This window comes from Anas platyrhynchos, chromosome 5 (genome assembly GCF_047663525.1).
Source record: "Anas platyrhynchos isolate ZD024472 breed Pekin duck chromosome 5, IASCAAS_PekinDuck_T2T, whole genome shotgun sequence".
NCBI classification, from domain to species: Eukaryota; Metazoa; Chordata; class Aves; order Anseriformes; family Anatidae; genus Anas; species Anas platyrhynchos.
In genome coordinates this window covers 10120221-10238526 of record NC_092591.1, presented here as the reverse complement: position 1 = coordinate 10238526, position 118306 = coordinate 10120221, and the positions used below count along the sequence as shown (strand labels likewise).

General features: G+C 42.9%; 1 protein-coding gene across 3 annotated transcripts; it reads left to right on the top strand.

Moving 5' to 3' along the window:
* The first annotated feature begins 3438 nt into the window (after positions 1-3438).
* KIF26A (kinesin family member 26A) lies at positions 3439-104699 on the top strand. 3 transcript variants are annotated; one of them, XM_072038239.1, is made up of 15 exons: positions 3439-3588; positions 5660-5905; positions 38760-39260; positions 56223-56389; positions 74563-74746; positions 88645-88854; positions 90546-90639; positions 91119-91381; positions 91672-91855; positions 92149-92308; positions 93920-94082; positions 94635-98013; positions 101494-101684; positions 102549-102699; positions 103217-104699. In XM_072038239.1, the coding sequence occupies exons 1-15, from the start codon at positions 3454-3456 to the stop codon at positions 103390-103392; spliced, it is 6204 nt and encodes a 2067-aa protein (XP_071894340.1). In that variant the 5' UTR covers positions 3439-3453; the 3' UTR covers positions 103393-104699. The 3 variants fall into 3 exon arrangements, with proteins under 3 accessions (XP_071894340.1, XP_038035801.2, XP_038035803.2); XM_038179873.2 differs by lacking the exon at positions 3439-3588 and adding an exon at positions 5097-5478; XM_038179875.2 differs by lacking the exons at positions 3439-3588; positions 5660-5905; positions 38760-39260; positions 56223-56389 and adding an exon at positions 63780-64081.
* Positions 104700-118306: the final 13607 nt, after the last annotated feature.

Sequence of the window (118306 nt, the reverse complement as noted above, 5' to 3'; positions counted from 1 at the left end):
GCATTCATGGGTGACCTAGCCTTTTCAAGCACAATGATAGACATGATAAATCATCTTTACAACGAATTCTAATTATCCTCTATATGGCCTCTTGAAAAGCAGAAATCCCACACTTTTCCTTATCGCTTCCAGCTTTTGGGGAGGGAGGCAAAAGTCTCGTGCCGTCCCTCCCCGCTGTGGCCCGCGTTGCGTGGCGTTAGCCCTAAACCCATGAGTGCTCTGGAGTCAAACTCCTCTATTAAGTTACACGCCTGCCTGTATTGAACTAAATTTAATTCCTTTCCTCTCTTACCCAATGAAATTATGTGGCGCGGTGTAAGATAGGATTAGAAGTATATCATTATAGCAATTAATACTATAATGCCTCCATGATTAGTGTGCTACATTGAATTTCATGGATTTTTGCTCACTGTTGCCTAGATTTCCCTTGGGTCCTCTAGCCCAAACCATTGTATTCTTAGTAAATTAAATGTGAAATCGCAGCAATATACTTAATAAACCTGCTATCACCTGTGTGGCGTATTAATAAATGAGTCCCGTGCAACCGGTGCGGCATCACCTTGCGACCTGGGCCGTTTGCACCGGGCTGCAGAGGATTTTTCTGCTGTGGAGCTGTCAGCTGCCCGCTGTGGCCCTGCCTGGGCCATCCCCTGTGGGAGCCCATCACTGCCCACCCCACACAGGCAATGGGGCTGGCAGCTCGTGGAGCCTTGTCCCATCAGAAGGGGAAGGGGATGCACTGCAGCACAGCCTCCCCATCCTACCTGGGGATGAGGATGGGCTCCCCCAGCCCAGGGGGCTTTGAGCCTTCCTCCCAGGGGGGCTTTAAAAGGAGCCTGTTTGAAGTGGCCCTGATGGAAATGGGGCTGGGTGAGAGGTAATGGCGGCCCCGTTATCTGCGGCAGGGCTCTGTGGCAGGGAGATAAGGTATTTATTAAGAGACCCGTTTTAATGCTTGGGGATCGCTTTCAGAGGGCCCAGGAAAAATGGACTTTATCTACTCTATTATTATGTACAGTCGGCACGTTGATGTTTTACTTTAGTCTAGGCAGCATGAATAAAAGCTCAAAGCTTTCCCTTCAGCTGCTTTATCGGCAAAGCAGCCGAGGGCAGTGGGCTGGGGCAGGTTTTGTGTTGTGAGGGGTGATGGAAGAGAGACCTCCCTGGGCCAGGGTTGAGGCTACGCTGCATGGGGCCTGCTGTGCCTGATGTGTGGGGCAAGGCTATAGGGCCAGGTCTTTGTGAGGAGTCCGGGTTAAAGATGCAGGACACGGGGGCAGACGCCTCAGGGCTTCCCCAACGTGGGCTTGGCCATGCTCATCACTGCCCTCAGAAGTTTCCAAGCTGTCCTTCCCCAGTGCATGCAAAATGTCACATGTTGCTCTGGGTTCTGCTGATGAGCACCTTCCCACCTGCTGCTGAGCACCTGTATGGGACACCCAACCTGGACACCACCACTGTGCTTGAGTTGTCTTTCCTTCTGCCCTCCCCTTCCCGTCCCTTTGGTAATGGGGCACTTTCCAAGCATGGGGATCTGCCAGGGGCTGGAGTGTGCCTCTGCTGTGCAGGGGAGGATGGTGGAGCACCACGTGTGATGGGTGGTGGGGGGCTTTGCACAGAGAGGCAGAAGGCAGGGATGGGGTTGGTGGGGAGTGAGGGGATGAGTCTGTGCTGGGTGGGACAGGGGCTGGGTCTCCCTCAGACTCCTTTCCTGATGGGTTCAGGCACTTCTCCAACACATGGGCTTCCCATCAGGTGGAAACCCAGAACAGACGGCACATTAAATTCATAGAATTATAGAATCATTAGGGTTGGAAAAGATCTCCAAGATCATTTGGTCCAACCATGACCCTACTACCACTGTCACTCGCTAACCCATGTCCCTAAGCACCACGTCCAACCTCTCCTTGAACACCCCCAGGGACAGTGACTCCACCACCTCCCTGGGCAACCCATCCCAGTGCCTGACTGCTCTTTCTGAGCAGAAATGTCTCCTCATTGCCAACCTGAACCTCCCCTGGCACCACTTGAGGCCATTCCCTCTAGTCCTATCACTAGTTACCTGTGAGAAGAGGCCGACCCCCAGCTCCCCACACCTTCCTTTCAGGCAGCTGTAGAGAGCAATGAGCTCTCCCCTGAGCCTCTCCCTCCTTCTCCCTTCCTTCCTACCTTACTTCCCTTTTCCCATCCCTTTTCCCTTCCCTTTTCCCATCCCCGCAGCTCCCCGGCCCTCTCACACCCCGGGGTGGCGACATCGAGGAGGGGGGCACCGGCCGGGCCCCCCCAGCAGCTCCGGGAGCGGAGCCGCGCTCGTCTGCAGCCCTGAGCCCTCCGCGGTGCCTTCCTGAGATCTGAAATCGCTCCCCTGCCTCTGCCGGGAGCGGGGCGATGCTTTTGTCCGGCTGCGGGGTAGTTGCTTAGGGGAAAAGCGCACGGAAAGGGGATTAACGCCCCCACCCCGCTGCCGCCCGCCCCGACGGCACCCCCAGGAGCAAGAAGCAGCCCCAGGGGGGGCCACGCGTGGGGTCAGGGGGCGTGGGGGCGGCCGGGGTGGGAGCCCCCCAGGGAGCGCTGCCCAATTCCCCCCTGCCCGTCGCAGCCGTTGGGGGGCTGCCGCTCGCTTCCCTCGCCCGTGGCGAATAAAATTAACCAGGGGGGTGTGAAAAGCCAGGCCCCCTCCAAAATGTGCTGCACTCCTGCTCCCTCAGCCTTTATTTATTTATCCTCCCTCCCCACCCTTTCTTTATTTTATTTTGTTGCGCTTTCCCCCCCCTCTCCTAAACAGACTCCACTACCAGCGCTTCCCTCCTCGCTCTCACCCCGGAGTAGGAAAAAGGAGGAGGGAAAGAAGAAAAAAAAAAAAAAGAAAAGAAAAGAAAAAAAAAAAAAACACACCCTAAACCCACCCAGCAGCCGATGGGGGCAGGCGGGAGGCTCGCAGTGCGGGCTCCTGGCCAGCGGGCGGTGGGAGCCCCCTCGATGGCCGGCGGCGGGGCAGCAGGGCGCTGCCGGCCCGGCGCACCCGGGGGGCCGGGGGGGCGCTGAGCGGGGCTCGCACCGCGCTCGCTCGGTGCCGCCGGAGGAGGGTTGGGGGGTGGGGGGGTGGGGGTTTGGAGAAATTGGGGAGGGGGGAGAGCGGCACGGAGAGCGGCACGGAGAGGCGGGGAGGCTGGCGGAGCTGCCCGGCTGCTGGCCGCCTCGCCCCGGCTGCGCGCATCCTGGTAGATGAAGGAGTAACTCGCCCGCGTCTGGCTTTTTTTTTTCTTTTTTTTTTTTTAGGGGGTAACAAGGGGTGTTGGCTATTTTATACTGCCCCCCCCCCCCTCCTCTCCTTCTTTTTTTTTTTTTTTTTTTTTTTTTTCTTTTTCCCCCGCTGCGTGCATCCAAACACATCGCCTCCGCTCAGGGAGCCGGATATCTCCAACCCCTCCCCTCAAAAAAACCCACAAAACTATGGCTTTTCCAAAACCTCCCGATGCCTCCAACGCCCCGAGGAAAAACCCCAGCCTGCTGGAGATAGGAGCCCTCTGCTTGGACTCGGAGATCATCTTCGGCTTCACCAGCCACCTCCTGCGGAGGAAAGCCAAGGTAGGGGGGCCTCGCCCCGGCTGGAGACCAGGCAGGGGAGGGGGGGGAGGCGCTGCTTGCCTTGCCCCCGGCCGGCTCTCGGGGAAGACGAGCGCAAAGTTGGCGACGCGAAGTTGTCGGCTGCCGCTCCGGGGCGGCTTTCAGCACCACGAACAGTCCTGGAAGCTCCGCGGAGGGGCGCGGGGGCTCCGCGCTCCCCGCCCGCTCCCGGGGGCTGCTCCCCCCGGGCACCGCGGCGGCTTCGGAGCGGGCGCGGGGCGCACGGCGGCTCGGCGCTCCCGGCAGGGTTTTGGGTTTTTTTAATAGGGAAAGGAGTGGCTCAGCCCGGCAGCACGGCTCAGCCCCAGCTGCGGTGGGGAGCACATGCCTTTAGCCCCCCCCGCCGCTCCGTCCGACCTGCGGGGCGCGGGGTTTGGGGGGGGTCTTCCCCGGGCACACGAAGTGTCGGAGCCCCGCAGAGCCACACCTGTGACCGTGCTGCCCCCCCCCCCCGCTGTCCCCATTTGCCCCCCTGGGGTTGAGCAGCGGGGACCGTGCAGCCCCCGGGGGCGGCTGCCACCTCCCGCTCCCTGCTCTCCGCCTCCTCTCCCAAACTTTACCGGGGCTCCGAGGGGCGCTGCGGGGGCGTCCCGGGGCGCACACGGCCACAGCCCCCCCGGGGACGCGCACCCATTTAGCTGGGGAGGAGGGGAAGGGCACCATTCAAACACCTGCTGGGCAGCGCCAGGAAAGTTTAAACAGCCGAAGAAGGTGTCCCTAGGCGCGGGGGGTGCATTGATTTTCAGACAAATTCCTGCCCCCACTTCGTGCTCAGATCACCGCGGCACCGACCCCTCGGTGAGGGGCAGAAAGCTGGGAGCTGCCCCCGGTGTCCCCCCCGCTTCGACCCGCACCGGGGCCGTGCCGGTGGCGCTGCGGGGCCGGCAGGTGGCGCCCTGGTCACGGCGACGGTGGCGGCGGCGACAGGAGCGGGGCTGAGCCCCGCGGAGCTCGGGCACGTCCCGGCCCTGCCCCGCCTGCGCTCCCCGGGGGGCGGCGGGCACCGCGCCGGCACCGGCACCGGGCAGCCTTGGGGAGGGGGGTGGGTGATGGAAAGCGGCGCCTGGTGCCCTCTCTGGGGAGAAAAACTTAAAAAAATGAGATAAAATAAAAATAAAAAGTGCCAGCTACACGAGCCGGGGAGGCAGCCAAGCAGACAATTAGCTGCTAACGTTAATTTCTCCATCTGGCGGGGGCATCCCGAGGAGGGGCTGTGGAGCCGGCACCGGGGGGTCCCGGGTGGCTGCCCGCCTGTGGGGGGGGGTCCGGGCCCCGCTGCGCCCCCCAGCTCCTGAGGAACCCGAGGTTTGGGTGTGCAACTTGGGTCGAGCCGCTTTGGGTTTCATAGGGTCACTGCGAAAAGACATCCCCCCCCCCCCCCCTCCCAAAAAAAAAATCAAACCCAAATCCCAGCCCGCCCCGTGCCGGCCCCGCTCACCCCACCCCACCCACCGCGCCCAGCCCCTCCTCCCCTGCCGGGCGAGCACTTTTGCAGCTTTTTTTCCGACGTGCTCCCGTGCTCCGCGTCCTTCCCCGGGCCGCCGTGGGGAGCTCGCTGCGCCTCCCTCTCCCTCCCCAAAGCCGGCTCCTTGGGCAGCATGGCAGGCAGCATCACCTAGCGCCCTGCGCGGCGGCCCGGACGGAGGGGGGCAGCGACGAGATCACCCCCGAGACCCCCCAAAAGTCTCCTTTCCCCCCACCTGCCCGCGGCCCCCGAGCCCCACCATGGGCCGGCCGCGCCGCCGGGCTCCGCAGCGCCCGCAGTAGCGGAGCGGGGGCTGCCCCCCAAAGCCCACCATGAGCACGGCCACCGGCAGGAAGGGGCCGGCAGCCGAGAGCCGCGCACCGGGGGTGAGTTGTAGCAGCGCTCCTCCTCTCCTTTCCTTTCCCTTAATTTAACTTTAGGGTGAGTTTTCATCCTTTTTAATATATATATATTTTCTTACTTTCCCCGGAGGGAGGGTGGGAATGGGGTTCCCCCCCACCCCGCCCCATGCGATGCGGGGCTCTCAGCTCTCTCCTCTCTCCGCAGGTGGCGGAGGGGAGCGCGGTGCGGGAGCTCTCCCCGAGGAAGAGGCCGGCGGCCGCCGCCGAGGAGCGCTGCGCCAGCCGCCCGCCGCCCGAGGGCGCGGGGGCCGCCGCCGGCACCGAGCCGCGGCCGCTGGAGCGGGCGGCGGCGGCCGGGGGCTGGTGCCGGAGCTGCCAGGCTCAGCTGGCCGAGCTGCAGAGGCAGGCGGCGAGGCTGGCGGCCGGAGGCTGCCCTCCCAACGCCCCGCCGGTAAGTGAGTGCAGCCCGGGTAAGGGGAGGGAGGTCGGGACTCCCCTTCTCCGGTCTCTTTAGGGGGAGCGGAAAGTTGGAGGGGGCGCGGGTTGAGCGGGGATGGAGGGGCTGCCGCAAGCTCAGCACGGGTTTGTGGGCACCGGCTGCAGGCAAATAGCCCGGGTTTGGGACCCTGAGCTGATGGGTTTGGGGTGGGCTCGGCAGCGCGGGGCCGTCGGGTTTGCGGGATCCCCGCTGCTCTGTCCCGGTGTCACCCCGGGGAGCCGGCGCTGGGGCTTTCCCGTGCCCCGGGGGGGCTCTGGAAGCCCCTGGGGGGGAGGTTTGGCAGAGCGGAGCTCCGACACGCAGAGCTGCACGTGTGTGCGCTCGGCCGCGCAGTTCTTTCTTTATCGGAGCTCTTCAGTATCGCTGCTCCTCTCCCTTCAGTAAGCACGTGAAAAGCTCTTAAAAGGAGAGGCAGGTGGAAAAAAACACAGAGCCTTGACACCTGGGGAGATCCTCAGGGTTAGCTGGCGGGGCAGAGAGCAGCAGAAGACGCTGTGGTTCTGGTTCAGGGCACAGAAAGTGTGTGCTGGGTTTTTGATAACATTTGGAAGTAACGCATTGTTTTCCAAACAATGCTTATCGGGATGTTTGCAAGAACGGGGGGGGGGAGGGTCTGAAGAGGAAGCCAAACCCTATTGACCTTCATTTTCATTCAAAGAGTTCCTGTATGATCTACAGAATTCCCATTGAATCTAAATATAGGTTTGTTTGGGAGTGCATTGTAGAGCAGTGTCCAAACGCGCCACCAGGTTCATATTCTCAGGCCTGATCCAGAGCCCTTTGAAATCAACAGGAGCCTCCTTAGTGACTCGCAGGGTTGGGAGGGAGCACTCTTTGCCACGGTGTGAAAGGTCCCACATCTCACCTCACTGAAGTCAGGACCCCTGGACCTGTTGGTTTCTGGATTGCCAGTGGAAATAAGTTTTGTTTTGTGTTGTACAGTGCCTGCTGCAAGGGGGTGCACACAAAAAGCCCCCTTCCCATCGCTGCAGCGGGCTCTTTGCAGTGATGGGAGCGAGCAGCATCCTGCCCTGAGTGGGTCCCACAGGTGTTAGGGTGAGGAGGGTGGCGAGCAGGGGGCTGATTGTGTGGTCTCCTCCCTGCCAGTCCCAGGGGGCTTCCTCCATAAGCCCTCGATGATGGGTAAATTAATCCCCCTCTTCTGCAGGGTTTTGAGGCACGCTAAGGAAAGTAATGAAATTGTCATCATCGTGGTGGCACAGCCTTGACAGACTTAGTCACGGAGTAACAGATACCTGCAGGTTACTTAGTGAGTAGCACACAGACACTCAAATTTCTTCAAAAATCCATCTTCTGACAAGTGTGAGACCTCTAGCCTTAATTGCAAGCTCGGAAACCCGCTAATCCAGGCCGGCGAGCGGCTCCTCAGGAAGGAAGAGGCAGTGACCAGCCCCACTTACTGCCTTCTGAGTGTGAAGTAGGTTAGCAGGAGATAACAGTCAGTGGTTCGGATACTCAGCTGCTGCGAATTGGCCTTGCAGTGGGAATCTGATGCAATAAGCTGGCAGTTTGAGCACTCTGTAATGTCTGAGCCAGAAAGGCAGCTTGTGTTGTTTTTTTTTTTTTTTTTCCTTTCTTGTTTAATTATATAACAAGACGCCTGAAACAGCAGCTCCGCTCTGTAACAGCTTCGTGCCCATACAATAAAAGTCCAGAGTTTCTCATAAGCTCTTCTAAAGTACAGTCGAAGGGAGCAGCTCCTGGCTGAGCAAACACCAGAAGGCTGCTGCTTGGAGCACGCTGCTCTCTCAAAGGAGCTGTGTCCTTTGCCATAATAGCGGCGGGGATCTTTCAGCAGAGATTCAGCAAGGTTTCCACACCTGGTTCAAAACCCTTTGGAAAGGTGGGTGGGTGCCTCGGAGATGAAAGAAGGGCTAGTTTCCTGCTGTTGATATCTGTACTGATGAAAGAGAGAAGTTGTATTCTTATGCGTGGGGCAGCTGACAAGGGATTGAATTCACATTAGAATAAAAAGCCAAGATGCTGTTTGCAGTCTGCAGGGATAACAAATCTAATTGCTCGAGAGGGCTATGATTCATCCAGTTTATATGTTGCTGTCCTTTCAATTAGACATATTTAAAATATATAAATAATTTAAAGTTTCGGTGCTCAGATGTTGTGCATTGATTACAGAATACTGTTAGTTGTTTGGGTCTTTTTAAAGTCCTCCAAATCTCTGTTGACAGATGGTATAAAGATATACCTCTTTGCTTATGCTAAAACTCCTCAGCGATTCTCTTAAATGCAAGATTTACTGCACCCTCCACCGTCGATTCCCTTCTTCTCACTGCTGCTGTCTTTACAGTTTGCTGCCACAGTGAGGCCTATGAGCGAATGAAAATGTGATTTTTCACCGAGCAAGGATGAGGAAAAAAAAAAAAGGAAAAAAACAAAAACTACAAAATAAACAACAAGGTTTAATCTTAAATTACTCCGGATTAGCATTGTGGTGCTGCAGTATCAGCATCTGTTGCTGGGTCATATACTGAAATAGTGGAGGAGAAAAAAGAAAAAAAGAAAAAAAGCTGCTTTGGTTTATCCCTAATTAAAAGTTTGGTGTGTGCCTTGCAGGCTGTGTCCCTGGGGAGCTGGTAATGGATCCCCAAGCTCTTCCTCCCAGGGCTCTGGCTGGAGGCGAGGCCAGGTCGATGTGCCTGGGCGTTGCTGCTGTTGGCAGCTGTGGGGCCGTGGCTGGGAAATGAGTTGGTGGTCTCTGCCTGGCTCCCAGTTGGCAAGGAGCCTTGTCGCAAAACCACCACAACAATTACCGCTAATTGGCATCATTGTTGGCAGTTTCACAAGAGAGGCTGAGTGACTGAATGAGGATGTAGATTAAATTAGTAATAATAATACTTAGCACCTAAAATCTTCGCAGTACTTCACAAATGCTAATTAATTAATTTGCGCGGTGCCCCTGCTCAGTAAACCCAAACGTGCTGCTGTTTCTGAAGAGGTGTGCACTGGTACGAGGCATCTGTCTCCCCGGGGAAGGGGACAGGCAGGGACTGTCCGACGTGGGAGATGTGCTGCTGCATCGCTGGAGCTAAACTCCGTGCTCCCTCCTGTGCTGGCGTGGCCTTAGGGAGGTGCAGCACCCCAGAAATAGCAGGTCCCTTGTGGGTAGGGGACAAAAATCTCTTGATATGAGAAATGTGCGTGCTAATGCAGCTAAGTCCACAGAGGGCTTTTCTTCTGGTGGTAGTATTTTGGTTGTAAAAAAGGGGAACAGTTACACCTACTTAAACTGGAATAAGAGCTTAGTAATGATTTAAAAAACAAAACAAAAACAACAGAGGAGGCCAAGATCAGAGGAAGTTTTCTTTGGAGGCGATCAGCAAGGAGTTCACTGTTCCTCCCTGCCTGGGGGTTCAGGCACCTCATTTTGGCTGTCCCCAGCCTGAGCAGCACGTGCTGTACCTGCTGCCAGGGCAGGTGGTGCCAGTGGCAGCAGCAGGGAATGGGGAGTCACATCTATTGCACTGTGACTCCAGTTCGGCCAAGTTGTTCCTGTCTCAGTTTTTGAGAGCTTCTTTTCTTGCCTGTTGCACAGTGTGCAACACTGAAAGGCACTCCGAGACAAAGGAGTGAGCGCATGCAGTTTACTGCTGGTGGGATGGAGAACATCCTCTGATAACTTAAAAACCCCAAATCCTGTGTTCTTTGCATTCCTAGTTGACCCGGTAAGCCATGGTTGGGTACAAAGACGCATCTTGCAAATCCTGGTTTTGAGAGAGTGTTGGTGACCAGGACAGGCCGTGCCTTTGGCTGCTAATGAGCTGTGAATCATCTGAGGGAGCTAAGCAAGTCCTAGCCCGCCGTGTCCTTGGCAGGGCTCTGTGTTACACCAGCTCGAGATGGAGGAAGCCCTGGCTTTCCTGGAAGAAGAGGAGGAGGGCAGAGGCTTTAGGTGCGCTGTTTGCACTGGCGTGTCTCAGCTGTACTCCCACACCTGCTTCTTACCAAAGCAATGGTCTCTTGGTACACCTGTGTGCTGCAGATTGCATCGTCTGAATGGGAAATGAGGAGCAAAGTTTTGGGAACAGCATACGCTTTCCTGTGGGTTTCTCACCTGTGCTAGTGGATGCTTTGCTCAGCTCCTTGGCCCTCCCTGTGCCTCTGCACTGATCCCAGGTGTTCCTCTCTGTTGCTTGATGGTAAGAGGCAGCAGGTTCCCCGTCCCTGGGGGATGCACACCCCGTTTGACTGGGCGTGAGCTAATATTCTCTGGCCACCTGGCTTCTGCTGAACAATTAGTAGCTGGTTGGTCCTGCACAGCTTCTCTCAGACCAGTTTGTGGCAGTTGTTGGCCCCTACTCTGAGTCTCCCACCTCAAATTCAGATCTTTTGACTGGTTCAGAAGCTGTTGAGGAGGGCTGGCAGTGATGAGGATGGGGGGAAGGACAATGTTGCTGCTCTTACTGCTTTGGAAAAGGAGGCTGAAAGGACAAAGCACAGGACTGTGGTCCTGATGTGCAGGGGCCAGGTGTGCTTTGTTACTCCTGCCTTGGCTGCTCTGACAGCAGGGTGTCAGCAGGAATGGGAGTAAGGAGAGCTCCCTGACCTCTGATCCCTGACCTCTGGTGCCCATCTCCTTGCTGTTGTGTGGACTTCTGTGTGCTTCAGAAGCCAGGAGCCTGTGCTGCTCACAGAGGAGCATGGCAGTGAGTGTTGTGTCTGTGTAAGGACACTGCGAGCTCATGGCTCCCTGAAATAGCAAGGTTTTCAGAGTACCTGGACATTTCTCTCAATGTCTGAGGTGTATATGGAAGATGCCTAAACTTTGAGAAGCAAGCCCTGACTTTTTGTGGAGTTTTTCTTCCTGTGTCCACTACTTTCTATTGATGTGTCAACCCTGTCTGTGGAGTGGCAGGATCACCTGGAATCTGAGAACCCTCTATTACATAAGGGCTGTTTTTCTTTCCATGGGAGGCCTTTCTCTTACTGGTTTGCCATGGATAAGGGATGCTGAGTGGGAGAATCATGCCTTTTACAGATTCCTCTGCAGAGGAATTGAGTTTTCTTTACAAGCACTAAGTGCACCTTAAACTGTTCTATATTTAACACTTCAAAAATGCGTAAGTGGAAAAGTAAGGTCTCAGTTAATAAATATGAAACTACAGGGCATTTTTTTGAGATGCACTTTTAATATTTAATTCTGTGAGAGAGACTCTTGCAGAGACTTGGCTAGTGGAGTGCTTGAGGCTATGAGCTCAGATGTGGATTGCAGGTATGTTTTGCAGCCTAATAAAGGGGTTAGTGACAACACCACGTCAGATGTGTTGACATGAGCCCTTTGCTTCCTTCAGCCAGTGCAGCAGTCCCCGTGCTACATGCTAGGCTGTGGAAACTAATCGTAATGAGTTTATTTTAGACATTTAGGATTTTCAAGCATGCCCTTTTAAAATACAGGTGAGCAGGATTACCTTGCTGTACAGGTGCTGGAGGCGATAGACCTCCTCACTGGGGGATCTGAAGTGGGGGAGCGGGGATTGCGCAATTAGCTCGAGGTACTGCGGTCTCCCGGCTAGCTGGGGGTAATTAGTACTGCTGCGGTCTCTGCAGCTAATGCCTTCAGCACCCTGCCCTATTAGGGGAAAGGGAGGAAACGCTTAAACCATTTCAAAATCCCAGGGGGTGGAAAAGAGCATCTGCTGCTAACATCTGAGGTTACTTTGAACCTGTTGAAATATGTAGTCGCTGCTTTATTGTTTTTGCCAAGAGTTTCCACCTACAGTGATCCCAGCCTCTGACTTTCACGGGGAGGTTGTAGGAGGCAGTAGTCATCTGCCTCCCCCGTGGCCCGCAGCAGCTGATAGTGGCTGCTCCTCCGAGCCTGACAGTGCAGGGTGTTGGAGTGGGACAGCTGAAACCACCAAGAGATTTGTCTTTTGCAAGTCTAGGATCACCCACCACGTATGTGGTTGCTGTTTGGGAATTCTACCATTGATTCTTCCTCCTTGGAGATCCTCAAAAGCCCTCTGGATGTGGTCCTGTGCAGCCTGCTCTGGGTGCTCTGCTTGAGCAGAGTTTGGACCAGGTGGCCTCCAGAGGTCCCTGCCAACCTTAACCATTCTGTCAGCCTGCAGTAACTGCCCTCTGTGGGTCTGAATCCTTTCTCCCCATTGTGAGGATGCTGATGTGAAGAAGAGCCAGCTAGTCCCTGGGTTTTCAGCTAGCTGATGAGCAAGTTGTGAAAAGTGAGTGGAGATTTTGTTCCACCTGGTGCGGAGGAGGAAAATCTATTTGGAACTGCATGTGTGTCCCGTGGAAGACTTTTCTATGATGATGGTGTTGTCTTTCTCAAAATTGTATTGCCTTCATGAACTGTGTCTGTTTGGGTATTATTTGCATTGAGTGTGTCATTTGGAAGTATCGTATCCTGATTTTAAAAAATATATTTATCATAAATTTATGGAATTTGATTAGTCTGAATTTGTCTCCCTGTCTTCTGACTTCATACTCGCAACATTGGAATAACTCTTTTGTACTTAAATTTCCAGTATATCCCTGAATGGAAAGCATCTTCAGGATCATAGGAGTGTTGTCTCTGTTAACTGGCTATGCACGTAATCAGGAACAGGCTGATTTCTTTTATGAGTGCTTACTAATTGTGTATAATATTTCAGATGAGTGCCTAATAGGAGAAAAACTTGGGCCTTAACTTTCATGAGAATCGGGTCTCCCACTGCCTTTGCCATCAGGAGCAATTGTTCAGACGCCAGATAGGGATGTAAGTCCTGAATGTAATTCCTAGGTCTGTCATTGCCTTTGTGTATAAATCTGGACAAGGTGGCTTATATACATGAGCTTAACTTTCCCTTTGTCCAGCAGAGAGAATTTTTATATCTTTTGTCTGTTTCTCATAAAAACTTTTTTTCGATGTGGACTCTCTTGCTGTTTGCTGGTACAACATTGAGCATCATCATCTATTGTTCTTAGGGGGGCTGACTGCTCTTGTAATACACATAACAAGGAGGAATAATAATAAATAATAATACAGAGAAACACAGCAAACAGTGGACTTGCAACTGAACTTTCAGGTTGTGTCTAACCAGGGGCAGGGGATTTGAGGTGGGGATCTCTGCAGCAGCAGAAAGAGCAAAGAAAGCCAGGGGCTTCAGATAATCCATGAAGATAGTAACAGGGACTCCTGAAAATTGCCAGTTCTCCAGGGGGGAGCATTGAGGCTGTGGAAGGTGCTGCAGAGGATATCCAGGCAAAGTGGAGCCTGCTTAAGTAGCAGGTATCAGATCAGCTCAGGGAGCGTGGATTAGAGAGCTATCGATGGTATCTAAAAGGGGCTTATCTGCATACTGCGCTGTGCGTCCCCATGATGAAACTAGAAAGCTGCCTTGGGGAAATGTGGTGTGTCCTTGCAGGAAATCGGGGAACTCTTCAGAGGCTTCAGCACGCCCTGCTGCTGTTTAAGTTTATGCCAAAGTGTGTTACTTATTAATTTTTTGTTAAAAATGTTTTATTTTTAAATGGGGGTGGGGTGGGGTGGGGTGGGGAAAGAAGGGAAAGCTTTGTAGAGAAACCCAAAAGAAAAGCTTCAAATGATTGTTCCAGGTGAAGGGGTGGGGGCAATGTCACTTTGCAGAAGCAATATATTCCTTAGGATAAATTTAAGTAAAAGCAAACTTTTGGTGCATAGTTCTTTGGACCAACTTGTTTGCTTTGAAGCTGAATGAAGGTGTAGTTGGCAGATCTTCATTTTCATCTTGGAAAAAAAGTTTAGCTGGTATAAATAAGCCTACCTATTTTAGGCAACATTGTTGTATGTTCTTCTTGTCACTAAGAGTCTGACTGTTGGGTTCATTACCCTAATATAGAGTGAATCAGCGAAATCTCAGCACTTGCTCAGAAAGGAAAAAAAAAAAAAAAAAAAGGCTTAGGTGCACCCAATTATCCTTCTTTCTGAGTCAGGCCTTAAAATCAGTCTTTGATCAGCATTCCTGGAATTTGGCAGGCTGCTCTGAGCTTCTGCTGGGGCTGGGCCAGCATTACCATATGTCAATACCTGTGCAGCATTGATTGAAATGCTGGGCAGCTGTGGGAAAATGATCAATTTTCATTTAGCTCTTAGCAAATCTTCCCCTGCTATTGCTGAGGGATTTTATGCTGCTGGGTGAATAGGGTGGGAAGTGTTCTGTACAAAGCTGAAATGTGATACTTCTGGCTAGGCTGGGCATTGACTGGCTTTCAGCATTAACTGCAAAAGTGAAGTATTAGTCCTAGTTCTCTCAGCCTTCAAAAGATTATGTTTAAATGTGTTTCCTGTTTTACCACAACACACAACTTGTTACAGCATAGTTTGTGTTGCTGTCAGTGTGTGTAGATTGATCAGTGCTGGTTATTCTGTAAATGGGCAGCATTTGGCTTTGTGCTTGGAGTTATTTGGGAAGTTAGGTGTAGTCAGTTTGCATTGTACGCTTTACTGCCTTACGCTGTTCCTATTTCATTGTGTGTAGTAGTGTGTATTTACTCCTTTTGGCATTGTTGCTACCCTCCTGGATCTCAGAGTACAGCAGTTTCCTAGTGTTTCATAACAGTTCCAAAAAGCTTCTGTGTAACTTCATGAAATGAAGGTGTGTTTTTTTTTCAGGGTTTGCCTGCTGCTTTTGCATCTTACTTGGCTCCTGAGCAGGTCAGAGGTGGTGGCTGTGCCCATGGTTCATTACGCAGCCCTCGGCAGAGCGGTGCTGCTCTGTGTTCAGAGATCAGCCTGCTGGGGTGCCTGAGGTCAGTGGCACCATGGTGGACCTGTGGTATGTGTCCAGTTCCCATGCCAAAAAAGGGCTGTGGGGAGCTCTTGTCACCCCCAGACTGTACTCTGGCTCCTGGGACTCTTTGGGATGTGGCAGTCCTAACAGCTGCCTGGAATATGAAGTAAGTAGCTCATATGATCAGGAAATCTGTCCATCCTTTTTTCAATTCCTTTAGTGTTTTTGGGTCATCTGTAGAGGAACTGGTCTCTCTCTCCCGCTCAGTGTGCTGAAAGCATTCAGCTCTTCCCTTGGTAGCACTTGGGTCCTCATTGAGTGCTGCTGGATGAAACATGCTGGTGTTGTGACAGACCCCCCTCTTTAACACCAAACTGTCTGGAGTGCGTCGTGTAAAAGCAACTGCTTGTATCTACTGCCCAGCTGCAGCCAGGCTATAGCAAACAATGGCACAGTTCCCAGGAGGAAAAATGGCTGGGAGCCAAACCTTATAAATGTACTTTGTCTGTGGAGTCCTTAGTTGATGCTGGTGTGGAAGTGGCTCCAGAAGCCAAGACCGCTGAGAGGCCTGGGCAACCAGTCACCAGCCCAGACTGGGAGCATCCCACATGGCCTGTTTCAGAAAAGTAAATGATTTTCATCTGCAATAAATAGTCAGCAGAAGTTGGATGGATCTGGCCTGTGTTCAGCAGATAAAGCTTGGCTGATGATGCCAGAGCTCTTGACATCTAAATGACTGAAGAAAGTGTAGGGAAATAGTCGAGTGTGTTAATCCATGGCATCCAGAGCAAGGGAGCAAGGGGGATTTCGCTTTCCATGTGGAGAGTCTGCTTAGGATGAGTGTGAAGAGCACGTGTATTGGGTTTATGTGGCAAGGTTTTGGTAGTGGGGGGCTGCAGGGGTGGCCTCTGTGAGCAGAGCCCAGCAGCTGCCCCGTGTCAGATCAGAGCCAGCTCCAAAAGGGACCTGCTGCTGGCCAGAGCTGAGCCAGTGAGCGATGCTGGTTGGGTCTCTGGGAGAGGAGATTGAAGAAAAAAAAATAAAAAAAAATGCTGTGCAACTGCAGCTAGGAGAGAGGATTGAGAACCAGCCCTGCAGATCAGTGAAGCAGGAGGGCTAGAGGTGCTCCAGGCATGCAGCAGCAGTTCCCCTGCGGGCTGTGGAGAGGCCCTTGGTTGAGCAGGCTGTCCCCCTGCAGCCCATGGGTCCCACACGGAGCAGATCTCCACACTGCAGCCCCCCCATGGGTGGAGGAGCCCCCGGTGGAGCAGGTGGATGTGGCCTGGAGGAGGCTGCGGCCCATGGAGAACCCCTGCAGGAGCAGGCCCTGGGCTGGAGCTGCAGCCCGTGGAGAGGAGCCCATGCAGGGGCAGGGGGTCTGGGGGGAGCTGCTGCCCACTCGTGGGGGACCCGTGCTGGAGCAGTTTGCTCCTGGGGCATGGACCCCGTGGTACGGAGCCGTGTGGGAAGAGCTGCTGCCTGTGGGCAGCCCCCGCAGGCTCAGTTCGGGAAGGACGGCATCCCGTGGGAAGGACCCCACGTGGAGCAGGGGCAGGGGACTACGAAGGAGCTGTGGAGACAAAGCATCAGGGGCTGACCTCAGCCCACATGCTCTGTTCCCTTGTGCTGCCTGGGGGAAGGATGTAGAAAAGGGTGGATGGGGGGAAGGTGTTTGTAGGTTGCTTTTATTTTCTCACTGCTCTAGCCTGCTAGTGATAGGCAACAAATTACATTAATCTATGCTAAGTCAGTTTTGCATGTGATGATAACTGGTAGGTGAGCTCCCTGCTCTTATCTCCATCCCTGAGGCTTTTCCATCATATTGCCTCCCCTTTCCATTTGAGGAGTGGGTGTGAGAGCAGTTGTAGTCAACTTCAGCTGCCCAGCAGGGTAAAACCACTGCAGCATGCCGACCACTTCCAATGTTGGGCTCTGTGTTAAAGCATCAGAGTTGTCTTGGTGCTTTGGCCTGGATTTAGTAAAAGTGAGTGCTGAGTGTTAGGAAAAGGAAGTTTGGCTGACCTGGGTATTATTTAAGAAGTGTTAGCCACGCTGTGATAATGCATCGCTTTTGTGCTGAACACGTGTTGTGTAGGGACCTATTTTTTTCCATTGCGAGAACTGATGCTCCAGTAACAGAGAGGAAACCAGGCTGGATCTCTGATATAGTCACCACATAATCCCCAGGTGTATGCCCTAATGCTGGGTGTGTTGTGAGGAAGAGAGGTGTTCCTATACTTGTCTGGCCCAGGCCACCTGGTCCCATGGAAGCAGTCATTAGTGATGAGAAATCAAGCCCTACAATTTGCCCTACAAGATGTGTAAGAACCCTAGTAGGGATCCAAAGAGGCATTTGAAGGATGAGGCAAGGCACAAGGGTGTTTGCCACTGTCACTTCAGGGCAATGCCAGTGCTCCTTTACTGGTAGGCGGGTGGATGGGAGGGCTGGTTTGTCCCAAATAGCACTTTGAGAAATGTCTTAGCCTTAATAAGAACTATGGGTGTTGGCAGAGCTTTTGTAAGCTATCTTGAAACCTATTCTGTGAGTGAAACACAGGCCAGGGTTTGGCCTGTAACTGTTTTGCCTGTAGCTTGTAATTAAATATAAAGCTAAACGCAGACTCTCCAGTTAACATATTAATATCTTGGTGTAGCTTGTGTAACTGTGAACGCAGAAGTGAGCTGTTCTGCTGTCTTTGGAAGATTTTGATGCAAAGAAAGGGTACATTTGACATCCCTCCAACAAGCTCCACGAGGGTGATTTTGTGTGAATGATTGAGTGGCGTGGAAGCTGTGTAAGATATTGCCCATTTGTGGGTTTTGTAAAGAGGAGATGCAGTTGAAGTAATTTATAATATGCAGAGTCTCAGTGGTCTGCTGAGAGTGCTTCCTTAAGCAATTACCTGTAAGAATAAAATAAAAAGCATTTATTATTGATACTCACATTCCACATATTAAGAAATATTTCTTCTGATATTGTTAATTTTTTATTTGTAGGCTCCAAAGGAGCGTAGAGTAAGACAAATGTGATCGGGGAAGAAAAATATATGAGTTAATGTATTAAGTTTACATATTTTTCATTTGATGGATTTATGGTTTTTAATTACACCTTCATGTCTTGCATTGGGATCCCTGGGGGCCCTTTCTGAATTTCATGCTTATACTCTTATAAATATGAGATGCTTTAACCTGCCACCTTCTGCATTCTTACTGCTGCTTGACTGACCTCTGGTGAAGTTTTTTTATTCCAGTTTAAAATTCGAGACATCAGCAAACAGCTAAACAATTAGAAAATATTTATATGATTTAGGATATCGCAGCCTGATATGTTGTACCTGTGAATCCCAGGCTATGAATGGGTTTCTCTGCTCCTTTTTTGCACAGCAGGGTGGACTTCGTGCTCTGCATTTGCAAGTCTGTTCAGCAGTAGCAGCACCCTGGCCTCAGCTTATGCATGTACTGGCTCCCTCAGGACTGTTTGGCAGTGGGAAGTCATGTCTTTGCTAACAACCCTTTGTGAAGCCATGGCTAGATCTAGGGAAGAGTGTCTTCAGAAATACGTAGTCCTGACTCAGGCTGTACGTCTCTTTACTTCTGTCTTCAGTTACTTACAGCAGTGGATTCTCATTCAACAACAGTTTGCCTTCTGGTTTGTTTCTTGGAAGTGGAATTGGAAACCTGTGTAAACAGGTGGAAAATGAAGCCTGTTGGCGCTGTGTGGTTTCAGTTGATTGACACCAGTGAAACAGGATTGGATCAATGTGTTTATTTCAAATTAGTTTCTCTACATCCTCTTTAGCAGCACATCCTCTTCATTTTTCTGTTCAGGGGGAATATGATTACCTGTGCTGGGGACAGACAGTAATAGTTTATCCACATCTAATGGCAGTTCATCTAAGAGGCAAACAACTCAGACTGATAATACACAAACTTTCTAAAAGATGTTTGCCTTTGGACTGATGCTGAGCGTGAATGTTCAGCCCAACTGGTGGCATTTGAAAGCAGTTGAAGTAAGAGGGGGTATCTAGAGGTGTTGCTTTTAGGAAGGCAGTGAAAGGACACCTGAAGAACAGAGTTGATGCTGCACCAGCGTTGTAGTATCTGAGCCCCTTTTCTCAGATTCGTGTTCTATATGCTTTTTGTTATTCTGGTCGTGACTGCTCCTAAAGAGCAAAACAGCTCTGATTTCTGCTCAAAAGAATTTAGTTGGGTTGTGGCATCCTATTGCCAAGTCTTTTGATGACATGAAAGATGTGTTATGTGCAGGGCTGGCTTTTCAGACCCACCTCAAGTTCTTCACTGGGCTTTTTATTACTGTAGGAGGGCTTGATGCTTGTAGGATTGGGTGCAATGGAAAGTAGACAGGTAAAGAACTGCAATGCAGAATAGAGGTAAACGCTTGACCCTGGGAAATGAACACAAGTGAGAATACAAAAGCATTATTCTGATGATGCTTTGGAAAATCTTTTACTCTTCTGTATTTTCTTCTTGTAGTTTTTATTCCAGTTCTTCTCGCTAGCCCTGATTTTCTTTCCTTTTGTCACTGGAACAGCAGCCTTGTTTGCTGGTGTTGGGAAGTAGTCCAGGGCATTTCCTCTGCTTTCTGAAGGCTGTAGTCCAGTTTCCTATGGAAGCAGTGAAAGGTCTGGTACAGAAGCTCACCTCATTTAAGCATAAGGCTACAGAAGCAGCTTATCCACATCTTAAAGGAGTGAGCTGAAAAACGTCTGATTGTTCAACAAGAAAAAAATGTAGATCTACTGAGTGAAAAATCTGCTTCTTTCTATGCCTTGACAAGATCCTTTAAGTCTGTGGAAGAGCAAAGAGTTAAGATAATCCTGATCTTACAGAGGAGTTAACCCAGAGTCTTGTATCTCAGCTGAGTACAATGCAGGAGCATCATCACTGTGAGATTAGAATAAGCTTCATTATCTTCAAAGACTGTTTACTTAATGGTTTGGAAGCTCTGTTTGTAGGTAGAGGTAGGAAATGTCCTCAGGCACGCAGGAGCTGATAGCGTTAAATAGAGCAGCAATGTTTCTCCTTGCATCTTTACATCACGTGTGCTTCTCCCAGCCTGCTGGCTGCCCCTGCTCTTGTGTACACCATCAGTGCGGAGGTCTTTAAGAGACTGCCAAGGTAATTTTGGATGCTCAGCACTGAGCCCAAGCTGTCTCTTTGTAGCTTTTGGATTATTTCTTCTGTGTCCTAGCACCTGAGGCCTTTATTGGTTAATTATGTGGTCAGTCTTTAGCCTCAGTTTTTTTTTTTCCCCTGTCATCTGCCTGTTATTTTCTTCCAAATTTCTGTGAATCTTCAGGGGAGATGTGCTTGCAGGGCACCTTCTGAAAGCGTACACCTGAGTGCCCATTGCATGTTTATCTGGGGTTCAACAGGGTAATAAAGGAGAAGGGAGCTGGGTATGCTGCTTTTTGGTGTTGGGCTACCAGTGGTGCGTCCTGTGGTGTGATGGATGTGGGACATGTGTCACAGTGTGTCACTGGCTCTGCTGGGAGTCCCATTCTGTCACGGGAAGGAGTTGTGGAGATAAAAATCCCTTCCGAAACCCTAATGTGGTAACCACCTGAGGAATCAACTTATGCAAATCCTGGGACAATACCACTTGTATTTTTCTTACAAATATACATCAATACCTTTTCCTTAAAATGTTGGTTAGAGATCTTTTAAAATCTCTGAGTAGAGCAGTGCTACCTAGCTTTGGATATTCCAGCTATCGCTTGTAGTCACGTAGAAGAAGATATGAAGTTGTTTTGGGCCTTTGGAGGCTCCTTGTGCAGGACTTGGATCTTTTCTGCTGTCCCATCCGCAGAGTGCCTTTTGATGGCAGTGAAGTCACTTCTAATCTCTAGTACAATTTGTGCAGCCTGCTTTGTAAAAGCTGCAATAAATTTAATTTGGAATCTATTGGGATATGTAAACGTGTCCCACATGCAAGTGTTTAGCTCTTCCATTTTTCTCATGAGAACATTCCTGTAAAAGTGGTTTTAAAAGCAAATTTGTGCCTCCTTGGCACTTTTTAAAAAAAAAAAAAAAAAAAAAGACAAAGCAGAGATGCAGTGTTTTAGGCAGATATATTTTTGTTCCCAGCTGTTTTGAATGCTCATTTGATGTTAAGCCTTTGTTCAATCCAGTCCTATGTCATTAATGACTCTGGAGTAAGTAGGTATGCAGAGCCGGAGGAAATCCTGTTTTATATGTTCCTATTCTAGGAGAGCCTCAGAAAGACTAACAATAATGCTGCTTGGTGAGGTAATGGGTAAACATAGTAAGAAATAAAAACGTGCTTACTCCTTACTGAAGCAGAAAAATAGCTTATAAAGCATAATGTTGACTTTGATATGTGTAGATAATCTGACCTGCTTTAGTCTGTGGATTGAGACATGAGCTACAGCCGTCAAAACAGGAGAACCTGTCCCTCTGGTTGTAAAGGAGTTGTCAGCAAATGAGAATTAAAAAGAGGTGGGAGCCCAGTCATAACCCAGTGAAGTTATTTTAAAGGCTCGTTTTGACTTCAGCGGTCAGTTAATTCCTGTCTGAGGTGGAGGGGCATGTTGCGCAGCTCAGCACTGCGTGTTATCACGAGTCCAATTTTGGTTGCAGTGATGGGGTGAGTGGTGCACAAAGAAGCTCTGGTGAAACATCGAGTTTTTACCTCTTCATGTACCTTTTTGAGACACTGGGGGAAACAGAAAATGTGGACTTCTCCTTCCCTTTGCTGAGAGAAGTTTAGTAGGAGAGAAGTGTTTGTTTTCAAGAAGTGTTTTCACAGGAGGGCAAATTTCTTCATCAGGTTCTTCAGGAAGTCAAAGCTGGATTTAGAGCTTTTGATCTTGGTCAGTATGTAGAAAAACAGGATGAGATTTTGGTAGAAGTTTTGGGAAACTGACTTTTATTTTTTTTATTTTTAGAAGAAAACATAAAACTGTGCATGATTTTTCTTGAGCCAGATTCTGTAGCAGCTTGTGTGAGCACAGTGGAACATCCTAACTCCAGCCTACTGTCACTGTCTGTGCTATGGACTTCCCTAGGGGCTAGGGCAAGTCAACTAGCAGTACAGATTTAGATGTATTTACCTATTTCACATATGCATCACTTACATTTAGGCAACGCACTAATATGCATACCAGACCTGTGTAGTTGGTGTTCCTTATATTGCATCATTTTTTTATGCGCACTACTGTGGTGCATACACTCAACTGTAGTGCCAAGCTCACTGTACCTTCATATTTTTGACTGTGAAACAACAGTGTTGCCTTTACTTTGAGGAAGTAGGCAAAGTTGTACTTGTGGCACACCTTAAGATCGCTTAGAGGTTATTAGCTTATTTAAATATTGGAGATTTATCTTGTTTTGCTTTATTTGATTTCTTAAATGTCAGCTGCTATGAACAGTTCTTAGGATTTGCCTCTCTTACTTGAGGAACAAAAGCTGAAGAGAAGGCAGTGGATGTGCTAAAAGCCTTGCTCCCCGAAGAATTTGGTTTGCAGTGTGTTTAGCTGGGGAGAAAGCTCAGTGACAGCTGCCCTTGGCTTTTCCTTTTCTTTTTCCCCTAAAAGTTGCCATCTTGCGCTGTTTAATGTTGTAAACACTGCAACACGTTTACCTGTGCAATGCCTTCCAGGCGGTGAGAGAGAACTGAGGAATGAGAGCAAGCCTGAGTGTGCAGTTGGCTGGCTCTTGGCTGACCTAAGCTGATGGCTCTGTGTGCAATCCTGATCTCTGCCTGCTTGAAAGAGCTCCTGATGCAACTGCCTGTGTGATCCCTTTTGACTCATGGGCATGTGCCTTCCCACCTTGTTGGTGGGTGCAGCTACTTTCAGTGCTTTTTGCTCTCCTGCTGTGCTTCTGGAAAGGATGATCCCACCAGGAAACCTTTTCCTGGGCACAGAGAACTCCTCCCTGATGCTGGGAGGGAGCTGGGCTGCCTGCTTACATCGTCAGTAGAGAAGCAGGCAGTCATGACTCCCTGATGTGAACGGTGGTTCTCGGTGAAGTATTTAGGCTACGGGAGTGAAGGAATGAATATGCATTGGGTGCCACAAGCCTGCAACTAACTGGTGGAAAGTGCATAGGAAAAGCTGCTTTGTAATTCATACTTGCAGCCTCTCCCTCCCCTGGGAGCCCGATAACTGCATTACTGGCTCCAAGATGCAGAAGGGAGGGAAACTGTCCATGAACAGCTGCTTTCCAGAAACGCTTGAGATCAGAGTCTAATGAGTGTGTATCACCTCTAGTGTATCTTGCTTGTTTCAGGTTATGTTGTGATGGCAGTCCTGATCATTATCTCATATTAATTTTCTAGAGCATGATGTATGTGGATACACCTACTGCACTCAGATTTCACTGTGAGATTAGGGACATGTTTAGGAAATTAGTAATGAGAGAAAAACGCGTAATTAAAAATGGTATCAGTTTGGAAGCTCATCCATCTTCAGCTAGCTTTCTGGAAGAGAAAGGAGTCTTACACAATGCTTAGTGGTGGGAAAACGCATTTGGCTCTCTACATTTTAAACAGGAAGGAACTATTTAAATGACAGACTTACAATAGTAATCAGGGCATTTACTTGGGAACATTGGGTTGCGTATTGTAGCTGCATGATGCTGAGGTAACTCAAAACTGTATAAAGTTTAGAAGGATCTCATTATATTTGTTTTAATGATGCCTTCAGACCATTATTTTGATTTATTTGGGCCCTTTATAAAGTAATTGGGTCCTTGGACTGAAAACAACTTTTGTATTTTGAGATAGCCACTATTTAACATATGTAAATCTGACTATAATGTTATGAGGTTGCACAGTTAACAATTTATTTGTTTCCTGAGATGTGCAATTTTATATGAAATGTCTTAAATTCAGTATGCAACAGAATTTTAGCACTTCATCCCCAATGACCATTATAAAATTGCCATATGCCTAAAAATGTGCTCAGCACAACTGTGATTCTTCTGACTCTGAATTTTCTCTCGTTTTATAAAGGGATCTTTAGATCAGAATAAAATTACTCTTTTTCAGCAGTAGGATAAACACCATTTGGTTATATATAGTTCATTATAAAATACCACTTATACACATTTCAAACAGTACACATGGTTTGTTTGCGTTCTTTATGCCATTTTCATGAGCAGTTAACAGTAATGTTGTCTTTTTTTGTCATGATATGTTCATAAACTTTGTTATCTTTCTCTTTGGTCCAACTTAGAAACACCCAAAAAAATGAAGCAGATGTCAGAGCAATAACCAGGTGTACATTGTAGTACTTAGCAAAGTTTTAATTGCTGCAGGGATGTTTCCTAGTTAATGGATCTGTTTATTAAGCGGTTCTATCTGTTGTGTCTTGCTCAGGAACTTACCTTACATATGGTATTTTGGGGCTGAATCTGGGTATGTTATCTAGCAACAACCTCAGAATAACCTTGCCGAGGGATGTGCTTCTTCAGTTGCATTGTATGAAGTACATGTATAGTCTGCAAAACTGCTGAATGGCTTGGCGTGCAGAGCTCTGTGTAACTTCTGAGTTTTGGTAAACTCGTTAAATTTTTTAGAGTTGCGAGTTTGACACAAGGGGGTCTAGACACAGCTGGGCCTCTGAATGTGACCAATATGTAAATATTTATCCTTGTTGACTCTGTAAGCACTCTGTTGTAACGCCAGGCAAGGAGGGGGGGTAGTTGGTGACAGGCAGGAGGGCTCTGTCTTCAGCTCCAGAGCAAGAGTATTTTGGGGTGGCTCTTGGGTGGCTGACTGTTAGAGACAATGGCTGCTGTTAGCTGGGAGCATAGTGGGCAAGAAAGGTGTGGCCAAATCAGCTTGCAGAAGACAAGCAGTTCTCAATGGTGCTTGGAGTGGGAAGCTGTTAAGTTGGTGGCCAAGGGACCTCGTGTCTGGGAGCTGGAGGTCAGCAGCAGTGATGGAGTGTGGTGGCAGCTCCCCAGTGTTCCCTGTAACATTCACCCATGGAGGACTGGCCTTCCTGGAGGGGTGTGAGAGGCAGCGTGGTCTTTTGGATACTCCTGTGGAGACTGTGCTGTTGTGGATGGAATGGGGAAATGTGGATGTAGTCCAAGGTTGTTCACAGCTGCCCTATGCTTTAAGCCCAGAAGCAACTACATGGTATGAAGAGGAGACCCTTGGTCATGTTCTTATGCAGTACTGCAGGTTTGGACCCAGGCCAGGCCCTGGAGCCAGGACTGGGTCTTTTATGAGCAATATTAGGTATTGATGGAATAAAGAGAGAAAATCTTTTCCTAGGAATTAAATAATTGCTTCCCTGATGAAAGGACCCAACATCTGGCTCTTGTGCTCCATGTACTTTGTCATGTAGATGTAACTGTTTGCTTTGTTCCTGGCAGTAACGTTAGGTTATTAATGTATGAAGCTGTTTCCAGGTCAGTGGAAAACTGCATATAAATCCTGATTACATGTAGTTGATTGTCTTTAACTCTTTATAAGATATAATTAGTGTCCAGTAATCATATTGTGGTGCTGTTGCTGTGATTACACTGGTAGTTAGTGTGCAGCACAATTCTGGTTTTATAGAGTGGAGCTAATGTTAGCTTGATTAAAATAAAGGATAAATATCAGCCTGTGGTGTTGGCCAGTTCATTTTCTCACCTTTCTGCAGGCCAGTTTCATTGACTCCTGCAGTTCTGAGATGTGACTGCCTGCTGCCGAGTGGATTCAGATTAAAAAGCTGTGATTTTTTTTAATATGTGGAGCCACTTTCAGTAACGGTGTCTATGATGGGAGGGAAGCAGTGGATTGCAGCAGGGTCTTCAAGGACAGTGACTTGGTACAGTGCTAGTGCCTAGAAATGTTTTGATCCTATTGTAATGAATAGCTGCTAGTTCCTGTTGTTGTTTCTGTTTTGATTGAGTGCCCAGCCGGTGTATGGTGGAGATAGGATGTTAGGGCAGGGAAGGGAAGTAACTGTCAAAAGTGCATCTCCCTTAGGAAAACAAGAATGTGGAGGCACAGTAGAGTTGGGGCTTAAATAGCACTTATTTTTCCTTGGTTTTCGTAGTGCACTGATTGTACGCAGTTTTCCACGTGTTGGGTAATGGAAAGTTGGCCCTAGAGGAAGTTACTTTGTAATTCAAGTTTGGGATTATAAAATCAATCACTGTTGGGTCACTAATTGGTGTGGAAGATAGGAATTTCCTATACAGTATGCTAACTTCATTGTTTTTTTGGCAGTGTGTGCACAGTGGGCTGTTCAGCGATATTCTTTCCTGGTTCTGTTGTTAACTCAGGAAAAGCATCAGGTCATTTATAGCTACACCCAGATTGCCTTTTTTTTTTGTTTCAGAAGAGTTAGGAGGAGGGGGAAGTTTGATGTCATGTAGAAATCTGCATGTGTTGTACGAAGTTTGTTTTCATCTGTCTGTGGCATAATAGCAAAGCTTGGCAGCCATATAGTAATCGTGAAGATTGATTGCTCTTGGTGTTAAGCATCTCGCATCTCTGAGTTTATGTCAACACAAGCCTTCTTCCAGCAGCAGCATCTGGCTCATTGGCAAGAGCTGCGGGCAGTTGTTCTGATTGCTCTGGAGATGCCTCTGGCTGTCATGTGGCTGCTGCCTTGGCCGTGCTGCTTTGTTATTCTAGCTGGTCCCATTTTCATTTATTTATTTTTTTGGCTTACCTTTGATTCTGATGAATTGCTCTTGAGACTGTGGTCTTGAATAAATCTTGCCTAAGTTCCTTGTGCAGGGACTTCCATGATATGATGATGTTAATTTATTTCATTGAGTGCTGATTGAAGCTGGAGCAGTAACATCCCAGTCTGTGCCTTCTGTGCAGGTTTTTCCTGTGAATCACAGCATCAGTCTTGTGAAGTCAAACACATTTTTGAGCATATCCTGCATGATAGATTTCTCTGAGACTAGAGTTGCAGGGGTAAATCAAATATTACCAGTACACAGCTGGTGTTCGGGATGGTGCTCTCTCCTAATCTTGGAGTCCTACAGTCAACCACTTGGATTTCTCAACTTGATTATATGGAGCAAAGTTTCTGGCCTCGCTGATATAAACTATCTCGGGAGCAAAGAACAGCATGTGTCAGCTCAGGATTTACATCACCTCAAGTGCTGTTGCTGCCTGTTTGATGGTATGTTTTTATTCATAGTACTTTAAAAACATGATTCTTTCAGAAGTACCGTGGCTTTGAAAAACGTGTAGGCTCAAGTAAAAGTGAATGTTTCTTAAAACACTGAAGTTCCTATTTACATTAAATAGGCCTATCAGGGTCATTGCCTCTTCTGGTTAAAATTATCAGGGCTGTGATGTGCAGGAGGCCAGACAAGATGGTTATCTTCACCAGCCTTAAGCTCTAATGATCTGTAGAACTGCTTCAGCACTGTCCACAGTTGGAGCTGTTTGACTAGCTGTCAAATTTTATAAGGATGTTAGCAAGGGATGATTACACACAATTTTCTGGTTTTAAATGTGTATTTACATCTGTAATCATAATAATAAGGCACCCTGGGTGGCATGTGTGGTGACTTACTGCAAATTTGATATAACGTTATCTATTGCCACAAAACTTGATTTTAAAACAAAGGGGAAATTTGCACATAAATCTGACTCATCACCCAGCAACTGCAAACATGCACTTCAGGTTCACTTTATAGAGTCACAGAATATCCTGAATTGGAATGGACCCACAAGGATCATCGAGTGCAACTCTTGGCTCTGCACAGGACCACCCAAAAATCAGCCCACGTGTCTGAGAGCGGTGTTCAAATGCTGCTTGAGCTCTGACAGGCTTCCTGCTGTGACCACTGCCCTGGGGAGCTGGTCCCTGTGCCCAGCCACCCTCTGGGTACAGAACCTGTCCCTAACCCCCAGCCTGACCCTCCCCTGTCCCAGCTCCATGCCGTCCCCTCGGGTCCTGTCGCTGTCCCCAGAGAGCAGAGCTCAGCGCCTGCCCCTCCGCTCCCCTCGTGAGGGAGCTGCAGGCCGCCATGAGGCCTCCCCTCAGCCTGCTCTGCTCGGGGCTGAACAACCAAGGGGCCTCAGCTGCTCCTTGTACATCTTCCCCTCCAGGCCCTTCACCACCTCTGTAGCCCCCCTCTGGGCACTCTCTAACAGTTTTGTGTCTTATTTTATGTTTTGTGGTGCCCCAGACTGCCCGCAGTGCTGGAGGTGAGGCCGCAGGGGCTCAGAGCAGGCCATTCCCTCCCCTCCCTGGCCAGCAGCGCCGTGCCTGATGCACCCCAGGGTGCAGTTGTGCCCTTTTGGCTGCCAGGGCACGCTGCTGGCTCATGTTCAATGCGCTGTCAACCAGAACCCCCAGATATCTTTTCATGGGGCTGCTCTCCAGCCTCTGGTGCCCCAGTCTGTAAAGGTATTCAGGATTGAAGGTGCAGAATCCAGCACTTCGTACGTTTGACTGGCCAGCCTTCTAATTTGTCAAGATTTCTCTGCAAGACCTTTCTACCCTAGAAGGAGTCAACAGCTCCTCCTAATTTAGTGTCATCTGCAAATTTATCTTGGTGTACTTTTCTCTTGCACTCAAGTCATTGAAGAGAACTGTCCCTAAAATGGAGCCCCGTGGAACTCCACTAGTGACTGGCTGCCAGCGTGATGTAACCTCGTTTAACTATAACCATTTGAGGCGAACCTGTTCACCCATAATAATTCATATTTTTCTGTATGCTGGATATTTTGTCCAGGATACTGCAAGAAATAGTATCGAAAGCTTTTCTGAAATTCAAAAAGATTACGTCAGCTAGTTTTCCTTGGCCAACTAGGTGGGTGATCTTATCATAAAAGGAAATTAAGTTTGTTAAACAGAACTTTCCCCTTGTGAACCCATGTTGGCTGTTACCAACGGCTGTGTTGACTTTCAGGTGGTTTTTGGTAACTGTCAGAATAATCTCCATAATTTTACCAGGCACTGAAGTGTGACTGATAGGCCTGTAATTACCAGGGTCTTTTTTCTTGCTCTTCTTGAAAATTGGAACATTTATCAGCTTCCAGTTGATTGGGATCTTTCCAGATTCCCAAGACTGTTTAAAAATAAAATAATTGAGGGAGGTCTTGTGATGACATCAGCCAGCTCTTTGAGTACCTTGGGATGAATCCCATCAGTCCCCATAGACTTATATGTATCCAGCTGGAGCAGCAAATCCCACACAAGTTCAGGGTTGACTGGGAGTTAGTTGTTATCACAGTCATGGTCCTCCATCTCGGGGCTCATCAGTGTTGAAGATGGGTGAAGAAGGCATTAAATGTTCTACTTTATCTACCTCCCTGTTTGTGAGGTGACCATCCTCGTCAAGTAATGAACCAATAGTATCTGTGGTTCTCCTTTTGCTGTTAACATATTAAAAAAAAAAAGCCAGCTGCCATTATGAAATGGAAAAACATGTTGGTGAAGGAGTGTTTGTTGTTGATTTGAAATTAGGAATGGGGATATGTGAATTTAGGAGGGAAATGCTGACTTGGTATTCGGTATGAATGTTGTCATCGCTTTCCTTAGGGCCCAAGTCTCACTGGGGCTGTAATTTCTCTTCTTAAAAGAAACCTTTCCTCCTCTGTACTTGGCCTTTTCCTGCAGGGGATGAGGAAGCTTCTCTTGCAAATGTTTCAGAACACAAAATAACCACATGTATTATGTAGTACCTTCAATTGAATGAAAGTATAAATGTATCCTGTGATGTTAAGCATTGTCTGTATTTGTGGAATTTCTATGGATGTGACATTAGATACCATAAATGTTTAAGAGCCCTGTAAGCATGACTGGTAGGGTGAGCTAGAGTCTTTCATCTCTTAGCTGCTGGTTTTAATAGGATCTGGCTTGAAGAGTGCTGAAAGTTGTTGCCAGGTGTCTGATTGCTTCTATGTCTCAGGAGATAAAACTTTTTTTGTGAGGAGCCTGAAATAGTTTACAGAGGTATTTTAGCCAGACACCTATGGGCACATCTACATGTATGTGTATTTTAATGTGTTCATATCTCATGTTGTAACAGAGCTTATTAACTTTTCTTTCAAGATGCCCTGAGTATGGGTAGAGTGGCTTTTTGTCTGCTTGTGGGTATAACTGTGTTGATTTATGTTTGTAGAAGAGACACCTTAGGCAGAGGGAGTTGCTTTTCTTTGATTATACCAACCCTCTGTGTGGGGAGGGGTTGCACAACCATCCTGCAGGTTTTGGAGGATGTCACTGGGGCTTCTCACCCTTGCTGCCGTAAGGATTACAGGATCACAATATTGTTGCCCTGCTGGGCTGAGGGGAGAGTGAAATAAAAAAGGCAATTTCTGGCTTGTTATTTAGGTTGCACAAAGAATTTACAGTGCCTTTCAGTGATCCTGTTAGGTGTTTTAAAGGTACAAGGCTGGATACATGCTTTGTTTACAATACAGTATAGCCACTGTAAGGCTTGTGTTAGAAGTGAGTTGTGCATAAGCATTATCTAACAGCGTTCTGGTAAGAGCTGTTGGAGAACAGTAAGATCAACAAAAGCAGCAACAACAGTACCTTACTCTTAATAACCTTACTACTAATTCTGTTCTTACTGTTTTTTACACAGTGTCTTACTGTGATGCTGCTACTGTCTCATGGTCCACAATGTAGTAGGTGCTGAACTTTTTGTCTAAAGAAACTGTTGATATAGGAGAAGCATGCAAGTAAACTACAGTCACAGAACACATGGGTATTTAAAGTTTTCAAGAGCTCTTTAAAAAACTGTATCTTATCATTCTTATCATTCTTTGTTCAGTGTATACATTTGAGTTTTTGATATCTCCACCCCTATGTCTTTTTTTTTTTTTTGGGGGGGGGGGGTATTCAGAAAAAGCCATACTTTTCTTCTTGTGTGTATGTGGTTATTTGCTGTTCCTGAAAACCTGGTAGAAATATCTCAGGGCTAGAGGAATAATGGGTATACTGAGTGCATCTTTTGAAGGTGTTGTGAAGTGTGCTTGTGATAGAGTCTCTAGAAGCATTTGGACAGATAAGCCTGAAGATGCCTATGGATTCATCTTTCTCATGCCATCCTGTTGTCAATGTTTCTACTTTCTAATGCAAGATCTTAGCATCTTAGTTGAAACCAATTGAGAACCATGGACCTTGTTTCCATCCAAATATAGAGATATGGAAAGCACCTGGACTCTGCTTTCCAACAGATAGCTGATGGCAAGTTTTTGAGTTTACTCACTGAAATCCCTCTCCTGAGAAGTAATAAAAATGTGGAATCCATCTTAAAAAGTTGCTGTATGGTGAATAGACTGGGGAGAGATGTGATGTCTTGCTAATGTGCCACCAAATAAGCAAAGGCTCTAGAGCAGACTCTTCAAGGCAGCATGTAGCCTGCTTGTGGCTGAGGAGTGGAAGTATACTTCGTCCTTTCTTTTCAGTTAATCCTGTTCATCCCTGCTCAGCAGTTTCTTTGCTTTTGTTTTCTTGATTAAGTCAAAGCAAGGAGAAAAAGGGAAAACTCTAAACCACTGCAGTACTGCTTAAATTCAGATGTAAACCCAATTATTTTCAGCCAACAAGTCAGTTTTTGGTGAAACAGTTAAACTGAAGCAGTGGCATTTTAATTAAGATGAAGAATAAGTGTAATGCACTTTGTTTCTGAAGACAGACTGCCTGGTGTGCTAACTACGCGCTATATGCAGCAATTTGTAGCTTGCAGGAGGAATACACAATGGGCAGCCCTTCCATTCTGAAAGCTAAATCGTTTCTGTATGGTCCTCAAGTATTCATTTACCCAACGAATAATTGATAAAATGAGCAAGTGAAAGAGACACTAAGAGGGTGTGATCCAATGCCAAGCACTGGTTTTCATAGTTGATTTTAAATCAGCATTATGCTAATGATGTTCATTTGGAAGATGTGTCCACTCCCTAACTTCTGCTGCTGAGCGTTCTTTTAATTGGATTCAGATGGTTGGACTGAAACAGTTTTAGGGTTAGTATACAGATGTCCTGAGTGCTCCAAGCATTTTTTCCTCTATCCAGTGTTTCAAAGCCAATATTGCTTTCACGGAGGCTGGAGTCCAGACGTTCCTGAAATCCCACATTAAAGGTCTGTCTGATACAAATGGGCACGCTTCTCCTGAGACAAATGCGGTTACAATCACTTAAATGTGCTGAAGATCTCATCTGGAGCGTTAACTCCTCTCCTGGTCCACTGGGCTGTCTGGACTGGGATGCTGGTCTCTGGCCAGTTCATCAGGGAAGGAGTGTGTCTCACAAGAATTGCCATTGCGGTCTGGTTCTGAAAACACAGGCTGATGTCTGAATAGATGTAATAGTGGAAACAGCCTTTTGTTTTGAGTAAAATGATATCAATAGATAATGTTTCTGAGGCGGTTTGACAAGGCAGTGTGTTCTCTGTGTGGTAGATGCTGCTCAGATTTTCATTCCTTTGCTGGAATTCAGCGTATTACTGGAAAAGGTTGACTGAACTCAGACTGTACGTGGAGTAGGTATCATTCAATGTGGTGAAGGCATCAGAGAGCATCAGTCTCCAGAACAGTCATTCTAACACTTTTCGTGAGCTCATAGTTCATCTTTTTTTAAAGGCAAAAGAGGAAAGAAGTGACTTTTTATAGAGTCTAAGCAGAGTTTCTGTGGTCTGAGTTGCCATGCTTGTAGGCTAACCAAAATTTACTCCTCAGTTTAAAAAAAAAAAAAAAAAATGGAAAAACTACTTATATTTTTTAAATGTCTAAATTCTATCAAAAGTTTAAGTATTGTGTGATGATGAGCATGCAACTGTTTCCCCAAATGCTCGCTGCTGTGCTAAATGATAATACCATGATGAAGGTTTAGAAAAAGAAAGAGAAAAACACAATGGGTGTTGGAAGACTGTTTTCATATGAACAAAATCAGTTCTGAATTTGCATTGTGAAGTTACAGTAAGCCACAGACCCGAGAGGGAAAATTAAAGGATTACTTAAAACCAACAATAAACATGCAAATTAAAAGTAATCATTTTTAAATGAAGTCATACGCTATTAAAAATAAGCACAAAATTACATACTAGTTTGGATGTGTAGTTTATAGAATACACAGAATGTTAAAATTGAATCAAATTAAGAAAAACATTTTCCAAAGGCAAGTAAAATATCTGTTTAATTAGATCGTAAAGAAAGGAGATTAAAAGTAATATTTTGTAATACAGTAATTACTATTTCTCAGAAGTAGTCAGGTTCCTGTGTGTTGATCTAAATTTAAGTGTGATAGGAGATCTCTTTGGGGTCTTTTGTTTTGTGTGTGTCTTTAATTATTTTAAATCACAAGCACTACCTTTATTTTGTTTTCGTTGCACTAAACACACTGTGTGGCTGTTTGCTCCCATACTCTGCTGGCTCACAAACACCGATCTCAGAGATCAGCTCATACCCTCTGGTTCTGGGAGGTTAAAAGCCAAATCATTGCAGGGGACTATACAGAAGATAACAGGAAAGGCCCCTGAAACCATTGGGAGCTCGGTTGAGGTGCTGATGGGAGTCTGAGATGTAAATAAACCAGATTGCTCTCATTTCCTCTTTCCACTGTATTATGCATTCCAATAGCACTATTCATCTTTATGACAGACACCTATTGCTTTAACTTTACTGCGGGCCACTGAAGTACATTAAAGTGGGCAGGAAATGGAAATAAATAGAGTTCAGTGGAGGCTTCAGAATAACTAAACATTCTGCAGTCATTTTTAGTGTGGGGTCATGTGTGTTTTAGCAGACTGAATGTATTGCTTGACTTCTGGTATAAAGATGGCTGCTGTTTGAAGGAGATGCAGTATAAAGTAACTGTGCTCTGATTGATATATATGTATGTATCTTAAAATCTTTTTTTCCTCGAACTCTCTGGGTCGCCAAAGATGAAAAGAAATAAGGTTGAGTCTCAGCTGGGTAGAGTCAATGGGGGATACATCTGTGTGCACTGCCTCAGGTTGTGGTTAGAAACAGAATAATGGGATTGGAGATCTGAAGAAATCTTGCCGGCTGACAGCATAGGTGGAGGACCACAGTCCATTGGCTTAAATTAATCTTTCTCTTAAAGGTAGTGAGATGTTCAGGTAGAGAGACCAGGTGGAGTTTGGCCTTAAAAATGCATCCATTTGTTTCCTAATTCACTTATATTTTACTTGTTTTGGAAATGTGTATTGCTCTCCTGCTTATTCAGAGGTCTGGATGCTTCCACAGACAGCTAAGTTACACTGCATGTGCCAGATACCCTTGGAAGAGGGGATTTCCAGTGAATTCTGTTCTTGTGAAAGCTCTGTGTGTTTATTTTTCCTTGATTGTTTATACTTTGATAAGACATAGGTCAGTAACTGAATGAATTTACAATATGGGTTACTTGAAGACTTAGAGCTCTTATTTTCACTCCCTGGAGATAATCAGCTACTTGGAAACTACTCTGTTTAAAAATAAAAAGCTATTAACATAGTTGCGTTTTTCCTTGATTACATTGAGTGGTATCTAGTTTTGCTGAGCACTGTGTTCTTTCTTCTCTTTTTCTGACAGTTACTTTATAGTCAAAAGCAAGCATCAACCTTCATCATATTTATCAATGTAGAGGATATTAGTGGATATTCCACAATGTCATGTAAGATAAAAACTAATTTGTAAGCAGCACAGCAGAAATTGGGAAAGACAATTAAGACAAAAAATCATTATCATTGATCCTTTTGCACTGGGAACGTACATTCCTTTCTCCCAAAGCATCGTTTAAAAACGTTGTTTGCCTAGGTCTGCATTTAAGGATATACTTTAGTGTAACATTTGGTGCTTTTTCTTTCTTTTTGTTTGTCTTTATATCAAAATTTTAATTGGGGATACTGCTGCAGATATTTTGCATTGCAGAAACCAGCAGCAGGCAGAATTACAGGTAATTATGGGGGATGGTTGTTGGCAATTTGACTTTTCATCATTTGTTCATCGTCATTTGTTCACACTCTGTGGATAGTTCCTCACTGAAAGGATTAGGTTACAGATGGGTGGGTGGGTATTACTTCAGTGACTTTAAGTGAGAATCCAGATGCTTTTCTGCATCCTCTCCTGTTGCTTAGTTTGGGAGTTAGAAGTCTGTAGCTGCAGGTAAGATTTAAAGTTTCTATCCTTGTTTCTCGTTTGCAAAGCTTTCTATCACTCTCTATTAACAAAACAAACAACCTAAGTGCAGGCTTTAAAAGCTTGGGAATTTACAGACTGAGCTAAAATTTCAAGAGAATCTTGAGTTTTGGTTAAGTGCATGTCACTCAAATGGACTCGGGCTCTGAAAAGAGTTGAGCTCCAGCAAGGTCATTTGGTGTTGCATGCTTTTGGAAACCTGGCTGTTATTTTGGTGCCTAAGCTCTAGTGGGGATTTTCAGTTATTAGCTTTTGGACACATCACAGTTGTTTTAAGTATGTCTGTAGTTTCAAGGGCAGTGGTCTCAGGCTGTAGTGTTTTACAGTAGAGAGATGCTGGGCTTTGTTTGTGCCCCACATGCAGCACGTTGGTGTTAGCTGCATCGCTGAAAGCCTGCTTGGTTCTTGCTGGATTTCACAGGGACAAAATGCAGCAGTTGAGTCACACACCAGAGACTGATGTGTGAATTAAATGTTTTTTTTTCTCTGTTACAAGTTACTGGATATGTTCTCAAATCCGAGCTTGTTCTACCTACTTCTGGTTTCAGAGAGAAAGCCTGAAGGCAAACTCCAGGCTAAAAGCATCAGTATTGAACTACATGGGTATTTCAACTATTATTTCTAGTGTGAGCACAAGCCTGGTTTCCCACATTTGTCTTTCCCAGTTCAGCTAGGAGCCGCTTACAGACCAGGTCTGTGTCCATATTCTTGTGTGGGTAATTTGCATGTGTGTGCTTAATCTTCCAGGAGCTTGCGAGGTCACTTGCGTATGTTAAAGCTGTGTGCTGAGGAGCACTGGTGAACTCAGGCATTTTGGCAACTTCTTATTCACATAAGTACACACAACTCTCTTGCTGGGGGCTTGCTGGGCTTCCCAGTGCGGTTGTCCATGGTGGGGCCTTTGGTTTTGCTCATCTAAAAATCTGTAATGTTGAATATCCAAAATTTGTATGCAAAAGTTAAGAGGGCAAGACTGAAATCAGGCTTTTGGTTTCTGTAGTGGGAGGGGAATCTGAATGTTACTGCATGACAGCATACTGCTTGCCTTTTTTTTGAGAAGATAAGAACAATGTCTGGAAAGTTAGCGTGAGGAAGACAGCACAGTTTGATTCCTTCACTCTTACACAGTATAAACAGTCTTTGTAGTACAGCAGATGAAGGTGGTTTTGGAGCACCATATGGAGTAGAGGCTCATACGTTGTACGCTTGAATTGTGTGCCAGTGCCCTGCTTTGGCTGGCTCACCTCCCTGCTGGCAGAGCCACGATGAGGGTGGCTTTAGCTGCTCCCTGTGCCTGTAACACATTTGGTCACAGCGTTTTATTTCTTTCCTCTGTAAAACATGAGAGGGCAACTTCCATCCAGCCTCGTTAGGGCACAAGCTGCTGAATCGGGGGCTCCCCAGGACCAGGTGTTGTCACTGGGTAGTAAAACCTCTTTAATGGGGCTGGCTTAACTTTTAAGTTAGCACTAATGTTTTTAACAGCAACTTGCGTTTCCTCTGCCCTTCACGCCCAACCATTAGCCAGGTGTTTGTGTCGCAGGGAATGGAAAAATAAAAGTAATCTAACCACACAGCTGGGCCCTTGGTGAGCAAGGAGCTGGAGGAGGGAGAACAGCCACAGACAGCAGCAGGGCAGTGGGCTGCAAGACTGCTTGTGAAGGCCTGGCAATTGAAAATGAGACAGCTTTTTAATTAATTATTTATTTTTTCCCTAAATACAAATGCATTGGAAGGTTTGAATCTGGTATTAGGTGTGCTTGTATTGTTTGTTTTGTGTAATTTTTGAAATAAATCAAGTTTCCCTCCCCCTTTAACATGGCATCCACGCAGTTTCCTTTTAACTGCAACACGGGCCTGACTCTGATCTGCCTTACGCTGTAAACTGTGTTTATGGAGCTAGAATTGGGGGTCATTAATTTTCTTTACATCAAAAGAAAGTCGTTTCTTTTAAATGAGAAGCCTGCTTCACCTAGTAATTCGCTTTAATTGCTCATTTGAAACTTTTGACATTCGATAGCAATTTAAGCGTTGCCAGATGAGGCCTATGCAGGCGGGAGCTGCAGGTGCTTCCTTGGGTGCCAGGCCTCGGTCACAGCAGCGAGCCCAGGCCACAGCTGGGTGGCGTGGCACTGAGCTGGGGTATTTTGGGGTCTCTGTGTGTCGCTGCCGTGTGTTGGTGACTACAAGAGCGTGCTTCGAGGGATCTCTTGTGGAAGCCTTTCTGTGGAGTGCAGGGCTGATTGTTTTTCTTGGGAGCTAAAGGGCATGGTCTTTGGTTTGCCTGAGGCTCAACAGTGCTTGTAGGGCTGCGTTGTGATATTTTTTCAGTCTAGCCAACAGCACTTTCTGCTGGAGGGCTGCTGGGTTAGAAAAAAGTTTCTGAATTATTAATAACTACTTTTTTTTTTTTTCTTGACTAATATGTGTTAATTTAGTGTTGCTATCTTCTGGGAGGCATGGAGGGATAGAATTTTCTTTCTCAGGAGGATAGGCAAATGGTGCAACTTCAAAAGCATTTTTACCAGGATCTAAACCTCAATAAAGGGAAAAGAGTCAAAAATGAAACACCATTTTTCGCTTGAGCTTGTGAACTCCTTCACTAATGTGAATGCAATGTATTGTTCAGTCTGCAGCAGGAGTAGCTTTTCTTTGCCTGAGAGGTATCTCCCCCTGCCCCCCCCCACCTGAAGTAAACAATTTAAATTATCAAATTATCATGGAAAAACTAACTTGTTTGTAGCTTTTGGTTGTGGAGTGATGTGATGCTAGATACACACAGTAGTTTATATCAACACAATATTGCATTTTGCAAGAAAGCTCAAAAACTATTGCAGGAACAGTGTAGTAGATGGAAACGAGCTAGATTTGCTGCTGCTGGAGAAATTGGTCAGTGTTTTAGGGTTTTCTGAATTCAGAGCAAAGGGAAATAGTGCAGTTAAAAGAGAATAATGAGCAAAGCCGAAGTACAAGTGCCAAGACTTCTTAAGAGTTTTATTGATGTATGTTGTAATTAAAACCAGAATTAGTTAGTTTTCTAATAGGACATTCATTTCCTAGAAAGCAATTGCAGTTTGGCATAAAGTAAGACATTTTTAAAAGAAATACTGATCTAGGGATACTTCCAGCATACGTAGAAAGGCTGGCTTACTAGCTTTGCATGCCCTCATTATGAACAAGCAAATTAAATATTTTCACTTAAAATAATTATACAAATAAACCTTTGGCTGTTCTGTGATTTCATTAAAACCTTAATTGTTTAGAGAGCTTGACAAGAGTGTGTGAAGTTTGGTCAGTTTTAGTGCATGGCATTCGTCTTGATAGCAGATTTACAGCAGGGCTGGCTTTAATCTCCTGCCTGATCTTTACAGTAGCAGGCTGGGGATGAGAAGGCGTTTGTGTGTTTCAGGAGATAGGTAACTCTATCTCTGAACTGGAAACACAGACCTGGGTTTTAAAATTTCTGGACAGCCTTAAAATGAACTAGCAAGGGGGGGTTGGGGGAAGCAAAAATAGGTGTTGCTTTTAAATCAGCTTCTTAGTGTGCACATTGTCACACCTTCACACATGGCTGTAGCCTCAAATCTATTTCTCATCAAAGCAACTGTAGCGTAAGGGAATATTGCTACCATCTGGGTTTCAAAGATCAGAAATAATGGTCCTCGCTAGCAGAGGAGCCAGCTGTGGGCAGTACCATGTAAACTGTTTTTTATGCCACTTGATTACTAATTTTTGAGGGTGAGGACAACAAAACGTTTACCAGGTCATATACCAAGATTTATGAAATACTCCAAAGTCTCGCTTTCCTGGATTTAAGGTGGTGGTATACCTTTGAAAATTGTTACGATATTTGTAGGGTCAGCATCTCGACTACTGCTGAGGTTTTCTCTTTCTGTGTTGTTTTGACTCCGTATGCTTTCTTTTTTTTTTTTTTTTTTCCTGCCTTTCTTTAGGACCCACGATTATCAGCTTTAATTTTTGACAAGCTTCAAGTGCCTGACTATTTACAGAAAAACAGGAATGAAGGAGAGAGCAGATGCGAAACTTGTGCCACTCACTTGAACCAGCTGAAGCAGGAAGCCATTCAGATGATGCACACCCTCAGTCAAGCCAGCTACCCAGAAATGCCCGACCTCCCACCCGGTGCCACGGCGGTGACCAGCATGGTACCAAGGGTGGTCACTGTCTCTTCGCAAAGGGACCTGCCACTCATTACTGGACAGGTGGGCAGACAGCCTGGAAAATCGCCGAATCTCTTCTCTGGGGCAGAGAGGAAGAAGGGACTTGGATGGTCTCAAGGCACAGGCGGTTTTCCAAACTCCAGCGTTCAAGTCACAGTGGCCCCCAGTGGCCTCAGCGGTGCTCTGAGTTCGGTCACCATCCAAGCTCAGCAGTACCTCGAGGGCATGTGGAGTATCTCCAGGGTGAACAGCTTCCTGCCTCAGGCTTGTCTAGTAAGTAGTGATAATGCAGATGCACAACTTTTGTGTGTGGGTAAAGATAAATTTTGAGATGTAACTATACTTATCTTAGAGGGGGGATCAGCTAATAGTATTCTAAGCCATGCTTCAAGAACTGAAGAGCTGAAAAATAGCTTTGAACAATGTTCTGTCAGATGTCACAAGGAATTTGTTTTCTTATCTCAGATGGCAAGATCTTTTCCTCAGATATTTTTGCACCTATTTTAGTTTTACGTATACAGGTGCTGTTATTTGGCTGCCAAATACCCACTGACCTCTTAGAAAAACATAAAAGGCCAAATTTGTCACATAAGAAACCTGTGAGATTCATGGGAGTTATATCAAAGATGAGCTTGACCCTCAAGTCTAGCACTAAACTTCTAAAGCTGTGTTCAATTCAGCAGATGGTGTTGATAGACTGCAATGGGGAGGATTAATCTTCAGGTTAGACGTGTTGTGAAGCAGCTTGCTGTGAGGGAGGGTGTTCAGAAGGTTGCCTCAGTGCCACATCCCTGTAAATGTTATTGTACTCGGATTCTAAGTGTTAAAGTTGGGTTAAAACAATTCCTGTATTTGTTGTACATATTAAGATTTTTGGTGAGAAAGGAAAAAGCTTTATGGAGGTGTATGTTACCTTTAAAAGCAAGTTCATTACAGATTTGTGACCGTCTATGGAATGCTGCTAAGAAGAAAAGGATATACAAACTGGCTTTGACTATTTATTCCTAAATGATTTTTCTCTGTTGGTCAACAGGAGAGTGTGAATAGAAGTCATTCTTTTCACAGACATTGCTGCAGATCTTGCAAGACCACAGATCTTGGTGCCAGTCAGCTCCAAATTTAACATAATGCCTTATGTACTGTTGTATATAAACACTGCCTAATATTGCTTGGTAGCTTCAGCTGGTTGAGCTCCAAAATCATCAGAGAAAAATGTTTGAGTGCTGTTGTGTAACATCACTTTTACAGAGTGGCTGTTGTTTCCTTCCTGAGAAGCCTTGGAGATGTAATTCCTCCCATACTTCTCTTTCATATGGCAATTTGTGAATGCACACATTTCCCACCATTGAGGGGACCCCACCTAAATCTAGTGAATTTTCATTGATGTTGGATTACTCTCCTTGAGGAAGAGGAAAAAAAAAAAGTCCCATTCAATTCTTCGTAGTATATGAGGAACTGCTGCTGTGAGTGCTGTTCTCTGCTCATTCCTCTTCTGCCCTTATTCATATTTTAAATAATTCACTAACTGCCAGCTCCAAATTTCTTCCTGCTTAACCATGCTGACTGATAGATGTGGTTTCCCCTAACCACTCATGATAAAACTGAGCTACCTCATTTAACCCCTGTGAAGGAAAAAATGTGTATAATGCAACAGAGCTTAGGTGTGATCTAGAAATGTGCAAAAAAGTTCAGTAGCCTGGAAAACAGTGACCTTTAATTAAAGGACAAACACTGTTACACTGTGAGTGTTGGAAGCTGCTTGGATGTGATCCAGTCATCTACAAGAACGTGTTAGATTTAGAAGCAGCTTTTGGAGAGAAGTTTTTTTTCTCCTTATTTAAGACCAATATGTCTACTGAAGACTCAGTTGTTCATCTGTACCTGAATTGTACTTTCTGTATCTCTCTGAATTCTCCTACTGCCTTTTGTATTATTAAGACCCCTGTGTCTGATGAAGCTGTCTGGGTGGATGAGGCAGAAAGTGCCTCCCCATCACTATTCCCTGGAGGAATCTCAGGTGTCAGAGGAGATAAGGTTGGTGGGATTTCAGGAATTAGCTGATCTGTCCCTAGTCTAGGACAGCTTCCACTGCAGGACAGTGGATGCTGTCTAATGCTTGTTTCACCCCACCTTCCAATTTTGTGAACACTGGGATTTCTGAAGTTCTGACGATTGCTGACTCTCAACTTTTTTTTCCCAATTAGAATTTTTTTTTAAAAGTTAATCTCTGCAGCTGTATTTTAAGTGCATGATTTCAATTGTCAGATAGTATATGTAGAAAAGAGTTCATTCAGTTCCTCTTCATAGCTTTTATTTTCTTTTGTATTCAAGGTTGATTGTCTTGTTTCTCTTCAGTCTTTTCCTCAACAATAAAACATCATTAGCATTCAGCCTTTCCTTGTTACTCATGATTTCTAGACTTCTGATGACTCCTGTAACTCTCTAGATTGCCTCTTTTTTGGCTCATGTCCATCTGGCATTCCAGTACTCCAAGCAGGTTGTTTTGTTACAGCTGAGGCCTCATTGAAATGAAGATGTGGATGGATAGCTCTGAGTTTTTGGTGAACTCCCCAGTTTCCCCAGAATCGAAGAAAATCTGAGTTTTGTCATTATGGAGCAAATCTTCAAAATACGGAGCTGGAGTAAGACAGGAACTGGCCTGGTTGGAGGAATTCTGGAGGAAGGAAAAGAAATGCAGTGAAAACAGTGGCAATAAATGTATTAGTTATTATGTGTAATGTGACCGTGTTTTGAAGCCCTCAGAATAACTGCACAAAAGAGTAAAAAAATACCCCTGCCTTGAGGAGTTCACAGTCTTAGTTGTGATGCAATTTACTTTAACCACTCTGTAAATACTCCTGTTTCACATGGAGTCTGTAGTTACCCCTTTTTTTCCCCTCACTGGAGGGTTCTGCATGAAACAAGGCTGTACTCCTTGGAAGGGAGCTGTTATCCACGTGCTTCACATCTCAGTGGTTTAACTTTGTGCTACACACGAAGCAAGCATGATTCATTTTCTAAAGGCTGGATGACAGATGCAGATGAAAGCTGGGATTTGTCTTGACTATTTTCAGCTGCCAAAAGGACAGGTGTTTATTCTAAGCTAATTACTGAGGCTTCCTTAATAGTAGTGGGAGAGCAACAGGCACCTCTAAGAGGCACTTTATTATTCTTGTCTTGGTTCATTCTGGACATCTGTCTTGGCTCACCTTGTCTGCTGAGGATGCCTGTTGCTTTCTGCTGGTACCAGTAGAGCCCTGCTGGGTAATGTGGAGCAAACCCTGCCTCGGGCAGCTGGCATGGCATGCTTTGTGCCTAGTGCCTTGCTGGGGGTAAAAATGCACCACAGCAAGTGGCTGCAAAAATGTTAGGAGACCTTGTATCTACAGATGTTTCTCCAGGATCCATGTTTTTTTATTTATGGCCAGTTTTAATAGTGGCGATATTGGAATTGTCTGTGGAGAGAAAAAGATGGCTTGATTTCTGCTTATCTCCCTTCCCAAACTCGCATGTATTACCTTGTAATGTCACTTACGGTTGCAAAAACACTTCTGGGCTGAATGTTTGGGGTCAGAAGTGCAGGACGTCGTAAATTTTTAATATATGTTTGGAGTTCAAGTGTGAAAATCCATTATATAGATTATAAATTTTTTGAACAGGAATGCATCTTCAAAGCGTAGTGTGGGTGCTGCTCAAACCGAAATAATAACTGTGGGCTTCAGGAGCCGTGAAGAGGAACAGTAATTAAGGATCTGGAGGAAGGTCCAGGAGGGGAAGACTAGGATTGCAACCAGAGTGCAAGAGGTGAAGATGTAATCAGCTGCTTTACCCAAGTGGCCTGTTATGAAAAATTACATAAAATAATCACCAGTAGCAGTGATAAGTAGTTTGACCAGACAGCGAGCACTGTGGAGGGGAGGGAGCTGACATAACTCCATGTAAGACAGCTGATTTGTAGCGGACGACTGACAACTGTAATTAACAAATAGTTCTATATTGATGTTTTTAATTCTAGACCTGACAACTGAATACAAGGTTACTACTCAAATGAAGAGGCATGTTAGCAGTGCTCATCATTGCCATGCTGTTTAACACAAACACAGAAGTAAGGGGAATTTAGGCTTCCTACACGTGTTGGAATCTGGCTGAGATGTAGAAAATTAAAGCCACTGAATATACATTGTACATCTATTAAAAGTATCTGCATGTATTGCTTATTGTAGGAAAAAGAGGTCCAACTGCATGCTTTGAATTGCCTGTGTTATTAGTACGCAGTATTATATTGAACACAAGTGGTAATGTAGCTGTGCCATGTGCTGTAAAGACATCACAGTGAAATAGGGCTTGTTTTGCAAATTGCTTTTTCTTTCATCTTATGCAAAATGAAATCCTTGACACGCTGTATTTCTAGTTTGAATATACACAAATGGTGCTAGTTGTAAGGCAAAATATTGTGTCTCCTTAAATCTTTACTGGTTTCAAAGTTGCTTTAAAAATATATTAAAAAAAATACTTCATCGAAAAATAGGAAAAGCTGCAGTACTGGAAAAGTGAAAGTTACTTAAGTAAAAATTTAAAATATATGTATATAAAACTGTAGACTTATCAGTAGTCAACTACATGTCCCTGAGAGTATTTGTAAATTTAAAGTATAAGTTTATGGCCAGATTGAGTGATTTTGTTCAACTAGGGGTGGGGAGGGTTAGGGGGTGAAGCGGGAGAAAGAGGACTTAGCCATCCATTTGCACGTGCTGCGGGTGTGCTCTAAAACTAAGGGAGTTGCGTTCTTTTGTTTTATGTAAAAAAAAAAAAAAAAAAAAAAATCTCTGAAAGTTGTTTTAGCCACAATTTAAGCTTTCCTGGAGTTCTTAGGAATCAGTCTTCTGCTTACCCTAATGTAAACCAGATGGATTCATTTGGGGATAGTTCAGCCCGTGTTGACTTTCCTGAAATCCTCTTTGTTTGTTTATAGCAAGGATGACTTACATTTTGCTTAGAAGAAGAAATAAAACGCTGACTACGGAGAACGGAAGAATGAGAAGATTTACTTTCCAGCATTTACTTTTTTACGTTGATAAATGTCATACCAACATTTCTAAATTAATATTTAAAGTCTTTCTTGATAGCTTTCTCAGTGACCTTTTATTAATACTATGCGTGAAATATATTTTGTAATGAAACAATTAAAATATAGTGCCTTGACCATAAATCTTGTCTGTAAGACGTTTGGATGACTTTGAGCTTTGAGACATTTCTCAGACTCCATGGATAACATCTTGGCTCTGCAGAAGTCAGCAGCAAACCCCAGACTGGTAGTGGGGCCAGAAGGACAGAGGTTTTTCTGTTTTCTCTTTAGCTTTAGTGGTGTTGGTGCTACTGCCCTTGCAGAGGAAGTACATAAAGGAAGGAGGGGAGGGGGTGACAAAGAAAAATCTTCAAAGCTAGCATTGGTCACTCTCCGTAACAAGTCCAAACAGCAGAAGGAAACCTTTTGATCCAAATTAGTAAATGCTCTCTCATTAACTTAATTTTATAGCCCCTATGCAAAAGACCTTTCCTGAGGCTGTTGTGTCTCAGATGGGCAGAGTTCCCTTCCTTACCGCTTTGTTACCTTAGAGAATGCAGAGGGAGAGGTGTGATGTGGAAGGACAACACTGCTACCAGCACCTTACATTGAGTTGCAAGAGAGACCTTGTCTTAGCCACCAGGTAGCAGATCAGCCTGGAAAACAAAGATTCAGCCTGTACATGCACATAAAAATGTAGCTCACTGTTGTGTGTGACAGCTATGGGCACTTTTTTCTAGATTGCTCCCAGTGTGGGATGTGGAAGATGAAAATGAGTTTGAAATGACTTTTTAAAGTATAGCTCAGGTATCAGAATGACTCAGGAAAATGGTAAGAATTGACAGAAGGGGTATTGGCTACAAGATGGAAAGGAGCATTTCTGTAGGTGAGGGTGTGAATCTTTATAGTGTGTATTTGAACCTGCCATAGTGTTGGTTTTACAGTTGTGGGACAGGGTAACTATCCTCAGGACTCAGACCCTCTTGAGGCTCAAATTACCACCTGAAAACAGCTCTTTTGATCCTTCACCCCTCTAGGCTAAGCGGTTATTATTACAGCTCTCACAGGGAAGCAAGTCCAGACTAGCTTTTGTTGACAACTGAAGTCAACAAGCAATAATAAAGAATGTTGGCCCAGACTTCACCTATACTCATCAGGGGCAGATTTAAGACAAGCAGATTTCAGAGGTTATTTGCAAATGATAATCCACAGAATTTACCTTTGTTGGGTCTCAGGTTATCTCAAGGCCTGTTGCTGACGTTAATTGCCTTCAAACTCCCAGAGGTTCTCTGTGACTTCTGAGGAGCTCCCTGAGAGCGTCACGGGTTTACACACTGCCTTTTTCAAAGTAGCAGGGAATTCAGGTCCACAGTCTCTCTCATCTGGAAAATGTATCATAAACTACACTTAAAGAGAAAATAAAAACTTTTTTTACCCCAGGTTTTAAAATTATTTACTCTTCCACTTGAAACTGTTTCTTTAGGATGGCCTTTTCTGTTCATCCAGGTCATTTCAGTTTCTTTTCTTCCCACTAGTACACTTAAAGTACACATTAACTGAATGTTAATCCATGCATCACACTCCCCTCAACATTAGAAATCACCTTACAAGAAAGTTTCTTACATTTTGGCTGGAGCTGAGAAATGTCCTCCAATAGAGTAAGGCTGTATATCTAATCTGGAAGCGTGACTATTGCTCTGCATTGGCTATGTTGGTTGCTAAGTGTGGGCTTCAGTTGGATGATGCCATGCAGTTTCAGAGGTGAAAGCAGCTGAGGAGCCAGATGAATCGAGGCTGAGCTCAGACCTAAGTCACATGAAGACCAGGGGGAGGAAAAGGCGTTTGCAGAGGTCTCTGTGCCACGTGGAAGGAACTGATCTGCATGGCTGGATACAGGTGTGGATTGCCCAGTTATCCTGCATTGTGCGAAACAGGAGTAAACATCACACATTTTATTGGAAAGCACTTTGAATTTAACATTTGCTCCATAAGCTGAGCACTGGTACGATGGTATATTGAGGTTGAGGAACTCCGGGTGGTTATGCTGTGCACAGTGAGCATCTTTTGTTTTGCAGTATGAGCAGCTGAACACGTGGTAAATACTGATGCTGTTACTTGCAACTGGAATCACTGAATACCCTGAGTGGCAGCTTTTGAAAGGAAGTTTAAGGAACATCAATATAAAATGTATCTACATTTCTATTTGGGCACTTGGGAGAGAATTTATGATGTATAGATAGAGTTCATAGATGTTTCAAGCATTTCATATGTGTGCGTTTAATGGAATGGATTGCCACTTTACTGAACATAGTATCAAATCGGCTCTGTTAATTGAAAAAGATTTTTCACATTATTGCTAATGATGTGACACAGTTTTGTTAGAGATGGTGCATAAAACAGTTCTACTTGAAATGACATTAATGTATGCATTTAAATTCCTTCTTTTCCATTTATGTGCATTATTGATTTTATTTCATTGCTGGGGAGATAATGGATTTATAATTAGAGTACAGTCACTGTAATCAATGATGAGATTATTAGACTTATAAATAGAACTTTAAAGCTGCGATGAGGTAATTTCCCAGTGTAACGAAGGATCAATAATTAGAGGTTTGCTTTGAATCTTAAAGTAGTACTTGTAAGATTTGAGCATGAAATACTTTTAGAGAAGTGAGTCCATATAAATCATTATACAAATTGATGTTGCAGTTTCGTCTTTTTCTGAAGATGGCCTATTTTTATTATTATTGCTTTAGTTTGATGCTCGAATGCTTATGAGTTAATTCCTTTGGGTTTGCACAGCTTCCACTGTCTCTAAATTGGACAAGCTTGTTATTTTCTGATAACTAATTTGAAGGAAGTATTTGAAAGGTGCCATAGGTAGGAGCCCATTGCAGTATTTTTGGTGCTGTTGGGCAAAGATCATGGAGCTGCTATTCAGAGGTTCTCCCCCTTCTGCTTCTCAAAAATCAGAGTGGTAAAGTTGGTCAAGGCAGTCAGCTGTTGTAAGGAGAAGATAGTGAGAAGATGAAGATGGGGAGAGGGGGCATTTATGATGCCTGCCTTGGGAAGGGTCTGAGTTTAGCTGATCTCTGCACAGTAGCTGTGCAGATATTGTCTTCCTTCTGATCAGCCTCTCCTGATGACTCTGAAGTACTTGTGGGGCCCTATGGGAGTAGCACAGCCTCCCCCTACTTGTTAAGCTACGAAAGACTCTAGTGAAAAGATGGATGGGAATGATAAGAACATAAGAAATATCCTACTGGGTGTGAGCTGCAGCACATCTTGCCCAGGGCTGTCTCCAGCAGTGGAACTACAAAAGGTGTTTAGGGAGAGCTGTGGAGCCCGGCTGCTTGCTGCATTCTGCTTGTACTCTCAGCCTGCACAGCTGGGGAGGTCTCAGGGACACAGCTCTGTCTGTTACCTCTGTCTCTGTTTATAGGCCCATTGTCCAGGATATTTCATCCAATTCCTCTCTGACCCTGCTGACATTCTGTGCCTCCTTGACCACCTGTGTCGGCAGGTTCCATGAGTTCACTACCCTAGTACAAAGAAGTACTCATTTTCTTTCATCACTTTTAAACTTACACCCAATTAATTTCATTGACTGTCACCTGTGCCTTACAATACAGGTATGGGTGAACAGCAATTCTTCATTCAGCTTATCCACCACCTCAGTGACTTGGTAGACCTCAGACAGACGCCTCTCAGCCTTCCCCTCTCTAAGCAATAGTCCAACTCTTTCATCTCTCCTCCTAAGGCAGCTACTCCATCCTCTCCACCATTTGGCACTGTTTGCCTGTCGCTTCCACAACTCCACTGCCTTTGTATTCACATGCAGGACTCCAACTGCACCAGCTATTCAAAATGTGGACCCCCTCCTTCTTTGTTCTTAGTACCCTGCATCGTGATGTCCAAAATCTGGTGTTTTCTGTATTTCAAGATGCAGCAGCAACTAAGGTTTGAGAAAACTGCCAATAACTCTTAGATCTTCCATGAGTTGTAACTGCCAGATCTGAGTTCAGCACTCACAGAAGATCCTGAGTTGGAAGGGCTGCGATGAGGTCTCCTCTAAGCCCTCTCTGGGATGAACAAACCAAGAGATCTCAGCTGCTCCTCATACAGACCCTTCACCAGCTTTGTTGCCCTCTTCATGTAGCTAGGGCTTGTATCTCTTCAAGTGAGATACTAGGCAATGGGTGCCTTGTACTTAGCTGTCAGGTAAATTGTTGTTGAGGGGTGCTCTCTTTAAAGCAGTTACATGTGACATATAAGCACTTCAAGCGTGATTGAAAAAGAAATTAGGTATGACAGTCTTCTGGCCGCATTTGCCTTTTATTTGCTGACATTATATGTCAATCATTGTAATAACATAATAAATATAATCAAATTGTAATAATAAGGACCTGTAATTCTTGGCAATGTGATTATTTCATTCTGCAGAATAGAGAAAGCAAGGCATGGTGAAACTTTGAGTTACCTAAAGTCATCGAGAAATTGTATTTTACTGCAGAATAAGAAAGGTGACACAAGTTCTCCTGCTTCAGAGGTCTGTATGTGTCCTGTGCTTTGTTGTTAGAGATGCTTCTGGCCTGTGGAAGTCAGTCCTAATGGAAAAGCATTTGTCTTCTAGTAGGAAAACAAATCCTAAGCTAATGGAAATTTGCACTATTGTGAGCTTGTTAATGAATTCCTTTGCTTGCTCATATCAGCCTCTGACAAAAAGCAGGGATTCGACTACATTTCTCCATTTGAATAAACAGTTCATTTTTAATTTTGACCACAATGGTAAATTAAAATACCCTGAGCAGAACACAGCTATATATTTTGGCTTTGGAGGCTGTAGCTATTGTAACACATGTCAGCAGAGACGGCTTTGAGCAACATTTTCTGATGCTTGCCTTGAGGCATTAGAAGAAACAGTTCCTCTAGTCTGGTTGCTTTAAACTGACTGCACATGTAAAGTCCTGATTTTGAGTGTGTTTATATGCAGCAGCGTCTATGCCCTTCCTGGTACCTCTTTTTCATGTCCCCCAACTTTCTGAGTGGTGGGTTTACATGTGCAGATAGAGGTGATGTATGTGTGATTGGTGGTCAGAGAGCTGCGAAGGAGGATAGAGAGCACCTCTTGCTGCACTGCTGTTCCAGGTGGCTGAAATGTGAGGCCACTTGTGAGGGTGCTGAAGCTCTGTCCATAAGGCTGAGTCAGAATGAGAGGGGCTGGTGTCATTGCAAAGGCTGAAGGGAAGCGGGAGGGCTGCAGGTTCATCACTGCCCTCAGCATCATAGTGCTACCAGAGACTTTCCAGCCTGGGAACATGAGAAGACTGAAGGAAGGAATGGGTGCTTTGGAGGCAAAGGAGACTTGCCTACAACCTTCATAAATATCTCCAGAATCAACACAGTTTAGCTGAGGGATGAGATCAGGAGCCCCTGGTCAGAGGGGAAAAAAAGCTACCTCTTCTTCCTTGTACTGCAAAAGACATCAGTGCTGGAAGGCATGACTTTGGGTGTTCATCTCCTGCAGCTGAACAGCGATGTCCTTCCATGAAGCACAGACTGCTTGTGATTTCAGATAGTAAAAATCTAAAACCTTAAACTGTGTTTGTAATTCAGGTATTAGTCGAAAAAGAAAGAGCTTTGAGGTTGCCTTTGGGTCTCCTACATTACTTTCCTGTCTGGTAGTAAACGGGCCTTCCTATTTCTGTTTAATTCTGCTTTTCTGTGATTTTCCCCTTCTGCCTCATCTTATGAGATCAACAATAAGCCAGGCATTAGTGACTCTCATAGAAAACCTGGGCTGGGGGAAGGGATGTTATGCTCTGCATTTTATGAGCATCGTGTGTTCAGTGCGACTCCAAGTCTGAAAGTACAGGTTGAGGCATTCTTGTTACCACATCGCAGCTGCAGGTTATAAAATGACTTCAGTAGTGTATTGTAGTTATAAAATGCCCTAGTTATTTTATAATGAGCCCCAGCAGAAACATTGTCAAAGGATAGTAAAAAGTTTATCCGAACACGTTTCACTTCAACCTGATGTATACTGCACAGTTAACTTTATGTGATGCTGGTCAACCTGGGAGGGAGACATTTCACGTAGAAGATGTATGCAGGACCTATCCGTGCTTGAGGGGAAGGAGGGTTTATAGCATGAGCATTGCCCAGGTAGAGATTTACGTCACATTTGTTCCAGCTAGTAGGTCATAAGGATTTTAGCATAAATCATGTAGGGGGGGAATTATTATTTTACCATATACAAACAATAACCTTAGTATATTGTAAAATTGTTAAATCAAACAGTTTTTACAGTTTAATTGGCTGTGACATTCTTGTCTAAAAGTGGAAAATAGCAAGTTAAAGCAAATACTTAACTCACGGACAGACCAGCAAAACTTTGAAAAGGGGTAAAAACAGCCTGGGGGAGGGGGGATGCCTCAGCAGAGACTGAGGCTTGATCTTGCTAGAGCTTCAGCAGCAATTCTCTAGTGAAGTTCTGCTGAATGCTTCCATTACAGAACCAATTTTTGGAAATAAAATAAATTGTATTGAGTTCTGACTTTGGTTACACTGATGTCTATCAGACATGCTTTTGTAATTTTCTCCCTTCCCAATTCTGTGAATTCATCCTTAAGGACAAAGTATTTATATGTATATTTAGACATTGTATCTGATTACTTTCTTTTGCAGATCTATCCAGACTTATGATTTTCCTTTACAATCACAGTGCTGCCCAGGGAACGATCTATTTCTCTCTGCGTGGATTTTTATCTTACTGTGTTTGCTTTTTGCCTGTCACCGGGCTCACATTTTGCACAAGTTGCAGGGACAAAGTGACAGCACCTAATTTGGCTTTTGTTGGATCTGTGGACAAAGATCAATGTCCAGAGAATGGAAATACTCAGGAAAGTGAAAATGTTATGGCTCAGGCTTTGGCTTTGCACTTCAAACTTGCTAAGAGCTTGTTAGAGTTGTAATTGCCCTTTCGATGGTAATGACAGCATACTGCGTACCTGGAAATTAAATCTATGGCCAACCACTCTACAGTGTGATTTAGACAAGCCTGACTTGTTTAAACCTGGGCAGATGTTTCCTGCCACCTGGTCACAGCAGGAAACCTGTGTGCTGGGAATCGGGGATGGGGCAGGGGCTGCCCTGCCCTGCCCAGCACATCTCCACAGCCCGAGGATGTCAGGTTGCCTCTGTCTCTTCTTGCCCTCTCCCTGAGCCTTCGGGCGATTTAACCAGGAGCAATCTGTGCTGTGGTTGCTTGCTGTGGACCTGCCAACCTCAGTTGCACGTGTGGATGCTGCCAGCCAAAATGCTGCCCATCCAGCTGTGCTCCCATGCCCTCAGGATGGGCATGCCAAAACCCTCCTGTCACTGACGCAGGCACTGATATGGAGCGCAGAGACACTGGCATGCATGAACCTGCGAAACACCTGGTTGATGTTTTCAACCCTTGCCCTTGCTGTGCTTTTACTGGTACCAGTTCCCCTGTGGCTTCAGAGAGAGTAAAGGGAAGGGGCTGTACAGAGAAGTTTTGGAAATCCTTCCTTTGAGGGTTGGCTGGTTTCCAGAGGGTTAATGGATTTTGTCACACCCAACTTTTTCTTAGAAAATAAAAACCATTAATCTCTGGATGGAGGCCTGTGACGTTTCAAATATTCAGTAACACTTTATAGTGACAGGGTTGTGATTTCTGTGTTTGATCATGAGTGATTTATGAGAATTTAGTAAACAGAAGCGCAGTTCCCTTTCAGCCACATGCTGGAGTCTTCTCCCTGTGCAAACTTGTGCACTTAAAAAAACCCTGCAGAGCTGCTCCTGTTCCTCTAGAGAAATATTTTCGACAGGCAGTTCCCAGAAGAGCATGGATTGAGATGAGGGAGCGGCGTGAGGTAATTCCCATGCTTAATTTAAAAACAAAGCTCACTTACCTCACTTGTACCCCTTCGGCATCGGTAAGTGACACAAGGAGAAACCATACTGTGACAAACTGGAGTGTGCAGGAGGGTCCCATTATCTGTGTTTAGTGTTTCTGCCTCAGGGCAAATGACTAGGACCTGATAAATTTCCTCATACCTGAACTGGATTTTCTTGAACCAGTAACAGTCCTGGTATGCAACTGCAAGGAGCGATGTGCCCATGGAGCTGTTTCTCCTAACGCTTCTGTGTCCTCCCTGGTTTGCTGTTGTTCTCAGGTAGACTAATTTCTCTTCTTCCCCGTGATCCATCTTTGCCTTTCTGTGCTTCATTCACATGGGATGGTGCTGGTCCCGTAGGGCTGAGGTGGGTCAGTCTCAGATGTCCCATTTTGCAGAAGTAATGGAAGGATTTAGGAGCCTAAATTTAAGAGCAAGTCTGTGGGATTGCAGCCTGGAGGTGTCTCAGGACATATCCTCCTGGGTGGCCGTGTACCTGTTTGGTCCCCATGCCAATGGGGCTGCCTGCCTGATTTCCACAAAACCTGCAAACCATGCACAGAGCTGAAAATGGGCAAGATGGGAATGTGGCCATCAGTGTTTGGCCATGTAGCCGTCTCCCATTTGGAAAGCTGAAGTGAGCTCCCAACTTATTTACCCATGCTGAAATGTTGCCTTAGCTAGGGATGCTGCAAGTGCCTGTAGGAGGGCTGACCCTGCCCTCCTCATCAGCTGAGAGATGTCGCTGTCTCATAGCGAGCTGAACGTGGTTGTGTTGGAAAATGCTTCCACTTTGTATGGTGCAAGCAGTCCTTGAATCTTAAACTTGGAAGATCTTGTTTGGCTTTTTTTCTAGCTTCTCACTGAGAGGTAGCATCAGTTTTCCTGCAGTGTTTAAGAATTCTAATTGAGTAATTGAAGACTTAATGAAAAAGGTATGGATTGTTGTCCTCTGCAGTAGTCCTATGATGAATTTATCTTGCACATCTTATTTCACTTTCCTCTCTACAAGAGTCAATGCATTCTCCTTAGCTTCCCCTCATCCTCCTTCGATATAAATCAAATGCATAGAAGTGTGAATAGTACTGCCAAACTTACCTAGAAATTACAGTATGAGTTTTAGAAGTGTCTAATGATTCTGGGAATGGCAATTTACAGACATCCAGTTTAGATACTTTGGCTAGCAAACTGATGTTTGAAAAGTATAAACCATCTGCTATCTGAAAAATGAGGTTTGATTTGGATATTTCAAGTTAGATGCCTGATATACCCGCAATCATTGGTCTCAGATATGTAGGCTTTTAAGTTCTCATAGAAGTGGAAAAAGTGCTGAAGAAAGCATGTGTGTTATCAGTTTCTCATGTTTTTTGTTAAATGTGAATAGCTTAATAGGAATTGACCTGTCAGAAGACAAGTAGAGTATTTACAAAGAAGCAAAACCTGGTCAACAGATTCCAGTCAGTTCTTATAAATCTAGCCCACTTTGCTGCAAAATTCCCTGAAGTTTCATGCTAACCCTACAGATTTTAGTTTTAACTTCAGATTATGCTGTCACTTAGGTTATGCATGAGTATGGTTGGTTAGAAGCACGTTGCTTTTGCATTCCTTTTTCAATATGTTGTTTAAATGTGCTTTTCTTTGTTTCAAAATCCTGCTGTCTAATATAGCCCCATTAAAAGTGAATGGAAAAATACATTTGGGGAATTCAGCTTGACCCTGTAATTTTTAATCTGAGACAGTGCACGTGATGGAGGGTTGTGGTTGTCTTCCTGGCAGAACGTGTGGGAATATTCAAGCACTAATGCTAGTCTGGCAGTGGCTGCTGGTAGGGTTTCCCTCTCATGCTGGCCACTGGGCATGGCAGGCCCTTGGTGTGCCAATTTGCAAGCCCCACGTACCAGCTCCAGCATTTCTCACCCCTTCTCTTCAGGAACCAGTCTTGCTCCACCTTGCTTCATCGCTTTGCTGTATAACTCTACTTTCATCACTCAAATTGCTTAATTAGACAAAACTCAAGGTGAAGCATAGCACTGTGTGCACCAGTAGTGACACTGGGCAGCCTGGTGTTAGAGCTGATGCAGCAGCTTAGGTCAAAGATTGTAAGTCTGCCTCTTCCTTATTGGCATTTAATTTTCTGTGACTCGTGTCACATGTTCTTGTGCTGGTTGTTCTCCTATGCATCTGACGCAGGTTGCTTAATTTATACATTGCTGAGCCCATAGTAAGCTCTGCTTATTAGTAGCACTTTGCGTCGGTTTAGCAAACTCAGAAGGTGGCATGTTTGGATCTTTCCCAGCCTGCTTTTTTCTTTTCCTCGTGCCATATACTTCCCATAGTTGGTGTAGGTCAGGACCATACATTTGCTGCTTCATTTTGTTCATGCTCAAGTATCTGTTTCATTCACCACCTACCTCACAGTCCTCCTTACTCAATCATTTAAATTTTAGCAACTAACCCCATGAGCAGATCTCATCCTTTTCCAGGCATCTCAGTTCCTGGCTGTCCATATGTGGTGGTTTAACACCAGTAGATCGTGGCAGGGATAGTTTTCATTTTCTGAGTGTGTGTTGCTGGCATACCATTTCTGTGCCATTCTTGACCTCTAGTGGTGTTCGGTTTCTGCTTTTTTACCTGCATCGCTAAAATATCTGTTCTCCTGAGACTTCTGTGTGACAAAGTGAAGGGATTTTGTAGAAGGTTATTTAAAGCTTCAAGTTAGGCTTTTAGCACAAGTAACTTCACCAGGATTAAGTTAATCTGTGTGAATATTGTTCTGTGTCTCAGCCTCAGATCTCGTAGGTGAGGTCTATAAAAGCGCTTTTTGGTGTGGCAGTCTAGGGTAAAGCATTAGTCAGCCACTCCATAATACTGATAATAATATTAATCTTTAAAGAGCAGACGTTTGGAAGAGCTGAGTGCACTTTCTTCTTCTTGACTTCTCTGGGAACTGGGAATTCAGCACTCAGAACCTATGGGAATGAGTCCAAATGAAACTCCAGACAGCCTTTCATGCATCAGTCAAACACTGCTTGGCTGGCAGAGTTTTCTTATACTTGATACTGGGGTTACCTCAGTTCTCATGAGAACAACTCTGTTTTTTTCATTGTATGAGGAAATTGAGTGTGTGTGTAGCTGGGAAGGTGCTGTTACCGAGTCTGTGTATCTGTAGTTGTAAAACATGATCTATGGCAGCACAAAACTTAAAATTTGGTGGCATCCCAGGAAGTACTTAATTGCGTTTGTGCTTCATTACAAGGCTGTCTCCTTTTCCGGAATTTATTTTAGCTAATTAGTTGGAAATGTCAAAGTAGTATTTCAGATGACAGAAATATCATATATTATCATACATGAAGCAATTAACTCTTTTGACAAATATTTATTGTGGTGTCGTCTTTAATTAAATCCTCAGTACTCCTAGACAGAGAGCAGGTTCTCCCTAAAATGAGTCCTTCCCAGCACTGTCAGTAAGTATTTGACTGATGGGACTTAATTGAACTTGATTCTGAAAGAGGTAGTGGCCTGGGCATGATGATGTCGATGTGACACAATTTCACAATACAAATGTCTGATTTTTTGGCAAAATCCCCAAACCACTACTTTCTTCCAGACTCTGTCTCAAATACCACAGATAGGTTATGCTGGAGAAGATGCATCTCCAGCCACTCCTCTTTTCCCACTGGAACAGTTTGCAGGAGACAAAAAAGGCCAGGCGCTTGTGCTGCTAAGATGGATAATGTAGACAAGCAGGGCTGTATACATGTTCTAAAAAATCATTTTTTTTTATTTAGTTCCTGGGGTTATTCATGTGGAAACAAGTTACAAATGTGACCATTTGGTTAGTTCCTCTTACACAGATAGGTCTGGTAGATGATGTGCCACTGAGAAATAATTCCTGACAGTTACAACTGAACCAGATAAACAGTTCTGCCAGCTCCCAAATAACACCGTAAAACAACGGGTTCTGCTTATCGTTTTCCATTTCTTCATGCCTGTCAAACTATTTAACTGCACATTACCCATCACAATAGGTCTCTGTGTTATTCTGCTTGTCTGCTACAGTCATGGTTTTTACCTTCTCTGTTGCAGGACCTTCTGTGGTACGCCTGTCCACTTGTGTCTCTCCTCAGCCACTGTTGGTCTTCACGTTTGCCCTTGCAAAGACACTCTTTGGAAGCAGTGCATGTAAATGCTCCATGTCATGCAAGATTATTAACCTGTATATGTGTTTTTTCTTTTTGTTTCTTTCAGGCAGAAACAGCACCAGAAGGTGGCCGGGATGGACCCAGCGTTCAGGTCAGCTCAGGGCAGAACAACTCCGACCCCACGGGAACAGGCGGCTCAGTGGCCTCCCAGAGCTTGGTGGCTCCAGCTGGGGTCTCGGCAGGTACCTCAGCTGCGGCTTCGTTCTTCATAAGGTAGTTTGTCATTTTGCTGTTTTCTGTAAATGCTCATGGGTGTTCAAATGGTTGTGAAATGCTTTGAGTCTTTGCTGCAGGTAGAAGGTGGAGCGTTTGGTGCTGGTTGCTGAGAGGTGGAATTAGTCTTGTGGTTGTGACTGTAACTTTCCACTGCTATAGGGAAGCAGGGATGTGATGGTGACATCCCCTTTCTCACTCTGGATGCCTGAGCAGGAACCTCATTTGATCGAAACCTAATAATATGTGCTGCTCTGGTCTTTATCTGATCCTTAACGGATCTTTCTACCTGTAGCCAATCTGTTTTTGAGTAGGTTTCCTTGAAGCAGAAGCTAAAGTAATGAGGCTTTTACACTCTGATCAAAAATAGGAGGTTTTTATTTAGGTTTTTATTCAGTAGCATGACTGGATGTGCAAATGGAGGTGGTTTTTTTGTTGTTTTTTTTTTTTTTTTCCCCACAGTTGGTAGCAACAGTTAAAACAGTTTAAGACATTAGTTTTTTAGCAGCAGCCTAGAACAATCTTTTTTTTTGATTCTTGGGTCTTATAATGAAAATAAGCTGTTGGTTTTGTTTGTGAAATGTTTGTTGTAATTAGCACTGTTGATTAAATGCAATGTGCTCTCAAGCAGATGGTATTTAAAACAACAAAATTCAGGGCTTTGTACTTGCATTCCAAACTCCTTTTTTAATTCAGAACTGAGCATGTTTTTAGACAATATTGAAAAACGTATGTCTGTGAATGGCATTAAAGTAAAATTTATGCACTAAGGATCATTTTTATCATGTAAGTATGTAAAAATTGTATTGTTTCCCTTTTCTTTATCTTTAATTCTTTTTGCAACATTAAAAAACAGAAAAGGAATTTTAGTGTAAGTTATAATCTGATCTCAAAAAGAGCTTGGCTTCCCAAGTCCTGTTAGAGGAGACCATGGTACAATGAGTCTGAACCATTACATGCCTACATACCACCGTGACTGTGTACACAAGAAACTGGGAAGGGTCTACCCAAAGTGTTGCATGTGGAAGTTCTAGCATTGAGTCTATGCCTGCACAATTAAAATCAACACAGAAGTGGTTGACAACAGGGAATAATCCGTTTGAGATAGTTACCTGAAGTTAGTGGAAGTAGAGAAGAAAGTAAGGGGAAAAGCTCAGTTAGACACTTGTGGCTTTGTTGTGTTTTTTTTTTAGTTACCTAAATAAGGACAGATGAATCCACTACAAAGTGCTTAGAGTGGACGGCAGCACAGCTTTTATTACAGTATTTCATAATGTGGGTATGAACAGTCTGATTTAGTTTAAACTACTTTTTTTTTTTCAGGGTGAATCTGTATGTTTTAAGCTAACGTAAAGACTAACTTTACATTAGCAAGGCTGGAAAATTCAGAAAATAAAACAACGCCCTTAGAATTAAAAGAAATAAATTGGTGCATAATAATCTGAAATAACATCCGAATCTTTTCTTCCCAGTGATAATTCTGCCAGTGGTCAGCAAAATACATTTCTGGTTTTGTTGTAAAGAGATGGATCTTTGCTAATGATTGTCATTGGCTTAATTCAAAGATTCTTGAAGTCAACAGCAAGACTTCAAATTACATCACTGTATGTTGGATCAGGCCCTAATTGCTTCTCATGAATCTGTCTTTGCCCTGAGTGAGCTGGAGTTTTATAGCTTTAGCAGCTATGTGCTAGCTAAAACATTTTAAAACCCATTAGTGCATTGCTTATTCCCTACCCATGTTTCCTCTGTTCAAAATTCCCTTCAAATGTTAACCAAATGATAGCGCTGGATGATTTTTTTTTTTCCACAAAGCACTTGTGTGTTTCTTTCTTTTAACAGTTATCAGTTATCTAGAGTAGTTTTGTAGCATTTTCATGATCTTTAATCACAATGCATTGCAGCATTAATTTCTCAGTCTTCCAGAGCCCATCTAGGAATCTTTTGTTCCCTAAAAGCAAGCATTCAAGAAATGAGTTCAGTTATTGAAAACACAGATTGAAATGCAGAAAATCATATGAAAGTGGGGGGAGGGAGATTCAGTTTGATCCACGGCAATTGTGCATATGTTAAGCAGGTTCTCAGGTGGGTACCATTGCCTAGTCCTGGCCAGGTGTCTCCATCCCCATTGGCCTTAACCTTCTTCTCCTGCTGCGCCCTCTGTTTCTGATGCCTCCTGACATGGGGACCTACAGAACAAAGGTTTGATGCTGCCTCTTCCCCTCAGTCCTGAGGTATGTAGTTCTAAGGACAAGAGGAGAGGAAGAGGAGGAAATCTTCAGGGGTGAAGAGAGACAGATGCTAGCAGAAATTGGAATAGAAGGATATCAATGGTTGCAGTGATTTTCTTCAGTCCGGATAGGATATCATGTTTATTTCATCTAAACTTTCCAGTCCCATTTCTTCCATCCCTTTGCACCATCCAGTTTACAGCACTTGTCATAGAAATAAACTAGCTAGGCAAAAATATGCATGTGTATTAACTCTCAGTGTATTGGGGTACATGGTTAGTTACTCTGGATGACAAAGTCATTGTAGGTTTCTTGTGGAAGCTGCATCTGTGATTTACTTAGCAGCAGTAACAGTAGATCCAGACATTTTCACATGAATAAAGGCTTCCAGTTGTCGCCTTCATGAAGCAGCATTAACTGTGTTTGTACAGGTCCTAGCACAATTAGCTTTTGGGCTGTGGCATGGTTTGCTGGCAGCAGATAAATGTCTATTTCACATTAAAACTGGAGTCTCTATTCAGTGAAATAGCACCCTTTGACTCTTGCTTGTGGGCTGGCTTGTGCCTGGGAAAGGAGGAGGTCTGTGCAGCTTTTTTTTTGGTTTGCTTGTTTTTTTTACTCCAATTTGCTCCTCAGTGAGAGTTGTAGCTTTGAGTTTGTAAGGTCACAAACTCAGAAGACAATACAGAGGGGTTTATGTCCTTACATGGATAGAAAAAAAAAAAAAAGAACTACAGCAAAATCTGTACCTAGTGGTGAGAGGTACATGTAGTTAAAATTAATGTCTTTAAGATAGTCTTTGCTGTGAATGCATTGGTTTTGTTAAGCATATGTGAAGCCAAAATTTACATATTCATCCAGAGCTCTTTCTCATTTGAATGTCATATTTAATTTCTTCAAGATTAATTATGTTGTGCTTTTCAAAAAAAAAAAAAGGAAAAGCATTTTATTCATTACCTAGAAATGCAGAGTGTCTAGCACAGAAGTGCTAAGTATTCAAAATCAAAGCCAAATATTAGAAACAGCAGACAGAAGCGTATTAAGAAATTAAATCAGTTTTTAAGCCTTTTTCCCTCACTCTGATCTGTCATAGAAGGAGAAAAGCTTTGATTAACGTCTGACTCTGCCACACAAGCAAATTGCCAGACATTACTCAATGGTCGTGTTACTGAAGGACTGGAGGATTTAGAAGAAAATGCAGCTTCTCAGTAGGTCACTGTCAGAATAAGAAAGCCAGAGCAAGAAGTACAGCTCATGGGCATTGATGGGTGTGAAGAGGTTCCCAGTTTACCCTTACAGTGCAGGTGATGTTTAACCTGGTATTCCTCAGATTTAAGAAAAATGGGGGTTGCTTTGACCATTGGCATGGAGCGAGTGATGCCTTGTTGCTGTAGTGGCTCCATACTTTGAACCTGTTTCCAGGGCCTTTTCCTCTTTTTATTCTTCTCTTCTCTTTTATTCTCTCTCTCTTCTTTAATTTTTAATTTTATTTATTTTTTTAATTTTTTTTTTTGGTATAAGTGACCTGAATGTGCAATTACCAAGTGAAAATAGGCAAGATAGTTGTAGGGACTCCTCTGTGGTCTGAATTCTCTTATGCTCACAGCTAAGTAAATATTGGCTTATTGTGATAGAAAGCTGTAATAAGCTCTCAGGTCTTTTGTCAGGCAGACACCTGGGGAAGAGAGGCTGTGGTGTTTCCACGAACAGGCAGAAGGGCAGTGAGGAGGAGGAGAATGGGCATGCACTTTGGAGGAGGTTAATTGCCTAAAAAGAACATACCACTCCCTTGGGAGTCAAGAGTCAAGGCTCCCTAAAAATTGAAGCCATTGGGTGATTTTTGCCTGTTGGTGGCTGGAAGCTGTTGTGGCAGTGCTGCCCGTGCTGCTGGCTGGGGTTGTGGAGCTTTGGTGGGAGTGCGGGTGTCCGGCCTCAGTGCCCCAAGGCGAGCTGGAGGGAAGAGTCAGAGCAGTTTGGAAGGAATGATGTATAGAGCCAAGAAACCCTGAGCAAGGTTGAGCAGAAGACAAGCTGTATTACATTGCCTTCCTTAATCATCTTTGATAGTGGATTATTTTTGTGTCTTTTCAAGCTGGTTTGGTCGCAGGGTTGCGCTTGCTGCCATGGGACCACTGACTTTGAGGCAGGGAAGGAGCTGTGTGTTTGCAACTGTTTTCCCTCGCATCTGCCTGCTTTTGTTTGATGAATTACTCTCCAAACATAGCACTCAGTATGCGCTCACTAGTTTCTAGGTCTCTATATCATTTGCAGTGTTGCTGGGCTTTGCTAGATTAAAACCAGTTAAGTTAATAAATCTGGAGAATCATGATGGTGAGTCACACCCATTATCTGTCCACTCTCGTCATATTCCTGTGTGTTTAGGAAAGCAGTGTCAATTTTAGACATGACATAAAACACTACACATGATACACTTTTTGCAAGCAGCTTTTCTTAACAAGACATAACATACAAGCTCTGAGTAATGTAATTGAACATCTTAAGAGTTAAAATAAGCATAGTCGTCTTTTTCTTGATTCAGGATATTCCATCATATTGTAATGCCTGTGAGTTGTGGATTAAAGAATCTAATTATTCACTAATGAGCAGTAATGGTACATATAAACTAAGGGTCACTATCCTATTACAGGCACCTGATGGTTCACTGATAAGCATTTGGTCATTAGATTGACCATAAAATATAGTCAATAATTGAGGTTACTCATAGAGCAGACACCTTATCAGCTCTAGGCATGGTGGGACAGCTTGTCAGTACTCTGTGTACTGATTGTGCTGTGACTGAGCATATGATTAGGGTATTGAAGCAGTCTGTATCTAATGAAACTGCAGGAAAGGCATAGCAATATTAGCACAACCACTAAATGACTAATGTGTTTTTGTTCCAAGCCTCAGACACTTCAATTAGTTCCAATAAACTCTGATCTAGTGTAGCGGTAGGCAGAGGATTCAGATATTTTGTGCACAAGCTTTCATTACACTAGTCAAAATTTGTAACGTTTCGGGGACAGATGAAATCTGCATGGCTTTGAATGAAAAACGATGGAAATAATAAAGGCTGTCATTACCATTTTTACTTCACTTTTTCAGTTTTATTTTTGCGTTTTTTTTTCAGATTCGGAATACTTTCTGAGACAATAGCTGCTGCCTGATTTAAAAGATGAAGCTGACAGTAGCAAATTAGATGTCTACACGTTCTGCTTTAAGATCCGCTCATGCAGTTCATGTAGGCTTGTGCATATAGATCTAAACTTGGAACGTTCCTTAGCGTTTTGTACCATATGGAACATTAGTCAAATAGCCTGCCTCTTGAAGGCTTTTGTGGAGATATTGATTTTACTGTGCTTCAAACTGTTGCTGAGAAAATAACCTCAGAACCATTCTTTTATGATTTTTTTTTTTTTCCGTGAGGATGCCTTAACTTTCATAAATTATTTAATATGGTGAAGGATGCAAAATGCCTTTTGTCTTTCTGAACTGCTGTTCAGGCGTCTGTGATGCGACCTTGGAAAGTAACCATAGAAACATGTTAAAAGCATCAACTGAAAATCAGTAGTTCGGTTTGACAGTGATGCAAATTCTGTGAAAGAAGATTATGATGTATTAGGAACACTTGAGGCATATATTACTGCTAACCTGTTAAACCTGATTATTCCATGACTATCAGTACTTTCAGAATTTAATGCAGGGGAAAAAAAGAACAAAAAATGAAACATACATTTATGTTTTTTAAGTTGCCATGTTTAAGATGTTTTTAGCTAAAGCACTTCAGCCTGCCATTCTCTGTCCTGTTAAAAGCAAGAATTATATTTCTGCTAAGCTCATAATGTAGTTCACCAGTTTTCTGTATTTAATAGCTGTAAACTTTTGCCCTGTACCCTGCTGGGATGTGCTGGTATCCCGGCTTTGTGCGGAGCTGGCACAATTTAAATCTCTTTGACAGCTAAAGTAGATAACTGGGTTATGAATAAGTAGTAGTTCACCAGAAGGTGAAGAAAATGTGTGACTCATTGGGTCCTGAGCTAGACCTTTTAGTGCTGACCTGTGGTAGTCAGGCTAGTTTGTGAGGCTGAAACAGAAGTGCCTGTGATACTTACGGGTAACTGTAGTAAATTTTTTGCAAATGACGAGTCAAGGGAAGATGCAGAGTCAGTTGTTAAAGCTGTCTTGTTCAGAGAAGTCCACACCCAAGAAATCATGTTGAGGTGTGTGGGAAAATTAAATTTATATTTCATTTTAATTTTAATTAATTTTTTTCACCCAGGAAAGCAAGGTACCAGCTCTTTCCAGCTAAGACTGCCTTGCTGGCAGAGATATCCAAAAAACTGTACGTGCATGGTTTGTCTCCACTTCACAGCGTCATGGCAGTATCATGGGAGCCACAGAGCTCTTCCAGGGACACAACAACTGTCTGGCATTAATGCAGCACAACAGCCACTCGGAGGAGCATCAGTCCTTCTTCATTAAATGCCCTACTGTGCCCCGCTTTCTCTTGCTGCCATTTAATTGTTGTTGGAAGTCAGTTGGGAAGGGTGGCTGAGCAATCTGTAGCTTGGGGGCAGAGATACAGATGTGCAGGTGAAGTGAAGCATCCAGGTGTTTTAGGGGGAGCCAGATGTGTTAATTCCCCCTCATGAATCTCTCGTCAGAATCTGGAGGGCTGGAGCAGCCTGCTCCCTGCAGCGTTGCCTCACTGCATGCTGCTGGAGGGGGAGACGCCTTCCCAGACACCTTCCCAGACCCCCTTTCCCTGCTGCATGGAGCTGGGGAGAGCACGAAAGCCCTCACACAGGTGTGCAAATGCAGACGGAGCAGGTGCCACCAGACGGCTTGCCTCATCCTGTCGGTGCCATGCCACGGCTGCTGGAATGCATTTACTGGCTGTCCCTGGGGTGCAGACATGACCCGTGCCTAGCACAGTGCTATGTGGGGACAGGAGACGGGGCAGGGTGTGTAGCATTGTGCAGTATCTTGTATCATCTTCAGGCAGCTTAAGCTTTTCTAGTTGCTGTGGCAGCATAATACTGCCTATAATTAAGGCCAAACAAAACAGTGTATGCTTTAGGTATATCCCATTTCGCTTTAGCCCATAAGGAGGATAAATTAGAAGATAAGCCTGAATTTAGTAGGCTTTGTTCCTGGAGACAGAAATGACTCTCAGAGCAGCATGTTTAAGAGCAGGACATCATTTCTGGTATCATTGCTAATACTGCATCATCCATTTACATAGTGCTTTATCAGCATATGGTAAGCCAGGTTCCCTGCTAGGAAGAGCTCGTCCGTGAAGACTGAGACTGATGAGGCAAACTGAGATGAGGCAGAGCTGTAGTTCAGCAAAGGGAGGAGTTAAAGAAGTTGAAGCAGTTGAGAAGAGAGGGAAGGTAGAGCTTTGGACATCGGTACTGCTGAGTTGAGCACTGCTGAAAGCATGAAGAATGTCCCAGAGGTCAGTAGATTGGAGATCGGGATATGGCTAATTAACATGGCTAATTACAGTGGGGAGGAGACCCTGAGTGCCTCAGTGGGTAATGTGGGAGGTTCTGGAGCACCAGAGGCAGCCCCCCAGCAGGTGAAATGACTTTTTGAGCTGCTCTAGGTGGCTCTGTTATGACACTTGCAGCAGTTGGGTGTTGGATTAGCTCTATGTTCTGAGGTGTTCGTGATGCTCAGGAAGAAGAGCAAAGCAGAATAATTTGTTACAGATGTGCTCACAAATATGTGGTAGGTCAGAATTTGTGCCTTCAGAGCTGCCCAAGTTTGAATTTATGGAGACAGAAGTGACTGACAGAGTGTGCATGTGAGTGTGTGCGTAAATTGTGGTCTGTGGAAGGGGTTTTAAACTAGGGGAAAGTCTGAGGTATTTATGGATAATCTTGTCTGGAGTCATGCAGATATTTCTATTGTCCTGTTCTCTGATCTTCTGCTTTCCTGAACTTAATATTTTTCCTTTCATTTAGATATTTTTCATATGATTCTTTTTGTATTTTCTCATTCATCCACAGCTGAATGCATCTGCTTATGCAGTTTGCCTGAATATGTGGGATTTCAATGTTATCTAGCTGCCCGAGCCTTTTTTTCTCTTTGTCCCTTTCTTTGTGCCCTTTGTGTTTGTTGAGAGTAACACCTCTCTGACCTCCCCCATCCCAGCCCTTCTCCTCCGCCTGCTGCTTTGGCTCCTGGACTCCTGAACATCAGTGCTTGTTCTGACCCTGTTATTTGGGGCTCCCCAGCTTGGCGGCCGTGGCAGCTGCACTGGTGGTTTTGCTGCAGCAGGAATGAGGCATTCCATAGGTAAAATGATAACGGCAACTTTCCTGTGGGGCTGTAATTTGACAGTTTGCACCTGTCTCACAACTTTATTGGGGACTTTCAGGCTCTTTCAATAACACACTTAACTATTTTAATGCTTTATTAAGACAAGACAGATTTAGCAATCAAAGTAGTCAAATCAGGCTGATACTTACTTGAGTATTTAGCTCTCGTGGCTGACTTGCAGTCACTCTGATATTTGGTTTACTGTGTGTTGGATGTGGTTTGTAGGGCAGGTGGATTTTCAGCCGACACCGGCTGTGTTCTGAGTTAGACCACTTTGCTTGCTTGTGCTAGTGGCAAAATGAGACACTGTGTGTTTATCACTCACAACAAACATGAAAGGTCAAGGCAAAATACGCACCAGTTGCAGAGCTTGACCAACTGTAAGATCACTCAAAGTACTTTCATATTCTCTCTAAGTAGCAGGGAGTTTCGTCTTTATAAAATTTCCCTAATTCTTCTTGTCAGAGGATGGAAGGTGTTTTTTTTTTTTGTTTTTTTTTTTGGCAGGGCACTTCAAAGAGCTTAGCCAGTACCTTACTCAGCAGCAGTTAGTGCTTCTCTGCCCATTGCCCTTGGGGTTGCTTTCAGCTTTGTTGAGCTTTTTGTGTCCTTGCTTACTTGTGGAGCTCACTTACTGAGAAGCAGTGCCCTGTGGAGTTTTTAGTGGAAAGAAATGACTCAGTGGAAGTTAATTGGCATAAAATGAATCTAATCTAAATGTTATTAGTGAAGCTAGTTGGAGTCCAAGGCGAGCTTCAGAACGTTATTTGGTAATACGTCTTCAGCAGGTCTTAAGGAGTTGCTTGTTTCTCCTGAAATTTGAATCTTTGGGTCACAAATAATCAAGTCTCTCCATCGGCAGTGATGGGAGAACACGCGTCTTACATTTTCCTGGTAAGTGCTATTTTAAATGGTGCTGCAATTTCAGCCTGTTATACCTCTGAGAAGCATTGCTTCAGAACTGAAGTCAGTTAAATAAATCACAGGAACGCTGGGCTTTCAGAAGCCCATGTGTCCCTCCTCTGTTTAAAATTACTCATTGTGTGGGCATATGACTTTGGTGGTTTCCACTGCATCATTTAGTGCTGTCAGTGCCCATTTAACTCCAACACTAGGAATAAGTAAATGCCCCCCTGAGAAGTTATTTGCCTAGCACTATAGGTGTCAAGCCTTTGGCTAAGTATCTTAAATAAAACCTGGCTGAAGGAGGAATGGTCTGTCTGTGGGTTTTCTAGATGTGTGCTGAGATGTAGAACAGAGGGAGCTGGAGGTGATGAGAAAGATATGTCTCTGAGGATGATGTGTTGGGGTAAACCCTAAAAACATAACCATCCCCAGAGCTTTTATTTTAATGGAGGCTCTACAGTCACATATCAGACCCTGATGTGTGACCAGGAATGAGAATATCCCGCATTATGTTGGACCTAAGTTCAGTCCCCTTCTTTCCTGTGTGACATTTAACTGAACCTCATGCTTTGGATAAACCCTGGGTTATCCCCATGCTGCCTTTTCTCTCTCATCCCTTCCAATCACAGATGTGCCTGCTTCTTCCCTGGAGCAGCCTGAATGAGCAGAATGCTTTTGCTTTCCATACCAGATTGTTTTTGATGAATAGCATGGAGTGTAATATCCTTTGTAACAAAAATGATTTATTGCCTGATTTTGATACTGGCTTCTTTCTATATATTGGGAGCTGGTATTGCAGGGAAAAATGTTAAATGATCTATTTAAGTAATTACTTTAATAATGAATGGCTAGTTAGCACCATTGTTTCTGTTTCATTACTTTTCAGTTTAAAAAATGGCTTTATTACTTTTTCTTGATAGAATACAAATGAGAGTAAAATTTTGCTTTCCTCAACCTGTTTCGGGAGTGTGGGTCTTGCTTGCAAATAAGTGCAACTTTTTTTTTTTTTTTTTTTTTGCCTAAGGTGTGTGATTGATGTGGTTCTGCCTGCTTTAGCTCAGTTAGTTCATTAGACAGAGCGAGACAACATTGCTGGCATTCAGGTAGCTTTTCAATACATAGCTATCTATGCTGTGTGCGACCCAGGAGCTGACATATTTCTATATTAGGTGTTGACAGTCTTGCTTACATAAAGATTAACCTACACAGGTTTTCAGCAGTTTGTCATATGGTACAATTGTAAACAGCGAGCATAGAAGTACAGCAATGTGTTCATCTGCTCTTGCTTTGTTTCACATCATTAATGAGCAGAGCTGGAAATGGTATGTGGCAGGCTGCGGTGACTAGCTGTTATTCTGGTATGTATGGATGTCAGTTCCTGAGCCTTGGTTCTAGCTACTGAAGAAATGTTCCTTGGCCAAAAGTGTCTTAAATTTGCATGCTGAGGAGAATACAGAGCTGATGCCACTCATGACAATTTCTATAGTGACCTCAGAAACTGCTGGTTTGGGATAATAGAAACAATAGTTGGAATGAAAGTCAGTGAATGCTCTTTGTCAAGATTTGCTCTTTGGTGTTTCTCAAACATGGAGAAAAATCACAGAGAAGAGCTGTGAGAATTCCTTCTTTGATTCCTGTATGCAAATCACTTGAATGCTTTGAAAGTGGGCTGGGTTGGTTGTTCCTGTTTAAATAGTAGTGTGTAGTTTAGAAGAGGCATCAACTCTTGGGTCTGTACACCATGGGAAAACTCTTCTGATGTCAGGGATACTCTGCAGTTGTTTTTTTTTTTTTTTTTTTTTTTTAACTTCTCATCTTCCAGAGGTCTTTTTCAGTCCATCCCAAAGTTGTTTTGCCTGTTTTTTTCTGTGTGGTGCCTGAATTCAGGTGGATCTCAGCTATAGCTTACCTGTCCATTAAGCCTCGATTCTATACTTGATGAAGACGTGAATAGAGTAGAAAGAACAACAAGGGTGATCAGAAATCAAGGACACTTGACCTGTTAGAAGAGGTTGGAAGACCAGAGGTCTGGTAAAGAGAAGGCTGAGGCACGGCAGAAGTCTTCACACAAGTCTGCTGCAGGAGAAGGAAATAAGCTCCTCTGCATGTCGGCTGGAGAGGTGAAGGGGGAAATAAGGAACATAATCCAGCAAGGCAGATTGGTGAGAGACATGAGGTGTGGATTTTCTAACAGTAAGAATAGGTAAAAACTGGAACTGGCTGCGTCGGGAGGCTGTGGACTTGCTTTCCTTGAAGTTTGTAATAACAAATTGGAGACACATATAAAGGGGAAATATTAGGTGAAGTTCATCCTATGATGGAGCATGGAGAAGGTGTAGAAGGTGATGTTGCTAGTATGTCAACATAGCTGATATATTTTTTTCCTGCCTTGCTGATTTTAAGAAGAGATGGTAAGAGAAAATTAAGAGGTCACTCAAAGTGAGAGGCTGACATTCAAGCCTGAATTGCAAGATTATGCCATGTGCAGGAGGCAAAGCATGAGCTTAATCTCACATTGGAGATGCTTTCTTTCATAAGGTTGGCTTGGTAATATCCTCACAATTTTAGACGTGTTTTGGTACTTTGGAATGTTTTAGAATGATGTTTTTCTATTGAAACTTTATTACCATCAACGATTATAAAAATGCCATTGCTTGAGGCTGTGCATCGTGATCCAGACAAAGTAATTATTTTTTGAAGAAGGGAACCACCAAAATTAGGAACATCAGTTGTTTGTCCCTTTAGTGCTTCTGTACAGTGTTGCTGGGACAGCTAAGGAAACAAAGGTTTGGTGCTGTGCTTGTGTAATGACACTGAAGTGGGAAAGTCAGAAGATGCTGCTGAAGCTATGCATGCGTCACAGAAACCTATTAAGCTTGTTCTAGGGGGAAGAACAGGCCATAATCTAAAAACTTGATTCATATTTTATAGCTGATGCCTTGGACAAAATTTATTGCAGAAATAGAGATGATGCCTTTTATTTTTTTCCAGACCTTCATGACAGATTTAGACATTCCCAGCTTTCTGTTTAAAAATGGCTCATTCTGAACTAGATTTTATTATTCAAACTGCCTGCTGTAAGTGGAAACTGATACCTTGCTTATTTTTAAGTTTGCGTGGAGTTTTGGGCAGCAACTGCACTGTTTCATTGTGATATCTTTCTAATTTTAGAACCACAAATCAAAAGTAATAAGAATAATAAAAGTAATAATGCCAACCAAGTTCATTCTGTGAGTTGCGGAAGACTTGGGACAGAATGCTGCAGGGTGTATTGTAGGACATCCGTCCATTTGTTGTCTGTATTGATGAGTAATTAAGGAAACAATAACTGGAACTGCAGATACAATGACGGACTGACTTTCCCACTGCTTCTTTTGGAGATGGCTTGCAGTGGGAAAGGCTTGGGTTATGTGACAGAGGGGTGATGGCTGTGTTGGGCTGGGAGCTGGGAAAGTTCAGAAAAGTCCTTCTGTAGGGCACAGACTGATACCCAGTGCAAACCTACACCCAGAATTTTGCAGACTTTGTGGAGGGTTCAGAATCAGGGTAAGTTTTGGTCCTGAGATATCCGTCAAGGTCAAACCAAAACTCCTGAGTGTACCCTCAAGTAAACTCAAGTTCCCACTTAAGGTTTGGACTGTACATTTCTTTGGCCTTGACCTGCTCGGCGAACCCCTAAGCATTCTCACAATATGAATAATGACAGTGATCTCTGAAAGATAAGGCTGGCTAATAATGCTAAAGCTATGTTAATATGTAACGGCTCATGCTGAAATTAATGTGCAGAAGTTTTCTTTTATTATTTTGTCAGTGGAGCTTAATTGGAAGCAGGACTCCCAGTTCTATTTCTGACTTGTGTCAGTTTGTCTGCAAGCCCACCTTGTCAATTAAATCCTCTGCATCTGTCTCAGTTGACTCATTTCTAGTATGTGTCTCAGACTATATTTTGCATCATTCTTCCTTATGTAGCTTAATAAATGTTTGCTTAACACTTTGTGGAATTCTGTAAGTTTGTGTCGTTGTAAAAGTTTAAATTCAAGTTTTATTCTTCATGAAGAAATTATGCCCAGAAGGAATGCTGTTCTTTAGGGATTTAAATTATGCTGTTTACTTTCACAGCTATAATGTGCAGAACGTGTACAGTGAATGTAAGCTAGAAGCAGCTTGCTGTACAACAGAGCATCTGAAATGTCACATTAACTACACAAACAGAATTTAAAATATATATATATATATTTTTAAATGGGCAGGCTTTGTAACTACTGTTGTTGAACACTCTTATCCCCTAGATGCTGAGCATTATGTAATTGATCTGGCCATGTTTTTCCTCACTGGTCTCATCCATGCATGGTAAAAAATCTAGGAATCTGTAAATTGTGTTGGGCTAAAGAACAGGTTACAGACTGTCCCTTGCATTTGCTATTTGAGTGCTCCTACATGTGCCATATATTAGTTTTATTTTCTACCATGACACCTAGCTATGAGAAGAGAACTCTCCAGAGCATCTTAAAAGACATCTTCTATTAGAGATGGAAAGAGTTAAGCAAAATGTAAACAGTAGATCTCACAGCTAGAAGTAAAAATAATATACGTGGGTGTCTCTGAAGCTTTAATTGGAAGGGGGCATAAGAAAGAAAGGCTTAGTTTTCTTTTCAAGAATGCTTCATGGAAGTGAGCTAGGAGGTTGAATGGGTAAAACCCAAGGTAGGTGGAAAGTGTGCATTTGTGAAGAACAGTTTACTGTAACACTGAAGTTCTGCATCCTGTTCTCTAGTGGTCATAATTTTCCCCATGGGCAAAAAGAAATTGATATTGCAGGAGGTCAGACAGTCCACCATGGAGAGAAAGGTGGATTTTAAGGCCTCATGTGAGAGACTAAATTTGAGGAAGAGATGCAAAGAGGCACAGCACCTACAGAAAGTGGTCTGGTAGAATCCCAGACTGTGCCCTTCTGGTGCTAGACAAAAAGGGCCCAGATTATGAGAGCTTGGCTTTGCCTATTGTCATGGGACAAATTCCACCTGAGGAAAGGAATGCTGGAGAAAAAAAGGATTGGAAACTCAGGTGTAAATTCAATAATGGGTTGTTGGAAAAGGACTGTAGGAAACCCAGCACTCTGGAGTGTCTCCGCAGTGGCTCCCTTTAAGTACGTATTCTCATGATTTTTACTGAAGTAAGGAGTTTTATACAGTTGGATTTTGTTTCATTTGGTTGGGCCCATGTCCAAACCAGCCTGGCCTGTATTTTGGCCTAATGAGTACTTGGCTGGGATACCACCAAGTATATTGCTGGCGCTGCAAGGAGTGCATAAGGATTGATGAACCCTTCTGTGGTTCTGTTTGCCTGGACCAGTCCAGGAGCCCAAGCACAGCATAGGAAGGCTTCTGCCCAACTGGCTTTTGTAACAGTTAAAGAACTGACTGTGATGTTTATAGGAACTGGAGATGACAGCTATTTATGTTCATATTCACAGTCTAGAGTTTGATAGTTATATTTTCTTTTGCACCAGTTGCTCTATTCTTCCACTGGCTCCTTAACTTACCCATTTTAGGGAACAAACAAACCCAACAGGCTGTTTGGTACTGCTGGTGCACGATGTCTGTGATGAGAAACAATCCCGTTTTGATGTCAGGTAAAGTGATTGTTGCATTCAAACAAGGAGAGCTTATAATTAAGCTTTGCGCACCGCTACTTGAGAAGAGATGCTTTTTAAATATGAACTGCATACATTGTTATTAGTGCTGTTGGCCTGTTGCCTGTCAAAGCAGCAATTATTTTCTACAACATCTACTTCAGTTCCTCTGCTTTTTTGGTTTCCTGTTATCCCACATGGACATCTGCACTCCCTTTGCCAAATTCCTCAGTACATCGTGGCACTCCAGACTCATAGGAAGAGGATTTATCAGCACAATAGCAGTTGATTGCTTTAGCTAGCATGTGGCACTGTCCTTTGAACAGTGGAGGTTGTAGAAAGCATGTGAATCCTGATGGAAGTAAAGCAGTTTGAAAGGTGGTCTGCCTTGGTGGGAAAGTTAAGATAACTAGTAGTGGATTTGGTGTCATCTTAAAATGGTCCAAAGCTGTGTTACTGAGCTATTTTGAGAGACGTTATACTTTAATAAGTCTGACTTTTCTGTTTATTTATATGTTTTGCTTAGCTTGTCCTTTTTGGGTGCATTTGCTTACTGATGGTTAGCGCTTAGTTAGGTGCTTGAATAAACAAATCCCGAGTAAATTTGTTCTTTGTATCCCATTCTCTTTTACATGTTTCCCAGAGGAACTCCTTCAGCCAGATCTATTGAAGGAATAATTATTTCATCAGGATTTAATATATATCTTGATTGCACTTTGAAGGCATTCTCTTGAGGAGTTTTTATCATTTCAACAAGGGATCATAGCATGTAAACAAGGAAATAAACGTTACCTTTCATATTAATCAACAAGATGATTAAATAATAACCACAATTGTTAATTGGTACTTGGAGAGAGAAAGTAATGACTGTCTTGAGTTCCACAATGAGAGTACCAACAGTTAGAGACACTTTTCTGCACAATAAAGCTGCATATTTAGGAGGCATTACGGTTTTAATGTGCAGCTGCAACCCTAGTGAAGTTGTGCAACTGTTTGCCTGGTGTCCTGTTTCAGGCATATGTTTTCATACTGAAAGAGGTATTAGCAAGGGGCTTGGGGGTTTAGGCAGTTAAATCAGTTCTCATTGCCATTGAAAGCCTGAGGTTTTGTGTAAATTCATGCTTGCAGTATTTTGCTTCACCATAGGATACAGTTCCTGCTGGTTTCAGGATGCAGAAGGAGTCAAAAGCTGTTTCTTTCCTCAGAGGCAGGAGTCCAAATTGTCCCTCACAAGGTAGTGGCTTTTGGCTCTGAGTTTGGAAGTAGAGCCTCATCTTTTCATCACACAAGTCTTTGTCCTCTTCTAAATATTGCAGTGTTTGAAGAGGGGGAAGGAAGTGCACAGGGGGTCCACAACTCCTGATGTTGCTGAAGGAAAAAGGAGTTTAACACACAGGTCGGGGAACATAGAGCTTCGGGCTGGGAATTCTGCAGATCTGTACTCTGACTCCTGCCCCTTGTACTTAGCTGTGTAATCCTGACCCAAGCGAGTAATTTTGTTCCTTGGACACAACCAGTTCTTTGTACTGTAACTCACTTGAAGCAAGTCGTGCTGCTGGAAGCAACTGTGCCCTCCTGCTCTGTGCTCCTTTTTGCTTCTGACCTACCATAAATATAAGGAAAGGAAGAGTTTCCTTCTCTGATCGGTTTACTAAACTGAGGCAGCCTGAGGCTGCATCATCACTGCATTCTGGCAAGGTTAGGGGTCTAGACTTACTCTGAATTGGGGGTGACAGCAAAGTGCTGCCTTAGTTTTTTTCATTTGTCTTTGATTATAATACTTCACAGATACTGATGCCAGTTCATTATCACTGAAAAGTACTTCGAGATCCTGGGCTGAAAGGCATGATGAAAATACGAAGTAGCCATTGTATAAAGAGACTCTTGTGGTCATATACTTCTAAACTGATATACTTCTAAAAAGGCAAAGGCTTTTATATTGCAAGCATGGGATAGAGCAGTGCTTTGCCCCCACTGAAGACCTGTTGGCATCAGTGGCATGGTCTCAGGTCACCCACAGGTACCAGTAGTGTAACACTTTGCATTTTTGCTGACTTAACAGTCATTCAAAGTAATGCTGTAAGATAGCATGTTGGATTCTTTTATGATATATGTCTGAGGGTGGTCTATCTACTGTCAGTCTCAGGGTCAAGTCACATACATTCAGGTTACAAAACTCTCCTTGGCTTTGACAGAGCTGAGATTTCTCCATTACTGCCATCCTCAGTATCCCAGTGAGTGTCACTAAAACAAATATCTGTTCCATGCAACTCTGCAGGGTGTTTTGTCCCATGCAGGTTTTGATGCAGAGTCCAGGTTTTGATTTTGTTTCTTGCTATTTTTGGTGTTGCTGGTGGGGAACAGCAATAAAAAATGGTTTTGTTTCGATTCTTAATCATATGGAATAACGTTACAATTTTAATTGCATGTTTTAATTTTTCCTTCTTCTTCATCTTTTATGTTTTGAAATTCTGCATTTCAAACGCAGGATCATTATCATTTAGAACATTAAAGCTTGTCTCTGTAATAGCTTTCCCTTTTAATGTGGAAGAATGGAATTGAGGAGGAAAAACCAATGTGTCTTGAACGAAATTCTCTGTTATCTAAGGATTTTCAGTGCAGCCAACAAGATAGGATCTGAGGCTCAGCTGACTTGGAGTGTCATTCTGTGTCTTGAGTAACTTGTAGCGTACAAAGCATCACTTTTGTAATGTTATCACCAGTAAGATCCATGCAGTCCTGCCAGTGACAAGGGGATTATTTCAGCTTTTTATGATGTCAGTGAGATTTTAGTATTTTAGGATTCAGCTGTTAAGCTGTTGGGGGGAAGAGGGGAAAGTTAGATTATAATTGAACCTCTGTTGAGGGAAAAATTAACTGAATAATTTGCCTGTGTTTTTCAACCCACATTTACTTCTATTAGTCTCCTGATGTTTTTTCTTATGAAATCAGGTTAGAACACAATGACTTGATTTGTTAAAAAGGCAATGATGCCAATGAACATCTGTTTGTCTGGTCCAGATTGCCATTAACACCTAGTAACATTGTCCTTTCTTGCTATTACTTTTATACAGAGCAGCACAGAAGCTTAACCTGTCTTCGAAGAGAAAGAAATACCATCCACCCCTGCCACACACACACGACTTCTCTATTTATGCTACTAACTTTAGTGGCATCCTGCAGCTCTGTCCTCCCCCAGCACCACCATGCCTTCTGAGAGCTGTGTCCAAAATCAAGGACAACCCTGGCATTGGAAAGGTAATTTTGGATTTCATTTTTTTTAATAGGTTTATAGAGTAATTTTAATGGGTCTGGAAGATTTCAGTCTAGAACAGTGTTGGCTAAGCTCAAGAGAATGGTCTTGGGGTATAGAGAAAGGCATATCTCTCTGAATGTGCCTGAGAGCTGTAATTTGTTGACTTTGGAAAATGTTTGCAGTCTCAGAGCAGATTCAGTGCATACATGTTAGCTTCATTGAAGCTAGTTAACATCACTGAAAACAATATCAACAAAGGTTGTTTTGTCCTTTCCTATGTTAAAGTTAGAGACAGAATTTATTTGACTTCATTGGTCCAAAACCAATGTGCATACAGGTGTCACCTTTGTCAGTAGTCTCTGTTACTGGCAAGGCTCAGCTGCTGGTGCCGTCTGTTTGCTTTGGATTAAGGAGATAGCCAAGGGTGCTTGGTTTCCCTCTGCTTCACATGTCAGTGTAAACCAGAAGTAATTCTGTAGAAATCAAGTAACAGGAGAGAAATAGATGTCTCTCCAGCTTGGGAAATCCAGCACCTTTCAAACTGTAACATTTGTGCTAATTTTATTTAAGATTAATTAAAATACAACCTAATTACTTAGATCTTTATTCATATTTATAACTGTTTAATCACCCACATGACAGAGTCTGAATACTTATTTACATAGGTTACAAGAGATTAGCATTTGAAGATAGAATTGAAGTACCTAATGTGCACAGGAAAGCTAAAATATGCACCTTGGCTAACCATATAAATCAGCATTAACATAGAGATCATCAGCCTAAACACTTGCAACTGACACTGTTGCTCCCAGAGAATACTTCGTATTCTCTTAAGCCAATGAGTTTGTGATAAATAGAAAACAAAGCTGTAATTGATGGTATCTTTAAGCAGGTAGAAGTACTGATGCAAATGTATTTTCTGCTCCTGTGTTTAAAAGTGTGTTAGAAAAAAGGGTACAGTATTAAATGGTGGAATGCAGTAAACGTGACAGTAATGTACAGGTTTTCAAGTGGAAGAAGAGTTTGCTAAGGGAACATCCTTTCTGTGTGTATATTTTGGCAGAGCCCACTTGTGCCTGCCTCTTTTCCCCAGGGTTTAGCAATTACCTATGGCATGAGGAATGACGGAGCAGTGCATTTCTGAGGCTTCCTAAACTCTTTGGCTTAGGAAGACCTTTAAAGCTTGCTAATATCTCCCTGTGTTGGCAGGTCACAGAACTGTCTCTGTACTTCATCACACTCATGTGCCTACAGCTATGTGTAAACAAGGGACTTCAGCTTTTTTCCTATGCTTCGAGGGTGGTCAGTGGAGTTTATTACCATGACTCGTGCCACGTAGAAAACTCAGGTTTATCTGGTGTCTTCAAACAGATCAAAAAAGTCTAGTGAAGATCAAGTGAATAATCCCAGATGGAAGGAGATTATATGCCTTGGGTTGTGTGGTCTACCTACCTTTTTCATCAGTGAGCACAGAAGAGGGCTTTCAAAGGGAAAAGCTCCATCAGAATGCAGAGGAGCAGGTCAGGAACTTGTGCCAACCCACAGACCAGGGATATGCCCACCTGCTCAATTGTGTGATCTTCTCCTTCGTTATGGGATATATATATCTATATATGTCCACATATGGTGTGCTGGCAGTGTGGGTGACTTTTATGGATCAACAGGCAGTTGTCTGACCCTCAGATGTCTTTGCTGTGTAAGCTGAAATCATTATTGAAGGTGCTGTTTGTTTTGGGCCCAGAGTTCTAGCTGTGGACTTCTCAGCACATACTTGTTGGCCACCATTTGGAAAACCCCTGCACAGTGCTGTGAAGTGCTGTGCTGGAGATAAGAGCTCTCTGCTAATAGCATCAGCCCTTTGGTTCTTGAGTTAAGATTTAGAGCATGCAGTGGTGACAGGGTCTGCTAGTTGTAATGCTCCTCAAAATATAAGGTAATAAGGCATCTTCTCTAACCCCTCTAACCCATAGTTTAAAATGTGCAATACCTCTTAAACATCTGTCTTTACCCATTTATCTTTTGCAACTTGATAAATTACAGTGTTTACCCATAAAATAACTCCAACGATGTAGCTTTTTTTTTTTTTTTAAATGTTACTTTTTGGTCCCTCCTCTTCTAACAGCTTTTCACTTTACACTCCTTTTGGTTTTCTTTTTCCTTATATTTTTCAATGATTTGTAGAACAGCTTTGGTTACAAGGGACTTTGAAAATCATCCAGTTCCACCTTCCCTGCCCTGGGGGATCCACAGCTTCTCTGGGCAGCCTGTGCCAGTGCCTCACCATCCTCTGAAGACTTTCTTCCTAACGTCTAATTTATATCTTCCTTCTTTTAGTTTAAAACCATTCCCATTTGTTATATCACTGTCTGCTCACGTAAAAACCCACTCTCTTTTTTATAAGCTCCCTTTAAGTACTGAAAGGCTGCTATAAGGTCTCCAGCTCTCTCAGCCTGTCTTCATAGGGGAGGTTCTCCACCCCTCTGTTGATACAGCCCAGGATGCAGTTGGCCTTCTGGGCTGCAAGCATGCACTGCTTGCTCATGTTGAGCCTATTGTCCACCAAAACCCCCAAGCCTTTCTCTGCAGGGCTGCTCTTAATGAGTTCTCCCAGTCTGTGCTCATGTCCAGGATTGCCCCAGCCCAGGTGCAGCACCTTGCACTCGGACTTGTTGAACCTCATTAGGTTTACATGGGCCCAGTTATCTAGCTTGTCCAGATCCCTTTGGATGGCATCCTGTCCTTCTGGTGTATCGACTGCATCGCTCAGCTTGGTGTCATCTGCAAACTTGCTGAGGGTGCACTCGATCCCTGTCAAGTGACGTGACTCCCAGTGCCGTTGGTAGAGTAGCCTGTCCAGTTGTAAGTACAAGATACACATAGGGGATAGAAGCAGTGCTGGATTCTGGAGTCAATTTTTCCTACTGCAGCATCTGTGGCTGTGTCTGGCTCTTTCCTTGGTTTGTGTGATTGTTCCCAGATCAGCAGTGTGCCTGTCCCTGTTATTAATGTGTGGTTACAGTGGGTCAAACAGCTGGTGAGGCAGTGTTTTCCTTCTTCACCTCCCAGCTTTCTGCTGTTTTGTCTTTCATGTTTTTGATGTGGAAGCCTGGTTCCTTGCTGGTATCTGCTGTATAGTGATAATGTAGCCATACTGATGGGCTGCACAACTTCGTCCTACTGACCTGAGAATGACACACTGAAGACCAGTCCTTATTCTTTGAGGGGCTGATTTCCCTGAGTACAGATGGCTTGACAAGTTTTAATGGCCTTTTTGTAGCTTCTTTTGCAACAGGACAAGATACCATAGAGAAATGCACCTTTTTTATTGTAAAGGGAGGAGACAAAATTTAAGGAGAAAAGTATAAGTGACATGAGGATCAAAAATGGAAACAAACTAGAAACCCATGAAATGTCAGTGATACTTCAGTGGGGGTAGTGTAGTTTCCTTCATGACAAGTTGAAGTGGTGAATGATATGTCAACTGTGTGGAAATGCTATTTATATTAAGAGGGAACTAATGAGTAAGGCCAAGATCCTACAAAGACTGACTTCTGCTGTTACAACACACTCTAGGTAGTCCCATTTCTTTTGTAGATCTAAGTGCATGCATGAGTCCATGCTGAAATATTTATAATGTCCAATATGATTGGCTTTCTATATATCCATGGCCGTGGTCATTTTTAACTACCCCTCACCACTGGTGCTCAAGGTTGTCTTTTAGCTGGTATTCAACACATTTTAAGAGGCACAGAAACAGTGTGTGGAAAACGTGATGTCACTTCAGGGCCAAAATGGAAAAAAAAGGCTCGAGAGGGAATCTGGAAGCATAACCCAGTAACCCTGACTTTCAGGCTGGGCACCCAGGCAAAGTGGTTGAAGCAATAATAAGGATCAAAATTAGCAGGTAGGGATTAATGTGATAAATTAGGGATCAGTCTGGGGAGCATTTGTAGCCAGAACACATATGCTAGAGTTCTGTAGAAGAGACAGTGAGCATTTGAATAAGGGTGGTCTGGTTGATTGAGTGTATTTGGGTTTTGAAGAAGCTTTTGACAAGTGCCCTGACCTAGATTTCTTAGAAAATCTTAAGCTGTCATGTTATTAACTAGTAGGAAACAAAAGGTCGGATTCCACACTGGAGCAAAGTTAGCTGTGTCATACGAAGATCCATGCTGTTTGGTGTCTTCCTAAATGATTTGAGTGAGGTGGTGTAGCTACCTATTCACACTAGTCAAAGCTAAATCTGACTCTGAAGACTTGTAAAAAGTCATCTCATGGTACTGGAATTATTGAGATGATAAAGAGGCAGATGAAGTTTAATGCTAATTAGCAGAAGGAAAAGCAGCTCTAACTCCGCGTGCACAAATGGTAAGTTGTGAGGAAATCAGGCATGACAGTAACCCATTTTACCAGCCATCATGGAAGCTACGGAATTATGTTTGTTACTGTGAGTCTCAGCTTCTGAAGAAATGCTTTACTGAGTGTCCAGGAGGCAAGAAGAATAAGCATCTTTAGTTGTAAAGGGTCTCTTAACAGTACGTGATACATAGATGTGTTCCTCTTCATGCCCATATCATTTCAATAAGTCACTGATTGTGTTTACCTTTACTGGCTTTCTTCCTTACCATAATAAATCTCAAGAAGTTTAATAAAGGATGGTAAACACTGAAGAAACTTGAAGACTTCCACTCCTCTCCCATGGTAATATCTCTAGAGAACCTTCTCAGAGGAGAGCTCTTCCCCTGCAGGCAGGAGCAGCTTTGCTGCCATTATAGGCCTGGACCTAAACTTTTTTTTTTTTGAAAAACAAAAACAAAACAAACAAACAAAAAAACTTCACCAAACATCATCATCTGTATCTGGAATTTTAAGTTCCTTATTTGATGTGCACTTTAAAATCTGCCCTACCATTACTATTTGCTTATCCTGATAAAGAAACTTCTTTATGGCCAAAACACAGGTTCAGTGGAGAACTTTCCCATACATTAAGTCCTTGTCATTGGTTTCGGAGTTAAACACATGAAGAAAAGCTATTCTGATCCAAAGTAGAGGACAGTCGAATCTAAGGAAGTCACTGTACTGAGCATAGGCAGCATCAGGACTACCTTGGTGGTTTCTGTTGTAATTTGGATTCAGTCTGGCTGACAGGTCCTGTCACTGTTTGTGGGACCCTGTCTTAACTTGTGAGCTCAGTGGGTGTTCAGGGGAAGGAAGTGATTTGAATTCTTGCTTTTTCTTGCTATATGACTATAGCAGGCAGTAACTATGTATTGTCAGAACTGCTGGAGGAGGCAGGAATGTGAAAAGACTGTGATGGCCAGAACTTCCACTTGAACACAATTATTGATATGAGCCCAAGGTCTAGAGTTGTTCATTATCTACCATCATCTCCATGCATATCATACGTTTCTGCCGTGATGAAATACTGCTATTAATTTTTGTTGTTAGTGATTTACTACAGCAGACATCCTATGTGTATCTTTTGCAATTTTTAATTTCTCATTGTTTCAAGTACTGTCTTTGGAACGTGAGTAGTAAATGTCTTATTAATTTCTTTTACATTTCATAAATACCATTTTTTCCCTTATCATAATTTAATCAGGAGTGTACGGATTTGTCTAGCGATTCGAATCTTTAATTAACCTTTTGCATAGTTCTCTTTACTAAGAGTGCAAAAGACTATGTACTCTTCCAGGTACTTGAAGGATTTTTCTGCATTCAGGAACACCAAGCAGAAAAAAGTTTAAAATAAATAAAGTTTGGAACTGTGGGTCTTTCTGGCACCCGTGTTTTGTATGATCAACCTTAATCAAACCGTCACACATGTACAAAAATCCTACTACCAATACAAACTGAATACTGAGAGGAATTATGCTCACTACTAATAAATGTTACATAGCAAATTTCATACCTTTGTCTTGAATGTGCCAAAAACATCAGAGTCCAAATCATTTAGCTGAATCCTACTTAAAAGGCAATGATCCAGTACAGTATGATTCTTGTAACTGAATCATTTTTGTGGTCTCTCTGGGTGTTATTAAATTTAATGTCAGAATAGTAGGAAAGACGTCTGAAAGCCATTTAATATTGTCACTGGAAAGAAGTTAGATTATGCTCAATTTCTGACATTAATGTGCTACTTAAGATAATTTATCATATTGTGGTATTAAAAAAGACATCCTTTTTACAGTGGCTGCTGTGTAGCATTCTAATTTGCTATTTTTCTTTAGCATGGTAGGAAGCCTTTTTCATGCAAAATGTTTTTTCTGCAGTTCTATTCAGCTCATTCTTTATAATACTGCATCACTTACAACAGCAGCTTTAAGTGCTTGTCTCTTTCAAGGATCCTGTCAATTTTTTTTGTTAGAATGACAGAAGCCTCCTATGTGAGACAATTGAAGTGGAGCATTTAAAGAGAACCTGAGTTGTCAGACGTGTTTCTTGGACAGGTATATACATATTGGTCTCCATTTGTGTGTTTTAGACATTTAGTTTCATTTATGCTTTACCAAGCCAGAGCTAAGGTACTGCTAATATGATTTACTGATCATGTAGAGTTTTCTTAAGTGTGCTATATGTCCCATTCACTGGTTCTTAGAATGGTTTGATGATGGATAACAAATAGGTACTTAATTTTGTCATCTTTATTGCTGCTTGTTTCCTAATGACTAGAGTGTTATATCTGATATAAATCACGTATCATACTATGTACTCTGCAATCCATGTATATAGATCTGTGTAGGACAAGGTGCATACCTTCCTGCTGAAATTCATTGAACTACTTAAACAAAAAAATGTGAAAGATCAGATTAAAATAAACAATTTCTTCTATTTTGTTTTCACGTTTTAAAAATAAAATACTTTTCTTCATGTCTCCTGGGAGTGGAGAATCAATTCTTCTTTAATAGAGTACAATATAGAAGTGATTTTTTTTTTGGCTCTCCCAGGGGAGCTAAATGGTCTATGCTAGCGTAGCAATTTTGCATATAAATTTGCCATCCACTGGTAGTGGCAGTATATGAAAGGCTTGTAAGAACTACCCACAGTAAACCAATTTAGCAAGGGTTATATATCTGTCAGTTACAATTAAATCCATGAAAAATATTGGCTCTGAACTAGGACTTTTGTAATTTGATTTACATTGTAGTTGAAAAACAAGTGATTTCATTGGAAAATGGCGTTCAACTGAATATGAATTCTTTGTAATTTCTTGCTGAGAATTCTTAATTCAGGATGGTGGATGTCTAAGCATAGTTATGTAATTAACCTGCTGTTATACGCCATTTTGTGAACATTGGACAAAATTAACTTCCTGGCTACACGTTGCCTGTCAAAAATGTGTGTTTCAAGGGAATATTTAGTGTCTATTCAAATTTGATATGGTGACATTTATTGCTAAAGACCAAATTGCTTGTTCATTTAGGGATTATGATACTCCTGTAATGTAGAATATGACCAGCATTTATGGAATGGACTCCCCTATAGTGCCGGCGCTTTCCCAAAATACAGACAAAGTCTGAGCTTACTTTTTGGGGAAAAAAAGCTTGAGCTCATGTATTTTAAAATTTTACATGCTTTTTAATACATTCCTTCTGTTTTTTCCTTTTCATTCTGTTTAATTTGAAACTTGACGACTGCATAAGCATTGAATGCTAACAAAGCATCACTATAAACACATGAGCACTACACATCCATTCATTTCTAAGGATGTACCATATGTTACAGTTATGCCTGTGCTAACGTATTTGGCTGGGTCAGGGTCTTAATTTCCTCAGTGTTCAAAATGCCATGGAATCTAGTCATTACTTAATGAGTAAGTGGTCTTTTTTGTCTACGTGTCTGCCCCAAATTAAACTGTGTAGAGTATTTGCTCCAATGAACGACAAATGATGAACTTTTTGATGTATGCAGTAGTTTTTGTATTAATCCTTTAAAACATATAGTAGAGGTCTGTGACAGTCTTAGGAACAGAATCCACATCATCTGGTTCTTTGTTTCAAGTGTGATATAGTCCTTCCCCTTTCTCTGGTGTCAGTGTTGATAGCCCTTCCATCTCTCTTGATTACAGGGCAATAATCAATGCGAACCTGACTGTCTTAGTCTCTTGGCTGTTTCTGTCTAAAATTGTGTAGGATTGTGTCATTCTCTCTTTTATCACTGGCTCTTTTCTCTAAAAATTCAGTCTTGGATGTGATTTCTTCTGAGATGACGCTTGCCTCACTGGTCTTTGAGGAGTTTTGTGTTCATTGACGCGTGGCTTTACTGTAGCTCCATTCAATTCAGCATATCCAAAATATAAGGGCTGTATTAGAAAAAAAAAGTGCTAGCTTGCCTCTGGCCATCAGTCTCACATTCATGTCTTGCTGTCAGAGAGTTGCCTTGAAATTTGGTTTTCACGGCTTTTTGGTCTGTCTTTTACTTTTCCCAAACCTGCTTTTTGACACTGACATATCCTTGATGTTTTGCACTATCTTAAGCAGTCCTGCTGTCACTCCCTCATCCTGCTCTCTTCAGCTCCAGCTGGTTCAATATGTGGGGGGAGGTCTGGAAGTCCCCAGTCTGCATGAAGAGGGGTATCCAGTGCTCCTGGAGGAGGTCGCAGCATGGGAACAGCAACCGTCACATGGGGATGGGGCAGAAGGTCTCCCCTTGGAAACCTCTAGGTGTGAAATGGGGTAAACAATAGCAATGGCCTCTAAGAGGCAGAAGGGCTTGTATTGTCCAGGATGTGTGTTCCTCAGTTTCTGAGAAGTGTCAGTGTTTAGTTCAGAATTGTTAAAGGCGCATGTATATTTGACTTTAAAAAGGGTCAAAAATGTCAAGGTCTAGAGTTTTGGCTCAGGACTCCCACAGATTAGTAGGATTTGAGTGTGCTATGTGGATCTGTCATTCTCTGGTGTGTCATTCTCCTCATCAGCCGTTTCTAAAACTATATGGAGTTTAGTCGTAGCCATTGTCCTTCATATTACTATTTTTTCCCCTCTCTCTGACTGCAAATTATTTTTTTGAGAAATATACCCTTTTTCAGTTTGTCTCCCCTAACATTCTTTATGCATGCATAAAACAGTGGTATGACTTGTATGAGCATCCATTTACGTGATTTGCCCTTACATGGCTGGAGAAAGTGAATTCTAGCTTGCAAGTATTTGCTTTTATAGCCTTTCTTTTCCCTGACTTCCACTGCAGGTTGACAGATAGACTTAAAAAAAAAAAAAATAAAAAAATCCTTGATTGCTATGAATCTTTCTTCCATCCTTGCCAGTGTTGGTTTAAATTACGCCCATTGTTGTGCTGGGTGGGTGGGCCTGTGACCTTATGCCACCCATTTCCAGGGCTTTTCCAAATTCCATGTGCACATATTTATTTATTAAATTCTTTGTATTTTATCAGCATATTCAGGATGTGTTTACCATCTTCTTTTCCAAACACTTTTAATTTTAATAGGATTTCCTTCAGCAATTCTGCTGACCTCCTGGTTCCTGCGGAAATATGAATTTGGAAAGTTCATTTGAGTGTTAACCCCCAGTGTACAAAACTCCCAAGATTAGAGTCAGTTAATTACAGAGATACTTCAGTGAATTGCATGATTTAGGTTGTCTTCAGGCACTGAGAAAAATGTTAATAATGTACATGTACCATAATGGGTTTTATTTTTATTTGCAAAAATTAAACTGATACAAACCTGTCCTCTTTTCCTATCAATGTGCTCATTAAAATTGAGCCTCTATCCAGTATTCAGTGTCTCCGAATATGTATGTACAAATCCTTGTAACCCTTATGAACTTTTTCCCTGTAATTCTTTTTTCTTACTCAGCATCTGTCTGTGACACTGAAGAAGAAATACAGAAAAGAAAATTACAAGGAGTTACTAAAAATGCACGGTTATAACAGGAAAAGTTGTGTCGTACCCATCACAGGACGGATTTGTGATCTTAGCTCTTCTTACATAGTGGTCAGGGCAGAGATGCCCTGAGCCTGAAATTACTTTTCTGGAATCATGTTATTTGTATCGTTTTTCTTTGCTTTATTTATTTATTTATTTTTATTTATTTATTTATTTTTTATTCCTGTCCCCCTCTTGACATTCCTTCTAGGTCTCCTCGTTGTTTTCTTTCAGACATCTTACATTTCCCTTTCTTCATTTGTTCTCCTCTAAATTCCTTCTCTGAAGGTTTCTTCACTTGCTACAAGTGTTACCGGTAGCTGGTACTGCTGCAGTTGGAGCTGAGCACCAGAACTGGCCACACTGCTGAGTAACTGCCCACAGAGGATGTAATTCTGAGTGGGCCTGAAATTCTCGTTAATGCATTTAGTTCTAGTCATTCATTCCATAAGCAAACAAAAGCATTTGAGTGTAGTACAGCTACTGCTGTTATGCTGTCTAGTCATGGGCCAAAGTTATTTTAAGGTTTACAGGTTCGTGTGTTTTCTTGAGTTCTTCTCTCACTAAAAACCTTTGTATCTGGGTGATTTTCTGCACTGCCAGTTGCTATCTCTGCAAGTGAGCATGCCTTTTGTATTAAAAATAGATGAAGAGACCAAGGAGAAGGTGCAGTTAAGTTGATCCTTAAGGCAGGAACCATGCTGGCTGTACAATACTCAGCTTTTTCTGCCGTGTTCCTGCTATCCCAACACAGAAAAGTACTGGGTTTAACTTCAGAGCTGAGAATACAAACCTGGCAATTAAGATTGTTCCTGGAACAAAGGAGGGCTAGAATAATAAAAATATCTTTCTTCTACATATTGAGAAGCATGTGCCTGCATGTGGGACCTGCCTGCACTTTAGCTTCTGCTTTTGCAAAGCGGTAGGTTTGAGTAAGCTTTATTCTTGTTGGTACTTACATGAGCATTTTTAGTTCATTTCTGAGTGAAGTCAGTGCCTAGCTCAGCAGCTCAGCATTGTGAAAAAGAGTGACACGTTATAACCCTACAATTTCTGATAGGTAGCTTTAAACATTAAGCCATCACTTGTAGGTGGATTTAGAGGGCAAGGAAACTAAATTTGAAATCTGTTTTTCTACTCTGCAAATCAGCATTTATACACAAAACACCAGAAGAGGAACTCCGTCAAGCTGCTCTTTTCTTGCCCCCTCCCATTTGTCTTGAAAGCTCATTTTCTCTGTGAAAATGAAGATGACCCTTGAGGCCCATTAAGAGTTGGGATCTGATACCCTTTGAGAAGAGATTTTAGTACCTTTCTGCTTCAGAGAGATGGTCTCAAAAAGCTGATTTAGCACACAAGGTTTTTCTGGGGGTAAAGTCACCTTTTTGTTAGGAGGAGCAACACTGATGGAGGAAACTTGCTGTTTAGGTCAGGAGGAGACCGATTTTCTTCTTAGCCAAGCTCTGGCTGCTAGAATCTAATAATAAGTGTAAGAGAAAAAAGATTGTTTAGGGATTTATTTTTTTAAATAGCATATATATTAAAATTATTTTTAATCAAGTGACTCAGAAGTGGGCATTTGTATGTATGTATTTATTTTTCCTTCTTTTTTTTTTTTTCCTGAGGGTAGTTATTTTTCTGAGCACCTCCGTAGCATGTCAAGGTTGAGCTAACAGGCTAATACACAAAGCTGGCTTCTTGGAGCTTTTATGGGGAAACAGCCTTGAGTCTGTCACCTCTGATGCACGGTGCTTTTGAAGCAGCTGTTTCATTTATTCTAAGGTTCAATTATTTTCTGGGACTATGTTTTCATATTCATATCAGTATAAAAGTGAAAAGAAAAGAAGGGGGGACTGCTTGAGTCGGTAGGTGGAAGAATTTGCTGCTACCTATGGTGGAGCCTCCTGGAGTGTTTACTGGGTGGGTCAGTTGTTTCTTAAGCCCTTTGTTTGAGAAAAATGTTGGGGAAAAGCTTTTATAGCCCCCTTCCTGAAAATACTTTCTGTGATGATGCTCAGCCATACCCCTGAGTGACTGTGCAGGGGATGCCTGCGTGCAACTTAACCCCCCAGAAAGGAGGATCCATAAAAATGGAACAGCTGAGGAAATTAAATGAAAACCTTCAAGTTACCTGCCATCTCTAGTTGATAAAGACAGGAACAGTTCAGCACGGTGTTTAGTGCTGTGAATCATCCTGGTCTGGGCACTCCATTTCACTTGGACCCTCTGGGTGCAGGTGTGCAAGCTATCACCTCGTTTTGTCTGGTATGAAGGGCAGTCTTAGAGGCTGGCTCAGCCTGCTCCAGTTTGTTGCAATTTGTTTGTTGCAATGCTGGGAGGAGTGCATTTCCCTCTTGTGCTTTGCTGAAGCATTTTTTCAGCTTCAATTCTTTCTTTGCTATTATTTCTCTGGATGCAGGACTGATGGGGAGGTGTTGACTGCAAAGTGCATTTCTTGTGAAGACAAAAAATGTGGCAGCATAAATGCACACCATTCTAGTGAAATAATACTCTCAGAATGTAGAGATAAATTGTTCTGGCAGATTTAAGGTTAAATTAGCAGTAACAAGTTAGAAAAACAGGAGAACACGTCTCTGTTAGCAGCGTATGCTCTCTAACCCAGCGTCCCCATGCAACATCCACCTCCATGCTAGAGGTTGGCCTTAGATCAGCAACTGTGATCAGCGTGCTCTACTTGGAGGGTTCACCTTGCGGATTTGCAGAAGGAGGGGGGGCTGTCTGTCACTCCCCTTCCAAGTCAGAAGCAAGCACTGTAAAAGGAGGACTGTACTTCATTAGGGTCAGTAGTTGCATTACAGAAGATGCACATCCTGATGGGTGCTCTGAAGAGTGCGAATTGCTCCAGCTCTGCTGCCTGAGGTGCATTACAGCCACGGAGGCTCTTCACCCAGCAAAACTACGTTTAATTCTGGTGTTGGAGAACATGTGGTAGTTAGATAGGGACCTAATGCTGTTGTTCAGCCTGTTTTTGAAACTTTTTTTTACTGGCCAGGGAGAGTCGCTCTGGCTGAACATTGCTTTCCTCTACGTTTGATCTACTGGGCAGTGCAGAATTGACGATCGGCAGAGTGATTCACTGCTCCTGTAATAGTCATTTGCTGCAGCGCCAGGTGTGTAAAACACACTGGTTCTGACCTGGGAGCATTTCATAAGGATAAATGGCCATAAGTGGGTGTGAGGCAGTATTTCACATTTTTTCAAAATAAGAATATGATTTCCAGGAAGCTTAAAAGAAGCAGGTGTGCAGCCTTTGCTGAACTTGAGTGAGACCCGGTCACTTGGCTCCCATAAGCTGCTTGGGAAATCACAGCCAACATGTCTGAGCTGTCTAAAAATGATGTCTTAAAATGCCATGTGTAGGAATAAAATGTACTTTGTGAGCAGTTTCTTTTCAAGATTTTGGACCTTCTAATGCTTTTTTTTCCCTTCCCTTCTTTGAAACTGCCATTAAATCTTCAACTAACCACCAAACTACCTAGCAATAACAGCATAAAGGCATCTGCCTGGGAAAGCTATAAGAGAGGCACCTGTTTATTAGGGGAACATGAAAGTGGAATTGAAAGTTTCCAGATTTAGTTTGAATGCACTAGCTCTCTCAGCTTTGTGTTATTCCCATGGATTTTGGAATTGATCAATTTGTACTTTTGGTCACATTAAGTACACGGAAGGTAGGAGACCAGAGTTTCCTTTTCTTTAGGCATGGTATTACACCTACAGTGGATTATACCTGCTGATCAGACATTTAGAAATAGAAATGTTGAAATTGGAACAGAGTCAACAGAAAGGACAAAGTGCACCTTTAAAAGCTAATTCAGTGCAGACCCCAGGGTGGAAACCAGTCTGGAAAATCTGGCTCTGATTTTGTCCCACGGTTGTCCTGACACGCCTAAATATTATAAATGATCATGTCTTGGGAGGGGGAGCAGGTTTGGGAGGAATGCTTTGCATCTGTTTAGCTGGGAACTAAAGTTGTCAATTTCTTATGAACTTTTGCAGGTGAAAGTGATGGTAAGAATTTGTCCTTCTCAAGGAGCACATGAAACATCTGAATCCATGTCCTTCCTAAAGGTGGATCCACGAAAAAAGCAAATCACTCTTTATGATCCAGCATCAAGTGGGCCTTCCAACATAGGTCATAGGAGAGGTGTTGTTGCTGTTCCAAAGATGTTTGCCTTTGATGCAGTTTTCCCCCAGGATGCTTCACAGGTATTGAAATCACTTGCATAAACCTCCTGAGTCTTCACTGAATTTCTTCACTGAAAAGGTTGTGAGGCATTGGAACAGGCTGCCCGGGAAGTGGCTCAGTCACTATCCCTAGAGGTATTCAAAAGATGCGTAGATGCATTGCTTAGAGACATGGTTTAGTGGTAGACTTGGCTAGGTTAGCGATTGGATTTGATGAATTTACAGGTCTTATCCAATCTAAATGATTTGATGATTCTTATGGCCACTGTGTTTGATATGCCTTAAGAGTACTGTCTTTTTCTGGGGATTTATGTTAAAATGAGTTGCCTTAATGCATAGAAGAAAACACAGTAATGAATAGACAGGTGGGTAAAGTCTTACATTTTCATTTTAGCCAAGATGTAAAATTAAGGAGTAAAAGCTAGGGAGATGGATTTACTGACTAAATATTTATGCATTTTTCTTGTGTTAGTGAAAGACACACAGCCAATTTGAAGTTCACTTTTCACTCCAACTAGGTTTTAACCCACTTGATGTCACAAAGAATGTCCTTCTCCCCTGTTTTCAGAGAGCAAGGAGCATGTCCTTAGCATTAACTGCTGAAAACTGCTGTTAAGGGAAGAGATACAGCTAACCCTGTGGTACTATTATACCAAAGTAGTTAGGGAGCTTTTATATTTTCCTTCTCTTTTCCAGTTTGCTTATTCTCTGTTTTTGACTGATTAATTTATCTTGATTGTGGTACTGATGGTGCATGCCCCTCACAATAGTGATCTCAACATTAGTCTAAAACTTAGTGGCTTTTTCTTACAGATGCTAAAACTCCCATTGCTAGCCCTGCTGCAAAGTGGGCTGGCCAGTCGCAGCCACTTTCTGTGCTGGTTTTGGCACCAGCCTTCTGGACTGTTGACACATGGTTTGGGCTAGGCTCTTTCAGGTGCTCGTTGTGGACCTTTTGGGTGGCCTGTTTGTGGTGATTCTGGGTGGCATTGGCCAGCCAACCACTTATATGCAAGCATCGTTGCTCAAGGCAAGCTCACTGCTGTGCACCTGCAAACGGAGCCTTATCATTTCACTGTAGTTACATATTTAACACACACCACACACACACAGCACTGCCCCACACAGTTGCCATACCTAATAGATCATCACATTGTATGTTTGAGACCTTCACTGACGTGGATAAACTGGTTTCAGTACACCCAAGTATTTCAGCAAGTTTTCTTTATTGATGCTGCTGTTTCCCCTGGAAAAGGAAAATGTGATGCTATGAAATCTTATTCAGGGATCTTAACTTATTTTCTCCAGTATGAATGTTTTTTTAATTCCTGTGAGCACTGTTGAGTAGCTTAATTTCAGTGAAGTTGCTACTATTGCTGAATAGCCTTGGCTAAGCTATTATACCAGCAGGAAGCCTGGTTGGATAGCATTCAGTTTGCTACGTTAGTCATAGAATCAATATTCCAAGAGAATTGGTTTAATAGAATTGAAAACTATTTTAGGCTGTAGTAGCAGATCTTATTATTTTTTTAAAGATAGCGTAGTTACTAAAATAATAGGACTGATGACATAAAAATAAGGAGAATATTGTGGCTCAAAAATATTGGGCCATTCATTTCATACAGAAGAGGAGTTATAAGAAAAAAAAATCAAACAAAAAAAAAACATAGCAGTATATGCTTTTACTTATTTGTCTCTAATCTTTCTTTCAGGCTGAGGTATGCTCTGGAACAGTAGCAGAAGTAATCCAGTCTGTTGTGAATGGTGCAGATGGTTGCATATTTTGCTTTGGTCATGTCAAGCTTGGTGAGCTCCCAAATTCGTTACAGTTAATTACTATGTCAGTCTGGTAATTACATGCTGTCAGCTCCTGGAACAATAAACCTGGAGTATATGAATAGATTAGAATTTCTTTTTAATTAGCTTTGCAAACTTATCATGGTTTATTTCTACACTGGGATTGTAAGTTTTAATTTGAAAAAGTAAAATGTAACATCAGATTAGCTTATTCAAGAGCGAGTTTATATATAGGTGCATTGTGATGAAAATCAAAAGATCAGAGATGTTTTTAAAATTTAATTTGCTGTGGGTCTGAATTACAAAAATGGCAAAAATAATTGAATAAATAGTAATGGATTAATAATTGAATGCTTTGCATTTTTGCATGTTATTTCCCATTATCTGTGTAGCACATGGCATTGCATATAATGTGCAGTAGTAATACGAAGAAAAAGTGTCTTGTACAAGAATGGTGAATTAAGTTCACGTTTGTCTTTTCATTCTAGGAAAATCTTTTACCATGATTGGGAAAGATAGTTCCACACAAAGCCTTGGTATCATCCCCTGTGCAATTTCTTGGCTCTTCAAATTAATCAATGAACGTAAAGAAAAAACTGGGACACGTTTCTCTATTAGAGTATCTGCTGTGGAGATCAGTGGCAAAGATGAAAACCTTAAGGATTTGTTAGCTGAAGTAGCCAGTGGCAGCCTTCAGGATGGCCAATCTCCTGGAGTTTATCTGAGAGAAGATCCAATATGTGGAACACAGGTATAATGGATATCACAACATACATTTTCTGAGTCTGACTTCCATAAACTGTGTTTCTTTTTATCTGACAACAACAACAAATAAACTGACAACAATTTATCTGACAACAATTATGAAATTTTTTAAGACAGTAAAAACAAATTTTCGGTTTTAATCTATAAGGCCTCATTGCTCCCAATGGTGTAAATATTTGTTTTGTTTAAGTTCTCAAGAGATTTATCCAGTTCAGGTTAAAAAAAAAAACACAAAACCTCTTGTGAAAATTACCTATTCTCTTGTTTATATTCCAGCTTCAAAACCAAAGTGAGCTAAGGGCCCCGACAGCAGAGAAAGCTGCATTTTTCCTTGATGCTGCACTTGCTGCCAGAAGTACCAGCAAACCTGAATGTGAGGAAGAAGATAGGAGGAATTCACACATGCTCTTTACTCTTCACATATACCAGTATCGCATGGAGAAGAGTGGCAAAGGAGGAAGTACGAATCTTCTCACCATGTTCTTTATTTTTAAATTACTTCAGTTTGGGTTGATTTAACAATAATTTGCAATAAGCTTAAAAAGAAAAAGTGAAATGAACCCTCAAGCCAGTCTACCTACAGCTTCAGTAGCTGTAGCTAATACCTGGTTTCCTCACTATTAATATTTAATGTTATCATTATCCCGTGCTGTATTCATTATTTTCTTCATTTGAATATGTTTTGAATACCCAGTCTGGCTTAAGCTCATGCAAGCACATGATGTACAACTGGTTTTCCCCTTTTTGTTTTAGTGTCTGGAGGACGCAGCCGTTTGCATCTCATTGATCTAGGAAGCTGTGAAAAAGTGCTGAGCAAGAGCCGAGATGGAGGAGGCTCTCTGTGTTTGTCTCTCTCTGCCCTGGGCAATGTAATTTTGGCCTTAATTAATGGTGCTAAGCATGTGCCATATAAGTAAGTGAATTATTGCATGTATTAGCGTAAATTTGTGGCTGGTGTTACCTTAACAATGAATTACATTGCATCAACAATTCACTCTTTACCTAAGATGATTTTAAAGGAAGTTTTGTCAGAGAGAGATCTGTCTTCTAAGGTCTCTTACATATTGCAGATATATCTATTTATCTACCTGTGTGTGTGTGTATACATACACAGAATGTTTAGGGGTCACATAGTAACATGAAATTCTTACTTAAGTGACCAAAAATTGTATGGTTATTGGCATATATTTAATTTGGGTTTATGGTTAAGATGATTTGATTGTTGAAAAGTGCAGGGAGAAACGGTGAAAATGTTTTTTCTTCTCTGTCCGCTGTTTTCTGGGTCTTGGATTTAGACCTATCTCAGTTAGCTGGACAGAAACAGTAAACACTTCCAACAAAAATTCATAGAATTTTGTCTCCTTTTACCAAATTTTGAAATGATAATGAAATTGAGAAAAAAAGATGAGCACCATGTGGCACAGTTGTTTAGCAGAAGTGAACAGTTATGCATATTGCTTTGTTGAGCGTACTTGAAAATAATGTTATGTTAAACACACCTGTCAAGAGCCCTGCCCAAAGACAAGATCCACAATGTAAACATCCCTACCAGAAGTTGGCCTTCTATCCTTAAATTTAATTGCTACTTGTCTTTATAACATCGTCCCTTCATTATCAATCATGTCATTTCACTTATTTATCTAGTGTTGCATCTTAAACAGGTGTTCTTTCTTTCTCTATTCAACAGAAAGTAGATAACTTCCTCAGGCTAGTTGCTACATTTGTGCATGGAGTACAGGATAGATGGGTTAGAATAGGGAAGGACAGATCTTCAACTTTGTCACCTACTGTGATTTGGTGAGCATGAACATGATGGTAGTTCCCACATATTGAGCCAGCTCGGAGTTGTGATGGAAACAGCCTCCAGGGAGCCTTGGGTACATGTGTTGGGGACCCATGGAGGACAAAATGTAACTTGTCTTGTCGGCTTTGCTTTCCATAGCTGATGATTGCATCATCAAGAAAGTCTTCAGAGAGAAATTTAGCTTCCCATTTGCTATGTCAGAGCAGAGCACAGCAGACAGAATGGAAACTAGATTAGTTAAGATGGCACTGATAATATGTATCTGATATCTAATGTTATTTGTTTAGGATTTTCATACTGTTTCTGTTGACTTTTTTTTTCTTATCAAAATTATTTGCACATAGCTTACAGAGCTTATATATTCAGATGCAAAGTCTGCTCAGGTAAAAATAAAGCAATCATGAGCTGCTTGGGTAGTAGACCTGAAATAACTAAACTAGTTATCAATCGTTTTACAGTTGTGTCAAGTAACAAATAAAATGACTTATACTACAAATACACAGGCAAATAAATTGTCAAAATGCTTGTTATCTTTGTATGTGTGTGTTTAGACACATTTTAAGTATGGTCAAATAATAAGAGAAATTTCTTATTAGCATGTACCATAGTTGCATATATCTTATGAGAATGAAAGCACAACTTGTGGTGTAAAAATCTGGAAAAAAGAAAAAAAAAAAGTTATTTCTTTAAACCATTCTGATGTTCTCAATTGTTACACAGGGACAACAAGTTGACAATGTTGTTGAGGGAATCACTTGGGAACATCAACTGCAGAACTACTATGATTGCGCATATTTCTGACTCCCCATCCAATTATGCAGAAACTCTCACCACCATTCAGCTTGCATCACGAATCCACCGAATGAGAAAGAAGAAATCCAAGGTTGGTGCACAAACAAGCTGCAATTAATTCATCTGAAAATGAGTTTTCCTTGCCTCTCGGTGGGGGAACGTGGGATTTCTTGGCGGTAAGAAATAATAAAAAATGCATAAAAGCTCAGGAGAGGAACCGACAAATGACTTGGCACCAAGCCATTATCCCACCCTCAATCCTTAATCCTGAAATTCCCTTTCTTTTTGTTCCAAATGTATTCTTTCCTTCCTTGTATGTGGAACTATCTCAAAAGCTTCAATTTGTGTTAGTTAAAAAAACAATAAGAAACAGAAAACTGTTGAGAAGAAAGACAACGTGTAATATTTAATGTAAACTATCTGAAAAGGTGTGATAGATTACTCCTAATTCAGTAAAATCTATGTAGCATGACCTTGTTACTTTAATTCACACTGTAATATTTTTCCACTAGATGTAATTGTGATTGTACACACAGAGCACAGACTATATAGCAAACCTACCCTTTTTATCAATAACATGCATGTATATATACCTATATATCAATTCATGTTAATAATTTTTCCCCTTTTTGATCATTTGCAGTATGCATCCAGCTCGTCTGGAGGAGAGAGTTCATGTGAAGAAGGACATGTCCGAAGACCTCCCCATCTCCGACCATTCCACCCACGAACTGTTGCCCTTGACCCTGACCTTCCTGTCCTGAGCATATCTAGTGATCCTGATTATTCTTCTAGCAGTGAACAGTCCTGTGATACTGTCATCTACGTTGGTCCCAATGGTGCAGCTTTGTCTGACAGGGAATTGACAGATAATGAAGGTCCTCCGGAGTTTGTTCCCATAATCCCATCCCTGAACAAGAAGAGAAGTAAAGACAATTCTGCTACTGGTAGGAGTTCTGACAAGGACCATTTTAAATGCAACACTTTTGCTGAACTGCAAGAAAGGTTAGAGTGCATTGATGGAAGTGAGGAACCCATCAGATTTGCTTGTGGAGAAATCTCTGTTGCATCCAATTGTAGTCCATTGCCTGGAGGTACAGAAAACACACAATCTAAACTGATAAAGGAAAAAATATCTCCTCCTTCTGGAGGATTTAAGAAACCAGTTCCACAAGAAACTGCATCTCCAAAAAAAGGACATAACCTTCCTTTCCAGACTGTTGCACCAAAGGGTGGCAATGGTAATTGTCATGAGAAGAACACACCTCACTTGAAAACAGAGCTTTCCAAGCCACAGAGCAGAGCTGACAGCAAAATAACAGTACTGGAGGGAGAGAGAGAGACAATCACCGATTCCCTGCAGTCCTCAAGGTGTAGCCCTTCAAGGAATCTGGAGCAGAATAAAGCTGCAGCTGACTGTGTCACGAAAGAAAAGTCCTTGTATGTGAAGAGACCCTTGCCAAGCCCAGCACCCCCACCTCCACAGCAGAAAGAGCAGGTGCTGGGCCCCAGTGCTCAGAGTTTGGAGCTGGACAATAGCAATGCAGTTCGCACTCCTCCTGTGGGAATGAGCAAGCAGATGGCAAACAAGCCTGAGCAGAACCCCCAAGGAAGTACATTTCTGGTTGGTAGCAATGCCCAGAATCAGTCAGGTGCTATAGAGGTACACAGCTTCCGGTCGGCGTTCAGAGGTAAATGTTTTGATCGGGATATACTAACCACCACGGTGACTTTGCAGCAGCCTGTTGAGCTGAATGGAGAGGATGAACTTGTTTTCACTGTGGTGGAAGAACTGTCCATCAGCGGGATTATGGATAATGGAAGACCTTCCAGTATCATTAGCTTTAACAGTGACTGCTCCCTTCAGGCTCTCGCATCAGGTTCGAGGCCAGTTAGTATTATCAGCAGCATAAACGATGAGTTTGATGCTTATACCTCACAGGAAACTTCTACTGGTGTAAATATTGATATTGTTGTGCCCTTTGCTAAGGATCCCTTTACCAGCAGCAGACGTTCCTCCATCAGTTCATGGCTCAGTGAAGTCAGCATCTGTACAGTTGAAAGTGATGGAGCTCAGTCTAGTGACAGTTTTGTTGCTCAGTCATCTTACAGCTGTAACAAGTCTGAGGAACCATTCAACTTGGATTCACCCAATTCATCTGTCCCCTTAAAAAGCGCTCTGAATGACAGTGGATTTTGCTTCTCTGAACTGGACAGTGAAAGCATGAATTCTAGCAAGCTGTCCTCAGGCTTTGGCAAAAGCCCTCAAACCTCTGAAACTACCAAAGCATCTCAGATTAAAAGTGCTTTTTGTGTCACTGATCAGCCTGTAAAAATAAAATGTGGTAATTCTCGCGATACAACTGTAATAGAAACAATACATTCTAGTCTTCCTAGGAAAACAAAAACTACCTCGTCTCCAATCCACAATAATACTGTCCTCAGCTATAAAGAGCTGCAGAATCCACATTGCATATTCGAAGATCCCTGGCTGTTGCGCACAGATAATCAGATGGAAACAAAACCTGCAGATGCATTGCTGTCTCCAAAATCTCACACATTTGGTACTGAGAAGCAGCCAGGAAAAGCTGCCCAGTATTTTGGTGCAGCATCTGGGCCAACGAAGTCACAGACTATGCTTGCCTGTTCGCAGAGGGTTGTAGATGGTTGTGAAATGGCCTGCAAATCCTCCAGCGGAGCTGCAAAGAAGTCAGAAGCTTTGATGAAGATGCCACAGCTGAAGAGAGGAGCCACTACACTGGGAGTGATGCCAGTATCGCATGCTAACAGTAGTTTGCCGGAGGCCATCACCCGAGGGAATTCGGATGCTCCCATGGCCACTGGCAGCTTGAAATCTTCACTGGGAAAGAAGAGCGTGCCACAGAAGTCAAGCTTGTTGCCCAGGCCTGGTGGCCCAACACCTCCAACACCTCCTGTACGCAAATCAAGCCTGGAGCAGAAACCTGTCGCTCTGGGAAATGGTGGGGGAAAAGCCACCAGCTTGGATTTTGCCAGAGCTGCCACGCCAAAGGCTGAGGATGAAATGGATTTGCGTTTGAAAGCTGGGTCTTACTTCAGTGAAAGTGCCAGCAGTAGAATGAACCTGAAGGGTGACCACTCTTTGCCTAAGATGACATCAAGCTTGAAGGCGAAGGCATCAAAAAGTGAAGCCGTGCACCGCTATGGAAGCCACATGTCCCTGGAGAGGTGTGACAGCCTGACATCAGTCGGATCCAAAGCAAATGTGGTGAGGGAAAATGGGAACACCGGTAACAGCCGGACAGGACGCTCTGTCCCTAGGCTGGGTGTCCCACCTGTTGCCTCTGGTGTGGCTTTACCACCACCCTTCACCGCCCCTGCACCTGGAAAAAACAGCCAGGCAAAACCCACAGCTAACCAGAAGGTCCAAGCCAGTGGGAATAAAAACCGGGGCCTCTCCGCCAGCGGGTCCAAGTCTCTCAGCTCCTCCGTGAAGTCCCTGGCGCAGCCCACAGGGAAGGGCTCTGGTGTGGCCCCCGGCGGGAAGGCAGCCCCCCGCTCCGTGCAGCCCGTCAGTGGCAAACCTGGCCGAGGGACCATCATGGGGACCAAGCAGGCCATGAGGGCGGCCAACAGCCGTGTGAACGAGCTGGTGTCAGGCGGCTCTGTCAAGGCAGGCCACTTCCGAGGCTCCACCGACTCTGACAGCGGCAACGACAGCGGCATTAACCTCAGCGACGAGAAGTCGCAGATCCCAGTGCTGCCGTCTCCCTACAGCAAGATAACGGCACCCCGGCGGCCTCAGCGGTACAGCAGTGGGCATGGTAGTGACAACAGCAGCGTCCTAAGCGGGGAGCTGCCGCCAGCCATGGGGAGGACGGCGCTCTTTTACCACAGTGGTGGCAGCAGTGGCTACGAGAGCATGATTCGGGACAGCGAGGCCACTGGCAGTGCCTCCTCGGCACACGACTCCATGAGTGAAAGTGGGATGTCGTCACCAGGCCGGATGAGGAGCCTGAAGTCTCCCAAGAAACGATCAACAGGTAAGGAAGGAAGGGGAAGGCAGCCAGGTGGCCGCTAGTGTGCTGCTGAGTCCCTCAGGATGGGGGAATTTCACAGCACCTCCAACTGAGAGGGAGAGGTGGTTCGGGGGGAGCTTGAAGCCAGGACTGCCTGCATGCACTTGTGCGCTTGTATCGCTGTGACAGCAGCTACTTGTCATTTATTTCACTTCAAAGCTGCAGGTGTGACACAGGTGCTGCGGTGGAGAGGGCAGGAGAGGCGCTGTGTGCCCCGGGGCGACGGCAGCCTCCCTGCGAGGGAGGAGGCTGCAGATGGCTGCTGGCAGATAGGGGATGTTCCTTCCTCAGCAGGGTTGGTGGCAAGCACGGCACCAGGATGGCCAGATTAGGAGGGTATACGGGTGGATTGGGAGGAGTGAGGCTGCTTTTGTGAGGATCAAGTGAGAAATTTTTGCGCAGGCTGGGAAAGAATGGAGAGAGAAGGTCAGTGAGGAGAGGAGGAGCTCTGCTGCTGGGAGTTGGTGAGAAAAATTTCAGTGAGGTGTGCTGGGGCTCCCATTTGGAAACAAGGGAATAGGCCTGGAGGGGAGAATAGCGCTTGTGAATTAATGAGGATTGCTGGATGTGCATTAGGTTATCCAAAGGTGGGGCCTGGGGGCAGAGCAGAAGGGTGCATATGCAAGATGCAAGCAAATCCTACGTTACTGCTGCCAGCTAATCACAAAATTATCATGTTGCTCTGTGGTAGTAGTTTTAGAATGTAACTTTAGGGAGCACATGTAGATTCACTAAATGATAGCAAACTGATGGGGAGAGTGGTTCAGAAGAGGCTCCTGCTCACATACTGTGCCAAGGCAGATGCCTCTGACTGTGCTATCCAAAGGTGGACGTACAAGTGCTGAGTCCTTTTTTCTGTTTTCTGGTGCCTTTCCTTGTTGCTTTTGCAGGTGGTGCTCATATAAGTGCACCTTCTCATGGAAGCTGGCAGTAGCCAACTTTAGTCAGGATCATATGAGTGCTGTTACAGTAGTGATTTTTATTGATCTAGCTTGACGTCCTGTAGTGTCGTAAAGAATCGGTAACAATCGGTGCCATGTAACTAATGACCAGCAGCCTCATTCAGCAACCTAAGCATACTGACTGGTAGAAATATAGTAGGATCTGATACCAGCAATGCACTGAATTTGAGTTTTTGGTTGGAAAAGTCCTTTTAGACACCCATAATGCTCAATTCTGTCTCAGAAACCAGAAAAAATCTAGCCCAAGTGAGTTAAACTGATGTAGATCTCAGGGTGCTTTTTGGTCAGAGCAACTGAGCTGCTTCAGCAGGTGATAAATCAGTTTGGAAACTTACTGCAGCATTTTGCTGCAGTTCTCTTTCCATAGCATATCAACCTCTTAAACCTTTCCTACAAATCAATATTAACAGCTGTAAAATTTGTGCACATATTGAGAAGGCATTACCCACTGATGGATTTCTATTTGTTTTTGCCTCAGGAAATGCTTATAAGGTCTTTAAAAATGACAAACTATTTCTTTTTCCGATTGAAATTACTCTATATCAGTAAATTATGTATTACTTTTTTGGAATGCTTTAGACTTTGAGACCATAATGTATTTTATACATGGAAAAAAAAGGTTTCCTAGGTACTTTGTGAAATATTTCTTAGAAGAAATGTTTGATGCAGACCCATTATTGGCCTAAAATATATTGTGACCTTTGCCAGGTGTTAGAGATTCTTGATGTTGCTTACAGTGCTCCAAACTGTGTTTTAGCTATGCAGTCTCTGCATTTAAGGAAGCTTTGGAAGGGAAATCATCCTTTGGAGAGATCCTACTCCCTTGGATGTTGCTGGATATATAGTTCCCTTATCCTTGAACTTCATCCTCAGAGAACCGATGTCAGCTTTGGACTTTGTCTGGTTCAGTGGAAGGACTTGAAGTATGTCTGTTTAGCGTATAAGTCTTACTGCATCTGTTCAATGTCCTTTTCAGACGGAATCCTGCTCTCACCAATGTAGTTACAAGCTCAGAGCTACAGTGGGTGATTTCAGCAGGCAAATAGCGGTGATTCAAGCTGAACAAGTTGGGTTGTGAGAATGATGAACAGGTGTTGTAGAAGTAGAATCAAGTCTTACCCTTTCCAAAATATTCCCTTTGTGATTGATGTTGTTACTTAGAAGTATGCAATGAAGAATGAGGGATATTTTTCTTAAGACTATGTAAACCAGGTAACTCTTCAAGTATCTGTGGAGGTGCATTGTTTTCAGGGGTACCTGCAGGGCTTTTGTCTCCATTTGCTCTGGAAGCTTGTGGCAGGGCTGACCTGATGGCCTTAACATGAATTTTACTTTCCTGCAGAGGTCTCAGGCCCAGTAGTTATCTTGGGAGCACTCTCCTCTGAGCAACACTGTCTTGTCTGTTGGATATGCTCCCTTTGGCAAGATGACCAGAAGTAATAAGACTCCTTACCTCTGAGTTGGTTTTCAATTAAAGCTGTTTATACTTTCTGCTAACATGTGACATTTCAGTTTGTTTCTGGTGGCTTTCAGCCCTCCTGTTTGCCTAGAGATTGGACTGCAGGCTTGTTAACATTGTCTGATCATCCCCATGTGTGTGTACTCATCCTCAATGTATGTGATATAGTGGTCAGTCCTTGAGAGAATGAAGAGAGAGACTTAAGACCACAAAAAATGCTGGACACCAAAGTGCCAGCTCTTGTATACAAAAGTAACAGCATTTTTAAAGATGCAAGTCAGCTTCTGCTGTAGGAAACACAAGTTGTGGCAATTGTATCAATGTAATGGTTTGCTGCTTATTTGGGGAAAAAAAGGAATGGGTGTGGTTTGTCATGCTCTGACCTTCTGAGTGTTAGTGCAAATAGTGATAGGCCTGGACATTGGAGGTGACTCAATGGCACCTTGGTTGGTTGCTGCCTTCTGAAGTGCCAAAGGCCTCCTAATTCCACAGTGTCATTGAGAACTGCTGGTATTTAGCTCCTTAAAATATTGGTGGTAGTTCTGGAGAGAGCTGTTGTCTCTTTGCAAAGAAGTAATGCAGAGAAGGGGGTCTTAGATAGCCTTGCTTGGTTTTAACTGGAGGAGCAGGATATTTTCTGACTTGCCTGCCATTATCATTATCAGTCAGAAATTACTCACAATCATACTTCCATTGCAAGGTAATGGGTACCATTATAGCTCACCAAAGAGAAATTAATCCAGGAAAAATATTTTTGCAAGGAGAGAATAAACAACTGGAGCTCAGTCATCTGCTTTGGGAAGAGGAACTGCTGTTACTCCCATCAGTAAGCCAAGAGGATAATATTTTGCCAAGACAGTAACTCAATCAGCAACCTGAGGGTACTTCTCTAAAAGGAAAAGAGCAAGAAAAGCATTTATTCCTAAGTTTCTGAAGAACCTAGATCTTTAATTTTCTGCTGTAATATACTGTAGTCTGTTAGTCCTCCTAGAGTCTGATGAACACTTGTCTTTTGTGTTTTAGGTCTCCAGCGTCGTAGACTGATTCCTGCTCCATTGCCAGATGCTGCCTCCCTAGGAAGAAAACCCAGTGTCACTGGCCAATGGGTTGACCTACCACCTTTGCCAGGCACTTTAAAAGAGCCATTTGAAATTAAAGTTTATGAGATTGATGATGTGGAACGTTTACAGCGACACAGACAAGAGGAAACTGAGGTCAGCACATATTTTACAACTGTAGACAACTTAAATTACTGTATACAGGCAGAATCCTTGCTTGAATGCTGGGATGGTGTTCAGGAAATTGATTGCAATTAAAGCACTATAATTATTAATTTTACAATTCATATGTTGGGGTACCCTTAACACAGAAAATGAAAATGATTACTGTCTAGAATTAATTGTGTTTAACATGACTGATGGTGTAAATGGAAGTTACCAATGAATATATTATGAGAAGACTTTGTAATCTTACCCTAGTTGATGAAACCTTACAGCCTTTCTCAACTGTAGGGTCATTAACTCTTTATGTAAATGACAGGATTCTGTTAAGTCAGGGAAACACTGAATATGGTTTGTTTGTAATTGGAAAACACCAGCTAATTCTATTTTGGAGACAAGAATTTCTATATTCTTCTGATGCCTTTTTCCCATTTCTTTCATAATAGCCTTTCCAGGATGTTGAGAAGGTAGGAATATTTTAAGAAAATAAAAATTCATATGTCTTAGGATTAAATATGACCTTTACATTATTATTAGGCTGTATTTATCATTTGTGCTACTGGAAAAAATTCCTCTACAAGCATTAGTAATCTCAAAATATATTGGAGATGTTTACTAATTCAGAGAAATGCAACAAATGCTCTAGTGATGTAGCATGCTGTTCCTCTAGATTGGAGGCCATTAATTTACACTCCAAATTAAAAAACAAATACGACCACCACCAGAAAACAACTTAAACAACAACAAAAACCGTTGCCTCCTAACTCATAAGTAGTGAGCTGGGAGCAGTTTGTGTCCAGCTGTTGGAGGTCAGCTCATAACAGGCAAATTCATTAAATGTTTTTTCTGTTTTAAAAGGGTCTGATGTATTTCCATACCAAGCTGAAGATACTAGAAAGGCGCCAGCAGCGAATCAGAGAAGTAAAGGCAAAGCATGAGTTCTTGAAGGAAGAGTTGGAGGAGACAAAGTGCAGGTTGATGATGGATCCAAATAAGTGGAAAGAAGACTGTAAGTCTTATGCAAAATAGTAGTATGATCAACATGTAACAATTTTTCAGCATGTGAGCAGTCCCACTGACAAAGATAAGCAGTTGCTAAGATACTCCACTGAAATGAACTCTAAAGTACTCTGTGACCCCATTAGCATTTCTGTGATACAGATTTTTTTTTTTTCAGTGCTAGATAGTATCAGAAATGGAAGAACTGAAAAAAAATACAGTGGAAACTCACTGTGATTCTTGTTAATATTTATATAATCTTTCATTATCCTTCTTTTCAAAGAAGGATAAAATGTTTCCAAATCCCATGTTACGGTTGGGAAACTGAGGCATGAGATTTGCAAACAGATTGAGTGCTGTGCTTAAATGGAGCCTCAAGGTAGAGGTTTGCATCCGCTGAACACAGTGAAAATATGTCTTAGTTGAAGAGGAGTAAAATAGTCCTCTACACGATTTTCTCCCTTGTGATAGAATACTGTTTTGCTGTGAGATGTTTATCTTACATATTTATTTTTTTGGTCTGACAGTTGAAGTGGATCCTGATCTTGATAAGGAGTCACAGGAGTACCTGGAGGCACTGGAACAAGTGACAGAGGAACTGGAGCAGTGTGTTAATCTGTGCAAGTCACATATCATGATAGTGACGTGTTTTGATATTGGAATAACAGATGTACAAGATGGAGTAAGGGAAGTGGAAGTTTGAAGAGAGGTTTTTTTTAAGGGACTGAAGGAAGTGAAGCTGGATCGTCCGACATGAAGTAAAGAGGTTAAGTAGCTGGAAAGTGAAGGAGGAAAGGTGAAGACTAAAAAGCAACAATGAATGTTGTAGGAGAAAGAAACAGCTGAGGGGATGGGAATGTTCATAAATCATTTGGTGCCTCAATGTGACCTGAACTGTACAAAGATAAAAGTAGGAACAAGTATTGCTTCTGCCAGATGGAAGTGAAGAAATTTAGTACAAACCAAGACATTAAAAAAACAAACAAACATACAATGGAAGTGCCTTTAAAGATCATTTGATTTTCATTTTTGTATTTGGTGCTAGAATTAAAGCCAGCAAACCTAAGCAGACCACAAAATGTATTCCTACGAAATATTTTATACTGTATAGTGTATTTATGACTATATGTAAAAAAAAAAAAAAAGAACAACATTGTAGCAAAAGCAATAAGTAAATTATGTTTTCATACCTGAACTTGCCTTCTTGTTTCATAGAAAAGCTGTTTTATGTAGCAGAATTAAAATTGTATTATAATTGTTTTCTTGGTTAGGGTTCAAGATATTTTTATGAACATTTATCTATTGAAAAGGTGTATTATGGCATTTTGAGATGATTGTTTTACCTTCAGGTTTTGTATTATTACTTTTTCAGATCAAAATAAATGTTTGTTTTCCATTTTATATATACATATATAGATATATATTAACTGCTTACCTACTTTCTTGGTTACTAACCTCACTTATCACAGACCTGGTCTTTTTGGAGTCGTTAACTTAAGGTGAGGATGTCTACAAAGGGCACTGTGGTTTGTTTTGATTTTCTTATTTCCTCTTTGACTTCAGGAATTGAGAATTATGTTTATTACCAAAACCATAAAACAAACAAAAAAAAAGGAAACAAAGTTTTTGTAAATGTTAAGTTAGGTCCATATTTTTATATAGTTTTGACTATAAATATAGCATTTGCATTTTGAACTTTTAAGACAAATAGTATATCTTTTTACAGTTTTTCTAAGGAAGGCAAACCCTCAGGATCAAGTTTATACATGCTGCATGAGATTTGTGCTTTTTTGAAGGAGGCCACTTAAGTGTGGGAACTATTGATAAATTGTTGCCAAACAAATACTTTTGAAAAGGTTTAATAGTGTATGTAATACCACATTTCATAATGAATCATATTTTCTGATCATCTTCCTTTTTATGGTTTTTTCAAGTCCTTTGTACAAATATGTATTATAACAGCTTGCTTCAGTTTTTATCTGTGAATAAAAGATACATCTATTGTTACGACTTCTTCTTGCTATGTAAGTGATCTTAATGTTAGGAAGAGAGAGGATGGCCTGTGGTGCACAATGCTAAATGTCATATTATCTCTTTGCCCAAGAGAGATAACGGAAGAGAGTTTTGACATTAGTCATCACAAACCAATCAGGAGAGAGGCAAAACACCAAAGGGTAAAATAAATAACAATGACAATACTTACATTCCCTTAGCACTTCATAGCTTACAGAACAAAGACCGTCAGCTCAGATGCTTGTTTTCCCTGATGAGACAAAGCAATTAAAAATGGGTCTACAAACACACACAAACTTTAGGAACTGGAATCAAGCCCTGGGCCCTCTTGGTCCATCACAGCATTTATTTCTGTCTGACACTGCTGCATTTGCTCTCTGGTTAAGCAGTAGCTGTGCCTGGTCCTCATTTCCCACTGATGCCAGCTGTAGTAACTCCAGGCAGATTGAATATAAAGGTAGTGCTTCTAATGGCACCATTTCAAGTATTTTCCAGCCATTCGGTCAAATGAGCTGTAATACATGAAGTTTTCCCCTCCCTCTCTCTCTCCTTTCATAGCCTTAACAGCACAGCATCCAAGCACTGCATTCTCTTACCCTCCTAAGATGTCTGTGAGGGGGGTAGATGCTTCTCCTATTCTACAGCGGGAGGAGGGGGGAGAGTGAGAGCAAGAGTCTGATGCTCGAATACCTTTATGACTTTGCACAGGTTACAAGGGATGCCCTGCTCTTATCAAATGTGGTGAATGCCTGGAAAAGGATGCATCATGTTTACTTGTTGAAATTTGGCACTACAGTGAGTTGTATGCATGGAAATGTGTCATATAGAATTTCTGGAGGGTCCCTGCACTGATATCCTTGAATACCAGATACGTTTATTAAGCTGTAAATTCTTGTATTTACTTTCTGTGCGTGTGCAGAAAGTCACGGTTATTCTAAAGATCGAATTAAAAACAAGCAGTGATTTTATACATTGTGGGTTTTTCAGTACAAAGATCAGATAAATGCAATCAAAATAAAGGCAGCAGTGTGCTGAGGGATGAGGATTTCTTAGCAAAGGAGAAAACCTCTAAACTAGAGGGCTGAATATTTTCATGGGAGCTTTGCAGTGGGGTGTAAGTTTTGTGCTGGTGCCATTGAACCATCCTCTGAAGACAGTCATCTTCATGGTGCTGCCTACTATAAGGTGTGTTGACCAGTGGTATCCTCTGAGCCCTGGGGCACAACAGGCTGGACTCACATCTTTTCAGGGTAGCCTGTACACCCCGAATAAATGAACATGAGAGTTTTTGTTTCTTTTGTTTGCCAGGTCACAAGTCTTGGTTGTTTCTCCCCAACTCCAGCAATATCATAATTGTCTGAAATAAAAATCAAGCCACAAATTATCCATTCCAAATTACATAAACCTTATTTGGTTAAATGTTCATCTACGTAGTGTTTGCTGATCAGTCCTGTGGCCTTTGGTACTTTTCCTTCATTTGTAGCTATGGTTATGTTTTTCCACAAAATAGCGAGAGAGTCATTTCAGGGCTGCTTAGTTCCATGTCAACATGGCAATAGCATGCATATTAAATACATTTAGCCTCTGTCTTGGTGACACAAAACAAGTCTGAGATGCAAAATAAGGTGAAGCACTGATGGATGAAATAGTGGACTTTTCCATATGCAAATTATGTTCTTTATTGGTAATTGTGGATAGTAAATCTTTCATATCTCAAGTCCTCAGATCCCATAATATTCCTTTCTCTTTGGTTACCTTTGCAGTTCTTCCGAGTTAAGATTCATACAAACATATGCTCAGTTTATAATTCAAGCCTATTTTGCAAAAGGCTTAATTATATAAGGATGCAAATTATAATTGCAAAATGAAACTGGATGCTTTATTTCATTAATTTTCTATTGAGATTTAATGATTTAAGAGAGCCATTAAATTGCATGCTTGAAGGAATGATCTTTTTGAATTTGTTACATTACCAAATAAAACCTTAGAAACACAGTGGTGCTGGAGAACTCTCTGAGTTACTCTTGGCAGGGCTAATTCATGCTAGAATTCTTTCTTCCTTGGATGCAGATCTTTTCATGAAATCCCTCACCTCCTCCTTCCGGGGGAACTCTTTTTTGGACCCTTGATGGTCCAATTTACCAAGCAGCTCACACTATGTTTATTTCATGGTGACAAGATTGGGTCCCCCTCCACAAAATGTAGATGCTGTATTTTTAAATCAGTATAATGGTGTCTCTAAATAAAACCCGAATATTAAAGTTCAGGACGTGGGACAAGGATTCCCCTTTCCTCGAACGCCATCTCTCATCAGATTCCTCTAACCAGGAGGCCAAAGGTCACCTTGCCTGTGTGTGAGGGGCAGGGAGAGGAGAGATGTGTAGGGCCTCAGACACGTGGTCAGGCACATTGTAGGAAGAGATACAGTATGGACTGGCTCAAAAATCAAGTGAGAAAGCCAGATTCTTACTGGATATCAGTGACTCAGGAAAGCAAGGAGAACCTTGGGTTCTGGAGGCAGCCTCCAAGCTTACTTTTCCATTTTCCCATCCAATGGTCATGGGCCAATAAATAAAACCACTTCTGGGAGGTGGGATTTCAACTTGCTTGTCAGAGTTTGCAAGTTAGATGATGAGTCAGTAGTCACTCCTGTAAGCTGTGCTTGTGATAACCGCATACTAAGCAGTGTATATCTACAGGGACATTACTACAAGTCTTTGTAGATGCAGTTATTACAAACACAAGTTTCCTACAGAGAAATCAGAGGATGTGTAGGCAAAAATTAATTTCATGTATGTATAAAACCTCTTTTCCAAACAGTGCTTCTGGTCTAAGGAGTTCCAGCTAGGACACCCTAACTGCAGTGTTGAAACATTAGTACTAATAGGGAATGCAATAGAAATATGAGATTATTTGTTCTTTTCTCAGTATGCAGAAAGCGTTTCATTTATTTCTATTTCAAGGTACCCAAGTATTTTGTTTCTAGTTATAAACCCTTGTTTTCCAGTCACTTGCATTTTATTTTTAAAGTTATGTGTGGAACATAACTCCACAGGCAGCTGTTCTATATTGAGTCTATAAGCAGGGTTTAAGGCAAAAATGTTGGCTCTAAGATGACCTCTGTATCAGATGTCCAGGCTGGCAGAAGTGGACACAAATAAAAAATGGTGGTGTTTTTGGGCCCCAATTCACTAGAGCACTTAGGCACCTGCTTAAGCAAACAAGTAAATCTGGTTTGTATCCAGCAAAACACTCAAATTTTGGCTTATATCCCACTGACTTGAATTTTTTTGCTTCAGGGCTTCAGATGGTGTAAATTGCTTTAGCAGTGGTTCAGGGGAGCTATGCTGACTTTCACAGATGAAGGTCTTGTTAAAAGTATTTTACTTATCAGTGGTATTTGGGAGAAAGGAAAGAATAGTTCTGTTGATGTGCAACAATATCACGAGTGCAAATTAGAAAGCAGAAACTGCCTCCCAGGCTGTTCCTGTATGTAGCATCTCATGGCTTCATGCAGAATTTGACTTGCAGAAATCTGTTTGTAAAATACAGAGAATAAGACGTAACTCTTGACAGTGTAGATGTTCAGAGAGATTTATTATCAGACCTGCAGGGGAACTGCCTGATGATAGGTTGTGTTTAGCACCACAGTAACCTTACAGCAGCTTACTTAGGAGCCCATTATTTCCCCTTCTAAGACCCTTCCCTTAAGCTGGGGGACTGAAGAGGTATGGAGGGGAATCTTTCAGAGCAACCCAGTCTGGGACTCTGGGTTATGAACACTTCCTCAGTGGCCTGGTTTTGCCATTTTAATCTATTTTGCTTCTCACTATTGTGTTGATCTTGAGACAGGTTATTCCTGGGCATATCCCTATGGCTCCTGAATGGGAGGAAAGGGCAACAATCCCTTGGCTACATCTGACCAGGGGATGGACAGAAAAGAGATGCTCATGCCACATTTCTGCTTCTCCCCATTGCATCAGCACTGATTCAGTAGCATAATTCTCTTGCAGTACATTTACACTAATATGTGCTATAAAGACTAGGATGGATTACAAGCTTGTTGGCCAGGAGGTCTCCCTGAGACAGCTTTTGTTTGGTCGATTTGTTGTTCGGATGGACAGCCTGTGTCTTGGCATGAGTCAGTACAGCCCCATTCTGCAAAGATTTTGCTTCAATTTTTCCCCCTTTAATGTAAACATTTCCATGGGAGCTTCCTATCAGGTCTGGCAAAGGAATGCAGCAGCTCACACTGTGCTGCCTGGTCTCCCTGGGATGGCTGAACAAGCTTGTCCTGACTTCTGAAAACACAAGCCTGTCTTTCACTGAGACTAAATGAAGCTTTGCTGTTGACTGCAGCAGGGGAAGAACCAGATCATTAGTTAACTCCCAGCATCACAGTCAGTGCATTACACGGACAGAAGGAGCAAAGCCTTCAGTCCCAGGGTAGTGAAAAAGTAAGTTCCTGCCTCCTTGTTATCTGGCTCTCCTGCCCGAGGTCACCAGATTGCTTTAGATGCTGCCCTTCAGAATGCCAGGGACATAATCAGGCCTGCAGAGCGCTTGACACAGCTCAGGTGACTGTATTTAAAGCACATTTTAATTGATCTGACCTTGTAGGGAAATAACTACAGAGTCCTAATGCGCTGCTCTCTGGGAGGCACACACAGTGCTCCAGGGCAGAGGCGCAGAGAAGCACGCAGACATTCTAGAGGTTGGCCTTTGACTGCAAAAACTGACTTTTAAATATTGGCTCACCTAGACCTTTTCCCGCAGTCTGTAACAATGACACACCATTTGTCAGCACCTGGCACAGATACACCTACAAATGCCCCTGGTTTTGAAGGGTGCCACTCATTTTGTTGTACATTACCATTTAAATGAGCTACATTTGTACCTAAAGGCTTCAGTCTCGTGGGGCTAAGCGCTGTACAAACACCATTTTTTAGCTTAAATAGACGGGGCACAAGAGGGAAGGACAAAGTGGACTACTGTGTTCCCCTCCAAACTGAGTATGTAGCAGTTCTTAAAAAGAAGTCTCTCACTTTGTCCTTTGCTGAGTACTGAGCAAAACGTTCAGACATGGCAGCTGAAACGCTGCAGACAGGCTGCGATGGGATGCCACTTTCAAACTGCTCAGTTTTCACAGTGAAGAAATATTATTTACTTTTATGACAGGAAATGAGAGAAAGCAAATTTTTCCCTTCAGCTTTTTATCTTCATCTTCTGGGGACTGAAATACAAGGAGGAAAATGTAATAATATATAAAAGACAATTATAAAGAAAGAAAATGCCAGAGCCTGCTCTGTGCATTTCTTTGCAAAAGCTGTGAGCTCTGGACAGGCACTGGTAAAGGAAAGCTGCCTAGCAGGAAATCTGGGAATGAAGTTCACCTCTAGGACCCAAACACTTGACTGTGTGGGGGCCTGTGAGGTTATGTTTAGAAATGGATTGTCACTGCTGACAGACACAACAGACACGTTTATTCATCATCTTCATAATATTATAGGTCAGGATTTATTCTGCTTGAAGTCTACTGAGCTATGCTCGTGTTTGAACTACATTTGAGAACTGCTCTGTTTTGTGTCATACTTTGATTGCTCTGCTGGGTATAGAGAGTAAGCCATAAACATTACTGAATCCAAGTTAAGAAGATAGAACCTTATACTATTAGATTTATTTATTTATTTTCAAGATCTTTTTAGGCTACTACTAAAATAATGCATATGCACCGCATACCATATACTCTGAAGAGCTCCAGCAAGAGAGAGATTCATTTGCATGGGATTTCTCTATAAAATATCCAGCAAGCTGCTGAGTGAAGTGCTGAATGTGGAAACCAACTCGTTTTCTTGTTTTACAAGTTCAGAGCTTATTATATCATTTTATCATTCCACTCTTTGGAATAAAACACAACGCAGTGGATTAGCATAACGAAGCCTGCTGTTTTCTTGGGATGCCCTGGCGCTCTCTTCAGAAATCTTGTGCCCTTGAAAAATTCCCTTCTTCAGTCTGGCTGTTGAAGTTTGATGGTGTTGTCCTTGATAACCAGTCGAACACAAACCAAGTTCTGAAACAGCATGGAAACATTAAACTTCACCAATGTATCTTACTGAACTTCTTCAAATCAGAAACTAGGGAAGCTGTTCCGATTAACTCTGTCAGGAGGGAGTACCACATGTACTGACAGCGTACTGACTAGTTCAGCATGGAGACTGAAGATCCCTTTTCTGGTGTGTAAATTGTAAATGCAGGTCTGAAAGCTTCATACATGTAAAATGTTCACCCTTACCTGCAGTTCTCATGGTATGGTTGAGACATTTGAGTCAGTGATGCTATAAGATCAGCTAATATAATAGATAGGTCTGTATATGTTGGGAATTTAGCCAGGAATTTCCGCTCTGTATGCACCAGGCATGCAGCTGTGCAGTCCTTGCCCTCCGAGGCCCTTCCCCGTTAGCAGTGTTAATAATCAGGTTGGAAACGAGCACAGCAGCCTGACAGCACCATATGCAAACTAACTGGGAGCCGTTGGAAATGCTAACGCCCTGCCTTCCCTTCTCTGGCAAAAGCCTCTCTCTGCCCCTTGTACAGACACAGCTAGTTAATGATTTTCCAGCCGACGGTAACTGAGAACATGCCGGGCTGCTGCCGGCGCTCTAGGACCCACGCAAGTTGTTGCATGCATTTCAAGTGGCTCCCACTGTGTTGCTATTTACACTGAGCTCCCCACACTTTGCAAGGGGAGATTTAGCTGTAATTTCCCACAGCAACAAGCTGCGCAGAGAGTAGTCCTGTTATTTGTATTTAAGTTCACAATGTGGCAATGCTTCAGCAAAGCCAGCGTGGCCATGTATTTACAAATGTATTGCATAAGACTCCCCTTTGTTGTGCTATCATTATACGAGAGTGAATTACTGAAGTGTTTTGCCAGCTTGCAGAGCATTGGCACGTACTCATCTGAGACCTGTTGCCGATTTTTTTTCTGGAGTGCATGGGTGTAGGCTAGGGAGAGGGTCTGTGCATCACTGACCAATCCCACAGTTTTGCAGAGACATTTGTAGTGACCAATGATTCAAGTTCTCCGCCTGGTTCCCGGTCTGACATGGCCCAGGTTTAGCAATGTCACCGATTTCAGTGCCAGGATGGCAGGGCACTGCAAGGCACCTGGGACCCCTTGCTTTTTTGTCCTTCTTGCACTGCAGTTGCTATACTTGCACCTTAAGTTTTAAACTGCTTAGTGTCAAGATGTGTGTGTTTTCTTTTTAACATTAACACACATCAGACTGCAATCACTCCTGCTGCCCAGAGAGTTGTGAGACCCAGGAAGAAAAAACAGATTCTGCTGTCTGCATGGAACAAGGAGTGAAAAGGCTGTTGTCTTTGTTGCAGCTTTTCTGCATGCAGAAAGGGGAGCGGTGGCCATGTGGAAGGACTCAGCTTTGGACTTATTGCACCTAGAAGCCCAGCCAGAGCTGGAGATTTGCTTTGTATAAAGACAAATTACTCCTTTTATTTGCTTTAAGTAGATTTTTGCCTTTTCTAAGATATGCAATGAACCAAGGACAGCAGTAACATGTTTTCATGCCTTAGCAAACACGCTTTTTTAAAATGCTGTCCAAACTTGAACTTGTCCAGAGGCCTTTCAATAGAAATACAGCAACAGTTTGCTTTTTATATTGGGTGTTTCAGACATGTTCTGACTGCATCATAAAATGACGATAGGAAAATTGCAGAACAACTCTAACAGGAGAGAACCTGCGGCTGTTAGTGACTATCTCTGAGTTTGCTGTGCTCCCTCAGACCATTCCCACACACACCAGTAATAGAATATATTAATAAAAGAGAGCATTGCCCCACAGTTTGGGCTTCAGGCTGAGCGTTGTATCTGACAGCAGAAACAAAGCGTGTTTTTTTTATGGACTTAAGAGCTCTTCCCCTCCATCCATTCCTACTGAAGTCAAGCTCCTGACACACTCCCCGTGACAACCCCAGCAGACAAAAGGCAGCGTGTGCTGCAGCTCGTGTAGGGCAATTTGCGCGCTGGCTGCTTGGCCGATGGCTGCCACGGGGACTGCGTGATGCCTGGCTTGTGTCCGCACTCCCCTTCATGGAGGAGTTAATTTCCTCCTCTATCTTGCAGCCAGTTTTCATGAAACCCTGTGGGAATGTAATTATCACTGAGATTTCTGCCCTTTGTCAGATTTGTTTGATGTTGGCCAAAGCTCCTCCAAGTTACTGGGGATAAGGGGGAGACATTGCTATTGAATAAAAATGGCTCAGCAGTCAGAAGAGTTCCTATGTGCAGCATGAATCTATATAATTTGCTTTCAAAGCCGAGCAGGGTATTAAAACAGGAAAAGACGCAAGGAAGCTACACCCTCCTGAGTGATTCAGGGACTTCTCGTCCTAAACCTGAGGTCATCTCCTGTAATGAGACACATCTGAAATGGGGTTTTGCCTCCCTCAGTAAATAACTCCTTTCTCTGCTTCCAGGAATGAATTGTAAGCAGTTGAGGAGAGAGAGGATATTGGTGTGGCCGCTTGATCTGTGTTCAGCGGGGTAAGACAAGCTGAAAATTACCCTGTTGTGGAATTTGCTTGTGAAAATTTCTTACAGATTCTGACCACAGATTACACTGGAGCAGATCAAGAGAGAGTATACTCAAGTAAATTTGGTTTGCCTGAACTTAAATCGGTATTGCTGAAAGCAGGATTTGGTCCTTAGGCCCTCACTGAGGAAAGCACCTGTTTGGAAGGGTGCTCACACACTGGCTTGACTTACTTCCATGCTTCAGAAAGCACTTCCCTAATTTACGGGCTTCATGCACATTATTGAATGGTAGCGAATTAACTGGAGGTGAAAACAATTCCAGCACATTTCTTCAGCTGCTGGCAATACATGTAACTCCATTGTCTTTAATAACGAGTGCTAATTTTACACCTGTTAAGGACTTGATAAAGAGTAGTGTTGGCAGCCTAGTGCCTTCTGGGGTGGATAATGAGCCATTTTGTGCCTCTGAGTTTGATTTCTCACTTGCTTGTGCTGGCTGGAGCATTAGGAGGGTGAGATGTGAGTTTTATTTCTTTCCTTGCCTGCTTTGTTGTTTTGCTTCTCCTAGTAGCCATATGGGTGGCTATTTGGGAAATGCACAAGTGCTGTATTTTGACTCACACCTTGTATAAATGGATTGAATGTTTTTCTTCACCTGTGTGATCAGATGAGAACATTTGAAATAGTCTTGGCTCACACACACCTTTTGTCTCTAGAAGTGAGGGCAGCCACATCTCAGCTTTGGAGGAGTTCTACTGAGAATTTTTTAAAGACACTAATTGTACCATCCATCTGCTGTGGGGGGAGGGCTGAAAATGGTGGGTATTGTCTTAAGTGTACATAATCCTTTTTTTTTTTTTTTTTTTTTTTTTTTTTTTTCCGAATGCAGCATTTAATCACCAGCATTGCAAAGCAAGGCATCTGCTTCTGAATTTAAGTAACTGAGACTAATCAGACTAATTCAAGTTTTTCTGCAATAAGCCTAATTGATCAACCTAATTCCTTGGGGGGGAGGGGGGAGAAAAAGTATTTATGTTACTCCTTACAGTAAGGAAGCTGATGAGTCTTTTAATCACTTCACATGGTAATCTTGGAAGTTGATGTAGAAACTTGTTTACAAAATACACCTGTTCTTATTTGTTGTTACATCAAAGGCTGCATTGTGCTATAGGGAGAAGAAAGTGCTGATGTGTGTGTTTCCTACCAGAGTTCTCTTGTTCTCATAGTAATGTAAAAAGCATTTTCCCATGTTAGTATGGCACACCAAAATACTTTGGTTTCAGAGCTGAGCATCCTGCTGCGAAGAGAAATTATTGGTATTTGGGTATTTGTGTTTAGGTGTGCTGTTCCTAGCAAGACGTATATTTCACAAACATTAAAGCAAGCTATTAATATCAGAAGAATGTTACTGAGGGTAAACAGGGGGAAAGCCAAGGCATGCAAGTGAGTGAAACTAGTAGATAGTGGACTTGGCTCCTTGTTCTTCAGTCTGGATATTGGAAAACAGTCCACATCCCAGAGCTACCAGTCTAATGCTGCCTGGACCTGCCCAAATATCTTGAAACAAATGTGGAAATATTATTTACAGAACAAATATGTGCTTCTGAGAAAAGGATACTCATCTTGTCAGTGTAAAACTAGCAAACTTGAATACTGCTAAACTTGCCTTGGGTGGGAATTCAGTAATATTCTTAGAATTGTTTTTGTCATATTCCTGGAGAAAACTGATATGGACAAAATGATTCACTTTATTATATGCACAGATGCACATTCAGGCAGAAAACTGTGATAGCAACAAAATTGCATTGCTTTGCTTGGTGAACTTGTTAAAATAAGGTGTTTTATTTGCTAGTGTTGAAAGCTAGAACAAGTCTTCCTCACAACTTTAGAAACCCTGACATTTCACTTGGGCCTCAACCCTGGGCAGTTTATTAACCCTTGAGTGTGAAGTTACCCTTGAACTATGTCTAATGTATTTATATGAATAACTTCCCCTGTGCAAGCTGTTATCTTAATTATGGTTTGCCTGCTGTAATAGGGAACTGTTTCATGTGCCAAAGGCAAAAAAACTTTACATTTCTATTCCTCCAGTGCTTATGGGGCTAGACCTATTTCTTAAAAGGTATAAAGTATAGCTCTCCTCCTACTATTTTTATTCTGGTATCCGAAGAAGGGAAAAAGTTATAGAATCAAACATATTAATGAAATAATGCTTTTTGTTTTGTAAGGCTGTAGTGGAAAATAACAAAGGGAAATGGCCAGAGTAAGCCAGTGAATGCTAACTTAAACTCTGGCATCAGACAGTCAGAAATATGTGGCAAATTCCAGCTCATTTTATTTCACTTAGTTAATATTTTGCAGAGTGTTTGCATGTACAGTGCTGATCAGTACTAAGATCTAGTCCACCTAACTGTTTTACCAGGCAAATAAAATATTCTACAAAGAACACTTAAGCATAGATAGCTATCTTGACTTCTTCTGTCAGGAACATTAGTTACAAATGTTCTTGCCCCTTCCCCTCCTATTTCTAACAAAAACAGCACCAGAAGCTTTATAGGATATATTTGTATGTTTCTGAACTCCCAGAAGAAGGTGCAGCATAAATGACTTTATTAAGTGATATTACTTTACTGCTCCCTTTGTACATGTTCTTGCATATCACCTAACCAGGATAGGGCTTTGCTATCACTGCAGTGGTGGAGCATGGTATCTTGGTATCAAAAATGTTACTACAGGGAGACATTGAGAGCCAAAGCCCAAGATAATTTCAGCACCCATAACTACGTACTGGGGCAGAATCAGGCATAGCCATGATGCTCTGATGTGGTTTGTTGTTGGTCTGTTAATGGTGTTGGTGTAATACTGGGAGAGGAGTTGTTACCATCAAGTGTCTGATCTGTAAACAAGTAGTGGTCTAGTGAAATTTGATAAACGAAGTGATGGTAGCACTCTGTTACCAGAGCTGAAATAATGGGAGGCTGCTTGGTCAGCTGCTGGGCTTCTTGGTAACTCCAGGCAGGGGGCTCCTTATCTGAGAGGCTCTGAGGTGTTTCTCTAAAAACACAGAACTAGGTCTATTGCTCAGTTGTTGGAGATAAAGGAAACAGGTCAACCTTTCTTGTGTGACAAAGTCAGAAAAGCAGGCTTGTATTTTGTAGTGAAGTTAACTGCCTGCTGCTCTTTGTTCCTCTGGTGCTTCAGTGGCAGCACTTGGTGTGTGTGTCTTCTTTAACTAGGCCAGACTGTGCCACAGATGTTCCTGACAAGGAGTGGGCTTGTGCTGGTAACAGCTAATGGGAGCTCTGTCTTGTTTGTTTGCAGTCTCTGCCATGGCTGATTTGTACTGAGGTGTGGATACAGACAGGGATTTTAAACAGTCGGGGACCCTCTCCACCCTCACAGAGCTCCATGATACCACCCTTCTTATGGAGGAGGCTGCACCATCACACTCCTCTAACTTGTTCTGCCAGAGTATGAGGTAAGAAGCTTTTTTTTTCCACTCTGCATAAATTGTGTTTTGAAAGTAATCTCTAGCTAAAATTGATATTTTCTATCTATCTTTGCGCAAAGTATGTGAATGTTTAGTAAGAGCCTGTAATGTTGGCCTCATCCTCCATTAATACTGGCTTAATAGTTCTGATCTCTGACCCAGAGCTGCCCAGATCAGAATAATCTTTAGTGTTTGAGAGTTGAAGTAGCTTTATACTTGTTCTGTGGATTTTTTGCTGTCTACCTTAAAGTGACTTAAGTCTGCTATGTGTGTCTAGAAGAGTTGAGCTTAAATTTAAAATAGGGTCCTAGCACTGCACAGTTGATTCATCCTTATACACCTGCAAACACCCAAAGTGATGCAACTTAACTTATTCAGTCTGCATATTGAATACTGTGTTTATTCTGCATCCTGCACTGTGTAAGGGTGACACTTAAGGCTCTTTCTGCTCCTGTTCCCCCCCCCCCCATAGTCATCAGGACTGGAAAAGACACTGACAGTTATATGTGTGTGTATAACTTAAACATATAAATATATATAAAATATATATATGAAGCACATATGCATGCTTTAATCTCTCTGTCTTGGGTCTTCCTCATTGGTAAGTGAAAGCAACTCTAGCCTCCCTGACTGCAGAAGCAGGTTCAGCATGCTGCTTTAGAGCCTTGCTCCAGGCTGAGTGATTGAGCATGAGGCAGATCAGAAGCACTCTCAGGCGGTGTTTGCTGCACAACTGACATACCTCATAGGATTTTGGTTCCTTATTCTCACTTTCTGTGCTTTAGTCTTCTCCCTACTAAACAGTCAGCCCTTATTCACTTCTTGCTCGTTGGTCCTTGTTTTGCTACATCTGTACTCAGATTTGATACTTGTGATGCTGTTAACACCAGGTATCCTCAGTTGTGGTAGTTAATCTTGTGAAGGGTTAACTGTGGCAGAAACCCAAGATGAGTAGCTGCAGAACTGTTAGTCTAGAGATTTATGGGCTATTGTGTGCCTGAGAAATTGTATTAAGCAATATAAATAACATCTTGCTTTTGAGTGTCTTAATAGAAGGGATGATGTGGTATTTGTGGAGTAGGCCTCTTGAAGCTTTGAGGATTCCAGGTGTGTTGGCCCAAAAGCTTTAGGAACCACTCTTCTAGGTAGGTAATAAATGGAAAATAGTACCCTGCAACTGTTCTAGTTGTTAATCATAGGGAAGCTTCTGATAAGGAGATCCTACAGCTGGAAGAGCTGATACTTTTGCCTTTAGCTCTTCTTACTTCCCTGATCTGGGGAACATTTTCTTAGCTGAATTTGGACATGATTTCAGCTGACTGAAGGTCATTCTACTGCTGCCAAATAAAATATTGTGACAAAAATGGGTGGAAAATAGTTTTCCCTTGCGTTAAATGTCTTTGGTTCCTTCAATTTCTGCTGAAGCACTGTTGAATTATTTTGGGGGTGGTGGAGAGGAGATGGTGGGTGGGTGGAAGGATAACAAGACTCCTAAAAACCCAAGTCAGTGGAGGAGCGTGTGAAATGCTACTTACAAATTTTTTATTCCTGATAAAAGAC

Coding starts and splice junctions, on each gene's coding strand:
- KIF26A (XM_072038239.1), top strand. CDS start 3,454: ATGGCTTTTCCAAAACCTCCCGATGCCTCCAACGCCCCGAGGAAAAAC. Junction 39,261..56,222: donor TCCTGCCTCAGGCTTGTCTA/GTAAGTAGTGAT, acceptor TGTTTCTTTCAG/GCAGAAACAGCACCAGAAGG. Junction 98,014..101,493: donor TCCCAAGAAACGATCAACAG/GTAAGGAAGGAA, acceptor TTTGTGTTTTAG/GTCTCCAGCGTCGTAGACTG.